Source organism: Suncus etruscus, chromosome 7, assembly GCF_024139225.1.
Source record: "Suncus etruscus isolate mSunEtr1 chromosome 7, mSunEtr1.pri.cur, whole genome shotgun sequence".
In the NCBI taxonomy this organism is placed as follows: Eukaryota; Metazoa; Chordata; class Mammalia; order Eulipotyphla; family Soricidae; genus Suncus; species Suncus etruscus.
Window position 1 is genome coordinate 99,044,718 of NC_064854.1, and position 136,686 is coordinate 99,181,403.

Consider the following 136,686-nt stretch of genomic DNA (forward strand, 5'->3'; position numbering starts at 1 on the left):
AAAAGTTTGCTGAAATATATAGAAACTGTTCAGATCTTAGACAACTGGGAATCTAAAGCTCAAATCTAAGGGGGGTGTTCTTTACATGACTGAAATCATACAACTACAATCATGTTTGTAATCACGGTGTTTAAATAAAGATGGAAAAAAAAGAGAGAATGTTTAGATCACCCTTGACCCCAGAGTTTAGGGAGGAGAAGTACAGAGAAGATAAGAAGTCAAGGCAGCTGGAAAGAAGATGAGAAATGGAAGTAAAGAGGGAATAGAGATAGGGGCTTCAGTTACACTGGTGATGTGGGAGAGGGGTGTAGCTATATATTCAAATCACAGACTCAACAAAACTAAAAACATGAGATCTAAGCTTCAACCACTGATCTTTGTAATGTACATGTCAAAGTGACAAGCAGATGATGAAGGTAGAAGAGGGTGAGGAAGGGTGAGAGAGTATGGAAGTATTGGTGATGGAAGTTGACACTGGTGGTGGGGTTGGTGCTAAAATATTATATACTTAAGACTCAACTATCAATAACTGTAAGTCATAGTTATTTAATTAAATAAAATATTGTTTTTATAGGTCTGGAGCTAAAGCACGGAGAGTAAGGCATTTGCTTTGCACATGGCCTACTTGGAATCAATCCTCGGCATCCCATATGGTCCCTGGAACACCACTAGGAGCGACCCCTGAGCACAGAGCCAGCAGTAACTTCTGTCCACCATTGGGTGTGGTCCAAAAACCAATATTTTTTAAATTTTATTATAAATAATAGATAATTATAAGAAAGTGGCAGTTACAAAAGCAATGCAAAAACCTCTGATGCATTCCTAGATACAATGAGCAAAAAGAAAAAACTCTGGTTTTTGAAATAGAACACAGAAATGTTAAGATTTATACAAAATGGCAAAACACCCCAATGAGTTAAAGCAATTGACAAAAAAAAAAAAAAAAAAAAGAAAAGAAAAGAAAAATGAAGTCATTGTGGTAAAAAACTTCAAACTATATCACCAAGAATAGTAATTAGGACTGTTCAGTATTGGGATAAAAATAGACATATGTATTGATGGAATAGAATTAAGAGCCCAAAATAAATCCACATATAAATTGACATTATCTTGACAAAGTAGCCTTGATCAATGAAGAAAGAAAAACTGCTTTAACAAATGGAAAATTGTTTTTCTCAATGATGCTGGGAAAAACTGAATTACTATATGTGAAGAATTAAACTGAATCATTCTCTAATATTATACAAAAATCCTAAGTGAATTTAAAACATACCTATAAATCTGAGAACTATACATCAAAAATAATGTAAACAAAACATTCTATTTTATTAACAGTAAGGGAAATAAAAGCAAAAATAAGTAATCAAATTATATTAAATTAAAAAATCTAACAAAAATTTTGAAGAATAAAATTAAATGGTCTACTGAATGGAAAGGTGTTCTTACATCATCATCTGATAGGTATATGTCCATAACTAGACATAATTTATTCAACTCAGCAACAGAAAAACAGTGCCAACGAAATAGCTTAATGGTTTGAGCACATGCTACGCAGGACATCTGGTTTCAATCAATCCTCAGTGCTACATGGTTCCCTGAGCATTGCTTCGAACAATCCAGGAGTAGCCCTTGAGCCAGAAGTAGCCCTTGAGGACCACCAAGTTTGGACCAAAAATAAAAAATCCAATTTAGAAAATGGGCAGAAACTCTGAATCAACATATTTCCAAAGAGGACATTTTGAATGGCTAGCAGACACATGAAAAGTGGGGAAATAAATTGTGGGGATATAAATTAGCAGGGATATAAATTGATGCACCCATTTTGGAAGCTGGTAGGGCTCTAAAAATAGAGACATATGATCCAGAAATATTACATCTCAGAATCCAAAGAGTACATTATTGTTTCTGGTGAAATGCACTGGGATAGTGAAAAGGGAGCCAAGAGAAGAAGGAGATGGACATTATACAAGTAAAGTTCTCTCAGTCCTGGTAGGGTCCTCACAATGTCATCAGTGTGGTACTTGAATGGGGAAGTCGGGACCTGTCATGTTTACACAGACCTGCCAGCCTCACTAAGGCAGCCACCAAGCTGCTCCTGAGCCCCTTTCAATCTGCACAGCCTAGGAGCTTGTCCCTTGTGACCCTCGGTGAGGGACCCCCGACCCGAGGGGGTGTGGGAATGAGGGTCGCTAGTAATTTGTGGGTTTACTCGAGCAGGTCCGATCTGTGAAGAAAACTTAAGAAGTTAGTAAAGAGGACCCTTAAGGCAACTCACGCTGTTCAAAAGGGATTTTATTCTCGGGGAGACCAGCTTTTAAAGGTAAAACACGTCATGGAGGGTGTTACAAGTTTACACCAATTACAATTGCAAGCACTCATTAGCATAAGCTGGGGGCAGGAAATAGGGAGGGGTAAAAAGGTAGACTTAAGCACATGTTTGTACTAAAAGCACGAGTTATGTAAAACGTTACCAAACAGGATCTTATAAATTTTACTCAGCAAGCATAAATAAAACATAAGCTGTAAACACATTAATCTTTTGCTAACACAAAGGCAAGTTGCACTATAAGGGTAACTTTCTTTCTGGTTAGGTGTATTGGGCTGCTTTGAATTTACTTTAGTTATCTATTTCCTTTGTCCTCAGGGCATGGGTGCCTCTGGTCACGTGGGTAACAAGGCCAGGGATTTCTGAGACACCCTTTTGTTCTAGGTTCCATCAGCTGGGCTCCCTACAGTCCCTCCCATGTGGACCTTTGGAAAGTCACAGCTCTCAGGCTGATACAAGATACGGTCTTCTCAGGAAAAAAAAAAGAGTTGTCCCTACCTCTACATGCTCAAGGTGCTTTGTCATCATGAATAAGATTTTTGAAGACGGTGAGACAGAAATTTTATTAATGAAGGATAATACATGTTTGGGGATAATATGAGATTCTCCAAAAGAGAAAAGGAAAACAAGATTGAAGGACTGGATAAATAGTATAGCAGGTAGAGCAATTGCCTTGCACAAGGCCAACATGGGTTCAATTCTGGACATCTCATATGGTCCCCCCAGCTCTTCAAGGAGCAATTCATGAGTGCAGAACCAGGAACAACCCCTGATCATTCCTGGGTGTGACTCCACCCAAAAAAAAGTGGGGGAGGAAAAGAAATAAATTGCACACTCAGAGTATGATTGCCAACAACAGTACCACAGATGGGTGTCCCAAGTTGTTCTTAGAAGTTGATTATACAGGACCTTATCTAAGTTGCATCCACTTGGGCTCTCTTTGCAGAAGAAAGATCTTACAAGGGCACTGTCAAAGAAAGAAAAAAAAAAAGAGGGCCAGAGAGATAGCATGGAGGTAAGGGCATTTGCCTTGCATGCAGAAGGATGGTGGTTCGAATCCCGGCATCCCATATGGTCCCATGAGCCTGCCAGGAGCAATTTCTGAGCTTAGAGTCAGGAGTAATCCCTGAGTGCTGCCAGGTGTGACCCCAAAACCAAAAACCAAAGAGAAAGAAAGAAAGAAAGAAAGAAAGAAAGAAAGAAAGAAAGAAAGAAAGAAAGAAAGAAAGAAAGAAAGAAAGAAAGAAAGAAAGAAAGAAAGAAAGAAAGAAAGAAAGAAAGAAAGAAAGAAAGAAAGAAAGAAAGAAAGAAAGAAAGAAAGAAAGAAAGAAAGAAAGAAAGAAAGAAAGAGAAAGAAAGAAAGAAAGAAAGAAAGAAAGAAAGAAAGAAAGAAAGAAAGAAAGAAAGAAAGAAAGAAAGAAAGAAAGAAAGAAAGAAAGAGAGAAAAGAAAGAGAGAGAGAAAGAAAGAGAGAGAGAAAGAAAGAGAGAAAGAAAGAGAGAGAGAAAGAAAGAAAGAGAGAAAGAAAGAAAGAGAGAGAGAAAGAAAGAGAGAGAAAGAAAGAGAGAGAGAAAGAAAGAAAGAGAAAGAAAGAAAGAAAGAGAGAGAGAGAAAGAAAGAAAGAGAGAGAGAAAGAAAGAAAGAAAGAGAAAAAGAAAGAAAGAGAGAAAGAAAGAAAGAAAGAAGAAAGAAAGAAAGAAAGAAAGAAAGAAAGAAAGAAAGAAGAAAGAAAGAAAGAAAAGAAAGAAAGAAAGAAGAAAGAAAGAAAGAAAGAAAGAAAGAAAGAAAGAAAGAAAGAAAGAAAGAAAGAAAGAAAGAAAGAAAGAAAGAAAGAAAGAAAGAAAGAAAGAAAGAAAAAGAAAAAAGATGCTCGGGTCAGAAAAAGCTTAAAGCGTTGGAGCATATGCTTTGCATAAAGGCACCCTAGTTTTGTTCCTAGCACCTCAATCCAACATCCAGAGCCTCTAAGCAAATGTCCAAAGATAGAATAAAGAGGGGGAACGACTTTGAACTCTGGTCATCTCTTCATTCTCTCAATCTTACCAGGGTATAGTTTCTGTCTATTAATAATATCTGGAGAGAGTTTGGCCTTGTTTTGAAGTTTCACTCCTTTTCAGATTATTTCTTATTTCTCAAACATTTCTTGGTTATGTGACTTCTTTTTTTTTTTTTTTTTTTTTTTTTTTTTGGTTTTTGGGCCACACCCTGTGACGCTCAGGGGTTACTCCTGGCTATGCGCTCAGAAGTTGCTCCTGGCTTCTTGGGGGACCATATGGGATGCCGGGGGATCGAACCGCGGTCCGTCCTAGGCTAGCGCAGGCAAGGCAGGCACCTTACCTCCAGCGCCACCGCCCGGCCCCATTTTTTTTTTTTTTTTTTTGGTATGTGACTTCTTGAACATTATGACCAAGGGACCCTACCTGACTCTCTACCTCTTCTTCATTAACCTGAAATGTTATATTCGCTCCCAATAATCTCTGTAGTGTTATTGACAATGTTAGGTATAGAAAGATTCTAAGAACCACTGGCAAGTGATTGGATGCAGAAGATGTGGTGAACAATGGAAAATACTCTGCTATCAAAAGATGAAAGGTTGCTACTTTCAGGTAAATGGAAAGAAATCAAGAAAATTAAGTGTCAAATAAGTCAGAAGAAGGAAGATGAAAATTAAATCATTTCACCCATGTATGTAATTGCCTGGTGACTTCAAAATGAAATCAAAATAACCTATTGAGGGGCCAGCGTGGTGGCGCTAGAGGTAAGGTGCTGCCTTGCCAGCGCTAGCCTAGGACGGACCGCGGTTCTATCCCCCGGCATCCCATATGGTCCCCCAAGCCAGGAGCGACTTCTGAGCGCATAGCCAGGAGTAACCCCTGAGCGTTACCGGGTGTGGCCCAAAAACCAAAATAATAATAATAATAATAATAATAATAATAATAATAACCTATCGAGGTTCCAGAGACATAGTACAGCATGCAGAGATATTGCCTTACAAGTGGCTGACCCAGATTCAATCCCTGGCACTATAGATGGTCCCCTAGCATCATCCAGAGTGATCCCAGAACAGAGAGTTATGAGTAAGTCCTAAGCACTGCCAAATGTGACCTAGAAACAAACAAACAAAAACATTGAACTGTCAGTAACATTTACATTACCAAAAAGGAAGAGGGTGGGGGGTGGTAGAAAGGCTGGAGGGGATTTAAATGACAGTGGCAGAAGGCAGAAAGATAGCATGATAGGGTGTTTGGCTTGCATGCAGTGAAGTTTGATTCTCGACATCCCATAGGGCCCCATGAGTCTGCCAGAAGTAACTGTCAGGAGCACTATCAGGTGTGTTCAAAAAAAAAAAAAAGTAAGTAAATAAAATAAATTTGGGGCAATATTACAGTAGTTAAGCCATTTTCCTTGCCTGAAGCCAACCTACGTGAGATCTCCAGAATCTCACATGGTCCCCTGAACACCAACAAGAATAATAACCTCAAGTACCGAAGGGTGTGACCCAAAACAAACAAACAAAAATAGCAGTGGGTATTCATTTGTGTGGTTGCCATTATTATTATTGTTTGGGCCACACATATTCAAAGCTTATTCCAGACTCTCTGCTCAGGGATCACTCCTGGAATACTTAGGAGGTCAAATAGGGTGTCAGGGATCAAACCTGGGTCAATCACATGTATGATTACCTTTTGTACTATTGCTCCAGCCCCTGTGGTTGTTTTTAAAGAACTGCGGTGTAAGAAAGCTCAGAAATGAAGGGAAATCATTTTCACTTACGAACAAATGAATGTCCTTGTGCCTGTACTTTAAAGTACAAATGCAGGCAGAATAGACTTGGCCACATCAGAGCTGGTCAGCTACGCGGTTTTTTAGATCCCTACACTAAACTTGGAGAAGCACAAATCAAGGACGTCTTCCTGCTTTGGAAGGCGGGTCTCTGACTCAAGTATTCATCTTTAAAGCAGTTATCACAATTCATACCCTTCCATGCCTCTGACTGCATCTGTGCCCAAGACTATGAACAGGATAGATAGTTCAAAGAAGGTGCCAATGTGCAGCACAGTTTAACAACAGACCATAAAGTCAAGACCTTCATGTGAAGTTGTTCTCATTTGAGGCCAAGGCAACTGCATTTCTGGCTGTATTCATACCTGCCATCCCCGTGGTCATTCCCGGGTGTTTTCTGTGGATAGCTGCAGCTATCACATGAAGACATGTGAAGTGTGTGCAGGACTCCAGATCAGGTCCCAGGGGTTGGGGGGTGGAGGACATGGGTTCTACCCTCTTTTTACTACTTGTGGATTAGCTAGTTCTTCTCAGGAGTCTCTGGATCCAGGAATCAGAAGCCAAAAGAGGTTCCAGCCTTGAAGGGGGAATGAAACATCTACAGGGAAAGCCACAGCTTGAGAAAAGTCTTATAAAACCTTATTTGCAAATGCAAGTGAGGTGCACTCCATTACATACCCAACTGAGGGTATGTAATTTCTTTTGGGAGAGTGAGTTTGTACCATACCTAGTGTCATTCATGGATCACTCCTGGTGATCATATGTGGTGCTGGGACCAAATGTAGGTTGGCCCTGTGCAGGACTAGCTATTCAACCCCTGCTCTATCACTCCTGCCTGAAGGATGTGTCATTTTTTTCCCTGTTCCACAGGGTCCTTTCTTTTATTTTTATTTTTTTTGGGGGGGGTCACATCCGGCAGTGCTCAGGGGTTACTCCTGGCTCTATGCTCAGAAATCGCTCCTGGCAGGCTCGGGGGACCATATGGGATGCCAGGATTCGAACCACCATCCTTCTGCATGCAAGGCAAACACGTTATCTCCATGCTATCTCTCCAACTCCAGGATCCTTTCTTTTTATTTTTTTTTTATTTTTTTTATTTTTTTTGGTTTTTGGGCCACACCTGTGATGCTCAAGGGTTACTTACTCCTGACTATGCGTTCAGAAGTAGCTCCTGGCTTGGGGGACCATATGGGACACCGGGGGATCGAACCTCGGTCCATCCAAGGCTAGCGCAGGCAAGGCAGGCACCTTACCTCTAGCACCACCGCCCGGCCCCCAGGATCCTTTCTTACTGATCTTTCTCCTGAAGAAATCTGCCATTGTCTCTTGTATATGTTTTCCTACTCTACTCTTGTCTCTATTTTTTTTTTTTGGCATTGGCAGGAATTGAACCCACACATGCCAGGCAAGTTTTCTACAGCTGAGCCCTCTTCAGGCTCTGTGCTCCTTTTTAATAAAATGTCTTTGCTTCATTACTTCTCTTCTTCCAAAATTTCTTTCTGTCAGAACAGATGTCACAGCTGGAGGAGCTGGCTGAGGTTAGGCCTGATTTTTCCCTCCCCTTCAAAGCTCGGAACCAGCTTGCAACCTGAGACCTATGTTCCCTCCAACACTGGAGTAGCAGGGCCCAGGCTTCTATGCCATGCAGATGAAATGACTACAGCCTGATAGTTGCCTGAGTGAAAATATCAGGGAGTCAGCACCATGCAGGAGCATGTGAAGATGTTTGTAATTCCTAATCTCCCAGCACCTCAGCAGAAGATCATCAAGGCTCTCTCTCCTGGTAAACTGTTTCTTTCTCTATTTCCTCACTCTCTGTTCTCCCCAATCATCCCAAAAGCAACACAACCAACCTAGCTTGTCCCCAGGGTTTGGGGGCTGGATACTCCACCTCAAAGCAGGAAGTTGCCGATCTGATCTTTGTATCTGCTCTTTCCAGAATAGCTCTCATCCTTCACTCTGAAAATAAAGCCTGTCTTCTTATAGCAAAGACCAGGCGTTTCACCTACAGGGTAGAGTTGTGAGAGGTGAGGACAGAAATAGCCGTCCCTGGAGGGCTATGGAGGAATCACAACCCTCTCAGTCCTGCATTCCTACACAGGCTAGGGACTTTCAGGGACCAGCCCCAATAAGCAGAGTCAAAGCAGAGCTGCTGCGGAAGATTAAGAAAACAGACAGAAATAGAGAAAAAAAAAATGTGATGTCAAGGTAAAAAAAAAAAAAATGGCTCTCTGTGTTTGGGTTCTAGAATTCAACTTACGCTCTGGGCAGCCTGAGCATTCCTTGATCTACAGGAGGGAATTGATCCCCCTGCCTACATTCCTGGAAAACCAGGATCTAAAGATAAAGCCAGGAATTGCTCCAACTAAGTCCCAGCTTCATCCTCTACCCTAGCATAAAAGAATTTTAGGAAGGAGATAAATATGAAGTAAAACATTTTTATTCTGGAAAGGGAAAGGATGAGAAAGGGAAGGAAGAAACACGTTCAAGGAAGAAGAAAGATGTACATATTAAGTTGAGAAGTAGAGGGCTGGAGAGATAGCATGGAAGTAAGGCGTTTGTCTTGCATGCAGAAGGTCAGTGGTTCGAATCTCGGCATCCCATATGGTCCCCCAAGTCTGCCAAGAGTGATTTCTGAGCGTAGAGCCAGGAGTAACCCCTGAGCGCTGCTGAGTGTGACCCAAAAAAACAAAACAAACTAAAAAAGTTGAGAAGTAGGAGTCAGGGACATAGTACATGGGGTAGAGCATTTGCCTTGTACACTACTAATCCCACTTTGATCCTCCACATCCTATATTGCTCCCTGAGCACCACCAAGGATCGCACCTAAGCACAAATAAAAAAAAAAAATTCTGGGAGCCGGAGAAATAGCATGGAGGTAGGGCATTTGCCTTGCATGCAGAAGGACAGTGGTTTCAATCCCAGCATCCCATATGGTCCCCTGAGCCTGCCAAGAGCAATTTCTGAGCATAGAGTAACACTTGTTTTTATTTTTGTTTTTTGTTTTGTTTTGTTTTGGTTTTGGTTTTTGGGCCACACCCAGCGGTGCTCAGGGTTACTCCTGGCTGTCTGCTCAGAAATAGCTCCTGGCAGGCACGGGGGACCATATGGGACACTGGGATTCGAACCAACCACCTTTGGCCCTGGATCAGCTGCTTGCAAGGCAAACACCACTGTGCTATCTCGCCGGGCCCAGAGTAACACTTGTTAAGTAAGCCTTGCATGCAGAAGGACAGTGGTTTGAATCCCAGCATCCCATAAGGTCCCCCGAGCCTGCCAGGAGCGATTTCTGAGCAGGAGTAACCCCTGAGCGCTTCCGGGTGCAACCCAAAAACCAAAAATAAAAATATATAAATAAATGATAAACAAAAAATTCCTGAGTGCAACTTAGTATGGCACTACCACCCCCCCCCCAAAAAAAGAGCCTTGTTGATCTCCAAGATGGGAGATGTAACTCCTCCAACCTCTGCAAACCCAGTTTTATAAGGTTTGCAAACTCCCTCATTTGTAGTTTTCTGGGTAGACAAAGTCTATTGCAAAGAACTGTAGATGCTTTTACTTTATATTCATTTTTTTCTTTTATTAGTGTTAGTGTTACAATCAGGGTTAGGGCTTGGGTTTAGGGTAGTTTTAGGGTTAGGGCTAGTGTTAGGGTTACAGTTATTTCTAGGGTTAAGGTTAGAAATATGAATTGGGTTAGGTTTAGTGTTAGAGTTAGGGTTAGGGGTTTTGTTTAGGGTTGAGATTAGGGTTAGATTTACTATTAGTATTATGTTAGGGTTATTTTTTTTTCATGCCCCCCCCCATTTTTTTTTTTTTTTTTGGTTTTGGGCCACACCTGGTGATGCTCAAGGGTTACTCCTGACTATCTGCTTAGAAATCACTACTGACTTGGGGGATCATATGGGGATCAAACCCAGGTCCATCCTGGTTTAGCTGCTTGCAAGGCAAATGACCAACCTCTGTGCTATTGCTCTGGCCCCTCATGCCATTTTTTATTTAATCGCCATGTTTACAAAAGTTTTCATACTGGGATTTCCATCATAGAATGTACACTAACCCTCCACCAGCACGATCTTCCCATCACCAATTAACCCCTTTTCCTTCCCCCACCCAAACCTCTGCCTATCTTATTATAACTTTTGTTCTTCAGGGGTGTCCCATCAGAGAATCCCATCCTTCTCCTTGCACTTGTGCTTCTCAATGGGTTTCTTCTTCCTCTGTGCCTTAATCTGGTTTGGTTTAAAGACATGCTTTTTTTTTTTTAGTCCATGTTGCCAAGGCCCTCCCTGTCTGCTGCCTGCAACACATCTTTGAGAAAAAATGATTTTCTGTTGACTCAACGAAGCTCCAGAAATGACAGTTTATGCAATTTCCAGAGGCTTTCTGTCTGCCAGCACAGCTGCAGAGTTCCTACATTGGTCTGCAAGTCTGAAGATCTGTTTTGCTTTGCTTTTGTGTAGGGATCAAGCCCAGGGCCTCACACATGCAAGGCAGATGTTGGGCCATTTGGTCACAGTCCAACCTGCAAGTTTTGAGCTTTTCTAGATCTGCTTTTTATTGTGTGGCTGCACATATGCGAACAAAACATCAGCATGGTCTCAATTCAAACTGTAGATCTTCCTAACGTTCTTATAAACAGGATAAAGAGAAGTGCACATGGTGCCAGCATCTCCCCTCTTGAGATCTGTACTTTCATACTTCGATGCTGGGATGTGTACACGGGCCAACTCTATGCATTTGAGAACCCCACATTTTCTCTTCAGCGCATTATTCTCTTTTTCTCCTCTTTTCCTCCCCTTCCCCAAACTTTCTGAATAAAACCTCATTTTACTTGGAGAAAAAAAAAGTAAAAAATGATAAGGTTGGGGCTGGAGCAGTGGTGCAAGCAGTAGGGCATTTGCCTTGCACGCTCTAACCTAGGATGGACCTCAGTTCGATCCCCCGGCATCCCATATGGTCCCCCAAGCCACGATTTCTGAGCACATAGCCAAAAGTAACCCTTGAGCATCACCGGGTGTGGCCCAAAAATTAAAAAAAAAAATGATAAAGTGTCCTCTGAAAAGTAACAGTCAATAAGAGAGTGTAAATGAAAAAAGTTTATTTATTCTTCAGGTTCAAGGATGAGAGCCTGAAGGTGAAAGCAAATGCAGACTTCAGATTCGACTCTACTGGGAGAGGTGCCTATTCTAACCGGGGGTGAGGGGGTCTGAAATGCATTAATGTCACAAACTATTTCTTTTTTATTTTTTTTTTTTGGTTTTTGGGCCACACCCAGTAACGCTCAGGGGTTACTCCTGGCTATGTGCTCAGAAGTTGCTCCTGGCTTGGGGGACCATATGGGACACCGGGGGATCGAACCGCGGTCCGTCCAAGGCTAGCGCAGGCAAGGCAGGCACCTTACCTTTAGCGCCACCGCCCCGCCCCACACAAACTATTTCTTTCAGAAACCACCATCTGGCAATCTTCAGGCATCTCTGGGTAAAGGGAAATATATTGTTCATGCTACAGGCACTTTTTTCCATTTGCCACTCATGTCTCCCCCTTCCCTTTATTAGTGACTGCTGTTATTGTTGTTGCAGTGCCCCGAGATGCAATGATACTGGTACATGTTCAGCTGTGCTGCTTAGTAGAGGTCTCTCATCTGGCTGTGGTGATACTCCCATATCCAGCCTTGTTGCTCCTGGCAGTTTCAGCCATGTCATGGTCATGCTATGCTGCCTAGGTGCTGGGTGCTTGCTCTCTTTCAGGATGTTCCCAAACCGAAGAGCCCTGCATCCCTCACACAGTCTCACCAGGGGTCACACTTCACTACACTCGATGCAGGCACATCCTGCCTGGATCCTCCCTAGGGTTTGGTACTTGCACTCACCTGGTTGTAGTGTGGCCAAGAACTGTAGCACTAGAGATCACAGACAGCAGCCAGGCTCAGTAGTAGTAGTTGCCCAGGGTCTTGCTCAGTGCATGTGACCTTATCAGGGTCCAAAGGCAGTGAGCTAGCTCTCCTGGACCCTACATTCAGTGGATGATATCTCTGTGCCATTGACAGGCAATAAAAATAAGGGCTAGGTGAGGGAGATTGTGTCAAAAAAGATGTCTATTTCACAGACCTAGAGATCCATTTTTTTCTGGTGGTGGCAGCAAGTACAGAAGGGGGTCTTAAAGTAATTGGGTAAAACAGCAGGGCTTTGTCCTAGTCTCCAGCTGCCTCGGCTTCACAGAGGCAGCACTGCTGCCTTCTTTCTAGCTCACTGGAGCCCCTGCAGGTTCACTCTCTCTGCTCAAAGCTATTTTCCTTTTACATAAGAAGCACATTGTCAAACGGAGACTCGAGTTTGTTGAGCTTGTTGGAACGAATAGTCCAAGACTAGAGAAATTTTTCCAAAAGGCCAAAGCAGCAGGATTTGCATGCAGGAAGGCTGGGTTCCATCTCCAGCACCACAGGGTCCCTTCAGCACCGCTGGGGGACTCTCAGCACCCCTGAGCACCAAGCTGGGAGTTGCTCCCAAATACCACCAAGTGTAATGCCAATACAAACAAAAAATTAATGAGCAGTCCAAGGCCCAAGGATGCCTCAGTGCATAAGGATATCTGCTTTGCAAGCATGAAGCCATGCATTTGACCCCTGCTGCTGCCCACATGTGCTGAGTGTATGTGGTCCCAGTAACTCTGCTACCTGGACCTCTGGTGCCACAGCAGAGGTTGTGATCCCAGCTGCCTGGTCAAGTTCTGTAGCCACTGCCATCTGAGAGCACTGGGGAAAGAATAAGACCCAAATGAGCACTGTGTGAGCCCATCCATAAGCCCCCTGCACTCTGCAGTCAGAATGTCACCTCTAATTAGATGCAAATCTGAGCCAGCACATATGCAAGTGGTGCAGCTAAAGTGCACACCCCAGGGACTGCCACCCCCATGACGAGAAGGGATGGGAAGAAGGGAAAATTATCACTAACTAAATATTAGCAGAAGAGTGGAGAGATAGTAGCGTGCATAAGGCATTTGTCTTGTGTGTAGTTGACCTGGGTTGGATCCCTGACATCATAAGGTCCTCTGAGCACTACCAGCAGTGACTCTTCAGAGCAGAGCCAAGAGTAAGCCCTAAGAATGGCTGTGACCATGCTGAGATCACACACCAGTGGGTGTGACCCTCCCCTTGAAAAGATTATTAATAGCACACACAGCCTGATGAGAGCACATATACATCTATCCACTTCCATCTCTGCACTGTGGCCCACAAGGTTCCCTGGGCCACAAATATTTCTCCCATTGCCCTTCCAATACTATTACCGTATTTTCCGGTGTATAAGATGACTTTGGAAACAAAAAAAAAAAAGTCAACCGAAAATCGGGGGTCGTCTTATACGCCGAGTATATCCCGAAAAATGTTTCAATATGCCGCTAAACGAAAATTGTCTGAATATTGCCACAAAACGAATTTTCCAACTCGATCCTGCACCAATCACTGCAAGGCTGCTCGGACCGCCTCTCTAGCTCAGCCAATCCAAGCAGGCTTTTGATGCATGCAAATCAGACAATGTTCTGGACCCGAATCTACACTGTCAAAAGCCTGCTCAGATTGGCCAGAGTCAGAGAGGAAGTCTATTACAGTATAACCTCTGAACCATTGCTTGTTGTGTTTGGCTCACTGTGGTACATACAATTGCAGCACAGGAACGTTCTGTCTGATACAGCGAATATAAGCCTAAACCTATGTTTTAACTGCAAAATTAGGGGGTTGTCTTATTCGCCCAGTCGTCTTATACGCCGAAAAATACGGTAAATATGATTCCTTCCTTGAAGTCTTCTTCAATTTTCCCACGTACTATTCTGCCTCCTGTTGTTATTCCATAGTCTCTCCCATCCATTCCCAGACTGCTCCTTCCCCCTTTTTCTGACATATGTCACTGTCCTGGGACTCTGCTGGACAGCAGACTGGGTTATATTATTTCTGCACCACCCACCTTTAAGGTGGAAAGTGAGAGTATTTATGTCTGAGGCACCTCCTGGCTGATCTTCCCAGGCCTCACACTCCCATGAGGTTACAGGAGGGTAAGTAAGTGCTCTTGTCCCAAAGCTTCTCCCAGTCATTAGGGAGAAAGTGACCTTGTCAATCCCGGGGTCATTTGTCTCATGCTCATTCCAGCCTGAGGTTGGATAGGGGACACAGCACATGTCTGCTCTTGCTTTAGAAAGCCCCCTTTCCTGTTAAGGGCCTGAAAGGGGCAGGCTCTCAGAAACAAGGTGACATGGCAAATAGTTCCTTTTCCAGCTGAAGTAGAAAGAGAGAGCTTTTTCCTGCAGGTGCTATCCCTCCTCCTCCTCTGTGGCCAGGTTAAAAGGTTTGACCTCAGCTCCATACGTTGCCTCGTTTAAATTCACACCAAGTGTGGTTTATGTTTCATACACAAATGTGATGCTATATCTGTCAGTCCCTGAAAGCTTGTACCTGAAACAAGGTTGCCCAGCTTTTCCTGGAGGTTGGTAGCTATGAACTGTCATGCCCTGCCCTGCCACTGCCTGGTTAGCAAGTCCTGTGTCCCATCAGGATCCTGAGCTCAGGCAGATACAGGGTTCCCAGGCTCTTCATTATTGTTTCCATATAGTCTCACTGCCCAGTGAGGAAAGGAAGGGGAGGCAGGGAGAGAGACCAAAGGGTGGAGAGCATACAACAAGCCTGGGGTCCTATCTGTAGCACCATATGTTCCCCTGAGCACTCCCTGGAGCAGCTTTCTGAACACAGAGATGGGAGTAGTCCTTGAATACCAGCAGGTGTGACTGGGGGAAAAAAAAGGCAGGAGAAGCTTCAATGAGAGGCCTATGACTACCAGTAAGCCACATCCTCAGCTGTATACCATTACTTTTTTTTTTTTCCTTTAATATTTTTTGGTGGGGGCTACACTGAGTGGTGCTCAGGAAGCTATTTCTGCCTCTGCACACAGGAATCACTCCTGGCAAGGCTTGGGGAACCAAATGGGGTGCCAGTATTGGCCATCTGCAAGAAAAGCTCCCTACCCACTCCACTCTACTACTGTACAACCCCAACACAGCTTAAAGGAGAGGGACGCCACTTTCTTTTCACAGGTAATTAAAAGAATTAGATAACCAGTCCATATCACAAGTAGACCAAAAAAACTCAGAGTCTCTCCTCCATTATCACTATCATTTCCTTAAAGATAGGAAATATTAATGTCTTAAAAGTAGAAACAATAGGGCCCGGAGAGATAGCACAGCGGCGTTTGCCTTGCAAGCAGCCGATCCAGGACCAAAGGTGGTTGGTTTGAATCCCGGCGTCCCATATGGTCCCCCGTGCCTGCCAGGAGCTATTTCTGAGCAGACAGCCAGGAGTCACCCCTGAGCAATGCCGGGTGTGGCCCCCCCCCAAAAAAAAAAGTAGAAATAATAACAAACTTGAAAGGTGACTCACAAAGCTGAGCACATATTTGCATGCAGGAGTCCTGGGTTTTATTCCCTACACCACATGGTACCCCTAAAAAAAAGCCAGGGATGGCCCCAAACAAAAACATGTCTTAATAAAATAGCAAACATTTTGATAGTGTGTCCTATAATGGCCTTCACATGTCAACTCCATTCATCCTCACAAGGCTTCAGGCACTGTTATCACAAGAGGGGTAAAGAGGGGTAAAGAAGTAAAGGTAGCTGAACTTGGGATGCATTCAGCAAGCTGCATAGTCCTTGCTCCTAATCCTGGAGGGTAGAAAGGACAATATTTCTCACTAAAGGCATGCATCTTTATGTAAGATGACACCAGCTATTAATCCCACACCAAGGCAATTAACCAAGGCAAATTAACCAATTTATTTGAAATGTATTTCAAATTGCATATATATCTACAGAAATGTTCTTGTGATTTTTTTAGGGAAGTTAATAAAAAGGGACTTATGTTCTAGATTTGTATTTACAGTGCTCAGTGTAGGAATGTTTTAAGAATTTTCAAATTAAGTGTACTTGCAGAGAGTCTAATGTTTATGTTAAGAGAAGTCTATGAAAAAATGTGATATATATGACAAAGAAAATCTGATTGCTTTGAGAATATGTATGCACAATCTGATCTTTGAAGTTTTTTGAGCCATTTTTTTTACTGTGCCTGTGTAAAATAACAACCACTTTTATAAGTTCTCATCTGGTGTTCCCGCCTCTGGCAGAAAGCAGAAGAGCAAAACTTTTCTCATTTTCTTGGACCACACTCGTTGACACTCAGGGGTTACTCCTGGCTATGTGTTCGGAAATCGCTCCTGGCTTGGGGGAACCATATGGGAAGCCAGGGGATCGAACCGTGGTCCGTCCTAGGCTAGCGCTTGCTAGCCTTGCAAGCACCTTACCTCTAGCGCCACTACTCCGGCCCCTTCATTCTCTTGTTTTCTTTTAAACCGAAAGGATGAAATTGTAAGATGACACCCAGCTATTAACCCAAAACAAAAGCATTACTCCCATTTTCCTCTTTCTATAAATCTCTCCTTTGATGTATAAAAGCCTATCCAGATTACTCGGCTTTCCCCCCTCCTGCTATGGGTATTGGTTTCATAAAGAAAGAGAAGATCTGGCTTTTGGCTCAGATGGAGAAACCACGAAAAGCAGACTGGCTTCATGGCTCTTTCCTGATTGGCTTTGTTTATTAATCTTTCACTGCTACTCTGCTTCTTCAGACCCATCTGCATGAGGTTTAGAAACACAATGTCTGGGGCCGGAGAGAGAGCATGGAGGTAATGCATTTGCCTTTCATGTAGAAGGTCATTGGTTTGAATCCCGGCATCCCATATGGTCCCCTGAGCCTGCCAGGAGAGATTTCTGAGCATAGAGCCAGGAGTAACCTCTGAGCACTCCTGGATGTGACCCAAAAACCAAAAAAAAAAAAAAAAAAAAAAAAAAGAAAGAAAGAAACAGAATGTCTGGGGTGGTCTCACAAACTGTGGGTTTTATTTTAAATATTTATATATTTATTTTTTATAATTAATTTGTTTATTTAAACACTATAGCACTCATTTTTCTGTTTTCTATAACTTCCCGTATTGTCTCCATGGATTGGCTCAGCTTAGTGGATCACCATTCTGGAATCAATTACTTAGATATTCCTCTTGTTTCCCTTCTGTTGAAAGACACCCCAAAACCCTTCTAGGAAGACACCCTATGGATCTGAATGTGATGCCAAGTGTGGCTCAGGTGGAAGTGACTACCCAGGATATGTCTCCTTTCATCACTGGGTGACATCTAGTCTTTCCCTAAATTTTATCGGTTAGGGCTCACTCAGCCCTCTTTGTTTAGATTTCCCTATGAAAAGGGATTTCCTTGATAGTTGGAACCCCGGAGGGATTCAGAACTATGTGAATCTTGTAGCTTCACTGCTGTGTAGCTTAATTGCATTTCTTTTTTTTTTTTTTTTTTTTTTTTTTTTTTGGTTTTTGGGCCACACCCGGTAACGCTCAGGGGTTACTCCTGGCTATGCGCTCAGAAGTTGCTCCTGGCTTGGGGGACCATATGGGACACCGGGGGATCGAACCGCAGTCTGTCCAAGGCTAGCGCAGGCAAGGCAGGCACCTTACCTTTAGCGCCACCGCCCGGCCCCTTAATTGCATTTCTTCTTCTTTTTTTTTTTTTTTTTTTTTTTTTTAACCAATTTATGGGCCACACCTAGTGGTCAGGGCTTACTCCTGGCTCTGTGCTCAGGGACCAATTCTTTTTTCTTTTTTTTTTTTCTTTTTTTTTGGTTTTTGGGTTTTTTTTTTTTGTTTGTTTTGTTTTTTGTGGTTTTTGGGTCACACCCGGCAGTGCTCAGGGGTCATTCCTGGCTCCATGCTCAGAAATTGCTCCTGGCAGGCATGGGGGACCATATGGGACGTCAGGATTCGAACTGATGACCTCCTGCATGAAAGGCAAACGCCTTACCTCCATGCTATCTCTCCGGCCCCGGTTTTTGGTTTTTGAGTCACACCCGGCGGTGCTCAGGGGTTACTCCTGGCTGTCTGCTCAGAAATAGCTTCTGGCAGGCACAGGGGACCATATGGGACACTGGGATTCGAACCAACCACCTTAGGTCCTGGATCGGCTGCTTGCAAGGCAAACACCGTTGTGCTATCTCTCCGGGCCCCAGGACCAATTCTTATGGTGCTCAGGGGACCAGAAGGTGTGCCAGAGATCGAGCCTAGATTGGCTGTATGCAAGGCAAGTGCCCTACCTGCTGTGCTGTCTCTCCATTTTTGCCACTTGAGTGTTTTAATAGGTAGGGTCATTGCATGCACTTTATAATCAATCACACAAAGTATTACATGTACGAGTATTATCAGACTTCTATTTGAGAATGGTCACTCCATTTTTATTTACATTTTGAGCAAAATGTCTGTCTGTTGTTCCAGGCTTTGATATCAATCATCATCCTTTTAGATTAGTTGTGTAACAGCAACTCTTTTGGGGCATCATATCAAGCAATGTTCAGGGATCACTCCTGTGATGGGAGGAGAGTTCAATGCTCAGATAACATGATATTATTTCAAAAATTCACCAGGCTCACACCCAGAGGTGCCGGGGAACCATGCAGCACCTAGGTTCAAATTCAAGCTCTCATGCATGTTCTGCGTGTGCTTCAGTCATTTCTTTTTTTGTTTTGTTTTGTTTTTGGGTCACACCCAGCAGCCCTCAGGGTCTACTCTTGGCTCTATGCTCAGAAATCACCCCCGGCAGGCTCAGGGGACCATATGAGATGCCGGGATTCGAATCATTGTCCTTGTGCATGCAAGGCAAACGCCTTACCGCTGTGCTATCTCTCCGGCCCCCTTCAGTCATTTCTTTACTAGCTTTTCAGCTACAAAAACACTGGAACCCAGTTATTTTCCAACCCTAAATTCCATTCAAATAAAACACTTATGTAAACCCTAACATGTTTCTTGGATCATACTCAACGATGCTCAGGACTTACTCCTACTCTGTGCTCAGTGATCACTCCTGACTGGACTCCAGGAACCATGAGTTGAACCCAGGGTCTGCCATGTGCAAGACAAGCACCCAACCCACCAACCTATCACTTGGGCCTTCATTATTCTTATGCTGCCTTTTCTTTCTTTTTTTGATTGTGTGTGTGTGTGTGTGTGTGTGTGTGTGTGTGTGTATGTGTGTTTGGCCACACACCATCAATGCTCAGGGGTTACTCAGGGCTCTGCACTCAGGAATTACTCCTGACAGTACTTAAGGGATCACATGGGATGCTTCGGATTGAACCTGTATGCAAAGCAAGCACTCTATCCGTTGAACTGTTTCTCTGGCCACTCTGCCATCCTTTTTTTTGGGAGGGGGGGTCACACCAGCGGCGCTCAGGGGTTACTCCTGACTCTGCATCAGAAATCTCTCCTGGCAGCTCTGAAGACCATATGGGATGACAGGATTCGAACCACCATCCGTCCTGAATCGGCTGCATGCAAGGCAAACACCCTACCGCTGTGCTATCCCTTCAACCATTTTTGTTAGACTATTAAGGCATATCCATCAACTTTGTATTAAAATACTTTTCCTAATAACTACTGTGACAATGATAGTGAGTGAAATAGAATGTCTGTCCCAAAGACAGGCAGGGGATAGGGGAAGAGGGAAATGGGGAACACTGGTGGCAGGGAAAGTAACACTGGTGAAGGGTGGTGTACATTCTATGACTGAACCCCAACTATAAATATATTTGTAACCACCGTGCTTAAATAAAGAAATTAAATGTTTTTGTGTGTGGTTTTTAGGTTACACCCGGCAGTGCTCAGGGGATAATCCTGGCTCCATGCTCAGAAATTGCTCCTGGCAGGCACAGGGGACCATATGGGAAGCCAGATTCAAACTGATGACCGTCTGCATGAAAGGCAAATGCCTTACCTCCATGCTATCTCTGGCCCCAAGAAATTAATTTTTAATAAAAAGAATTAAATTAATAAAATGCTTTTCTGTTCCCCAGTAGGTGGCGCTGTGGCTTTAGTTTTTGGTCTCAGCTTGCCCGTGAGTTGTGACTGCTAGGCCAACAACTGGAGTTAGTAGGTGGCTAGCAAGGACACTGGTTCTTTAAAGAGTGATGAGGGGATGCACTGCATGGAGCAGGAGTTGAGGATAAGAGCATCTAGTTGTTCCTTGGGAGTTCAAGAGGGTCCTGACTCCCTCTCTGCTGTGAAGCAGTGGGTGCAGAGAGAGGACACTGGACATTCCCTGTCACCTCCTGCTGAGCTCCCAGCTCCTGTGCTACTCTGCACACACACCAACCTCTCCCTCCAGTCCCTTGGGCCTGCTGTCCCCTCTAGCCCACTTCTCATCTTCAGACACACACGTGTGTGTCTTTCCGGCCTTTCCTCATCTTTATAATAAATTGATTGGCTAGATTTTTAACCATAAAAAACATGCCTTATGCTGTCACTTCAGGAACTTGAGGCATTCCCAGCTGTGCTCATGTCTACTGGCTCTATTCTCAGGAGGGTTTCAGGATCTATATGGGGTAGAGGGGTCCAAATCACATGCAAGTTGGGCCAGAGAGATAGCACAGAGGTAAGGCGTTTGCCTTGCATGCAGAAGGTCGGTGGTTTAAATCCCAGCATCTCATATGGCCCCCTGAGCCTGCCAGGAGCAATTTCTGAGCATGGAGCCAGGAGTAACCCCTAAGCACTGCTGTGTGTGACCCAAAAACCAAAAATAAAAATAAATTTAAAAATCACATGCAATAATATCCATCTTGTATTGTGACCTTGATACTCATGACATGAAGCTCACCACATAGAGTGATGAGTGCAGTTAGAGAAATAACTACACTGAAAACTAGCGTAACAATGTGAATGAATGAGGGAAATAGAAAACCTGTCTTTAGTACAGGTGTGGGTGGGGTGGGGAGGAGGGAGATCTGGGAAATTGATGGTGGGAATGTTGCACTGGTGAAGAAGGGTGTTCTTTACATGACTGTAATCATACAACTACAATCATATTTGTAATCACGGTGTTTAAATAAAGATAACTAAGAAAATAAAAAAATCACACGCAAGTATATTTTTTAGCACATACAAGGGCACTATATCTCTGTGTCCTGGAGGTTCTCAATAGTGTTCTGCACCATGTGATTTCAGCAAAAGGGATCTGAGTTGTTTCTCTGCATATGTTCTGAGTCTGATACTGTTTTCTGCAAAATGATGGCCATCATCTGGTCCCAAACTTTGGAGTGAGGATTACTCTCACACCCAGACTTTCATACTAGATAAGGCCTTGTGGGAGGGCCCAGGTCTCAACACAATCTTCTCCCCCAACCTAAAGAGGCAGGAAGACCTCCACACAGGGAGCCTCTCATCAACCTTCTTCGAAGTCAGGTGCCTCACCTTTCCCATGCTGAGATGCTGAAGAGATGGCAGAAGAGAGCCTAGATAGAGCCTGTACCCAGAGCTCTGGCTCGGGTGGGCATTGGAACGCACAAGGATCCTGATTTGATACTCAGATAGCCAGATCCTTACCAGTCTCAGAGTCTCAAGCTGACCATAAATGAGTATTTTCAAGTCCTCCAAGGAAATCTGATGCCCATTGCTCGCTCCTTCCTTCCTTCCTTCCTTCCTTCCTTCCTTCCTTCCTTCCTTCCTTCCTTCCTTCCTCCCTCCCTCCCTCCCTCTCTTCCTTCCCTCTTTCCTTCTTTCTCTTCCTTCTTTACTCCCTTCCTTCTTTCTCCCTCCCTTTCTTCCTTTTTTCTTCCTTCCTTCCATCCCTCTATCCATCATCCATTACCACTTAGTTGTAAACAGACAACATAAAGTAAATCATTTTGTGCAACAAAATGATGGGGTGGATCGGAAACTGGAAGAAATGTTTCAATGGTAGTGGGGTTGGTGCTGGAACACGGAATGACAGAAACAAATGTATTATAAGCAGCTATGTAAACAATGGTGTTTAAAAATGTAATTCAAGTAATTCAATGTAATTCAAGTGGAAAGGAAGGAAGGAAGGGAGGGAGGGAGGGACGGATGGACAGAGGGAGGGACATAGGGAGGGAGAGGGAGGAAGGGAACGAATCTCCAGCATATACTGCAAATAGAATCTCCAAGACCTAACTCCTCAGGATTTATCCTCTGGAGCTGCCTTACTCTCTACAAGGGAAGTACTGACATAAAAAATCTTGGTGCGGGGCCAAAGATAGCATGGAGGTAAGGTGTTCAACTTGCATGCAGAAGGTTGGTGGTTCGAATCCCGGCATCCCATATGGTCCCCGGAGCTTGCCAGTAGCGATTTCTGAGCAGCGAGCCAAGAGTAATCCCTGAGCACTGTCAGGTGTGACCCAAAAAAAAAAAAAATCTTGGTGGGGAACAAGGATATGACTCAGCAGTAGAGCAAATTTCCTGTTGTATGCATGGAGGCCTGGCAGGGTTCAATTCACACCTCGATTACAAAACAACAACAACAAACCAAATGAAAATTAAAAAAAATATATTGGTGTGAGAAGAAAATAATAGCTGCCAATACTTCCAGGTAATATGGTGCTGGCTGACTTCTTTGACCTCAGGAAAAGATGGGGGACAGATTTCCCTTTCTGCATGAACCATGCTGCAGCTCAATGACACCCCAACACACTCTAAAAGAAAGGACCCAGCTCTGCGACTTAACCTTATCAAACTTCCATGCTACCTAATTTGTTTTAGTTCTATAAATCCTGGGCTGTGCAGCTGCTTCAGTCAGTCCCATGTCTCATATGATGGTAAAGTTGCATAGTTATCTACCAACCTGAGTGAGCCTAACCAGTAACACAGAAGGCTCTGCTAGTATCAACCACAGCCCGTAAATTTTTAGACACTTAGACTTTAGTAATACCATGGAAAGATATAACAATCATTTCAAGTTGATCTGTGTTGATCTAGGATTTAATTATTCCTGTTGCCTTTGTGTTGTAACAAGCAATAAGAAGCATATTTGTTTGTGCCTGCTTGGAGGCAGGCTATAGTAGTGGGTGGATGAATAGGGATACTGATGAAAGGATGTTCATACTGAAGGTGGGATTGGTGTTTGCATATTTAATGCCTGAAATGACTATATGATGAACAACTTGGTAAGTCACGATGTTATAAAAATCAGACAAAAATTGGTATGACCTTGGTTTATTTTCCTCTCACATTATTCAATCTGCTAATAAATCAGACTTACCTTCAAAATGCTTCCAGAGGGACCAGAGAGATTGCCCAATGGGCTGAGCACATGCTTTGCATGCAGAAGGTCCTGGTTCGATCCCCAGTACCACATGGTCCCTGGATACTTCCAGGAGAGGCCTCCAAGCACAGGGCCAAGAGAGACACCTCCTAGCACTATTGGGTGTGCTGGATTTAGAGAGGCCAAGGAGAAGGCTCAGAGTGCTGTGTGCTGGCTCACTGTGGAGGCCCTTAGTCCCCACTACCACGTGGTTGTTCCCTGCATACTGGATTTGGCCCTGGTAAATCCCAGCACTGCAGCAGTGCATCATTGACCCACCACGCAAACAAACTAGACAAAATACAGCCATGAATAGCCCCAGGACCTCTGACCTGGCAAGGAGCAAGCCCAAATAAGCAAACCAAAAAATCGACAGAAAACGTACCCCGAATATCTCCACTTTCTTCGTGGAGACCTTCCCTTACATTCTCCCCTGCTCCTTCCTGCCTGCTCTTAGTGCCGCCCCACTGCTCATCAGTCATCTCTTTATAGGACTTAGTCACTAAAATGATCAAGTCTGCTTGCTTCCTGTGTCTTGATTTTATCCCTCCAGCCTCTCCAATGCCTGGATGATGGGAGGAAGGAAAGAACAGAGCTACCATCCATTCAACATGCTTCCTTGGAGGGGAATCAGCCAGACTCATTCGCCGAGACTGCCGGTCCTTGGGACCTGTTCTGCCATAGTTTTCTCATGCCCTTCTCGGGGTCTCTGAATTCTCACACATCTCACAGTGACAACCCCCTCCTCCCTGGAGTGGAGGAGCTGCATTCATCCTTCCAAATGTTGTAGGTACATTTCACTCACAAGGCTCTGTCGACAAGGCTCCAAAATGCATCCACATATTCTATGTTGCGTTACTCTGGAGTGTGTTGAATTGTTTTTATTTTGACAGGATTGTCACATCTCGAAACTCGTTGCTAACTAAAAACATGCAGGTTCCTTTTCTTTTTCTTCCCACGGCCATCTTGCAACTAAACTCATGGCCACACGAGGGCACCATAAGGCTGAGGTTCTGCTCCCAGTGCGGTGGCTGGGAAATTTGGTTGGCAAAGGGTAGCACATTGGGACTCTCATTTTCTTGTAGGGGTGACCAAGGAATACTCAGGGAGCCTAAGGGCATTCCTGGATATGTCCTACCTGGAAGTCCTCCATCTGGGTGGTGCTCTATGCTCTGGCTTGGGGTGCTTTGGGGGCCATAACGAAATGGTGCTAAGCAAAAGCCAAGGAGCAAACTCAGGATCTAGTTCACACACAGCATGCACTCACCACTGAGCTATCTCTCCAGCCCCAACTCTTGTTAATTGACTTTTGTCATTCTATGATCTACATCTCTTAATGTTAATATACTTTGGGCAGCAGGTTTAGAAAACAATACATATGGGCCCGGAGAGATAACACAGCGGTATTTGCCTTGAAAGCAGTCGATCCAGGACCTAAGGTGGTTGGTTCGAATCCTGGTGTCCCATATGGTCCCCCGTGCCTGCCAGGAGCTATTTCTGAGCAGACAGCCAGGAGTAACCCCTGAGCACCACCGGGTGTGCCCCCCCCCAAAAAAACAATACATATGTACATTCAAAATAATAATAGTAACAATATGTTCATTAGGGTCCAGAGAGATGGTTCAGAGAGTAAGGTGCTGGTGTTCTTGAGACATTCCAGTTCAAAGTACAGCACACATATTGACCCCTGAGCAGAGTCAGAAGTGAGCTCTGAGCACCAGTAATAATAACAAATTCAGCACATCTCAGTATCTGTACAAGTGGACCAGCTCTTGTCTGCAGCCATCCACCAAAGCCCAGCTCTGTGTGACCAGCAGTCACTGAATGTGTCATTAGCACAGGCCTGAGGGAATGATGGAGACTTAGTACTTCTAAACCAAATTTTCCCTCCTTTTAGCTCCCACTTTTCCACAGGAGTTTACATGCACTGGAATGTTGCTGCTTGTGGGTGACACACTTAAAGTTCTGCCGAGGCTTCAACTTATGGAACTTGGGCTCCTCTGGATCTGTGTGAGAAATCACTGGAGATGGAGGCTTTCTGAGAAGAATGAACTGTGCCTCCACCGTAGCCTCAGGTCTATCTCTTGAGACTGAGCAAGAAACTTTTACCAGTTCTTATTGGAGAAATTATGCATATCAATGCACCCTATTGGAAAGCCTAGAAAAAAACCATCTACCAATTGCTATTTAATTCATGACCAAGGACCTCTGTCCCACAATGTTGTCTGTCATATGCAAAAGAATAAAAATGAGGTTCTGGGCCCAGAGAGAGAGCACAGCGGCGTTTGCCTTGTAAGCAGCCGATCCAGGACCAAAGGTGGTTGGTTTGAATCCCGATGTCCCATATGGTCCCCCGTGCCTGCCAGGAGCTATTTCTGAGCAGACAGCCAGGAGTAACCCCTGAGCACCGCCGGGTGTGACCCAAAAACCAAAAAATAAAAATAAGGTTCTATCATCCCATATACAAAAAGAAATTCAAGCTTAATTCAAGACCTAGTTATAAGATCTGAAAGCATCAGAGCTGGAGTAGTGGCACAAGCAGTTGGGTATTTGCCTTGTACACACTAACTTAGGACAGACCGCAGTTCAATTCCCCCGAGTCCCATATGGTCCCCTAAGCCAGGAGCGATTTCTGAGCGCAGAGCCAGGGGTAACCCCTGAGTGTCACCGGATATAGCCCACAAACAAAAACAAACAAAAAAAAAAACAACAAAAAAAACCCCCACAAAGGTCTGAAAGCATAAACTGCAAAGAAGAAAAACCTAAAGGAAAATGTCCCACATTATTGTTAGCAATGTCTTTGAAGCCCCAAACCCAACAGTAAAAAAAAATGAAAATAAAGAAAAACTATTGGGACTTCATTCAATTGAAAAAGCTTCTGTTCAGGGGCCAAAGTGATAGCACAGCAGGTAGTATGCTTTCCAGTACACGCTGACCCGGGTTCAATCCCTGGCATCCCAAAAGGTCCCCGAGCCTTCCAGGAGTGATTTCTGAGCACTGAGTCAGAAGTAGTAGCCCCTGAGTAACAGTGGATGTGGCCTTCCCCCCAAATGAAAACTTTCTGTTCAGTAACATAAATATAAACCAAATGAAGTCACTTACAGAATGGGAGAATACATTTCTATAACATACATCCGATAAGGGGTTCATGTAAAAGGAGTTTTGTTGTTATTGCTGTTATTGTTGTTTTTGGGTCACATCCAGCAATGCTCAAGGGTTACTCCTGGCTCTGCATTAAAAATCACTCCTGGCAGGCTCAAGGAACCATATGGGATGCCAGGGTTTGAACCCGGGTCTGTCCCAGGTCATCTGTGTGCAAGGCAAACGTCCTACTGCTGTGCTATCACTCCAGCCCTCGAAGTCATGTAGCTTAACAACCAAAAACAAATCACAGATCAAAAGGGGGTGTTCTTTACATGACTGTAATCATACAACTATAATCATATTTGTAATCACGGTGTTTAAAGATAATTATAAAAAAAATAGCCAGAAGATTTGGACAGACACTTCTCTCAAGAAGACATACACCACCTTTTCTCTGCTGAGCCTGCCTACATCCAAGGACTATAACCTCTTCAGGACCCACACCCGGTAAGATGTCCCCACCCAACGCACGTGGGGCCAATTCCTGCCGTGATTGGGTACCCAGAGACTTATAAACCACAGTGGCCTTGCTCTCTACCTTTTCTCTGCTGAGCCTGCCTACATCCAAGGACTATATAACCTCTTCAGGACCCACACCCGAAACGCTTCACAGCCGCGCTTATCTTGTAACCCCTGAATTCCATTTCTGCACATTTTAAGAAACAATCTACAGCCTTGCCAATGGAGTAATTTTGCAGTACACCCCCATATTTACAGAAATCAAGATGGCTCCTCTAATAATCTAAAAAGTAGGAAACAAATAGGTATCCTCTCAAGAAGTTTAGAGCAGAATTATGGAAAATGTTCAGGGAGCTCAAAAAAAAAGCATCGATAAACTTGACTGAAGCAAAATTAAGCATCAAGAGGATTTGTCACATGAAATTAGAAATTTTCACACTGAACTAACAGATCAGAAAAACTGAGCTTACCGGGACACTTATTCCTAGCCTGAGGAGTGCTGGGAGGCTTGGCAGGCCCCCAGCCGTCCTTGTCTTTTTCCCCTGACTCCAGGCTGGAGACCAGCTCTTGCCAGGTATGGGGTTTGGGGAGGCCCCATACCAGAGCTTTTCTCCCTAGCCTGGGGAGTGCTGGGAGGCTTGGCAGGCCCCCAGCCGTCCTTGTCTTTTTCCCCTGACTCCAGGCCTTCCCTGGGTGCCAGCTTAGATGACCAGAAGTGGGTTCAGGTGGACTCTTAGTGGTACTCAGGTTCCCCCCTCCCTCCTACTCCAGGAGGGAGGTGCATGGGGAGGAGGGCAGGCAGACATCTGGCTTCCAGTTTCCTCTTTGATTCTGGAGACCAGCTCTTGCCAGGTATGGGGTTTGGGGAGGTCCCATACCAGAGCCTTTCTCCCTAGCCTGGGGAGTGCTGGGAGGCTTGGCAGGCCCCCAGCCATCCTTGTCTTTTTCCCCTGACTCCAGGCCTTCCCTGGGTGCCAGCTCAGATGGCCAGAAGTGGGTTCAGGTGGACTCTTAGTGGTCCTCAGGTTCCACCCTCCCTCCGTACTCCAGTGAAGAGGTGCATGGGGAGGAGGGTGGGTAGACATCTGGCTTCCTATTTCATCCTTGATTCTGGAGACCAGCTCTTGCCAGGTATAGGGTTTTTCTCCCCTGGACTTCAGTCTTTCCCTGGGCACCGGTCTAGGTGGACTCTATAGGGGTCAACAGGCTTTCCCCCTATCTCTCCCTACACTAATGGTAATGCGCTCTGGGAGGAGGGCAGGCTGTTCTAGCACTGGTTTATATTGGGATAGTCAGTGGAAATTTTTTCTCTTTGTTTTCATATTGATAGTACTGTGTGCATATATTCTATATATCCATAATATCCATCTTGTATTGGGACCTTGATACTGCCCTACAAAGCTCATTTCTAATATTTTACTGCCTCAGTCCCAACCCTTACTTCCCCCCATCCTCCCATGTAGGTGCAGCTAATGACATGAAGCTCACCATATAGAGTGATAAGTGCAGTTAGAGAAATAACTACACTGAAAACTATCATAACAATGTGAATGAATGAGGGAAAAAGAAAGCCTGTCTCGAGTACAGGTGTGGGTGGGGTGGGGAGTAGGTAGATCTGGGAAATTGGTGGTGGGAATCCTGCACTGGTGAAGGGGGGTGTTCTTTACATGACTGTAATCATACAACTACAATTATATTTGTAATCACGGTGTTTAAATAAAGATAATTAAAAAAAGAAGACCAATAGACCAATATGAAAAAATGTTTATCATCATTTATTATCAGGGAAATGAAAATTAAGATCACAATGAGCTACTATGTCAACCCTGTGATAGTAGCTTACCTCAAAAGCTGCAAGAAGGGGCCCGGAGAGATAGCACAGCGGCGTTTGCCTTGCAAGCAGCCGATCCAGGACCTAAGGTGGTTGGTTTGAATCCCGGTGTCCCATATGGTCTCCCGTACCTGCCAGGAGCTATTTCTGAGCAGACAGCCAGGAGTAACCCCTGAGCATCACCGGGTGTGGCCCAAAAACCAAAAAAAGAAAAAAAGAAAAAAAAAAGCTGCAAGAAAAGAGTTGGAGGAAGTGTGGGGGTGTTGAAGAAGGGGGAAGAAGTTTAATACGCTTGCTGGGAATGCAACCATTTTGGAAAATGTTATAACATTTCTAGAAGGAGTCATAGATAGCCATCATAACATCCATCAATAGCCACTTTTGGCTATCTATCAAAGTACTACAAAAACAGATGGAAAGTTACATTCACCCAAAATGTACTACAGTGATATCTGAAATAGCTAAAATAAGGAAGCAATTGAAGTGGACAATTGAGAGATGAGATAAAGTTGTAATTCACTTATACAGTGGAATAGTATTCAAATATTTTTAAAAAATTGAATTGGGGGGCCGGGCGGTGGCGCTAAAGGTAAGGTGCCTGCCTTACCTGCGCTAGCCTAGGACGGACCGAGGTTCGATCCCCCGGCGTCCCATATGGTCCCCCAAGCCAGGAGCGACTTCTGAGTGCATAGCCAGGAGTAACCCCTGAGCGTCACCGGGTGTGGCCCAAAAAACCAAAAAAAAAAAAAAAAAAAAAATTGAATTGGATCAGAGAGGTAAGGCACTCATCTTACACAGAGCAACCGGAGTTTGATTCCTGGCATGTAATATGGTTTCCAAGCCCCCTGTCAGGAGTGATCCCAAATAGAGCCAGGAGTAAACATAAGTATAACTAGATAGAGTCCATCCCGAAAAAAGTTTTCTTTTTTGGTTTTTGGGCCACACACGGTGATGCTCAGGGGTTACTCCTGGCTATGTGCTCAGAATTTGCTCCTGAATTGAGGGACCATATGGGACACTGGGGGATCGAACTGTAGTCCATCCTTAGGTCAGCTGCTTGCAAGGCAAATGCCCTACCACTGCACCACTGTTCCAGCCCCCTCCCCCAAAGTTTTTAAGATAAAAATTTTCCATTTGGGGGCCGGAGAGATAGCACAGCAGTGTTTGCCTTGCAAGCAGCCGATGCAGGACCTAAGGTGGTTGGTTCGAATCCCAGTGTCCCATATGGTCCCCCCTGCCTACCAGGAGCTATTTCTGAGCAGATAGCCAGGAGTAACCCCTGAGCACAGCCAGGTGTGACCCAAAAACCAAAATAAAATAAAATAAAATAAAATAAAAATTTTCCATTTTCAACAAAATAGAAGCTCAAGAGATTCCTACAAAGTAAAGAAGAAAAAAGGACAAGTAAGGATTGCATGATTCTATCTAAGAATAAAGGATTTAGGGGTGCAGTTCACCTGTCTTGTATGTGTGGAGGGCCTGGGTTCATTCTCTGGCACTGCAGAAAAAAGTGGTATCTGTATGTACAATACAAAGATATAAAACGTGTTCCAGATAGTATGGGCATGAAGACACTTGCCTTGCAAGTAGCTAATTCCTGTTTAACCCCTCGCAACACAAATAGAAGTTCCCCAAGCACTGCCAATAATGATCTCTGAGCAGAGCCAGGAGTAAACCCTGAGTACAGTCAGATATGACTGGAAAAAAAAATAGGGGTCAGAAAGATTGTCCAGTGGATATGGAGCTTGCCTTGTACATGAAGGAGGAGAAGGGAAATGAGGAAGAGAAGGGGAAGAAGGATAAGGGTAGAGGAGGAATCAGGAGAAAGAGGAAGAGGAGAACAGGATAAGAAAGAGTAAGAGAAGAAAGAGGAGGGGAGGAAGGAGGATCCTCTGGGCTTTTGCTCTAGTCTTGGGTGCTGCCATCTGGGTTTGGGTTTCCTCAGAAAATATTCTCATCATTTGTTCTAATTGTGTATACTTTTACTTTGGGGGGTTGGGAATGTTGGGCCATACCAAATAGTACTCTTGACTTTGTGCTCTAAGATCACTCCTAGCGGTACTTGAGGACCATACTTAGTGCCCGGGATTTATTATTGTTTTGTCTTGGGGACACATCTGGCAGTGCTCAGGGCTTACTCCTGGCAATGCTGAGGAACTATAAGGGGTGCAGAGGATCAAAACCAGCTCAGACATGTGCAAGACAAGATCTTTATGCACTGTGCTATGGATCTAGCCCAAGTTCCAGGGATTGAATCAGGCTTGACCACTTGCAAGGCAAACATCTTATTCACTATATTATCTTACCAGGTAATTATATAGCTTTATTATGGCCTTTTATCTGTGTCCTGGCAAAGACTAATAGTTACAGAACCAAAGGAGGAAAGACAACTGCATAGCAATGATCTGTTCTCATTCAGCCCCAAGTAATATTAAAGATTCACTATGTCAGGGCCGGAGCAGAGGTGCAGGCAGTAAGGCGTTTGCCTTGCATGCGCTAACCAAGGACGAACCACAGTTCGATCCCCTGGCATCCCATATGGTCCCCTAAGCCAGGGGCGATTTCTGAGCACATAGCCAGAAATAACCCCCAAGCATCACCAGGTGTGGCCCCCCAAAAAACAAAAACAACAAAGGATTCACCATGTTATCTCTCCTATCTTCATTTCTCCAAAATACAGCGAAAATTTCAACATCGGTTGGCACCAGTCCCGATACAACTGCACTATATATTTTCAGTGGGACATTTGAACCAAAACACTAGAGTTAATGGTCTTTGGAAACCCAGAACAACAATAACAACAACAAAACTTTTTCTGGATTGTTTATATACAGGACCACGGAGAATTATAGTTGAAATCAAGGCATATTCCCAATTTTATGAGCTACCATAAATGGAGATGTACATTATTAAACCAAACTGACCTACCTACATCTGTTCCTGTCACAGCTGAGATCAGATACATAAAGTCAATCTATTAGACTCTGTGGTCTTGACAACTAGTCTCAGATGCCCGTAGTGAGAAAGTGACAGGAGAGACAGTAAGCAGGAATGGACAAAACTGTGGTGTTATAAAACTATCGCGCACACCAGAAGTTGAATTTTCAATGATTTTTCATGTGTCACTTGATACTATTTTTCTTTCTTTTTTAATAATAATTTTTATTTTGACCAAAGTGGATTACAAATCTTTCACAGTAATATTTTAGGTACATAGTGACATTGAATCAAGGGTATTCCCTCCACCAATGTTGTCCTCCCTCCACCCCTGTTCCCAGCATGCATCCCATATCTCCCTCCTTTGCCCTCTGGGCTGCTAGTATAAGTGGTCCCCTCTGTGTCTAGCTTGTTGTAGATTAGGTATTGATTCTGTTGTCATTGGCTTTACTATTTTTCTTTTGACTTTTTTTAACTATTCAATTATTTAACCTCATGAACCATTCAAAAATAGACATCTTGGGGCCGGAGAGACAGCATGGAGGTAAGTAGTTTGTCTTGCATGCAGAAAGACGGTGGTTCGAATCCCCGCATCCCATATGGTCCTCCAAGTGTTCCAGTAGCGATATCTGAGCATAGAGCCAGGAGTAACCCCTGAGTGCTGCCCGGTATGACCCCAAAACCAAAAAAATAATAAAAAAAAAAGACATCTTATCCTCTCTGAGCTAGAAAACTAAACAATACACCAAGAAGCAGACATTACAAGAAATGTGCAAATTTTCATAAGGATATTTGCAGTTTTTTATCACAAAAGTGAATTTGAATAAATATACCATGTTTTTTGATTACAAAAAGTCACAAAAATGTCCGTTTTTTAATTTGTTGATTTAAATGTATATGATGAATCCAAAATTAAAATACCAACAGACCAAACTTTGGGATATCTAAAGTTTATGTGCTACAGCTGGTAATAATGTTTTAGATGTATGAAAGTTTCTGAGACTAGATCTTAAATGGTCTCACTACAAAGATGTGACTTTGCAATAGAGCAATTGCTTACAAGTGAGGATTCAATTCCTGGGGAAGTGAGTGGAGGGGGAGGGAGACAGAGACAGAGACATAATGAAGGGCTAGAAAGATAGTACAGTAGTTAAGGAGGGTCTTGCTTGACTGACCTACGTTCGACCCTCAATATATCCCTGAGCACAGGTACGAGGAAGCCCTAAATCCCACCAGGTGTGGCCCCAAACCTTCCCCTGATAAAAAGGACAGAAAAGATAATGAGTTGTGATGGAGTTGTTATCTAACAAACTGGTGATCATTTTGCGACATGCAACTGTAGCAAATCATCATAATACACACCTTATACAATTACACAATGGTAGATTTACACCAAAGGATAAATAAAACCTCACCAAAGCTAGAAAAGTTATTTTATATTATTTTATGGTTTTTTTTTCTTTTTTGCCACTCCTAATGGTGCTCAGGAATTACTTATGACTGCACTCCGGGATAATTCCTGGAGGATTTAGGGGACCATTTATGGTGCAATTGATTTTACCCAGAGATAAACACAAGGCAAGTGCCTCATACCTCTCTGGTCCTTAGAAAAAGGAGAGGGGCCAGAGAGATAGCATGGAGGTAAGGCATTTGCCTTTCATGCAGAAGGACGGTGGTTTGAATCCCAGCATCCCATAAGGTCCCCCGTGCCTGCCAGGGGCGATTTCTGAGCACAGAGCCAGGAGTAACCTCTGAGCACTGCCAGGTGTGACCCAAAACCCAAACACCCCCCCCAAAAAAAAAGAAAGAAAAAGGAGAGATAGCATGGAGGTAAAGCATTTGACTTGCATATAGAAGGTTGGTGGTTCAAATCCCAGCATCCCATATGGTCTCCTGAGCCTGCCAGGAGCGATTTCTGAGCAGAACCAGGAGTAAAGAACCAGGAGTAACCTCTGAGCACTGCCGGGTGTGACCCAAAAACCAAAATCAAAACAAAACAAAAGCTTGATCTAGTTATAAATTATAAGTGCATGAGTATAAGAAAGATCAAAGGATGAGACCACATTTCAGGTGTAAGGACTTTCTCACATACTCTGAAGAGAACAGAGTCCCCTGGGGACACACTTCCACATAGTACACAAATGTCATTTTAGGTGTCATTTTACCGGGTGTGGCACATGCCTTGGACGCAAGGCCCAACTTCCATCTCTGGGACCATATGGTGGCCTTGAGCACTACTGGGGATGGCCTTAGTAGCTACCTCTTTGGTAGTTTGGGTCTCCCAAACCCTTCTAGGGAGCTCCTGTGGAAAGCTCCCTGCCGCCAAGTAAAACTACTCTTCCCAACTAATCCTCTACCTGTTTTATTTAGGTCTACAGCACTTATTACCATCTTAGCCTATGCTTTACTCATCTGGTTTGTCCATGCGTAAGCTCAGGCTCCAGTATTCCTTGGAGAAATGTGTCGGCATGGACATATGAGCAGATAGCTGCTGCAGTGATTAATGGCTCTTTCTGAGATGTTTGATTTCATCAGGCTCATTCAGTCACCTCAGGGAAAAGCTTCTGTCTCTCCAGTCATCAGCCAGAGGTGTTGAGGCAATTAGACCATGAAAACACAGGCCATGTGGTCACTGTCCTTCAGACCATTGTCACTCTGTCCAGTGACATAACAGAAGTTGAAATCACTCATCCCGAAAAATATTTTGTGGGTGCCTGAGAGCAAACTCAGGTTTTTTATATATGTGAGGTGTTACACAGGTGCAAAAATTACTTTTAAAAGGCTTATATTGCAGAGGCTAGAGTGACAGGGCAGCTGGTAAGATGTTTGCCTTGTACATTGTTGACCTGGGTTCAATCTCCAGCATCCTATATGGTCACCCAAGCACCACCAGGAGTGATCCCTGAGTGCAGAATCAGAAATAACCCGAGTATTTCTGGCTGTGGCTTCCAAACAAACAAAAATAATATAAATAAAAGGATCTGGGGCCGGAGAGATAGCACAGCGGCGTTTGCCTTGCAAGCAGCCAACTCAGGACCTAAGGTGGTTGGTTCGAATCCCGGTGTCCTATATGGTCCCCCGTGCCTGCCAGGAGCTATTTCTGAGCGGATAGCCAGGAGTAACCCCTGAGCACCACCGGGTGTGGCCCCAAAAAACCAAAAACAAAAAAAAGGATCTAATGCAATTCCATGTTGTGTGAGAGGGAGGGAGGGAGGGAGGGAGGGAGGGAGGGAGGGAGGGAGGGAGGGAGGGAGGGAGGAAGGAAGGAAGGAAGGAAGGAAGGAAGGAAGGAAGGAAGGAAGGAAGGGAGGGAGGGAGGGAGGGAGGGAGGGAGGGAGGGAGGGAGGGAGGGAGGGAGGGAGGGAAGGGGAGGATTTACCTAGCCTGAGCATAACAGGAATAGAATAGCAAGAATAATCTGTGAAGATTGAGAATGAGAATGAGTGAAGAATGTGCTTGACCCAGCAGGAATGCCTGGAGTTGGAGTTCCCTATTTCTTTACCATGCCTAAGAAAGAACAAGAGTCACAGGGGTGAAGCTGTATTTTACTTCATGGCAGAATCACCTAGAGTCAAAATAGAGCAAACCACAAAGAAACTGCAGAACTCATCAGAAGAAACCGTCCAGACATAAGTCTATAGTGCATTGCACTGCACATGCGTACGTCTAAGTGTTCTATTTTGCAGGACGGTGCATTTTCACACTTCAAAGAACAAGTGGTTAGAAATACAGACCTAGTACAGACCGCAGCTCAATCCCCCAAGCCAGGTGCGATTTCTGAGCACAGAGCCAGGAGTAACCCTAGCGTCACCGGGTATAACCCCAAAACAAAAACAAATAAACAAAAAAAGAAATAACAGTGTGACTTACCTGACAGCTCCGTTTTCCCCTCCATCATCTCCCAAGGGGCAAAGACATCTCTTCCACATGTTCACTTCATAATTATCCGAAAAATAGTTTTGTCAGTATCTCAGAATAAAATTGCTTAAGATTAGCAATAGCTACCAAAAAAATAAAAATATAAAAATGACAAGGCCAGAGGACTAGAACACTAGGAAAACTGTTAAATGCCCAGGTGGTTTCCTAGGAGCTGAAGCACTGCTCCGCAGATACCCTCTCTCTCCCCTTCTGCCCCCAAACAAATAATACTGAGTTCAAAGCTTTTTTTTGGTTGTTATTTATTTTGGGACCACACCTACCAGTACTCAGGGATTACTCCTGTTTCAGGAATGTTCAAGAATCCTTCTTGCTGGGCTCAGGGGACCAAATGGGATGCTGGGAATCGAACCTTTGAGTTTCAAAGCTTTGAGTTCATGACGAAGCCCACTAACAAAATAGGAACAGAGATGAAGAGTGTGGGGTCTGTGCAAAAAGTATATAGAATGAAGTTATAGGTCTCCCAGAATCCAAACACCTCTGGAACAAGACAGCAGAGACAACAGAAAGCTACCAGAGGGAAAATGTTGCTCACATTCAAAGCCCCTGCTTTTACTGAGAGTACAATACCTTAATGCAGGTATTAAGACTGCTCAGTTAAAGGTATAAACAAACAGCCACTGTGAGAAATGGTGTGAAGCTGGATGGTTCATAGTACTAGAGATAAGACAGTTGCTTTTGCGTGTGAACTCCAGTTCAGTCCTAAGCACAGCATATGACCACCCCTGCTACCCCCAGCACATGGAGAGATCTATTAATAGTGGGGATGGAGAGATAGCATTGAGGCAGGGCGTTTGCCAGGTGTGGTCACACACACACACACACACACACACACACACACACACACACAACATGTGAAGCTGGAAAAGTCATTTCTCTTCAGGAAACGGTGGCCAAAAATGAGAAAAATAGATGTTCAATATTAGCTATTGATAGCTGAGAATGCAAGTCAAGAATGGATACTTGTAGAGATGTGTGGGGAAATGAATTCAAAGAAGCAGAATGTAAAACATGAACCTCTTCTGAAAAAAGTTACTTATTTGCAGAATCAGGTCAGGCAGCAATTGGAAAAGAAGCTGGAAATAGCAGAGGAAATTGAAAAAAAAAAGTCTTAGAATTTACTGAGGAAATATGTTAGTGCCATCTTTACCATGAAACAAAATCTTTCAGGAATTGTAAAAACTCCATGTTCAGCATGATTAAAATAACTGAAGATTTTGCTTTCAAATTTCATTAAAATGAATCTTTCCAGGCTGAAAAGAGCAGTAAAGGCACTTTCCTCATATACAATCAATGTCAATCCTGGCACTACCTGTGGTCCCCTGAGCATAGTTAGGAGTGATCCCTGGACACAACTTGGTGTGGTCCCCCCAAAGCCAAACAAAAACATCTAAAATGAGACAATACAGATTGCCCGAGTTAGTTCTCTCAGGATGGTGCAAATAAACATATGAGAACCTGTTTAAATTATTTCCCTCGGGTTTGTTTTTGAGCCACAGTAGGCGCCACTCGGGTTACTCCTGGCTCTACACTCAGAAGTTGCTCCTGGCAGGCTCGGGGGACCATATAAGATGCCAGGGATCGAATCTGGGTCCATCCCAGTGTGCAAGGCAAATGCCTTACCATTATGCTATTGCTCCGGCCTCCTCCATGTTCTTATTGCATTTAATATCATCAACATTTTTGTTTTTGAGTTGATGGTGCTGGCCAAGATCAAAAAGTCTGATATATATAGTATGACATTTAGCAAGGGTTAGATTATGAAAACCTGGTTATTCAGAAATATGCTAATTTGGTTTTCTGAGATTAGGGCACAGACTTAACCATTCTCAACTACACATAACCCAGAAGTGGCAACAGAGCCCACCCTCTCCTCTCCTTACCATGTGCTTGTCAGAAAGTGAGCAGTCTGTTAGCTCAATGGACTGAGTACATACTTGCATGTGGACAGCCTTGGCTTTATCCCTGGTACCACATGGTCCCCTGGCATAGAACCAGGAGCAGATAGGTCCTTAGTACCACCAGGTATAATTTGAATTACAAGTTAAAATAGGGGACGAACAGATAGCACAAAGCCGATGTAGGACGGATAGTGGTTTGAATCCCGCATCTCAAATGGTCTCCCACGCCTGCCAGGAGTGATTTCTGAGCACAGAGCCAGGAATAACCCAAGTGGCGCCGGGTATGACCCCAAAACAAAACAAACAGAAAAGGTTAAAATAATATGGGAACGGGCCCGGAGAGATAGCACAGCGGTGTTTGCCTTGCAAGCAGCCGATCTAGGACCAAAGGTGGTTGATTCGAACCCCAGTGTCCCATATGGTCCCCCCGTGCCTGCCAGGAGCTATTTCTGAGCAGACAGCCAGGAGTAACCCCTGAGCACCGCCGGGTGTGGCCCCCCCCCAAAAAAAATAATAATAATGATAATAATAATAATATGGGAAAAAATTGTTAACTATGCCAAGAAAATTTTACAATGTAAATCTGAAACTTGCCCCAAACCAGTAAAAGAACACTGCAGAAAAAAATGTGGTTTTGTTAGTCATGTAGCAAATCTTTCCTCCTCATGGAGAGAACATGTATGTAGACCCGAAATCATCTTAGATGAGGGTATAGCAAATAAAATGATTCCACACATAAAGGTATTCTAATTTGCATTTTATTGCATTATGAAAATACATTTGGCAAATAATCTAGGACCAAGTTGAAATAATATTCTGAAGTGTATGTACTGAGTATTTTTAAAATGTGAAATATTAGATGTATTCTAACCAGTAGTTTAGCAGTCTTAATAGGCCAAGAATACAAGTATACCTAATTGTAACTCCAAATTAAATTACAAAATGTTTTCGCATTTACTCACTTTATGACTTAGCATAAATGTCCAGAAAACTGAGCTTCCTTTAACTGAAACGAAAGTACCTTAAGAGACTCCTGTTAGGAAGACAATTTGAAACTAGCCAAAATTTTAATCACCTTTGGTTCTACAAGTTGCATTTTCATTCTTACAAGTTACATTCTCATGATCAAACATTGTAGCAGTTTAAATCCTGCCCAGTACCTTTATAAGTAAACTAGCATATGACATTTACATTATTTGAAAAATGGCAGATTTTACAAGTGCATTAAAAATGCATGCCTATCTACACCAGAAGTATGCATGTATGCATGTTTTAGAGACCATATCTAGAGACAAGTATGCATGTTTTACAGACCATATCTACTGCCCAGAAGGGTATCTGGCTGGGATGTCTTCCCAAACCACAGCGTGGGTTTTTATATTTCCAAAGCTTTTCATGACGGCACAATTCCACTATTCTGCTGGTTTTGTTTGTTTGTTTTGGTTTTTAAGTCACACCGGCAGCACTCAGGGGTTACTCCTGGCCCTGCACTCATAATTCACTCTTGGCAGGCTATGGGGACCATATGGGATGCCGGGATTCGAACCACCTTGTCCTGTGTTGGCCGCATGCAAGGCAAACACCTTACCACTGTGCTATCGCTCTAGCCCATATATATATATATATTTTGGTTTTTGGGCCACACCCGACGGTGCTCAGGGGTTACTCCTGGCTGTCTGCTCAGAAATAGCTCCTGACAGGCACAGGGGACCATATGGGACACCGGGATTCGAACCAACCACCTTTGGTCCTGGATCGGCTGCTTGCAAGGCAAACGCCGCTGTGCTATCTCACCGGACCCTCTAGCTCCTACTTTTTATAATTTATAATAAACTCTAAAATAATAAAATAATCAGCATCTAAAATGTGGCACTCCACTAATTGCCATTCCATCTTTTAAAAAAAATATGTAAAGTTCTTTTTTTCAACTGCACTAACCCTTTTTATTCCACCTTTTAAAGAGAAAGGGGCTAAAACATGCATTTTTTTAATTTCCTCAGGAGCATTTCATGTTTTTACATGTTGGGCTCAGAGTTTACAGTGTAATGTAAGAACAGAACCCCCCAAAAAAACCTCAACTAAATTATTGTTCAACTGAAATCTTGTTATCATTGAGCTCTAACATGATTTTGCTGATGTCAAGAAAATGCGCCTGGGGCCGGAGAGATAGCATGGAGGTAAGGCGTTTGCCTCTCATGCAGGAGGTCATCGGTTCGAATCCCGGCGTCCCATATATGGTCCTCCCGTGCCTGCCAGGAGCAATTTCTGAGCCTGGAGCCAGGAATAACCCCTGAGCACTGCCGGGTGTGACCCAAAAACCACAAAAAAAAAAAAAAAAAAAAAAAAGAAAATGCGCCTAAAGTCACTTAATTACTTTTTGAAAATTCACATCTCGGGGCTGGAGCGGTGGCATAAGAGGGGTAAGGCATCTGCCTTGGCCGTGTCAGCCTAGGAAGGGCAGAGGTTCGATCCCCCAGCGTCCCAAATGGTCCTTCAAGCCACGAGTGATTTCTGAGCGCATAACCAGGAGTAACGCCTGAGCGTCACTGGGTGTGGGCCCAAAAATCAAAAAAAAAAAAAAAAAAAAGAAAGAAAAAAGAAAAGAAATTGCACACCTCAATTGCTCCTATAACCGAAGTTTTTATTCTGTACTAATACTTGTCAAAACTTAGATCCAGTGGGTGTCATTATCTTAAACCAGCTGATGAAAGTTTCCCAATTTAAAGCATCCCATATATCTTAAATATTTCATGAACATTCTATAAAGTATCTAATAGCCAACAAGTCTGATCCATCACTAAAATGAATAGCTAATAAATATTAAAACTATCAAACTACAGATTAAAATATAAATTTCTCATAGAGTTAAGTGATGGCATTTGGTACAGTCACCATTATTATACTTTATTTAATAAAGAAATATATTTACCCTTGCAAAAATAGCAATTGCAAGTTTACAAATTAAACCACAGACCACACCAAATGATGCTAAATCTTCAACTCATAACCAACAAAGCTAAATCAATCATTAACAAATGGTCCATGGCACTATTAAAATAAAAATATCAAAAGGTCACAGGCTCTTAAAGAATAGGTTTATTGACAATAATTTCATAAATATTCTAAAGAAAATCTCAAAATTTCTGAACTTAAGTGTTTTAAAATCTGTTCATTGGCAAAATATCCCTCAACAAAAATAGGTCACTACAAATGTCACATTTAAAATTTGCTTCATTTTAACATTTTTGAAAAATGTTTTTAATTTACAATTTATTATTTCCCCCTCACATGGGTAAAATAAATCAATATTGAAACAATAGACATAGCATAAATATATCCTCTGGATGTTGTGAACCTGATAGGCAAGTCAGTCAGTAGTATAATATCCTATGAAACATAAATGGAGCCAAATCATTTTGGTTAATTTTAGTCAGCAAGTTAAGTAGTCAAAATGCAAAGCTTGGGCCGGGCGGTGGCGCTGGAGGTAAGGTGCCTGCCTTACCTGCGCTAGCCTAGGAGACGGACCGCGGTTCGATCCCCCGGCTTCCCATATGGTCCCCCAAGCCAGGAGCGACTTCTGAGCGCATAGCCAGGAGTAACCCCTGAGCGTCACCGGGTGTGGCCCAAAAAAACCAAAAAAAAAAAAAAAAAAAAAAGCAAAGCTTGTGGTTGCCGCCCAAGTCACCCCCAAAGCGTAAGATACAGTGTCAGAAATTGTTTGCAGTGTAAGTTCATTTGTGTACTTCAGATATCTGAAACTAAAAAAGGGATTCTTTAATATGTTGATAAAAATGTACTCGAATATTTCATAACATTAATATTTATTGCTTTATATGAATACTGTATTGAAAGCCCAAGCATTCGGTTTACACACAGAAATTATACAATTATATACCGCTTCACAAAGGCAGTGAACACATTACATTCTACAAAATCTACAGAAATTTAAAAATTCTAAATATCAAAAGGTACAGCTGAAGAAACAGGTATAAATTTGGCAGCCAGTAATTTTGACAGGGAAGTTGCAGCTTGTATGACTTTAAATATGTGAATTTTAAAATATTGAGTTTAGAGTAATCATTGTGCTTTGTGTTGATCTGAAAAATATAACACTGGCTGTCAAAGAAGCATGTTCAAAAATATTTAATTCACTTCAAAATGTCATACAAATTATGGTGGTTTTTATGCACCCCTAAAGCTTTAGTCATTTAGCTCTGGTACACATTACTAAGTAATATATTAATTCTTCCAGTACAGTGGTGTTTCATACCATTGACATCTGTATACTCTAGAATAATTTAGGAAGAAATGTGTAATATTCACAATGTTCAGAAAAGCAAGCAAAAGGTCTAAGGAACCTCCCCGGTTCTTCTGAGATGGACTCCTATCAGCTTTACAAGCATTCATTCTACAAAAGAGTAAGCTAAAGTTTGAACACAATTTCCAAGATAAAGCACATTTTCTCATAAATAATGAAATCTATTTCTCAGGCACCTCAGAAGTATACAAAAAAATTTTAGTTTGAACAGATCACTTGGAATGTGTTTAACCTGGTGTTCCAACAGACTTAACATTTCCAGGGTTTCACAAGGGCCAGATTTTATTTGAATTCTCAGAAGAGAAAGAAACTATCTTCTGAAAGAGGTGAACTCAATCATTACCAATAGAAAAAGTATCCACTGTATTCATCTCTTATAGAAACAGAAAAATATAACATTTCCCCCCTTAGAATATATATATATATATATACACACACATATATATGTATATATGACTTAACGTTCCATTGTACATAGCCAAACAAAATCTGGAAACCAGCATGAAACCCTATTATTCACGTTAAAATGTTGAAAGTATGACCAAAATACAAAAACTACTAGAGCTGTCCCAAAGAGAAGACAAAAAGCTTTCTTGCATATGTAGTAAACTAAATGTGATAATCTCCAAAAGGTTTTCAAAATTATAATTATTACCTTCCAGTTTAAAACCTTTAATTCTAAAATTAAAAAAAAAAAATCTATACACGAACCACTGATTTGACCAGACACCAAAATAGTCAGCGGTAAGCAGGACCCAGAAGAGCTGATATTCACAGTTCTTGCATACAACTCGCAGGATTTATCCCATAAAGTACTTTATTTTACAACCTGCTTTTCTAGTAAAACTAAGGTCCACTTTATTACATAAAGGTTTTATACAGTGTAAAACCAGAACTGTATGTAAAATACTGCATCTACATGTTTCTAATTAGTCTTGTTCCATTGGTTCATCTGTGGCTTCTGTGACGTCATCATCATTTTCCATGGATGACTCTGAGAGAATCTTTCCAGTTTTAGAGGCATTGGATCCTAACTCTTCGGATTCACGGCGATCCGAACCACTACTTACAGGGCCTGTGTTTTCACTACCTTCAGAATGTAAATCTTTCTCAGGTTGAGTCAGGTCAGATTCCTCCATTTGGTTAGTTTCCTCAGAAGTCTCTTCATTCACAGTTAAGGCATCATCAGATTCTTTTTCTTGATTTTTTCTTTCTGGCATCATTTCTCTTGATGTCATAAAAGATTCTAAAAATAAGCAAATGTTGGTGTAGTTAAATTTTATTTTCAAAATACCTCCAGTTACGTTCATGAATTGATATTCTACAGTTAAAATCATAGCCCCTGAAACTCAGCAGCAACTATATATAGATATGAGAAAAACCAACATCAGCAATTATAAGGAGTTCCAATGTTACATTCTTTCACGCAAAAATGAAGCACAAGAATTTGAGAATCTCTTTACTCCACCCTTTTACATATGTTCTCTAAATACCTTCTTCGTCCTCTTCATCCTCTTCGTCATCCTCGTCTGTACAATGCTGCCTGGTACAACTACTTTCTTTGTGTTTATCCTGAGATGAAGATGTGGTTTCTGTTTCTTCTACCATGACTGAAGATATTTCACTGGAAGATGTTTGACTGCCTGTCTCTCGGACTTCGCTTTCTTTGTCAAACCTGAGTCTTTTTACCTCATGCCCCTCGGTTTCCACAGCATCTTCATCTGGATGTTTATTTTTTATAGGGCTCACTGAGGAACTTTCTGAGTCAGATGTTGGAGAGTCACTGTAAATATTTTTTAAAGTGTTATTAATAAGAATTTGCCTTCATTACCTACATTCTCATTTTTTTTTTTTTTTGGTTTTTGGGTCACACCTGGCAGTGCTCAGGGGTTATTCCTGGCTCCAGGCTCAGAAATTGCTCCTGGCAGGCACAGGGGACCATATGGGGCGCCGGGATTCGAACCGATGACCTCCTGCATGAAAGGCAAACGCCTTACCTCCATGCTATCTCTCCGGCCCCAACATTCTCATTTTTAAGATGCTATAATTTTAACAGTTATATTTCAGTGTAAAAGTTCAATTACAATGTCTGGGCAAGCGATAAAACAAGAAAATAAATAATATCAAGGGAACCCAAATGGTTTCACAAGTCTCTCTAAAGAACAAGTCAGTAAGTTTTATGACCAGTTACATAATATAACACCATGTGTTTTTCCTTTATTAATTTACTGTAATAGATCATTCACATAATGCTCCTATCCACAAAAATCTCAAGTCTCTTACAAAGTGTTTGTTCAATTACCTTTCAAGACTAAGAAAATACAAGACCACTTTCTAAATGCTACTTCTCCAAATTAGTGCTTCCAGGCCTTTTCTACACTTATTTATTTATTTATTTATTTTGGTTTTTGGGCCACACCCGGTGATGTTCAGGGGTTACTCCTAGCTATGCGCTCAGAAGTCGCCCCTGCGCTCCTGGCTTGGGGGACCATATGGGACGCTTGGGATCGAACCTCGGTCCGTCCAAGACTAACGCAGGAAAGGCAGGCACCTTACCTCTAGCGCCACCGCCCGACCCCTCTACACTTATTTTTAGTGTACATTAAATCCTTATTCTATCCCTTAATAATCAAAATTGAAATAATTTTAATTAAAAAATGTCAGCCTATTGGGACTGGAGAGATAGCATGGAGGAAAAGCGTTTGCCTTTCATGAAGAAGGACGGTGATTCTAATCCCAGCATCCCATATGGTCCCCTGTGCCTGCCAGGGGCGACTTCTGAGCATAGAGCCAAGAGTAACCCCTGAGCACTGCCGGGTGTGACCCAAAAACCAAAAACCAAAAAAAAAAGTCAGCCTATAAGGTAAATCACATACAAACCTGCGAGTTTTGTCCTCATTTTGCTGTAAATTTGACTCTTTGCTGTCTGTACTCTCAGGCAAGCCATTTGTAGTCATAGGAACTGACAAAGAAACTTTTGGTCGATTAAGTGGTCTGGGTGTTCCAGGACCATTTATATTAGACCTATATAAGACAAATAAAGTTTTTACATTTTTGTATAACATCATCCATTTTTTGAGCCAGAGCAATAATACACTAGGTAGGGTGATTGCCGTGCATGCACATGCAGTCAATCCAGGTTTTTTTTTTAAACTTTATTACATACATGATTGTGTTTGGGTTTCAGTCATGTAAAGAATACCACCCATCACCAGTGTCCCAAATCTCCCTCCTCCCCACCCATCCCCGCCTGTACTCTAGACCGGCTTTCTACTTCCCTCGTACATTCTCATTATTAGGATAGTTCAAAACGTAGTTATTTCTCTAACTAAACTCATCCCTGTTTGTGGTGACCTTCATGAGGTGAGTTGTAACTTCCAGCTCTTTTCTCTTTTGTGTCTGAAAGTTATTATTGCAAGAATGTCTTTCATTTTCCTTAAAATCCATAGATGAGTGAGACCATTCTGTGTCTTTATCTCTCTCTCTCTCTCGCTCTCTCTCTCTCTCTCTCTCTCTCTGACTTAATTTTTTTTTTTTTTTTTTTTTTTTTGGTTTTTGGGCCACACCCTGTGATGCTCAGGGGTTACTCCTGGCTATGCGCTCAGAAGTTGCTCCTGGCTTCTTGGGGGACCATATGGGACGCCGGGGGATCGAACCGCGGTCCGTCCAAGGCTAGCGCAGGCAAGGCAGGCACCTTACCTTTAGCGCCACCGCCCGGGCCCTCTCTGACTTAATTTTACTCAGCATAATAGATTCCATGTATAGGAAAATTTCATGACTTCATCTCTCCTGACAGCTGCATAATATTCCATTGTGTACATGTACCACAGTTCCTTTAGCCATTCATCTGTTGAAGGGTATCCTCGGCACCAAATATGTTTCCCCCAGCTCACCAATAGTGATTCTGAACACAATCAGGAATGATCCCTGAGCACTGCTGGTTGGGGCCCCAAAGCAAAAACAGAATCAGAACAATTAGACATCCAAGGTTTCTTTATATGATCAATAGATTACTGGCCCAAGTAATAGTCCCAGGGGTAAAGGGGGCAAGTATGCCCTGCACATGGCCAACCTGTGTTCAATTAATTCCTGGCACTCAATTTGGTTTGCCAAGAGTAATTCCTGAGTGCAGACCCAGGAATAAACCACAGAAACTTCCAGGTGTGACTCCAAATCCCACTCACATGCAAAAGTAGGGTCAGCAGATAGCTCCAATGCTGGAGGACATATCTGGCACGTGCCAAATTTTAATTCCTGGCACTGTATAGTTCCTTAAGCACCCGTGGATGGTCCTGAGCCCATAACACTGTTGGGCCCAACTAGCATTGGGGTATAAATATAGCAAGTATTTTAACAGAAGTTAGTATAGAAAGCTGGGGATATGCACTTTTCAGGGTCACTTCCTCACAATAAATCTCACCTGTCAGTGTAATTCGGAGAACTTCCAGGAAACATAACACCATTCATTCGATTTAAACTACTGGAATTGTTTTTCCTATTAGGAATAAAAAAAAAAATGGTTAGTGAGGGTTCGGGGTAGGGGAGGCTGAAGTGGTGGTGCAAGCCTTTAACTCCCTAGCCTAGGATGGACTGCGGCTCAATCCCCCCAGTGCCCTATATGGTCCCCCAAGCATTTCTGAGAGCATAGCCAGGAGTAACCCCTAAGCATTAATGGGTGTGGTCCCAAAACAAAGAGAGGGTTCAGTTATTTTTGATAAGTATCGTAAGGTCTTAGATCACTGGGATGTATACACAGTAGCAGAGCACCTGCCTTACAGGCAGTTGGGCATGAGCTTAACCTTTGGCACTGTCATTTTCATCTTCAGCACCATAATCAAGTGCACTCACTGATATAACAAGTATGAGTAACCATCAGAAACAATGTTCAACCTCCAACCCTAGAGAGCACAAATAAAAGGAGGAGACATAAATTACAGGGTCAGGAGGTGGTACGAAGTGATTGCCCTCATGTGGGGGGCTCAGATCATCAATCCCCGACATGGTGCGGTGCTAAGAACCAGGAGCCACTCTCTAAACAAGTGGTCCCAAGTGAAATAAAACAGAAAATTACAATTCAGCGGTATGTGTTAATGTAATATAACTCAGTTATACATGGATGGATCTGGAGTATCATGTTAAGTAAAGCTAGTCTGAAAGAGAAATACAGATACAAAAGATCTTATGTCTTGAAAGATTGTACTTCTATCTTATTAACATGGTGTGTTCTTGAAAATTTTCAAGACAAATTGATTACAATCAAACACATTTTAATCTTTTTTGGGGGGGGCACACCCTGTGACTCTCAGGGGCCACTCCTGGCTATGCATTCAGAAATCGCTCCTGGCATGGAGGACCATATGGGATGGCGGGGGATTCAACCCAGGTCAATCCCGGGCCAGCCGCATGCAAGGCAGAGAAGCCCTACTGCTGCACTATTGCTCTGGCCCCTCAAATATTTTAATCTTAAACATTAATACGACCCCCCCCCCATTAGCTCACAGCAGACAGCAAACCCACATTCTCCAGAATTTGTAACATCGAGGAACAATTTGGGGAGAGAAACATCTGTATTTAATGTTTAGAAGCCAGGAATACTAATAAACCTCCTGTATTTCCTGGTATATCCACTCATAGGAAATGTAGATAGTACCAAAATCAGTGCTTTAAACCGGCATCTTACTTGTGATATAAATCTTATCAATTGATTATCCTTCCAATCACAAAGAGGGGAATTTCAATCCTAGATGGGCTAATAGTTTATTTTTTGGTTTGTTTTTGGGTGACACCTGGCACCATTCAGGGGCCACTCCTGGCTTGCTTTGGAGACTCTATGAGATGTTGGGGATCCAATTCCGGTCAGGTCCATGCAAAGCAACACTCCACCCACTGCACTATCATTCTGGCCCAAGAGGTCTAATACTGTAATGATATACCAGAAAGTTATCTAGGTATAGGATCCCAGGACCAAAAATCCTTAATAGTATATACATTTAAAACTTTTCAGGTTACTGGGGCCAGAGCGGTGGCGCAGTGGTAGCGCATTTGCCTTGCACACAGCTGACCTAGGATGGACCCGAGTTCGATCCCCTGGTGTCTCATATGGTCCTCCAAGCCAAGAGAAATTTCTGAGCATATAGCTAGGAGTAATCCCGGAGCGTCATGGGTGTGATGTGACCAAAACAAAACAAAAAAAAACTTTTCGGGTTAGTCATTTAATCTTACATAAATCCCTTTACTAGCAAAAACAAAAACAGGACCCAGAGAGATAGCACAGCAGCGTTTGCCTTGCAAGCAGCCGATCCAGGACCAAAGGTGGTTGGTTCGAATCCCGGTGTCCCATATGGTCCCCCGTGCCTGCCAGGAGCTATTTCTGAGCAGACAGCCAGGAGTCCACCGCCGGGTGTGGCCCAAAAACCAAAAATAAAATAAAAAAATAATACATAATATTATTGGCATTATTTTAAGGACAGGATGGGGAGGAGGCTCACAAGTACTTACATAGAAAATAAATACAACCTACTTTAATTAAAATATTAGAAGCACAAAAATCTCTACTTACTCTGAAGAAGGATAAACACAGCTAACAACCATCACATTCTGCAATAACAAAAGTTAATGACTTAATATGGAAAAATATACTACAATGTTAAGTTTGTTTTTAAAATGTATCAAAATCACTGTTGCAGATTGGGTAAAACAAAAACTATGGCAAAAAAATCGAATAGCCTAAACAGTTGAATTATTTTTGCCAGTCTGGTTTCTAACTCTATGTAGGCACTCTCACATTATACATTAGAATATCAGCAAAAAAGTATTTAGATTAACACATTTAAGTCTACTATAATGAATTTCCTTCTAAAAATGAGTTCCCAAAACTTGATGTGCAAATATATCTTACGTTCCAAAGAAAGAGACTCAAATTTTTGCTTAATTTTGCTTAATAAAATCTCAGACCACAAATTTAACTCCTATGCCTTGCGTATATGAGGCCCTGGATATATCACTGTCCTCCCCCCAAGAAAGCCCAAAAACCTATCCCAAAAGTCCTTAGATCTATTGATACTCAATACTCACTAAAAACTTAGGGAAATTTGGTATTTAATGTTTAGTCTTTGTTGATAAAATTGGTATTTAATATTTAGTCTTCCTACACACAGGAAACAAAGAAAAACATGTAACTTGGTTCAGGTCACAGAATCATGAAACTAAGTTCTGTTAACAGCAGTCAACACTGATTATTACTTACTATGGTTCAACGTTTTCAAATTAATCCATCACAAAACTTATTAAGTCCCAGGGTTGAAAAGAATCACCCTTAAATCAACATTAAGCATGTTTAATGTCCTTCAAAATGTCAAATTGAAGGTATGGAGCTATAAAGATAGTTCAACAGATTAAGCACATGCTTTGCAATGAGAATGTTTTGGCTTTGATTCCTGAGCCCAATGACGTCCAAGAATTTATGACTGAACCAGTCCCGTACTATGCAGACCAAGTGAACGTCAGGTGCAGCTAAACGACTGCCTTATGGGGCTGGTTGAGACACTAACATCCATGCAGCATCTTTTTTTTTCCTTTCTTTCTTTCTTTCTTCTTTTTTTTTTTTTTTTGGTTTTTGGTTTTTGGGTCACACCCAGCGGCATCAGGAAGGGACCATATGAGATGCCTGGAATCTAACCACCCACTGTCTGTCCTGGGTTGGCCCTGTGCAAGGCAAAGCTTTACCTGCTATGCTATCACTCCAGTCCCCAACATATTTGTTTTAGAACTTGGGGGACAAGAGGGGGAGGGGGGAAAGGGTCACACCTGTAAGTATTCAGAGGCTATTCCTGGCTATTCTCAGGGGCCACTGCTCACAGTGCTTAGGAAACAATGTGTAATGCTGCAATCAAACTGAGGTCTGTAGCATACAAAGCAAGATATACCTTACATCTTATATTATTTCTCTGTTTTATAACTTAAAAAAAAAAAAGGACCGTGTTTTAGGACCAATTACCAATGTCTAAGAAAAACTTCAGGTAGATAGGATAAGAAACAGTTCAAAGAACCCACAACAAATCAATGATCTTTGTCACTGTTAAGTTCATTTTCAATAACATTATAGATACCTTTTCTACTCCTCTGAGAAATTTGTCTGTTCCTGTATAGTTTCTCCTTGGATCTGTTAGCAATTCACAAAGTCGCTGAATAGTGAAAGGAATACTGAAAAAAGAATATAATTGAGGTCATTCATTATCAAGATAATTTAAAACATCATTTCTATTTTTAAAAAAACATTATCTAAAAAAAGAGCCTGGAGGGATAGTATGGGGGTAGGGCATTTGCCTTGCATGCAGAAGGATGGTGGTTCAAATCCCGGCATCCCATATTGTCCCAAGCTTGGCAGGAGTTATTTCTGAGCATAAAGCCAGGAATACCCAACAACAAACAAACAAGTCTAAAACTGAACATGCAGAGATCTGAAGAATAAACTATCTTCCAGAGAAACATGAACTTGAGGTAGGTCTTTAATAAGAGTAAGCCAGACACAAGTCCACAAGATGAATGTTCATGAGGCTAGAGATAGTTTTGGTAGGTAAGTTTTGGTGCTTGCCTTGCCCACAGCCAAAACGCTTCCATCACCCAACATTGCCAAGATCCCAGATCAGAGCCAGGAGTAAATATAAATAAAGCATGGTCAATCTGTTTGCAACATAACCCTATTTACTCATTTGCTGATGAAAAAAATATTCTGTAAACTCTTTTTAAGGTTATGGAAATTCAATACCCAAAAAAAGAGCACAGCTCAGACAAAGACATATACACACCAAACATCAACTTGATTACATTTTTTACTTGGTTATTTAAAAAAAAATTTACCTAGGCACCATAATCCATAATACTTTTAATAATAAAGTTTCAGACATATAATAGTCTAACATATCTACCAACAGTGTCAACATCTATAGTCTAATTAAATGATGGGGGTCACAATGACCAGAACACTAGCAAAGAGTATGTGGCTAATAAACTTACAGAGGAAGTTCTGTGAATAAACAATAAAATCTTTTTTTTAAGGGTCAGAAAGGGGCCAGAGAAATAGCACAAAGAGTAGAGCATTTGCCATGCACTTGGCCAATCTGGGTTCGATCCCTGGCATTCCATATGGCCCCCGAGTCTGCCAAGTGTGATTTCTGAGGGCAGAGCCAGGAGTACCCCCTGAACAGTGATGGTTGTGGTCCAAAATACAAACAAATAAAAAAGGTCAGAGAGAGTAAGAGTTAATTAAGGTCCTGATCTGATGCTTAAGCATAAATCCAAGAATAAGCTCTGACCACTTCCAGGTGTGGTCCCAAAGGTAAGGCATCTGCCTTGCAAGCGCTAGCCAAGGAAGGATCTCGGTTCGATCCCCGGCCCACGTGGTCCCCCCAAGCCAGGGGCAATTTCTGAGTGCTTAGCCAGGAGTAACCCCTGAGCATCAAATGGGTGTGGCCCGAAAAAACAAAAAAAAAAAAGTTTTAAAATGAATTCCCTATGTTACAAATCTAAAGATTACAGTGCAACTGAAATTAAGCTCATTATAGATGAAGTAACCATTACAATACAAAATATTATACACAGTAAGGATTCTTTTGGTACAAATGAAATGCAGATCAGAGAATAAGATTTGAAGTGACACCATATTCCCCCAAATGTTTAAGAACTCAGACCTGGATCCCCAATATGTCATAAAAAGAACAATCCCAAAGTATACTTCGAACCAAAAACATGAATTATCTCTACACTAAATTATTTTCCTTATAAAGAAAAACAAGTTAACACAAAACTTAAGTAAAGCTACATAACCATGAAATCAGATCCCTTCTCTAGTTTTATGCATAAATATATATTTTGTCTTTACTTTCTCATTGATATGTTAGCCTTATATTCAGTCTAATCTATACTACTTATACTTAGCTGGAAGTTATGAATATTCTCTGGTTATGAGGCTGGAGATAAAGTATATACAGTGGGTAAGGCACACAAGCCTTGCGTGGAGGCAACCCAGATTTTTTTTTTTGGTTTTTTTTTGGGTCACACCCGACTATGCTCAGGGGTTACTCCTGGCTGTCTGCTCAGAAACAGCTCCTGGCAGGCACGGAGGACCATATGGGACACCGGGATTTGAACCAACCACCTTTGGTCCTGGATCGGCTGCTTGCAAGGCAAATGCCGCTGTGCTATCTCTCCGGGCCCACAACCCAGATTTCTGAGCAACCATATGGTAGTACCAGGGATGACCCACCATCCCTGAGCAACACCAGTATGGTCCAAAATAAAAACTTTCAAGTTACCATAGTCTGCCTTTTTTTTTTTTTTTTTTGGTCACACTTGGCAGCACTCAGGAGTTACTCCTGGCAGGCTCAGGGGACCATATGGGATGCTGAGCAGGGCTGTCGTGTATTGGCCACATGCAAGACAAATGCTTTACAGCTGTGCTATCGCCCCAAGGTCTGCTTTCTATCAAGTTTGCTTAAGCACTGTTAGTATGTCTTTATGCAGTCAGACTGTAATGTATATGTACATATTAATAAGAGTTTGGGTATACATTGAATACCTCAAATGACAATTGAGATTTATTAATAATTTAACTGTAAAACAAGGTATAACAATATAGGGACTGGAACTGAGAATAGCTCACTGGGTTGTACCACATTATTTCATATAGGAGATTTGAATTCAGTTCCAGCACCATAGGTATTCCCCAGCACCTCCAAGAGCAATCTAATCCAAGCCAGGACGGCTCAATACTCCGTACTGCTGAGTTTGCCCCCCCAAATCAAATTTTAAAATATTAATCTAGCAAACAAGGGACTGGAGCACATTCTTTGTATGTAGAAGCTCCAGGTTCCATGTCCTATCAGTGTTCCTGAGCCAGGAAAAACTCTTCTTGTCATCACCAATATACAGAAACATCAGATAGCTAAATCCTTTCCATTTTAAATATCGAATCATATTACCATAAGACAATGAAAGGTAGAAAGTAGAGAAGTCTAAAAGGCTACTAAATGCTTTTTCCTATTTAGTCAACTGTGCTGAAAGAAAGTGAAAAGGGAAAATAAAAACACTTTTTTCAACAGATTCAATATGCCCAGTGAATAAACACAAATAATTAAGCAACAATACAAAATTTCTATTTTCCAAACCAAGGAGCAGAAAATTCACCAAATTAATGTCAAGGGAATAAGTGAACGAAGTAACAGACGCTAGAATTTACCCATCTCTAAAAATTCAAGTGTAAAACAATTAGAAAGGAATAGATTTTCCATCTATAACTCAGATTAGGAGTTTAAATTCTTTTGGGGTGCTAAACAACATTCAACTGAGTTTACATGGAAAAGAATCTGGTTGAACATCTTCACTAACAATTTAGAAAAAAAATCACCAGAAAACTATCATGCCAAAAGTAATTGTTCCATAGCTTTGTATATCTCTGAGACGTAACATGACAGATTTTTCAGTGCCTACTGATGGTGTACTTTTCCCTAATCCTCTCATAAACACAGTCATGCTATTTTAGCCAACTATGACACTGTTAATGAAATTAGCTGCAAATTACCAAAGAAATGAGAGGACCTCAGTGACTGCAACAGCATTCATCATTCTTACATTCTCAGTAAGGGACAAAACAGATTTCAAAAAACTACTTGGGGGCCAGAGAGATGGCACAGCAATAAAGCATTGCCTTGCATATGGCTGACCCGGGATAAACCCGGTTCGATTCCCAGCATCCCATATGGTCCCCGGAGCTTGACAGGAGCGATTTCTGAGCACAGAGGCAGGAGTAACAACCCCTGAGCATTGCGGGGTGTGGACCAAAGACCAGTCAATTAATAAATAAACTGCTTAAAAATAAAATAAAAACACTATTTGGATGCAAGCTACATTCTCTTAAAACTGTCAAACTCCCAGAACCAGAGAGATAGTAATGAGTTCAACCCCTCGTAACCAACCCATATGGCAAAAGTAATTCCTAAGTGCAGAGCCAGGAATAATACCTGAGCACAACTGAGTGTGGCCAAAACAAAAAACATCCTTCAAACTTCCTCTTTTTATATCACTATAGAATTTAACTAATAGGGGCTGGAGAGATAGCATGGAGGTAAGGCGTTTGCCTTTCATGCAGGAGGTCGTGGTTCGAATCCCGGCGTTCCATATGGTCCCCCGTGCCTGCCAGAAGCATTTTCTGAGCCTGGAGCCAGGAATAACCCCTGAGCACTGCCGAGTGTGACACACACACACACACACACACACACACACACACACACACACACACACACAAACTAATAGTTCTTAAATTGTATTCATGGAGCCAGGAATAACCCCTGAGCACTGCCGGGTGTGACCCAAAAACAAACAAACAAACAAACACACACACACACACACACACACACAATTAACTAATAGTTCTTAAATTGTATTCATGGTAACCATGAAAGGAAGATATTTTTAAAGCTGACCCCAGTTTGAGTAAGCCTTTATACTCTTGTTCACTATAATTCCTTACAAAGGAGATAAGTGGCAACAATTATCAATTTAATTGACCATTTCATTAAAGCTTCTACTTTTGTTAATTTTAATTTTCAGTGTTTCTCCCCTCAGAAACTAACTTCAATTCTGGAGAGTAGCTTTAATCCTATAAAATATTAAAGCTCTAAAGTAATTTTAAAAGGACAATAGGGGCCAGAGCAGTGGCGCATAAATTTTGGCTAAGTTTTAAAAAAAGAATTTAATGGGGTTGGAGTAATAGCACAGTGGGAGGGCATTTGCCTTACACGCAGCCAATCCATGATGGGCCCGGGTTCGATTCCCAGTATCCCTTATGGTTCCCCAAGCCTTCCAGGAGCAATTTCTGAGGGCAGAGCCAGGAATAACACCACTGAGGGTTGCCGGGTGTGGCCCAAGAAACCAAAACAACAAACAAACAAACAAACACACAAAAAGAATGTAAGCATTCAGCTTAATGTAATTCTACCATCTCCATTAAATAAAACACAGATATAGAACCATACTTTTATTCCTCTCATTCATTCATTTAATAAATTTGGTCTACAGATTCCTGACAGGAGTGATCTAAGCAGAGCCAGGAGTAAGCCCTGAACACAGTTGGTTATAGCACCAAAATAAAATCCAAAGAATAAATCTGAAAACCTATTAGTTCAGGTATTCACTGTTTCAGACTATTTGTTTTCTATTCTGCTTTGGAGCCACATCCAGCAGTGCTCCAGCGTTACTCCTGACTCTGCGTTCAAGAATTATTTCTGATAGGCTCAGAGGACCATATGGAATGCTGGGTATCCATGGCTGGACATGTTCAAGGTAAGCACCCTACCCACTGTACTCTGGCCCCTGATGTTCCAGTCAATTTGAAGAAGGAAATTACCTCTGCTCTCTGATAATATTTTTGCTTTGTTTTGTTTTTGCCTTACTGCTTGGCCCCACCATACCGGCCCTCTCTGATATAATATTACCACTAAAAATTATTCAAGTAAAAGATCACCTCACAATGTATTTTTTTTTTGCACCATGAAAACATATCAGATACCCACCATCAATGCAAGTAGGGCAAATATTACCTATTTATGAAATAGAAAATAATGCAGCTATTTCAATTAAACAAGTAAACAATCGGCACAGCTTTGATGTTTCTTAATGTTTTAAAAACTTCAATGTTCTGAAAGAAAAATACAATGGTTCTCTTATGTATTACTATGACCTGAAGATCTTTCTAAATTTAAAAATGTCATACTTTTGGGGACCAGAGTGATAAGAGTACAGTGGGTAGGAAGCTTGCCTGGGTGCTCTCTCTAATATTCTATAACTTTTGTTTATATATATTATAGGTTATTGATCCGAAGAGAGATGAATATGAGTACACAATGTGCATGCTTTGCATTTGTAGGCCCAGGTTTAATCCTATGCAACCACATGGTCCATGCCCCCCCCCCACTCTTCCCTACTAAAGTAGAGTAAGGTATGATCCAAAAAAGGAAAAAAGAAGGAAATTACAAATACTTGTGTTTATTTATTAACCCCTCTATATCCAGTACAATTTAACTTGGAACCATCAAAACTGGTATTTCAGATTCATTAGTAAATTAGCTTATCACAATATAGTAATACAATCTGACCTAGTTCTTCTTATACTTGTTTTCAAATAATAAGTCACTGCTAACTGAAAAAGGTTACTGCCATGTCTAATAATTACAAAACTATAACATTCTAAAATGTATCCAAGATGTATTTTTCTTCCTTGAACTCAATAGCAAATAATACACAAACACTCCTAATACACATAGTAGATATACCTAATACAGATTCTTCTAGATGTGTGCTTTTAAAATTAAAGTACTGACATAAAACGTGTATGTTCAAAAATAATTTCCAACAGCATAGCATAGTACAAAGTTAATATGCCTTTTTTCCTATCCCAAGCTCTTGGAGAACTAACTGGTAAGTATAAAACATGGTCAAATATTATCCTTAATATTTTGGAGACCAAATCATTAGCACAGCCGTAATGTGTTTGCCTTGCACCATGACCAACACAGGATGAACACAGGATGGACCGTGGTTCGAATGCCGGCATCCCATATTGTCCCCTGTGCCTGCCAGGGGCAATGATTTCTGAGCAAAACAAACAAACAAAAAAATATCCAGAGTATTTTGGTAACAGATCTAAAATATAAGCATAGGAGGATTTAACATGTTAAGCAATTTTCAAACAGCAACAAAGTAACCATGAGATATAACAGGCAATTTAAAGTCACATTATATCTTACTGCAAATCCCATGTGATTAAATATATGTAAAGAATGAGATCCTTTATGATATAAAAATACCCACAACCGAAACCCCTTCAGATAAAATCTACGACTAAATATGAACTCTTTTAAGTACTTCAAATGAAACAGACACAGTAACATTTTTTCAAGATCAGCTTTATTTTAGTGCAGAGTATCTTTCCAGTGCAATGTTTTTACAAACTACTGAAAATGGTTATTAGTTACTAAGGGTAGGGGGAAAGAGACTTAAAATTTGTAATAGAAGTCACCGAGTAGAATACTTTCATAAATATAAATTTTTCATTTTAAATGAAATGTTACTTCTTTCAGTGAAATACAGATTCTGTACAAGTATGAAGATTAATAAAACTAAATACAAAAAAGGAAAGAAAAAATTGAAAACATATCACTGCCATACCTATTTTAAAGATCAAATGTCACCTAAACCTCAAAAAATGTATTTTTTTAAAAAATATTTTAAGTACTTGTAAATACATAACACTTATTCTAATGGAGAAACAACGATCAAACAACCAGATACATCAACACTTAAAGAATTAAGTGCATACCCATTAAATCCAGTGACAATTTTCAGTATTCTTTCCTTCATTTCATCAAAAGGAATATATTCAACATTAGGGTTGGGAGGACCTCTTGGTTCAGGAGCTGAAGTTCTGAAATCATCCATCACTTTCTCCAGTTTGAAAATAAAATAGCCTTTAAATTGGGACCACTGAATCCTACAATAAAACAACAAATGATTAGAACACAAGATAGGTGTTGTAATATATTTACTTTTTTAAACAAAAAACACATCTTTGTTAGCAATGTACCAAAAACGACCGATTTTAAGAACCCCAATTCTAACTTTCTTAATTTTTGTTTTGTTGGGCCACACTCGGTGATGGTGATGCTCAGCAGTTCCTCCTGGCTACGCACTCAGAAATCGCTCCTGGCTTGAGGGACCATATGGGAAACCGTGGTCCGTCCTAGGTTAGTGCATGCAAGGTTTGTGCCACCGCTCCGACCCCTCTCCTAATTCTTGATTCAAACACAGTAATGTTTATTATTATAATGCTTATCTAAGATAATTTCCCATGGCTGGAGAGATAGTATAGTGGTAGGCCATTTGCCTTGCACAAGGCTGACCCAGGATGGACCCAGGTTCAAATCCCAGCATCCCATATGGTCCCAGAGCTACTAGGAGTGATCTGAGCAGAGCCTGGAGTAACCCCAGAGCACCGCCAGATGTGCCCCCCCCCAAAAACAAAACAAAACAAAAAAAAAAAAAACAAAGAAAAAGATTTCTCATCCAGAAAATAGATATGGTTTCTCCTTTTGCTGTCAGCTGTCATTTTTTAAAATATTTTGTCCTTTACTTATTGATGGGGATTGGAGGATTGAAGATACACCCAGTAGAGCTCAGGGGGACCACAGGAGATGCCAAAGATTGGTTCAGGGTCTAACTGTGTTCAAAGCAAAAGCCCTACCCACTATACTACCATACTGACTGAGTGACAAACAGCAGGTACAGTATGGCTTGCATGCAGATGACCTTGTATGCACCACATATGGTTGACCGAGCACACAAAAAATGATCCCTAAGCACTGAGCCAGGAGATCCCTGAGCACCGCTGGGTGTGGATCAAAACCAAAGAACAATATAAGTATGTGTCAAACCAAGAAAAAAAAAAAATCAAGTCAAAAGGTTGGGACTAGAGCAAAAACACGGCTTGTAGGTCAATTGCCTTGCACAGGGCTAGTCAACCCATTCAATCCCTGGCACCTCATGTGATTCCCCCAAGTTCCACCAGGAGTGATCTTGAGCATAGACTCAGGAATAAGTCCCGAGCAGCACTGTGAGTGACTCAAAACAAAACAAGTTAGGGCCAGATCCATAGCATGCCCCACAACATGACAAAAAATGTGGAATACACACACACACACACACACACACACACACACACACACACACACTCACTGTGACAAACTGAAGTAACTAAAATTAAAGGTGTTTCAGTTCTTTTTCTAACAAGTGGCCATAAAGTTAAGAAAAAAATTTCCTCATGTACTTATCCCCATCAATTTATTACGTCAATTTTAACGTAATTTACTGTGCTTCCATATTTTTGTTTTTGTTTTGTTTTGTTTTTGTTTTGGGGCCACACCCGGCAGTGCTCAGGGGTTACTCCTGGCTGTCTGCTCAGAAATAGCTCCTGGCAGGCACGGGGGACCATATGGGACACCGGGATTCGAACCAACCACCTTAGGTCCTGGATTGGCTGCTTGCAAGGCAAACACCGCTGTGCTATCTCTCCAGGCCCGTGCTTCCATATTTTACCATTCATATTACATGCCTTAATAGCCCAATTCCTTGAGTCAGAAATGCCAACCATCTTCCCGAGGAGTAGTAATTACAGCTATTGTTGGCAGTAGACATTTGGCTTATATAAACTCATATTTTTAAAACCATGACACCAGTACCTTCCAATGCTCAAACTTGAGGCCGAGATAGATAGCATGGAGGTATGATATTTGCCTTTCATGCAGAAGGTCAGTGGTTTGAATCCTGTCATCCCATATGGTCCCCAGAGCCTACCAGGAGCAATTTCTGAGCATGGAGCCAGGAGTGACCCCTGAGCGCTGCCGGGTGTGACCCAAAAACCAAAACAAACAAACAAACAAAAACCAGTGCTCAAACTTGAATGTACTTAATTAGCACAAACTACAGCATTAATGTCAGTGTGTTAAAATAAGGGAACTGTTTTCTGCATTCACTCTTCCATCCCAGCCAGCAATCCTACTCACGATCCTATAAACCCTATATGCCCTCAAAGTATAGCCCAAGAAGTCCAAGCTATTACAACTCTTTCATGTGTTAACATATGCACTGATCATGCAAAAGTATAAATGGGTAAAAATTATGGTAGTTTAGAATGAATCAAGACAATAACTGTAGGGGCCGGAGAGATATAGCTCAGTGGTGGATGTTGGCCTGGTCTTTGGCCAACCCAGCATGGAGACAGTTCAATTTCTAGCATCCCATTCGGTCCCCCAGTCTTCAAGGAGAGCCAGGAGTCACCACTGAACACTGCTGGGTGTGGCCCAACAGCCAATCAATCAATAATTAAAGTTTAAAAAAAAGACAGTAACTGTAGTGGTTGGAGTGATAGCACAGCAGTAAGGCCAACATAGAAAGAACCTGGGTTAGAATCCCGGCATCCCAAATGGTCCCCCAAACCTGCCAGGAGCAACTTCTGAGCTCAGAGCCAGGAGTGACCCAAGCGCTGCCAGATGTGGACCCCCCCCCCAAAAAAAAGACAATAACTGTAGAAGAAATCACCTTCTCCAAAATCCCAGATTGTAGTATAACTAAATACATGAATACAGATCTTTTTTACAACTAACAATTAAGTATGAAAGACTTCTGCTTAACAAAATGAAATAGGATGAATGTCTCAAAAAAGGTAAACTCAGTACTGGAGATTGAACTAATTATTTTTCATGAGTCTTTTTACTTCTAATGACCTTTAAGCAAGTAATGCTTATTTATGTCTGAAGAATTTGTTAAGACATTTTCTCGGGGCCGGAGAGATAGCACAGCAGCAAGGCATTCGCCTTAGATGCAGAAGGGCGGTGGTTCAAATCCCGGCATCCCATATGGTCCCCCGAGCATGCCAGGAGCGATTTCTCAGCATACAGCCAGGAGTGACCCCTGAGCACTGCCGGGTGTGACCCAAAACAAAACAAAAACAAAACAAAACAAAAAAAGACATTTTCTCAAAAACAAAGGAGAAAAAATTATGTCAAAACAAAATATTTGGCTGCAATGATAAAGTTTGAAATAAAAGAAAGCACCAAAAGCCTTGAAGAAATTCTTCACTGTGATCCTAAAAGGTTCTTTATGTATTATCAAGATATAGCATTTCAAATCATCCCAGTTTCATGAAGTAAGCTGTATGTCCTGAAAAATTGAAGGGAGTTGAGTTTTAATCCACAGTGCTGCCACACATGCTGAAAACATCCTGGGTAGTTATGTCGCCTGAGACTTCTCACTCTACAAGATTTCCTGACATACCACAGCTAGAAAGTGTGGTTCTGCTTGTCATGATCATTTGTGTGAGCACCACTAGAGTGTGATTCTCACTGTAAGCATATGTGCAAGCACAGTGATTCAAGTATTACGTTCAAATACATTCAACTGTGTGAACAATTGTTTAGGGATCTTTGCTACTCAGACACTACAAGAGCAGCCAAAGAAAAGAGTATAAAAGACACTTATCCTGTTTGACTATTTGGTTAAAGGTTCTTTTAAAAAATAGCATTCTGGAAAGACAGTGGAGTGCTTACTTTGCATGTGACTGACTCAGATTCAATCCCCAGCACCGAGTATGTTCCCCTAAGCCCCACAAAGAGTAATCCCAAAGAATAAAGCCAGAAATAAAATAATGTGTGGTCCCAAAACAGAAAAATCAATGTTTATGTATTATATGTTGTGTGACACCAAAAGCACAGAACTACCCTAAAATTGTAAGTTGTTTTTTTTTGTGTGTGTGGTGCTAGGCACACCTCACACAAAACAAGCAAATGCTTTTCTGCTGAGCTGCATCTCAAACTCCCATTCCCTTAAGTTAACTAACTACAAGAATGAAAAGGGGGGTGGGGGGGACAGGGGTGGTGGATGAAAAGGCAGCAGAGAGACAGAATGGGAGAAAACATCTTCAAAGCACACAGATCTAAGAATGTCTACTTAAGGAATTATGGGCAAAATATTTGAATACGGGGCCGGGCGGTGGCGCTGGAGGTAAGGTGCCTGCCTTGTCTGCGCTAGCCTAGGACGGACCGCGGTTCGATCCCCCGGCGTCCCATATGGTCCCCCAAGAAGCCAGGAGCAACTTCTGAGCGCATAGCCAGGAGTAACCCCTGAGCGTCACAGGGTGTGGCCCAAAAACCAAAAAAAAAAAAAAAAAAAAAAAATAGCATTCTGGAAAGACAGTGGAGTGCTTACTTTGCATGTGACTGACTCAGATTCAATCCCCAGCACCGAGTATGTTCCCCTAAGCCCCACAAAGAGTAATCCCAAAGAATAAAGCCAGAAATAAAATAATGTGTGGTCCCAAAACAGAAAAATCAATGTTTATGTATTATATGTTGTGTGACACCAAAAGCACAGAACTACCCTAAAATTGTAAGTTGTTTTTTTTTGTGTGTGTGGTGCTAGGCACACCTCACACAAAACAAGCAAATGCTTTTCTGCTGAGCTGCATCTCAAACTCCCATTCCCTTAAGTTAACTAACTACAAGAATGAAAAGGGGGGTGGGGGGGGACAGGGGTGGTGGATGAAAAGGCAGCAGAGAGACAGAATGGGAGAAAACATCTTCAAAGCACACAGATCTAAGAATGTCTACTTAAGGAATTATGGGCAAAATATTTGAATACGGGGCCGGGCGGTGGCGCTAAAGGTAAGGTGGCTGCCTTGCCTGCACTAGCCTTGGACGGACCGCGGTTCGATCCCCCGGTGTCCCATATGGTCCCCCAAGCCAGGAGCAACTTCTGAGCGCATAGCCAGGAGTAACTCCTGAGCGTTACTGGGTGCGGCCCAAAAAAAAAAATATTTGAATACATTACCTCAAAGCTATATAAATGGCTAATAAGCAAATGGAAAACTCAGTGCCACTAACCATTAGAGAAATGTAGTCAAAGCCAGAAATGAACTCCACATACTTGAGACTAATATACATTTTAATAATCAGAGAGCTTTCTTGAGCTTACTTCAAGATATATTCCCTCTACGTAAGTGTTTAGGGGCTACAGCTGCTCAGAAACTATTCCTGCCAGCGCTGTACTCAGGGGTTGCTCATGGGAGTTCTAGGGAGACCACATAGTACTGAGATCAAACTCAAGTCTCCCACATGCAAAGCTTGTGCTTAGTCCACTGACCTCTCTCAAATTGGTAAAAAAAAAAAAAAAAATAAAGTAGATTTTCAATAAATTTATAATGACCTAACTTACAAAGTTTTATTTCAATAAAAGTAATTCTTTCTAGTTTTGCTACTTATTACTAAAGGTCATAACCTGTTTTTTTTTTAACCACTATTACCATATACACCAAATATTCCAATTTTCCATTAACTATTTGCCAATCTGTAAAGAAAAAAATAACCATAAATTACAGACATGAGAACAAGAGATAATACATAGTGGTAGGGTGCTTAACTTGCATGCAGCTGGCCCAGGTTCAATCCCAAGCACCCAATATGGTCCCTGAGCCCACCAGGAGTGATTCCTCTTGAGCAGCCCGGAGTACACCCAGAGCACTGCGTGGTTTGCCCTCAAAGCCAAAGAAAAGATACAGACACTAATAGGAATAGACTGAGTAAAAAGTAATGGAGAAGTCCAAGTAAGCAACCACAGGGAGTTTAAAGACAACTAAAACTTACCTGACAATAATTAAATTCTAGGAGCCAAATGACAGCAGAGCAGATAGGGCATTTGCCTTTCAACTGACTGACAGAACTCAGGTTCAATCCCTGGTATCCCATAGGGTCCTCCGAGCAGTGTTAAGGAGTAATCCCTAGCTGAGAACAGCCAGTATAGTCCCTTCTCCCCCACAAAATAAAATAAAATAAAATAAAATTCTATAAACAACTGAAATCAATTGTGAAGATACTCCTCTTTTTTGGTTTGTTTTTGCTTTTTAGGCTACACTCAGCAATTGTTAGGGTAACTCTTGGTTCTGCACTCAGAAAATCACTTGAGGAATTACTGTACAAGGGACCATACAAAATGCCAGGGATCACACCTAGGTAAGCACATACAAGTCAAATGACCTATCGTTCCAGTCCCAAATACTTTTTTTGCTGTTTCTGATGTTGAGCCACAACTGACAGTACACAGACAGGCATTACTCCTGGCAAACTCTGGGGATGTCAGGGATCATACCTGGGTCAGCTGTGTGCAAGGTAAATGCACTAACCACTGTGCATTGCAATAGCCCTAGATACTTCATTTTTAAGTCTTCAAATATACCAGGTATTCTAAATTAAATTCATGAGATAAAATTCAACAGACACTGCCATTTATACAAAATGTGAAAGTTTTTGGAACAAAGACATGGAAAATGTTCTTCTGACTATCAATCTAATCTGGGCACAAAAACAAACCATGAACAATTAAAAATCTGGCAACAAAAAAATCTGGCAACAAATATTTTTTCTTAGAAACAGTATCACAGCAGAAACTAGAAAGGAGAACATTCCTATTTCTCAACATGAAATTCTAAACAGATGCTCATAAAACAAATATTTTCAAATTGTAGAACCATTTCCTCCACTTAAAAACTCTCAATAAAATCAACACTCAGGCCAGAGAGATAGTACACAGCAGATTAGGTACTTGCCTTGAATGAGGCTGACCTGACCTGGGCTGAATCCCTAGTTTAGGGTTCCCAGAGCACCCAGAAGTGATTTCTTTTTTTTAAACTTTATTGATTGATTAATTGATTAGTTGCTGGGCCACTCGGATCACTCCTGGCTCTACACTCAAATATCGCATCTGGCAGGCTGGGGGACCATGTGGGTGCCCGGAGTCAAACAGGTCCCTCATGGGTCAGCCATATGCAATGCAAATGCATTGAGAGATAACTGCTGTGTTATCTCTCCAGTCCTAAAGAAGTGATTTCTGAAGTGCGTAGCTCCCAAACAAAACAAATCTCCAAACCTGTACTGAAATTACCCATTAATGTAAATAGCCTTGTCTCCCTGTACTTTCTTTATTAACCCTTCCGTTTTTCCATTTATGCATCTCCAGAAAGGCAGAACACATCAGTAAAAAATACATCTTGGGCCCGGAGAGATAGCACAGTGGCGTTTGCCTTGCAAGCAGCCGATCCAGGACCAAAGGTGGTTGGTTCGAATCCCGGTGTCCCATATGGTCCCCCGTGCCTGCCAGGAGCTATTTCTGAGCAGACAGCCAGGAGTAACTCCTGAGCACCGCGGGTGTGGCCCAAAAACCAAAAAAAAAAAAAAAAAAACAACATCTTATCGAACACCACACTGACCCATTCCTCTGTAGGAAGTCAGAATTTTATATTAAAATCAACACACATTCCTTTTCATTTCTCATTTAAAGTATTTTCGAGGGGGGCCGGCGAGGTGGCGCTAGAGGTAAGGTGTCTGCCTTACAAGCGCTAGCCAAAGAAAGGACCACGGTTCGATCCCCCGGTGTCCCATATGGTCCCCCCAAGCCAGGGGCAATTTCTGAGCGCGTAGCCAGGAGTAACCCCTGAGCATCTAACGGGTGTGGCCCGAAAAAACCAAAAAAAAAAAAAAAAAAAAAAAAAAAAAAAAAAAAAAAAAAGTATTTTCGAGGGATTGGAGTGATAACATAGCAGTAAGGCGTTTGCCTTGCACTCAACAGATCTGGGACGAGCCCAGGTTCAATCCCTGGCACCCCATTTGGTCCCCCAAGCCTGTCAGGAGTGCAGAGCCACCAGGTATAAGCCCAAAACATAGAAGTATTTTCCAGAAGCTTGGAAGCAGAAATTCACTTTTCATTTTCCCAACTGGCTCTACATTTCTTTTGCCAGTGGCCACCATCTTAACTTGCTTCCTCTCACTGTTCCAAAAAAATACCAAATAATACTGATTACAGGGGTGAGGGGTGGGGCTACTCAAAGAAACTAGAGCACTTTTTTTTTTTTTTTTTTGGTTTTTGTTTTTTGGGTCACACCCGGCAGTGCTCAAGGGTTATTCCTGGCTCCAGGCTCAGAAATTGGTCCTGGCAGGCACGGGGGACTATATGGGGCGCAGGGATTTGAACCGATGACCTCCTGCATGAAAGACAAATGCCTTACCTCCATGCTATCTCTCCAGCCCCACTAGAGCAGATTTTTATTGGTAGGTTATTATGGCCCCAAGAATGCCACAAGTGACAGGGCCGAGAGGATTCCTAAAGAAATTACTGTCAGGGGCCAGAGAGATAGCATGAAGGTAGGGTGTTTGCCTTACCTCCAGAAGGATGGTGGTTCGAATCCCGACATCCCATATGGTCCCCCGTGCCTGCCAGGGGTGATTTCTGAGCACAGAGCTAGGAGTCACCCCTGAGCACTGCCAGGTGTGACCCAAAAACCAAAAAGAAAAAGAAATTACTGTCAGATATGGCCCTACAACAGTTTTAAACTTTGGGGGTGGGGGACTGGAGGCATGTGCACATTCCAGGTACTACTCAGAGAACTGTTAGTACTAGGGATGGGAACTTGAGTCACTTCAATGCCAGTCACATGTCCCACACTGAGACCCCGGGCAGAAAAAAAAAAAAAAAAAACAAGTGCTTTAAGTCTTTTGTTAAATAAACCCATGAACTGGTCCTGGTTGAGAATATCATTCACAATTCTTTTGCTGAGAATTACAGTGGCTTTTGCTGAGAATTACAGTGGCTTTTGAAAAATAAGGTTGGAACAATCAGTGGCAACATCAAGTGTCACAAAGCTTGAATAAAATAATACACATATTTGGGGAGAGGGTGTTTGCTGTCACACAACTTTGGGTCAATCTTGTGCAAAAGCTACTGTACTCTGGACCCTTCACATAATTATTTTAAATGAGATCCTAAAATTCAGACGACTAATTTAAAAAATACAATTGAAGGACAAGAGAAGAGTACAGTGGGCTAGGCACTTTGCTTTATACTCAGCCTGAGTTTGATATAGTCTCCCAAACGTGCCAGGAGTGATCCCTAAGTACGTAGCCAAGAGTAACCAAACTACTGCAAAGTTGTGGCCAAAAATCAAAACAAAACAAAAATCTCTATCCTAAATTTGTGTGGAACTACAAGATGCCAAATAACCAAAGCAATTTGAAGAAGCAAAACAAAGCCCAGGGTCTCTTTTTTCTGACTGCAAACTATATATATATATAATAAAGCCACAAGACTGAGTGCAGGAAGGCACTAGCATAAAAAAAAGATGTGGCTCAAATGGTAAAAAAAAAAAAAAAAAAAAAAAAAAGCATATGCTTTACTGTTTAAAGCAGTTTGATACCCGAGACCTCATGGGGAAAAAATTACAAAACAATGGAACCTTAGAAATAAAACATGCCATACACATATAATGAATTCATTATTTTTTCCCACAAAAATACAAAGCCTATTTAAACTGACCCTCAATAAGTAGGGTCAGGAAACAATACCCACATGCACAAGAATAAAAAGAATATACAGGGGCCAGAAAGATAGCATGGAGGTAAAGCATTTGTCTTTCATGCAGAAGGTCACCGGTTGGATTCCCGGCGTCCCATATGGTCCCCGTGTCTACCAGGAGCAATTTCTGAGCATAGAGCCAGGAGTAACCCCTGAGCACTGCTGGGTGTGACCCAAAAACCACCCCCCCCAAAGGAAAGAAGGGAGGGAGGGAAGAAGGGAGGGAAGAAGGGAGGGAGGGAGGGAGGGAGGGAGGGAGGGATGGAGAGAGAGAGAGAGAGAGAAAGAAAGAAAGAAAGAAAGAGGGAGGGAGGGAGGGAGGGAGGGAGGGAGGGAGGGAGGAAGGAAAGGAAGGAAGGAAGGAAGGAAGGAAGGAAGGAAGGAAGGAAGGAAGGAAGGAAGGAAGGAAGGAAGGAAGGAAGGAAGGAAGGAAGGAAGAAAGGAAGAAAGAAAGAAAGAAAGAAAGAAAGAAAGAAAGAAAGAAAGAAAGAAAGAAAGAAAGAAAGAAAGAAAGAAAGAAAGAAAGAAAGAAAGAAAGAAAGAAAGAAAGAAAGAAAGAAAGAAAGAAAGAAAGAAAGAAAGAAAGAAAGAAAGAAAGAAAGAAAGAAAGAAAGAAAGAAAGAAAGAAAGAAAGAAAGAAAGAAAGAAAGAAAGAAAGAAAAGGATATACAGCTCAGCAGTACAACACTCGTATTCCAAGTATGAGGTCCTAGACTCAATCCATGATTGGAGTGAAGGGGGGAGGGGGTAATTCTCCCACCACACACAAAACAGCTAAAAATGGTTCGAAATCAAACATCTTACTAAAACACTTCGAGAATAAAACTTATTTTTTTAAACCTTACTCAGTGCTTACGCGATCTAATTTGCATCATGGGAGAAGTTAACAATGAAGAATAAACAAAAGACACTGCATCAAACTAAGACTGCATAGATTTAGTTTGGATTGAGAATGTGCCTCAGAGGGAGAGGGAGAAAACAAGTCTTACATGTGTGAGGGCCTTGTACCATACATCTTCCTGTTAAGGGGGAGGGGTGGCAAAAAGAAACCTAAGCAACTGCATAGCAAACAATCAACAAAATGTAATGACAAACCTATTGAATGGGAGAAAAGATTTACAAATTCAATAAAGGCTAGTACCCAAATTACACAATAGGTCATAAAGCTCAAAAGCCAATAAATAGCAAAAGAATATAATGGCCAGCCATACTTTCCTGGTAACCTAATCCGGACTAATATCTCTGTGGCATTCTCACAAAGGGGGGCCCCCACACAGGCACTACAACAGCCCAATGCCACACCCTACACACTTCAACAGATAATGTTCCAGAGCTCCACACCTGAAAGTAAATAATACGAACAGCTAAATTCTCTCAGGTGAGAATGAACTACTTTCCAGAAGTAAATAGAGCCAACTCCCTATCCCTACCCACCCCCCAAAAAAAAAACCCAGCAGCCCCAGCCCCATAGAGCATCTTCCCTGCAGAAAGCTCCAAAACAAAATAATGACTGCTGCTATATCCCAGGTAGCCAGGTCCTGACTAAAACTTCTGTGGAAACTCAGAAAGGGGCTTGGGGAAGGAGGCGTGGAAGAGCCCCGTCTGCACAAATTACAACTGGGGGCCAGTTCACAGTCCCTCAGACCATTTGAGGGCAGGACTTCAGTAAAAACAAAAACTATGAACAAATTCCTATGCACACTGCAGAGTATCTTATTTTGAAGTGAAGAAACAAAACGGGAACAAATACAGTATGTGGCCAGCGGGCCATTGTTTGAGGACTACTGCACCCTTAGTCAGAAACAGCTGGACCCAGCAACTTAACCTTTTTAAATTGCCGAGCCACCAAATTTGCTTTTAATCTATAGGTTCATGGATCTTGAAGCTAAGCAGCACCTCAATATTTTATAGTAGTGTCATTCCAGCAGTATCAGAGAAAATCTGATGGGAAGGTTACCTGGTAACCAACCAACCTCAGTGATCCTGAATAGTAACATAGAAGGCTTAACTAGCAACAACCACAGCCCAGTAAATCCATACACTGACTTTAGAAACACCATGGGGGGTCAACATGGCAGCCGAGGCAGATGGGTCCTTCAGGCAGTGGCTGGTGCCAATTCTTTTGCCTGAGACATGCTACGACCAGATTTTTGTCCAGTGGAACTTGTTCCATGTTCCCTGCCTCAAGATTTTCCTCAGCAAAGGCATTGGGCTTGGCATTGTGGCAGGGTCACTAATGGTAAAACTCCCTCAGGTATTTAAAATGCTAGGTGCCAAGAGTGCTGAAGGACTAAGGCTTCAATCTGTAATACTGGAATTAGTAGCACTGACTGGGACAATGGCCTACAATGTCACTAACAGCTTCCCCTTCAGCTCTTGGGGCGAAGCCTTGTTCCTGATGCTCCAGTCACCATCTGCTTCCCGGTCCTGCACTACAAAGGACAGACTATGAAAGGTGCTGCTTTCATAGGCTGTTATGCGCTGGTCCTGCTTTCATCACTGACACCCCTGGCTATAGTCACCCTGCTCCAGGCATTCACCAACTACCACAATGGACACACAGGCCAGCTCTCAGCTCTCACTGTATTTCTGCTCTTTGAAGGCTCCCTGGCCCAAATCTTTACCTCTATTTAGGAAACTGGAGACCCCCTTCTGGCTGGAACTTTTGTGATCTCTTCCCTTTGCAACGGTCTCATTGCTGCTCAGCTTCTTTTCTACTGGAATGTGAAGGTTCCCCAGAAGAAAAAGCAGCAGTGGAATTGAGCAGCAGCATAGGCTGTCAGAATCATTCTCATCTATATTCAAACCAATGAAAATATTGTTGGTGGTCCCTAAATCTTAAAAAAAGGTGGGGGTAAAGACATAAGCTGGAAAAAAAAAAAAAGAAACACCATGGAGGGGAGGGCAGAGATAGCACAGCGGTAGGGCATTTGCCTTGCAAGCAGCAGATCCAGGATAGATGATGGCATCCCAAATGATCTACAAATGATCTACAGTGCCTGCCAAGAGGGATCTCTAAGAGTAAAACCAGGAGTAACCCGAGTGCAGCTGGGAGTGACCCAAAAAGCCAAAAAAAAAAAAAAAAAAAAAAAAACCACATCATGGGGAGATATTAGATATTAGTCATTCAAATTGACCTTTGTTGATCTAACCTTTGATACGTCCATATACCTTTGTGTTGCAATAAATAATATGAAGTAAACTTTGTGCCTGCATCATGGTGGTGGGTAGTAATTTGGGGACATGTATGAAGGGACACTGGTGGTGGGATTAGTTTGAATATTTAATGCCTGAAATGACTGTATTATGAACAACTTGGTAAAAAACGGTGTGATAATAAAAATTAGAAGGAAAAACACATGGGCCCGGAGAGATAGCACATCGGCGTTTGCCTTGCAAGCAGCTGATCCAGGACCAAAGGTGGTTGGTTCAAATCCCGGTGTCCCATATGGTCCCCCGTGCCTGCCAGGAGCTATTTCTGAGCAGAGAGCCAGGAGTAACCCCTGAGCACTGCCGGGTGTGACCCAAAAACTAAAAAAAAAAAAAAAAAAGGAAAAACATCTAATAAAATGGAAGAATCTCTCTGAATGAGAGTGCAGTTAGAGTAGACAAGGGATCACTAAGACAATGATAGTTGAAAAAGATCATTGGACAAGAAATGGGTGCTGAAAAGAGGTAAAGTGATATATAAGATACCCCAAAGCGGGGCAGGTGAGATAGCATGGAGGTAGGGCATTTGCCTTTCGTGCAGAAGGACGGTGATTCGAATCCCAGCATCCTATAAGGTCCCCTGTGCCTGCCAGGGGCGATTTCTGAGCATAGAGCCAAGAGTAACCCTGAGCGCTGCCGGGTGTGACCCAAAAAAAAAAAAAAAAAAAAAAAAAAAGATACCCAAAGCATACATTTTCAAAAGAAAAGACACTTCCAGACATTTTTTTCCCAAAAGCTACCAAAGCCACCATAACCAAAAACTTACTTGTGGGGCTTGGGGAAAAAAAAAAAAACTTACTTGCAGGGAAATGCAAATCATAACTACAAAAAGTTATCACCTCACACCTGTTAAAATAATTACCAATATGACAAGAGATTAGCACAGGCAAGGAAGGGGAAGACATGATTAGCGCTGGCAAGGAAGGGAAAGGGAGCACAGGCATATGCAAATTGTGCAACCACAATGAAAAAACTGCAAAACAGTTTTTCAAAACACTTCCACAACCACCAAAAAAAAAAAAAAAAAAACACCTCAATTTCCGGGTATGAATTCAAAGGAATAAACCTAACTTCAAGAGACAGCAGTATACCCATATTTACTGCATTATTACAATAGCCTACTAATAAATGAATCAAGAAAATAGGGTCTATATATATTTGTATATTACAAATATAATATTATAAATATAATTAATACAATTATAATTATAGATCCGAGGGCTGGAGCGATAGCACAGAGGTAATCCAGGATGGAGGGGTGGGTCAAATCTTAGCATCCCATATGGTCCCCCAAGGCCTGCCGGGAGTGATTTTTGAGAACAGAGCTAGGAGTAACCCCTGAGCGCAACCGAGTGTGACCCAAAAACCAAAAATGATATAGATATAGATAGATAGATAGATAGATAGATAGATAGATAGATAGATAGATAGATAGATAGATAGATAGATAGATAGATAGACAGACAGACAGACAGACAGACAGACAGACAGATTGACTGACTGACAGATAGATTCGTACAATATTATAGGAGGTGGGGCATTTTCTTATATGCGGCAGATCCAGGTTCAATCCCCAGCATTTCATATGGTCCCTCAAGCCAGCCAGAAGTGACCCCCTGAGCAGAGAGCCAGAAGACCTGAACAGAACTGGGTGTGGCCCCAAAATAAGAAACAAAAACAAAAAAGGGGAAATTACATCGTAATAACACAAAACTGGAAGTCATTAAGGTATAAGCCTGACAGAGATAATGCATGTGCTAAAGCTCTTGAAAGAGTAACTGCTGACCTTAAATGGCTGTGGTCCTCATGGCAGAGCCACCAGATCAATGACAAATGCTACAGGTTAACTTTGAGACCTTTGGCGAATGAATACTCGAGTCAAGACGGTATAGAAAACCCATTATAAGAACATGTAGAATTTCCATGAAATGCTATCAGTCATCCTGATTACTTTGGCAAGGTGGGTATGAAGCATTATCACTTAAAAAGAAATCAAAACTTCTGCCCAACTTGATAATCTGGACAAACTGTGGAACTTAGTAAACAGACCTGAGTTAATGCTGCCAAAAACAAGGCTGGAGCAGCTGCTATCATTAATGTGGTAAGATGGGACTACTACAAAGTCCTAGGGGAAAGGAAAGTTCCCAATGTAACCTCTCACTGTGAAAGCCACATTTTTTTTTCAGCAGAATAGCTCTAAAGAGTAGAGTGAGGGAGTGGGTAGGGTCTGTGTACTGGTAGCTTGAAGCCACCTAAAAGGAAAGTTTTTTAAATACTACAACTGCTTTTCCCAACCCTACTCCTCAAGAAGATAATACTGTATGATCTTCAAGGATGAAAACACCACTGACCAAGCAAGTAGAAATAAAGATAAACAAATGTAAGTACATTAAAATAAGAAGCTTCTGAACCTCAAAGGGAAAGGTGACAGGACATAGCCAACCCATCTGATGGAAGAAATGACTCACCCAATAACCAATAATGTCTACAATATACAAGACACTGAGAGATTAACAAGAAAAAAATTTAACCCACCAAAAAAATGTGAAGAAATGAATAGAAAGTACCTCTAAGAAGAAATACAGATGGCGGGGCCGGAGAGATAGCATGGAGGTAAGGTGTTTGCCTCTCATGCAGGAGGTCATCAGTTCGAATCCCGGCGTCCCGTATGGTCCTCCCGTGCCTGCCAGGAGCAATTTTCTGAGCCTGGAGCCAGGAATAACCCCTGAGCACTGCCGGGTGTGACCCAAAAACCACAAAAAAAAAAAAAAAGAAAGAAATACAGATGGCCAAAAAGCACACGAAAATGATGCTCCATGTGGGTCAGAGAAACGCAACGATAGCTCAGTGGTAGAATGTTTGCCTTGCACGTGGCTGACCAGGACGGACCTCAGTTCGATCCCCAGTGTCCTACATGGTCCCCCCCAGCCAGGAGCGATTTCTGAGCACATAGCCAGAAGTAATCCCTTGAGCATCACTGGGTGTGGCCCAAACCACTCCCCAAAACAGGTAAATCTCACACCAGAGACTGGCACACATCAAAAAGAATAACCTTCCATGGAGGTAAGGCGTTTGCCTTTCATGCCAAAGGACAGTGGTTCAAATCCCGGCATCCCATTTGGTCCCCTGAGCCTGCCAGGAGCGATTTCTGAACATAGAGCCAGGAGTAACCCCTGAGCACTGCTGGGTGTGACCCAAAAACCAAAAAAAAAAAAAAAAAAAGAATAACCTTCAGTGCTTGTGTAGATATGGGAAGGGACTCTCATTCATTCATTTCTGGTGGGAATATCAACTGATCCAACCATTTTGGAAAATAATATGGACATTCCTCCAATAACTAGAAATTGAACTTTCATATGACCCAGCAATACCACTCCTGGGAATATGCCCTAAGGACCCCAAACTCACAACATAAAAAAAGGAATCTGCACTCCTACGTTCATTGCAACACTATTCATAATGGCCAGAATCTAGAAACAACCCCAAATGCCTGAGAACTGGTGAGTTTAGGATAAAGAAACTGTGGTACATCTACACAATGAAATGTGTAGGAAAAAAAAAAAATGAAGTCCTGAAATCTCCATATCCATACATGGATGGATATGGAGAGTATTACGCTAAGCAAAATAAGTCAGAGGGAGAGGGACAAAGAATAATCACACCCATTTGTGGGATATGAAAATAAAAAAAGAGTATGGTAATACTACCCAAAAACAACAGAAATAAGTGCCAGGAGGACTGATCCATGGTAGATGCCTGCAACAAATAGCAGGGGAGTGCAGTTAGGGAAGAATGGACCACTATGACATTGGTAGTTAAAAATGATCACTATGGACAAGAATTGGATGTTGAAAGGAGATAAAGTGATATGCATGATACCCCTTAAGTAACAATACTGCAAAGCAGTGTCTAAAAGGAAAAAAGGAAGGATAGGAGAGGGAGAGAGGAAGCGAGAGAGAAAACATGAAAGCCCAAGTGAGAGAAGTAGAGGAAGTGTCATAGAGGCAGGCAGGGGGAGGGAAAAAACCAAGGACATCGGGGGAGGGAAATATGAACTGGTGGAAGGTTGGGTATTGGACACTGTATGACTGAAACTCAATCATGAATAATTCTGTATGTGTATCACATGGTGATTCAATTAAAAAATTATTTTATAGGGGCCAGGAAGGTGACGCTAGAGGTAAGGTGTCTGCCTTGCAAGTGCTAGTGTGGGACGGACCACAGTTTGATCCCCCTTTGATCCCCCGGTGTCCCATATGGTTCCCCCCAAGCCAGGGGCGATTTCTGAGCGCATAGCCAGGAGTAACCCCTGAGTATCAAATGGGTGTGGCCCGAAAAAACAAAAAATATTATTTTATAAAGGATAAGTCTACATAGGATTCTTTTTATGTGGAATCTTTTCTTTTTCTTAAAGTTTCATAAAGTAGGGCCCAGAGAGATAGCACAGCGGCGTTTGCCTTGCAAGCAGCCGATCCAGGACCAAAAGGTGGTTGGTTCGAAACCCGGTGTCCCATATGGTCCTCCGTGCCTGCCAGGAGCTATTTCTGAGCAGACAGCCAGGAGTAACCCGAGCGCTGCCAGGTGTGGCCCAAAAACAAAAACAAAACAAACAAACAGGGCCGGAGAGATAGCATGGAGGTAAGGCGTTTGCCTTTCATGCAGGAGGTCATCGGTTCGAATCCCGGCGCCCCATATGGTCCCCTGTGCCTGCCAGGAGCAATTTCTGAGCCTGGAGCCAGGAATAACCCCTGAGCACTGCCAGGTGTGACCCAAAAACCAAAAAAAAAAAAAAAAAAAACAAACAAAAATAATAATAATAATAATAATAATGAAGTTTCATAAAGTAGGGCCCGGAGAGATAGCACAGAAGCAGCCGATCCAGGACCAAAAGGTGGTTGGTTTGAAACCTGGTGTCCCATATGGTTCCTGTGCCTGCCAGGAGCTATTTCTGAGCAGACAGCCAGGAGTAATCCCTGAGCAACACCGGATGTGGCCCCCCCCAAAAAAAAAGTTTCAGAAAGTAGTTGGTATACTATCTCCATCGAAGACTATCGAAGGATCTATGGGGCCGGAGAGATAGTAGAGAGGTAAGGCTTTTGCCTTGCACATAGCAGATCTAGGACAGATGGTGGTTTAATACCCGGCATCCCACATAGTCCCCAGAACCTGCTAGGAGTAAACCCCTGAGCGCCACTGGGTGTGACTCCAAAAAAAAAAAAAAAAAGTACCAAACAAAAATGAATGTCTGAGGATCTAATGTATGTATAAAATAGTGAGTCCATCTGCTAACACTATTATATAACTAATTTGCTAAAAGCAGCTTAAATGTTTCTACACATATACTCTATATAATTTTGAATGTGTTAACTAGAAGAGGAAAGGGAGAAAACCTTGCACAATGTAGAGGTATATCAAATCACCATAAGGTACACTAACTTTAAATCTTTAACACTACATATATTCATGAAGCTATGGTTGTAGGTTTGTTTGGTTTCCCTCCCACACTCACTCTTTCTTTTCCTTCCTTCCTTCCTTCCTTCCTCCCTCCCTCCCTCCCTCCCTCCCTCCCTCTCTCTCTCTCTCTCTCTCTTTCTTTCTTTCTTTTTGCCATACCCAGCAAGACTCAAAGGTTATTCCTGGCTCTGCACTCAGGAATTACTCCTGGCGGTGCTCATGGGACCGACCATATGGGGTGCCTGGAATCAAACCCAGTTTGGCCACGTGAAGGAAAATATCCTAAATTAACCTTAAATTGTAAATTGCTCCGGTCCAGAGATAGAATAAAAAACAAACAAACAAACAAACAAAACTGGAGTAACCCTGAGTGTGGCCAGGTGTGAACCAAAAACCAAAAAAAAAAAAAAGACCACTGGAAAAAAAACAGACTTCATATCCTGATTAATGAATTTTCCCAGTATTTGAATAATTTGCATATATACACACAAAACTGAATAAAAGTTAGAGCTATTTATTTAACCCCTTTGGAGGGGAGCACTTCCAGCAGTGTCTGGGGGAAACTTACGTGATGCTAGGATCACACCAGTCCTCCCACATGTTTTGTTTGAGCTACGTCTCTAGTGCTTAATATTCTCTTAAAAAGAAACTCTGGGGGCCGGGCGGTGGCGCTGAAGGTAAGGTGCCTGCCTTGCCTGCGCTAGCCTTGGACGGACCGCGGTTCGATCCCCCGGTGTCCCATATGGTCCCCCAAGCCAGGAGCAATTTCTGAGCACATAGCTAGGAGTAACCCCTGAGCGTTACCGGGTGTGGCCCAAAAACCCAAAAAAAAAAAAAAAAAAAAAGAAACTCTGTTTATGAACAAGGAACACAATAAAAAATTAAATTAGAGTGGCACCAGAGGTCCAAGTTTAAATGGCTAAAGTTCAAAGACAACCGAAACTTTACAAATAAAAGTATTTATTAAAAAAGTTCCCAAAGAGAAAATAAGCACTGGAAAGGATGTGGGGACTATGGAGCCCTGTGCAATGCTAATAATTAATTCAAAATGCTACTGTCACTGCAGAAATCGGTTCTTCAACAAGTTAAATAAAGAATTACCACAGGAGGCCGGAGAGATAGCATGGAGGTAAAGCATTTGCCTTGCATGCAAAAGGTCAGTGGTTCGAATCACGGCATCCCATATGGTCCCCCGAGCCTGCCGGAGCAACTTCTGAGCATAGCACTGCGGGTGTGACCACCCCCCCAAAAAGGGGGATTAAAAAAATTACCACAGGGTAATTCTACATTTTAACCTGTATACGTCCCAGCAATACTCATATATATAAATACATACATGTTCCAGGTATATGACATGTGAAAATACTACATGTTCCAGCAATTCCACTTCAGCAATCCCCCATTTATAATTAAAAGAACTAAAAAAAAAAATTCATAAACCTGAACACCAATGCTCATGGTAGCATTGTCCACAAAAATCAAAATAACCCAAATCTCTATTTAGAGGCATAAACAAATTCTGTTTATTTACCTAGAGTAATTATTTTACTTAAAAATGAAGAAAATTCTGACCAAACCACACAATGAATTTATGCTAAGTGAAATGAATCAGATGAAGAAACAGAAAGCAGAATGTTGGTGTGCAGAGGCTAGTGAAAGGAGGCACTGTTACTTAATAGGTACAGAATTTGAAATTATGAAAATCGTCTGAACATAGTGGTGATGGCCACACAGTTACCTAACTGCCTCAATTGTCTTCTATAAAGCTGGGGAAAATAGTTTAAATGGTAAATGTTTTAGCACAATAAGAAAATTAATACCCAGAATTAAAAACATTAGTTTTCAAATTGAAAGATTACAAGGCTTCTTGAAGTTTGGAGTGATAGTACAGATATGAGTCTAGTCTTGTACCTGGCTCACCCAGTTTGATCCCTGTTACTCCATATAGATTCCATACCAAGCCCAACCAGGAGTGATCCCTGAGCAAAGCCAGGAGTAAATGAAAGTCATGAATAGCAGAGCCAAACGGGTGTGGCCCAAAAACCAAAAACCAAAAAAAAAAAAAAAAAAAATCCATCATTTTTGGGGGGTTCACATCTGGTGGCACTCAAGAGTTACCCGTAGCTCTGTGCTCAGAAGAGCTCCTGGAGGCTCGGGGGACCATATGGGATGCGGGATTCAAACCAGGGTCCGTCCTGTGTTGGCCACATGCAAGGCAAACACCTTACCACTCTGCTATCACTCCAGGCCCCAAATAATCCATATCTTGACCAGAGAGTCTAAAAAGGAAGGCACTTGTCTTGCATGTAGTCAACTTAAGTTTGAACCCCAAGTAGTCAGGAGTAAGCCTGAGCATAGCTGGGTATGAATCCAACATAGCCCCCCCCCCATTCCAATAAACAGCACAAGTCTATTGGAAAATATTAGATTATGTTCTCTCCGAATTCAACATTAAACCCAAAACCCAGAAAGGACACTTCGAGATAATAGGAACAGATTAGTAATGAGGGTAGGTCACTTAAGACAGAATTGGTGTCCTTAATAAAAATATTCAGAGATCAGGCTTTACTCCTTTTTGCCCTTCACCACACTATCTTTTGCCCCTCTAGGCCATGTAATGATAGAGCAAGATGGTAAACATATCTGCATTCCATTTTAGGAAGAGAACCTCCACACACCCAACCATGCTGGCACTCTCATCTCTACAATTAGCCTCACTACTCTGATAAGTTTGTTAAAACTGACCAACCAATATTCTCTTAGAATAGTCCAGGCTACGGGCCAGAGAGATAGCATGGAAGTAAGTTTGCCTTGCATGCAGAAGTCAGTGGTTTGAATCTCGGCATCCCATATGGTCCCCTGAGCATAGAGCCTGAAGTAGCCCCTGAGCGCTGCCGGGTGGGACCCAAATATCAAAAAAAAAAAAAAAAAAAAAATTGAGCTCCCATAGGATCTAACAACACCATTCCTAGCAATATTCCGTAGGAACACTTAAAAAACACTCACTCACACACACACACACACACACACACACACACACACACACACACACGCCCTCTGCACTCCTACGTTCACTGTAGCACTATTTACAATAGCCAGAATCTGAAAAAAAAAAATCCTGTTGTTTAAATAAAAAGGAAAACGATGGGAAAATGTGTTCATCATTAGCAGGGAAATGCAACTCAAAACAATAAAATATTTCACACAGATGAATGGCGACTATCAAAAGACTGGATAACAGCCAGTGTTAGAGATGTGGACAAAAAGGAACTTTAATTCACTGTTGGTCGGAATGTCTGATTCAGACTCTATGCCTCAAAAGAGAAGAGTAGCTACAGGACTCAGTGATTCCACTCCTTTGCATCTATGCCCAAGACAAACAGACAGAACACACACACACACACACACACACACACACACACACAACACCCTGTTTGTTCGTTCACACACACACACACACACAAAACACCCTGTTTGTTGCAGCACTTAGCACAACTAATTACTATGTAGCTGTAAGAAATTATTGAATCCGGGGCCGGGTAGGTGGCGCTGGAGGTAAGGTGTCTGCCTTGCAAGCGCTAGCCGAGGAAGGACCGCGGTTCGATCCCCCGGCGTCCCATATGGTTCCCCCAAGCCAGGGGCGATTTCTGAGCACATAGCCAGGAGTAACCCTTGAGCGTCAAACGGGTGTGGCCCAAAAAAAAAAAAAAAAAAAAAAAAAAAAAAAAAAAGAAATTATTGAATCCTACAGTTCACTGCAACATGAATTGAACTGGAGGTATTATGTTAAGTAGAATGACACAGAAGGAGGACAAACACCAGATGATCCCACTCACCTGCAATAGAGATAAAATAAGGGAGTAGACCATCTCAAACAATGAAAAACTCTTTGCCTAGGAGCCAGGTCAATAGTACTTGACCTGTGCATTCATTTGGTCTCTACAGTAAGTCAGAAGTGATCCTGAGCGCAGCAGTTGAGCTTGAACACCACCAGGTGTACTCGGACAAAAACATTCTAACAAAAAAAAAATCTTTCTGTGTTGTCCTTGTATTACAAAACAAGATTATCAAATTGGGGGGAGGGGAGTGGAAGAGTACTTAAGATTCTGTAAGAGGTTTCACAGCGCTAATGGTGGAGAGCTGAGGCATAATTTTATATATAAATAACAATTTCCAAAGTGTATTTATATATGTGCCCTTGTACTGAACCACTGACCCAGTTGGCTGAGAAACCACCACCCACCCCACAAATTTCCTTGGAAATACCCTCCAAAAATTCAGTCATTAAAATTAAATACATTTCCCATATTTTGTATTTAAAAATCTCTCACTAGGGCCAGAGAGATAGAGTAAGCTGTAGGACGTTTGCCTTGCACGCAGTCAACCCAGGACATAAGGTGGCTGAATTCAGGTTTCCCTTAGAGTCCCTTAGCATGCCAGGAGCGCATGCTCCTAAACGCAGAAACAGGAGTAACCCCTGAGTGCCACCAAGTGTGACCCCAAAAAATAAAAATAAGGGCCGGAGCGGTGGTGCAAGCTATAGGGCATTTGCATTGCACGCGCTAACCTAGGACAGGTGGTGGTTTCATTCCCTGGCATCCCATATGGTCCCCCAAACCAGGAGCAATTTCTGAGCGCAAAGCCAGGATTAACCCCTGAGTATCACCGGTTGTGGCCCAAAACAAAATAAATAAAAAAAAAAAAAAAAAAAAAATCTCTCACTAGTAAATGTCACTATTTGTCTTTGGAATGTAATTGGAGATAAATGACAGGAAAAAACTCAATAAAACAATTAACGAAAAGCAATTTATTGTAACTACCCTTTTTAAATATTGTGGTTTAAGACTCAAATTATTGGGGGGGGAGACTCAAATTATCGCTTACACATATTCCTAATGTAATAAAATACATTTCATCTGGCTACTATTTTTATCAATAAAAATCTAGCAATTACTGAAGGGGGGACAGCTCAATGGGCATGCATGCAGGAATCCTGAGATTCTATTTCCAGAACTGCATAGTTCCCCCCAAGCACTGCTGAAGTAGCTGAAATACAACTTAAAAAAAAAAAAAAAAACTGCGGGGCTGGAGAGATAGCATGGAGGTAAAGCATTTGCCTTTCATGCAAGAGGTCATCGGTTCGAATCCCAGCGTCCCATATGGTCCCCTGTGCCTGCCAGGAGCAATTTCTGAGCATGGAGCCAGGAGTAACCCCTGAGCACTGCCGGGTGTGACCCAAAAACCACAAAAAAAAAAAAACTGCATAAACTTAATAGATTATTAAATGAACACAAAATATTACAAATGACAATAAACTAATGCAAAGAAACTAACACGAAAATAGTGAGGGCTGTAGAGAGACTTCAAAGGGCAGGCGGTCTTCACATGCAGGAGGCAGAGTCTGATCTCTGGCACCACATATTTTCTCTAAGCACATTGAATGACACCTGAGAACCAAGCCAGAAATAGTCCGAGTGCTGTTGGCTGTAGCCCAAAAAAGCAAAAACACAAATACCATTTCTACCTACCAGCTTTTCAGATTTAAGTCTAATAATGCTCAGTACTAGAAAGGTAACTGTATAAATGCTTTATATGCTTTTAGAATATAACTTTATATGCTGTTAGTACAAGGGTTGGAGTAAAATGTTTACAAGGCCATTTTACTTGCCAATAATGTTTACATACAATAATGTTTACATGGCAATAATTTGTCATCGTAACAATTCACATAAATTTAAATCTAGAGATTTCATCCTATATCTGTGTCAATGTGAATATGCAAGAGTAATTGAACTGTTAATAACTAACTGTAAATTACCTAAAGCACCAAAGATGACAAATTAAATAACATACCACTTGAGACCAGAGAGACAGTACAGTGGGTAGGGTAACTTGCCTTCCACACATGGAACTGAGCCAGATTCAATTCCTGGCATCCCATATGAACATTCATACTTTCAACATTGCCAGTAGTGATTCCTAAGATCAGAGCCAGTAATAAACCCAAAGAAGCACCAGGTGTCCAAAACCAAATAAATGTATAATATTTATATATACATCACATCCAACTATAAATAATTCTATATAGTTCATAAAAACAAAACTGAAGCTGGAAAAATAGTGGTATAGCAAGTGAGGCATTTGCTTTGCACACAGCCAACCTGATTTCAATCCCTGAATCCCAATTGGCTAAGCACTCCAAAAAAGTGATCCCTGAATAGTCAGGAGTAAGCTCAAACCACCAAGAAGTAGAGCCCAATCTCCCCAAAAGTAAAAAAAAAAAATTGTTTTGATAGTATTCAAATACAGCCACTAACACAAAAGCAAACTTAAGTTTGATGATGGTATGTTTTTTCAAAAATAACATATGCACATACATGCAGAAAAAAACTTTATTCATATACAATTGTCAACAGAGACAGAATGTAGCTCAATGGTAGAAGAAAGGGAGGGAAGATTCAGGAGAGTTGGGTACCACAGTACCACTATGTGGCTCACAAAAATTAACAGGCTATATTTTTCACTGTGAATGTTTTTATGATTAAAAAAAAACACAAGCTTATCAACGCAGTGTTAATTTTCATAAATAATGGAAAAATTTTACAAGATTTTTTTTACAGTCTAAGAATATATGTAATTTATGTGATTCATCTAACTTTTTAACCAAAATGAAGACAAATCTAATAAGGCTGCATATAATAGTTTCCATAGTTAAGATCCTCAAAAATAAGATTTTAACCTCTGGTTAAAAATTTACAACTTTGAGCTGGAGAGATAGCATGGAGGTAAGACATTTGCCTGGCATGCAGAAGGATGGTGGTTTGAAGGATGGGGGGGAGGGAGAGAGGGAAAGAGGGAGAGAGAGGGAGAGAGGAGAGAGGGAGAGAGAGACAGAGGGACAGAGGGAGGGAGGGAGGGAGAGAGAGGAAGAGAGAGAGGAGGGAGGGAGAGAGAGGAAGAGAGAGAGGAGGGAGGGAAAGAGTGAGGTAGAGAGAGGAGGGAGGGAGAGAGAGAGGGAGAGAGAAGGAGAGAAGAAGAAAGAGAGAGGGAGAGAGGAAGGGAGGGAGAGGGAGGGAGAGAGGGGGAGAGAGAGAGAAATGCCAAAATAAATACATGGTAACAGAGTTTTATCATCCCAACTACCATCTAATATAAATTAGGACACTAGATAGACATTGGTATGATCAGATATGTGCAAAAGTAAGTCGCACTTTACCACATTCAACATACTTACAGAAATAGTTCCTCTACAAAGGCAATAGAATAGATGGCCCAGTTAAAGAACCAAGATTTTAGGGAAAAGAACATTTGAGACAAAATAGCCACTCAATGCAAAGGATCAATGTAACCCGATCAGAAATTAAAGGGGGGACATCACAACAGACACCACCACAGAAATTAAAAGTCATCAGAGATTACTGTGAGACACTTTATGCCACAAAATAAGATAATCCAGAAGAAATGGATAAATTCTACTCCTATAACCACCTCTTAAAACCGAATCAAGATTATTTACCCAAGATGATTTGTCATACCTAAATAGAAGTATCACTATTAAAAAATTGAAATGATAATCGAAAGTCCTTCCAAAAACAGAAGTCAAGACCCAGAGGGATTCACTAATGAATTCTTTCAAACAATCCTATATAGAGGATCGATCTGTGCTTGCTTCGGCAGCACACATACTAAAATTGGAATGATACAAAGAAGATTAGCATGGCCCCCGCGCAAAAATGACACGCAAATTCGCGAAGCGTTCCATATTTTAAAAAAATTATAGAGGATCGATCTACTGTCAATCCTTTCCAGGCTCTTCCAACAAAATGAAGAAACACTCTCAAATGCAATTTCTATAAAACTAACATCACCCTCATACCAAAGGCAGACAAAAAAAAAATTACAGGCTGCTGATTAACATGGATACAAAGATCTTTAACAAAAATACTAGCAAATAGAATCCAACAATGCATTAAAAAAGATTATATACCATGGCCAAATAGGATTCATCCTTGGGATGCAAGGATAGTCTAATATATAACTAGTCAACATAATATACTTTATCAAAATAAGAAAAAATAAAATTCATATGATCATATCAAAAGATGAAAAAAAGCATTCAACAAGATTCAGCATCTATTCATAATAAAAAAAATTTTCAACATAAAGATCCCTCAAGATCAGGCACAAGACAGGGTTGTAGACTCTCCCCCACTTCTCGTTAATATGGAAGTACTTGCCATACCAATTAGGCAAGAAAAAGATATCCAGGGCACCCAGATAGGAAAGGAAGAAGTCAAGCTCTCACTGTTTGTGAATGATATGGTATTATATCTGATTTACCAAGAAGCTTCTAAAATATTACTTTTACAGTATTTACTTTTACAGTAAAGTGGCAGGTTAAAAAATTAACACAAAAAAGTCTATGCCCTTCCTATATACAAATAATGAAAGAGAAATTGAAAAAGCAATCCCATTCACAGAAAATCAAGTGCCTCAGAATCAACTTAACTAAAGAACTGAAAGGCCCATACAAAGAAAACTACAAAACACTACTTCAAGAAATAAGAGGACAGGACAAAATGGAAACACATCCCTGCTCATGGATGAAAGGATTAACATAATTAAAATGACAATACTCCCCTCAAAGCTTTGTACTGATTCAATGCAGTTCCAACAGGATACCCATGATGTTCTTCAAAGAGATAAATTGAACACTTCAGAATATGGAACAATAAACCTCCATCATAACTCCACAAATAAATAGCTAAAGCAATCTTTGGGGATAAAGATGAGAGGGAAGTACCCTCAACATCAAACTCCAACACGGTAGTAATTAAAATAGCATAGCACTGGAATAAAGAGATCCTCAGATCAATGGAACAAAATTGAATACTCTGAAACAAATCCCCAGTTATAAATTACTTTCAATAAAGGAGCGAGAAATTTAAGTGGTGCAATGAAAGCCACTTCAACAAGTGGTGCTGGGAAAACTGGTCAGCTACGTACAAGATAAAGAACTCAGACCTCTTTCTAACTATACACAAAAGTCAAATCAAAGTGGATAAATATCTTTCTTTATATTAAGGCCTGAAACCATAAGGTACAGAGAGGAAAACATATGAAGAATGCTTCATGACATTGAAGCTAAAGGCATCGTCAAGGACGAATCAACTAGCAAGTAGAAGCAACGATAAAGAAGACATGGGGGCCAGAGCAATAGCACAGCAGTAAGGCACTTTTGCCTTGCAGGCGGCCAACACAGGACAGACCCGGGTTCGAATCCTGCAGACTCCAGAGCCTGCTAGGAGCGACTTCTGTGCACAAAGCCAGGAGTAACTCCTGAGCTCCACCTAGTGTGATCCAAAAACAAACAAACAAAAAGAAAAACAAAGGGACATTAAATTAACAAGTTTTTGCACCCCATAAGAAACGTGACAGGACACAAAGACAGCCCATAAGGTGGGAGAAATTACTTATAAGGAGTTAAAAGCTAAGAAATAAAGGCATTGAGAGCTTAACAAGAAAAAAATATCTAACTTCGTCAAAAATGGGGAAAAGAGATATAAAACATTTCCTCAATGAAGAAATTCAGATTGGGGGGGGGGGGGAGCTGGAGCAATAGCACAGCAGGTAGGGCGTTTGGTTGCCTTGTATGCAGCCATCCTAGGTTCCATCCCCAGCATACCAATTGCTCCTGAGACTGCCAGGAGAAATTTCTGAACACGGATCCAGGAGTAACCCCTGAGCACCTCCAGGTATGGCCCAAAACCAAAACAAAGCAAACAACAACAATAACAACAAAAAGTCAGTGCTAGTGAGGATGTGGGGTGTAGGAAAACAATATGGACATTACTCAAAAAACTAGAAATTGAAACCAGCAATATCACTTTTGGGAATATGCACTAGGGCCCCAAATACACAACTTAGAAAAGGGATCTGCACTCCTACATTCCTTGCAGCACTATTCACAAGAGCCAGAATCTGGAAACAACCCAAGTACCTGAAAACAAATGGATGACTCAATCAAGACGCTATGGTACTTGTACACAAAATACTATGCAGCTGTTAGGAAAAATGAAGTAATGAAATTAACCAAGATATGAGTAACATGCCTAGAGAAATGAGACAGAAAGAGAGGGACAGATACAGAATGATCAAACCCATCTGTGTGATATTAAAATAAAGTATGAGAATACCCAAATACAATAGAAATGATTGTGGGAGGAGTGCAGTTAGGACACAGAAGGGCCCACTACGACAATCATAGTATATCCCATAGGGTCCCCGAGCCTCCCAGGAGCGATTTCTGGGCACAAAGCCAAGAGTAAGGGCTGAGTAACGCAGAGTGTGACACACACACACACACACACACACACACACACACACACACAATTGTAATGAAGGTCTGGGGAAAAGATCTATGTGTTAGTACAATATTATTAAGAATATAAGAGGGGGACCGGGAAGGTGGCACTAGAGATAAGGTGTCTGCCTTGTAAGCGCTACCAAGGAACGGTTCGATCCCCCGGTGTCCCATATGGTCCCCCCAAGCCAGGGGCGATTTCTGAGCACATAGCCAGGAGTAACCCCTGAGCGTCAAACGGGTGTGGCCCAAAAACCAAAAAAAAAAAAAAAAAAGAATATAAGAGGTCGGGGGCTGGAGAGAGAGATAACATGGAGGTAAGGCATTTGCCTTTCATGCAGGTCATTGGTTCAAATCCCGGCATCCCATAAGGCCCCCAAGCCTGCCAGGAGCGATTTCTGAGCCTCGAGCCAGGAGTAACCCCTGAGCACTGCCGGGTGTAACCCAAAATCAAAAAAAAATATATGTAAGAGGTCAATAGTAGCCCAAACTAGTTTCTAATATTATGTTAAAATTTAAAAATAGCCATTTTAATATTATAAACAATATTTCCAAAATAAATTATTAAAATGATTAAAAATTATTTTCCCAGGACCATCACAGTAAAATATCTCTGAAAGTCTATGAAATCCATGATGCGACCAACTTTTTTTTTTTTTTTTTTTGGTTATTGGGTCACACCAGACAGCGCTCAGGAGTTACTCCTGTGCTCAGAAATCGCTCCTGGCAGGCACGGGGAACCATATAGGCTGCCGGGATTCGAACCACCATTGGTCCTGGGTCCACAGCTTGCAAGGCAAACGCCCTACAGCTGCGCTATCTGGACCAACTTGCTTGTCTTAAAATTACTTGGCGGGGGGTGTCTGTGGGGGGGGGGGTGTGCAAGGATGTGAAGAGATTTTACATTGTGGGTAGATTTTGCCTTGCATACAGTCTACCAGAGATAATTCCTGCCCAAGTATTGCCAAGAATGATCCCTGAACACAAAATCAGGATTAAACCCTGAGCATTAAAAAGTGACTTAAATAGGGGCCAGAGATAGCACAGCAGTGTTTGCCTTGCAAGCAGCCGATCCAGGACTTAAGGTGGTTGGTTTGAATCCCAGTGTCCTATATGGTCCCCGTACCTGCCAGGATCTATATCTTTTTTCTTTTCTTTTCTTTTCTTTTTTTTTTTTTTTTTTTTTTGGTGGTTTTTGGGTCACACCCGGCAGTGTTCAGGAGTTATTCCTGGCTCCAGACTCAGAAATTGCTCCTGGCAGGCACGGGGGACCATATAGGATGCAGGGATTCGAACCGATGACCTCCTGCATGAAAGGCAAAGGCCTTACCTCCATGCTATCTCTCCGGCCCCAGGACCTATTTCTGAACAGATAGCCAAGAGTAATCCCTGAGCACCACTGGGTGTGGCCCAAAAACCAAAAAAAAAAGTGACTTAAAAAATACTAAGGAGAGAAAAAAAAGAAAAGAAAAAAGAAAAAAATGCTCTAGGAGCCGGAGCAGTGTAGGGTATTTGCCTTGCACGTGCTAACCTAGGACGGATGGAGGTTCAATCCCCTGGCATCCCAGATGGTCCCCCAAACCAGGAGCGATTTCTGAGTGCATAGCCAAGAGTAACCCCTGAGCATCACTGGGTGTGGCCCCAAAAAAGTACTTTGGGGGGCCGGAATGTTAATATAATGCTTGCCTTACACACCTCAACTAATCCAGGTTCAATTCCCAGAACTCTATAAGGTCCCCTGCGAGCAGCCAGAGTAGCCTCTCCCTGAGCATAGATAGGAATAACCCAAAAGTTTAAAAAGCGAAACCAAAAACCTCAGATCTGGGGCCGAACAGATAGCATGAAAGTAGTGAGTTTGCCTTGCATGCAGAAGGGCAGCAGTTCAAATCCCGGCATCCCATATGGTCCCGAGCATGCCAGGTGCAATTTCTGAGCATAGAGCCAGGAGTAACCTGAGTGCTGCCGGGTGTGACCCTCCCCCCCCCCAAAAAAAAAACACCCTCAGGTCTGAGAATTCAAAAGGCCAAGTTAGCTCATGGTTTCCATATGGAAAATCTGGGTTCAGATCCTGGATGCCACCTGATACTGCCCCCCAAAAATAAAAAATGTCAATTTAAAAAAATCAAAAAAATTGGGGCCGGAGAGATAGCATGGAGGTACGGCGTTTGCCTTTCATGCAGAAGGATGAGGTTCAAATCCTAGCATCCCACATGGTCCCCCATACCTTCCAGAGGCGATTTTCTGAGCATGGAGCCAGGAGTAACCCCTGAGCACTGGCGGGTGTGACCCAAAATCAAACAAACAAACAAAAAAAAATCAAAAAAATCCAGTAACGAACTAGCTTGTAAATAGCAGTTTGGTTGCATGTCTATCAAGTACCTAATCCAGGTTCAAGTTCCAGCACCACATGGTCGCCAAGATTGTACAGGTATGGCCCTGGAAAACAACAGCATGACCAAGTAGTCCAGGTATATCTCAAACTACAGGCTTATCCATCTGGTCTTATTGGCTGAGAATCACCACAGGCACCTGGAGTCCTTTGGGAGTCACCCCAAAATATGAAAAACCCCAGAAGTTGGAAAAACAAATAAAGGGAGACTATGATAAATTGATATCTAGTGGCTGGGGTATGGGGCACCACTCATCACATGCTGTTAAACAGCTAACTGAATCCTTACAATATCCTTTGAGATAGATTTACTAAATTACCCATACTGTTGTGGGGAGCCTAGCTGATAAAACCTAGAACATAAGACACCTCAGTAATTCCTAATCTGGTCACCCACGTGACCAAAGGCACCCATGCGACCAAAGGCACCCATGCCTTGAGAACAAAGAAAATAGACGAATACTAAAATAATTCAAAGCAGCCCAATACATCCAGCCAGAAAGAAAAATATAGAGCAACTTGCCTTTGTGTTAGCAAAAAGTTATTAAGATTATAGCTGATTTTCTATTTATGCTTGTTGAGTAAAATTTATAGAACTCTGTTTGAATCTTATGCTTTCAGGTAAAAACCTGCTCTCTACTTCTTTGCCCCTCCCTATTACCTGCCCCAGCTTATGCTAATGAATACTTGTAACTGATTGGTGGAAAACTTGTAACACCTTCTGCCGTATTTCAGCCCTTAAAAGCTGATCCCCCAACAATAAACTTCCCTTTTGAACAGCATGCGTTGTCTTGAGGGCTTCTCTTACTAACTTTTCTAGTTCTTCTTTACAGGTCGGTTCTGCTCGGGTGAACCCACTAATAACTAGCAACCTTCATTTCCACACCCCCGAGGGTCGGGGGCCTCCCACGGGAGGTTGCATACTGTTATTGAAAAAAAAAAAAAGTTAAGGCACAAAAAGGTCAGCCTCCACCACATTTTAAGTGTAAAGGGAGCCCAGGTGAGACAGAACAGAGATAAGGCATTTGGGGCCGGAGAGATAGCATGGAGGTAAGGCGTTTGCCTTTCATGCAGGAGGTCATCTGTTCGAATCCCGGTGTCCCATATGCTCCCCCGTGCCTGCCAGGAGCAATTTCTGAGCCTGGAGCCAGGAATAACCCCTGAGCACTGCCAGGTGTGACCCAAAAAAAAAAAGAGAGAGAGAGAGAGATAAGGCATTTGGTTTGCACATCCCATATGATCTCTAACAGCAAATACTGTTCCCCTTGCGCTGTCAAGGATGACCCCTGAGCAACACTGGATATGGCCAAAACCCTAACAAAGCGCTAGTTGAATCCAGATTTAGGTCTTGTGCACTCATGACTCCTACTAAACCAGATACTCAGGGTTTTTTTTTTGTTTTGGAGCCAATTTATTTTATATGTGTAAAATTTCCTTTTTGGGACCAGAGAGATAGTAGAACAGAAGGGCATTTGCCTTGCACGCAGCTGATCCAGGATGGATGGTGGTTCAAATCCTGGCATCCCATATGGTCCCCCGAGTCTGTCAGGAGCGATTTCTGAGCACAGAGCCAGGAGTAACCCAAGCGCTGCCGGGTGTGACCCAAAAACAAACAAAAAAATTTTTCCCTCTTTATCTTTTCACAGCATTCCCCCCCCCCCCCCCCGTTTTTTGGTTTTTGGGCCACATCCGGTGAAGCTCAGAAGTTACTCCTGGCTGTGTGCTCAGAAACTGCTCCTGGCCTGGGGGACTATATGGGATGCCCATGACTGAATCGAGATCCATCGTGGGTCAGCCACCTACAAGGCAAACGATCTACCACTGTGCTATCACTCTGGCCCATCCATCCCTCTCTTGTTTTGGGGCCACAACTGATGGTGTTTAGCCACACCTTATTTTAGTACGCCTTTTACCCAAGGCTTTTTACAAGTAATATAAAAACCCACCTAGACTATATATAGTTCCATACAGGAACTTGGTTTGTTACTAGACCCTACTCTGGTGGGGGGTGGATTGAATGTAATAAAAGTTGTTGGCTTGTTGGGCTCTGCACCACCAGGTTAGAAGCCTTCTGATCCTATGTTTTTCACCCGTGTGCCTGGCTTAGATTATTAATTCTTCGTGGCTATCCTACTCCAACATACAGCGTGTGCTGGGGATTAAACCCATATGTAAGGCAAGTGCCCTACCTACTATAGTATCTCTCCAGCACTCCATCCTTCTTTAATTATCCTTAATTATACTTTATTTGTTAAATCTTCACAATAGCTGTGGAAATTACATAAAATAAATACAATTTTTCAAGTAACAAGCATGCAAATACATTGCTCAAACTCATACAGAAGTTGATAAACTAAATCCAGAACTCAAGAATACAATAAGAAAAAAGCTTGCCTTGCACACAATCTGATCCAGATTCAATCTTTGACATCACAAATGGCACTGAGAACTCTAAGTGAGCCCAGAGCATAGGTGGGTGTAGTCTCAAAAACAATTGTGTGGGTAAGGCATCTGCCTTTGCAAGCACTAGCCTAGGACAGACCGAGGTTCGATTCCCTGGCGTCCCATTTGGTCCCAAGCCAGGAGTGATTTCTGAGAGCATAGCCAGGAGTAACCCCTGAGCGTCAATAGGTGTGGCCCAAAAACAAATGAACAAACAAAAAACCACAATTGTGTGTGGACAAAATGACAATCTTATAATGACAGTACTTCATTACTAGATGCTATCTTAAAAAAAAAAAAAAAAGGAAATTGAGACCAGAGAGATAGCATGGAGGTAAGGCGTTTGCCTTGCATGAAGGATGGTGGTTCGAATCCCAGCATCCCATATGGTCCCTCCCCCCAGCCTGCCAGGAGTAACCCGAGGGCTGCTGGGTGGGATCCAAAACCAAAACCAAAAAAAAAAAAAAAAAAACAGATTAAAATGAAGGTTTAACCTTCATAAGTCATTCTTTTGTTTTGGTTTGGTTTGGGGTCACACCAGGCAGTGCTCAGGGGTTACTTCTGGCTCTACGCTCAGAAATAGCCCCTGGCAGGCACAGGGGACCATATGGGATGCCGGGATTTGATTTGTTTTGTTTTTTGTTTTTTTGGGCCACACCTGTTTGATGCTCGGGGGTTACTCCTGGCTAAGTGCTCAGAAATAGCCCCTGGCTTGGGGGGACCATATGAGATGCCAGCGGATCAAACCCCGGTCGTTCCTTGGCTAGCGCTTGCAAGGCAGACACCTTACTTCTAGCACCATATCCCGGGTCCTGGAATGCAGGAATTTGAAACACCGTCCTTCTACATGAAAGGCAAACGCCTTACCTCCATGCTATCTCTCCAGTCCCTCATAAATCATTCTTAGTAATAATGAATAAGGAGGGCCCGGTGTTTGCCTTGCAAGCAGCCAATCCAGGACCAAAGGTGGTTGGTTTGAGTCCCGGTGTCCCATATGGTCCCCCGTGCCTGCCAGGAGCTATTTCTGAGCAACGCCGGGTAATAATGAATAAGGAGCAGGGGAGGGCTCAGAAGTAAAAGCACTTTCTCTGCCAAGTCTTTTTTTTTTTGGGGGGGGGGTTGGTTTTTGGGCCAAACCTAGTCAGGCTCACTCAGAAATCGCTCCTGGCCTGGGGGACCATATGGGACACAGGGGATCAAACCCCAATCCGTCCTAGGTTAGCACATGCAAGGCAAAATTTCTTTGCCAAGTTTAAGGATGTATATTTGATCTCCAGAGCAGCACATGTGCGTGGAGCATTCATTTTTGATTGTTTCTCTGCTATTATCCATCCCCAGAGTTGCAAGCAATTTCCAACCATACAACAGTAAGGTATATATGAGCACCTGAGCTACAGTATGTAATAACCCCAGTGAACAACACAACTAAAAGGATGAGAGCACTAGTGCCAGAAGTCCTGACTGACCAGTCCTTCCCCCTCTCCCTGACCAGGTGATCCTTAACAAGCACAACAGCCATGCTGCCACATCAACAGAGAGAAGGGGAGGAATATTAAAAATATGTAACTAGGGGCCGGGCGGTGGCGCTGGAGGTAAGGTGCCTGCCTTACCTGCGCTAGCCTAGGAGACGGACCGCGGTTCGATCCCCCGGCGTCCCATATGGTCCCCCAAGCCAGGAGCGACTTCTGAGCGCATAGCCAGGAGTAACCCCTGAGCGTTACCGGGTGTGGCCCAAAAACCAAAAAAAAAAATTATGTAACTTGGGGCCGGAGAGATAGCATGGAGGTAAAGCGTTTGCGTTATATGTAGAAAGTCAGTGGTTCGAATCCCGGCATCCCATATGGTCCCCCGAGCTTGCCAGGAGCAATTTCTGAGCGTAGAGCCAGGAGTAACCGCTGAGTACTGCCAGTGTGACCCAAAAACCAGATTAAAAAAAAATGTCACTTTTAGGGACTGGAGAGCTAGGGCAGTGGGTAGGGTAATTGCCTGGCAGAGCTGAAAAATGCTCGCCACCTGTTCTTGTCAACATATATGGTCCCAGATATGCTCAGATGTGATTCCTGGAAGCCAAGCAATGATTCCTGGGGCCGGAGCAATAGTGCAGCAGTAGGGTGTTTGCCTTGCATGTGGCTGACCTAGAATGGACCTCGGTTCAATCTTGGTGTCCCATATGGTCCCCCAAGCCACAGAGATTTGAGGCATAGCCAGGAGGAACCCCTGAGCGTCACCAGGTATGACCCAAAAAAAAAAGGTGTCTGCCTTGCAAGCGCTAGCCAAGGATCAGGACCTTGGTTCGATCCCCCAGTGTCCCATATGGTTCCCCCAAGCCAGGGGCAATTTTTGAGCACTTAGCCAGGAGTAACCCCTGAGCATCAAACGGGTGTGGCCCGTAAAACCAAAAAAAAAACAAAAAAAAGTGATTCCTAAGAACAGATCCAAGTAAACCCTAAACACAAAAACGAAGGAAGAAAAATTGCATTCAGAAGAAAGACTATGTTACCAACACTCTTAAATTTCTCTAGATCACATTCTCATACTGTGAAAGTACTACTAGTATTTCTCAGTAAGTTCTGGGAAAAAAAAGTTTACACATACAAGTAAACAGTGAAAAAAATCACTTGTAATTCACATACACGTACAGTGAATCACATACTGACCATTTCCCCACACACACCCCCACACTGCCAGAAATGATCCCTGAGCATGGAACCAGGAGTCCTGAGCACTACCAGATGTGGCAAAAAGTAGAAAAATAAAAGTCACACATAATAAAAGTATTTATAGATCATGGGGCCGGAGTGGTGGCACAAGCGGTAGGTGTTTGCCTTGCATGCGCTGACCTAGGACGGACCACGGTTAGATCCCATAGTGTCCCATATGCTCCTCAAAGCCAGGAGCGATTTCTGAGCGCATAGACAGGAGTAACCCCTGGGCGTCACCGGGTGTGGCCCCCCAAAAACAAAACAAAACAAAACAAAAAAGTATTTGTAGATCAAGTCAAATACAAAATTGTATCCAGACCTGGAGAGATAGTACAGTGGGTAAAGGACATTGAAATAAGTGTTTGATTCCTGGTACTACATAAAACCTCTGAGTAACCATTTATCTCTTAGCTCAAAGCCAGGAGTAACCCCTCAGAACAGCTAGGTGAGGCTCAAACACACACCAAATAATAATTATTACCATTATCATTATAGGCCAGAAAGGATAACACAACAAGTGCGACATTCGCCTTACATGTGGCAGACCCAGGTTGGACCCCTGGTATCCCATACAGTCCCCCAAGCCTGGTAGAGTAATTTCTGAGCACAGAGCCAGGAATAACCTGAGTATTGCTGGATGTGGCACCAAAACAAATAAACTCTCAAAAAACCAAAGAAGAATGTTATCTATAATATAAAAAAAAAATCCTGCTGGGGCAGGAGAGATAAGAGATAGCACAGCGTAAGCCTTAGATGCAGAGGATGGTGGTTTGAATCCCCGCATCCCATATGGCCCCCTCCAAGCCTTGGGGGGGGGGCACGATTTCTGAGAGTAGAGCCAGAAGTAACTCCTAAGCGCTGCTGGGTGTGACCCAAAAACCAAAAACCAAAAACCAAAAAAAAAAAGAACTCTAAAAACTCAGTTTAAAAAAATCACCCAGGGCCAGAAAGATAGCAAGGAGGTAGGGTATTTGCCTTACATGCAGAAGGATGGTGCTTCGAATCCTGGCCTCCCATATGGTCCCCCGAGCCTGCCAGGAGCAATTTCTAAGCGTAGAGCCAGGAGTAACCCCTGAGAGCTGCTGGATGTGACCAAAAAAAAAAAAAAACCCAAAAAATAAATAAATCGCCCAGCCTTTTATTGGACAAAGATTAGAATAACTGACTTACCAAAGAGAAATTGCAAAAGCACATTAAAAGACTCAATATCATTAGTCATTAGGGAAATGCAAATTAAAACCACTATGAAAGGACCAAGCCAGGAGCAATTTTTGAGTGCTTAGCCAGGAGTAACCCCTGAGCGTCAAACAGGTGTGGCCTGGAAAAAACCAAAAAAAAAAAAGAAAGAAAGAAAGAAAGAAAGAAATATGCACCTATTAGAACAATTAAAGCAAAAACTATTGGCCATATTCAATGTTGGAAAGAATGTGAAAAAAAATGATAGAAAGGCAAACTGGTATTCACTCTGGAAAAGTTTGGTACCGTAGTTTCTTTCAAAGTTTAACAGTGGTTAGTTAAGACACTTGTATGCAATCTACCCGTTTGATTCTGGCACCAGATAGGGTCCTCAAAGCACTTTCAGGAATCACCCCTAAGCACTGCTGAATGTGGCTTTTACCATCTCCCACAATACCTCATTAAATCAAAGTTCATACGTGTCAGAGTAATCAATAGTATAAGCAGGTAGGGTGCTTGCCCCACAAGCCAGATTTGATCCCAGAAATCCCTTATGTCCCCCAAGCACATGAGTGATTCTGGAGCACAGAGCCAGGAGCTAGCCCTGTTGCCCACTAGATGTGGCACAACATAGGTAGGGTTTTAAAAAAAAGTTCTAGAGCCAGAGACACAGCATAGCGGGTAGGGCATTTGCCTTGCACACGTCCGACCCAGGTTCGATCTCCAGCATCCCTTATGGTGGTACCCCAACCTGGCAGGAGTGATTTCTGACCATGAATCAGGAGGAACCCATAAGCAATACCAGATGTGCCCCCCCCCATAAAAACAAATACATATTTACAAATCCAGTCACTCCCTCTGACTTTTAACCAAAATTGTCTCTCTCCAGAACCAGAGATATAGGAGTCAAGGTGCTTGCCAACCCTGGTTAAATCTCAGCACCATGTAGTGTCCACTCCCCCAACCTAAGTTAGAAAAAAGACGAAGATAAATAAAAAAGAAAAAAAGACAAACATTATTTCATGCACGTAAATATAATTAAAGCCAAAGTAACATACAGAACCAAAACAAAGCCCATAGATTCTTCTTTTTCCCCTTGGGTCACACCCAGCGGTGCTCAGGGGTTGCTCCTGGCAGACTCAGGGGACCATATGGGATGCAGGGAATCGAATCAGAGTCTGTCCAGTATTGTCTGTCCAGCCATATGCAAGACAAACGCCCTACTGCTTTGCTATAGCTCCAGCCCAAGCCCATAGATTCTTTTTTTTTTTTTTTTTTTTTTTTTGGTTTTTGGGTCACACCCGGCGGTGCTCAGGGGTTACTCCTGGCTGTCTGCTCAGAAATAGCTCCTGGCAGGCACGGGGGACCATATGGGACACCATATGGGATTCGAACCAACCACCTTTGGTCCTGGATCGGCTGCTTGCAAGGCAAATGCTGCTGTGCTATCTCTCCGGGCCCAAGCCCATAGATTCTAACTGTAAAATTTTTCTTATGCGGTTATGAGAGAAAAGTGGGAGCAAAAGGTAAAGGGGAACCAATAAACTACAATGGCAACATACTGACATTTTTTGAGGTAAGAACAGTGTGATGACATACATTTAAAAAAGAATGAACCTGTGGGCTGGAGCAATAGCACAGCAGTAGGGCATTTGCCTTGCACATGGCCAACATGGGACAGATCAGATTCAATCCCTGGCATCCCATAAGGTCCCCTGAGCCTGCCAGAAGCAATTTCTGAGCACAGAGCCAGGAGTAACCCAAGCACCACCAGGTGTGGCTGAGAAAGAAAAACAAAAACAAAATAAATATCTCTAACATTCAGATTGTAGTTTTAAATAGCATTTCCCACTAATATAAAGAAATTTTAGACAAATAGCTGATTCCTACTCTGGAGCATGAAATGAGCTTGAAATCTATTCTTACACATACTAGAGCAGGGGTCTTCAAACTATGGCCCGCGGGCCACATATTGTATTTATTCCCATTTTGTTTCTTCACTTCTAAATAAGATATATGCAGTGTGCATAGAAATTTGTTCATAATTTTTGTTTTTACTGTAATCTGGCCCTCCAACAGTCTGAAGGACAGTGAACTGGCCCCCTGTTTAAAAAGTTTGAGGACCCCTGTACTAGAGAGTAAGGAAATTATCAAAAGATTCGAGGATCAGGTCAAGAGGGCTCTGGAGGGGCAGGTGAGGTGGCGCTAGAGGTAAGGTGTCTGCCTTGCAAGTGCTAGCCAAGGAAGGGCCATGGTTCAATCCCCCAGCGTCCCATATGGTCCCCCCAAGCCAGGGGAAATTTATGAGCACTTAGCCAGGAGTAACCCCTGAGCATCAACAGGTGTGGCCTGAAAAAATAAAAGAGGGCTCTGGAGGGGATTGAGGGTGTAGCTCAGCAGTATATTTGCTTCAAAAAAGCCAGCCCTGGGTTCAATAAGGCACCAAAATATATAAAGGATTCTGTAATTAACTGAAATGCATTCCTACTAAAGATCAGACAATTTGACAAAGCAAAAGAACAATTTCAGGATCTAGAGGTAAAGTGTAGAGGCTCAGGAAGCCTTCCTTGCAAGCATATTGTCACTAATTTAATCCCCAGTACCACACATGCACCAAGCATTATCTGGAAGCCTGCGATCCTCATCGCAAGTGGCTTACTGCCACACTACAACCCAGTGTATGTGCCACAAAGGGGCAACGCCACAAGAGTAACTAAAAGATGTGAGCACCACTGACAGGAAGCTTGAGCCCTGGAGAGTACTACATCCACAACATGTGTCTCATCAAAAGAATATTGACTACTATGTTACTAGTATGTGTGCAATCATTGCAAGAAATACACACGTCAGTGAGTACCATGGCAGTATGTGAGCAGTACAAGTTAATATGAAACCAATCCACTAACAAGCACCACAGGAATTCCTGGCCATTGCTATTTCAAAAATAAGTAATGGGGCAGATTGTGGGGCTAGTGAGAGCACAGTGGTAGGGTGGTTGCCTTGCATGTGCCCAACTCAGGACTGACCTGGATTCAATCCCCGGCATCCTATATGGTCCCCCAATCCTGCCAGGAGTAACCCGAGTACCACCAGGTGTGGACCAAAAATCAAAACAAAAAAAAACGGGGTGTGTGTGTGTGTGTGTGTGTGTGTGTGTGTGTGTGTGTGTGTGTGTGTACTGCAGTGACGTACACACGGTAGGACTCTTGCCTTGCACAAGGGAAATGTGACTTCAACCCGGTCATCATATATGGTCCCCAGAGCAATCCAAGAATGATCCAAGCAGAGCCAGGAGTATACCGTAAATACCACATAAGTGCCACTCTACCCCCAAAAAAGTAAATGAACAAGGAAAAATGAATTTATTTTGGAGGGGTCCACACCCAGCAGCGCTCAAGGTTACTCCTGGCTATTCGCTCAAACATCGCTCCTGGCATGCTAGATGGAATATATGAAATGCCGGGATTCGAACCACAGTCCTTCTGCATGCAAGGCAAATGTCCTACCTCCATGCTATCTCTCCGGCCCCAAGGACAATTGAATTTTTAAAAACAGTTGCAATTGATAGAGCTAGAAAGATATAGTAAACAGGGCCGGGCGGTGGCGCTGGAGGTAAGGTGCCTGCCTTACCTGCGCTAGCCTAGGACGGACCGCGGTTCGATCCCCCGGCGTCCCATATGGTCCCCCAAGCCAGGAGCGACTTCTGAGCGCATAGCCAGGAGTAACCCCTGGGCGTTACCGGGTGTGGCCCAAAAACCAAAAACAAAAAAAAAAAAAAAAAAGATATAGTAAACAGATAAGGAGATAGATCACCTTCCACATGGTCAATCAGGTTTGATTCCCCAGCATCCTATCCCAAGCATTATTTACACCAGGAATAATTCCTGAAAGCAGAGCCAGGAATAACTGTTCAACATAGCTGGGTATGATCCAAAAATAAGTTTCAACTGAAACTCATCAAGCATGTTTAGGTCTTTTGAAGAGCAGCTTACCAGCTGTGCTCAGGGCCACCACCAGAGGGCTACACCCAGTAGGTACTGCTACAGGGGAGGTTGGAGGTTGGGAAAGGGGTCAAACACAAGATCTTAAATAAATAGTCTTTACCATTTGAGACCAGTCCATCATCAAATGTTTAAATCCACGAGTGATGGGTGTTTTAATTTTCTGGTTGAAACCTGTCACAGACATATTCAAAATGGGCACCTGGGGCCACAGGAACACAGTGGGTATAGTGCTTGCCTTGCACAAGGCCGACTGAAGTTCAGTCCCTGGCACTCTATATGATCCCTTAAACCCACTAGAAGTGATTCCTGACACAACGAAAATTTTGAAAAGAAATTTTTCAAAAAAAGAAAATTTTGAAAGAAAAGGGGGCCGGAGAGATAGCATGGAGGTAAGGCATTTGCCTTGCAATCAGAAGGTCGGTGGTTCGAATCCCGGCATCCCATATGGTCCCCTGAGCCTGCCAGGAGCGATTTCTGAGCATAGAGCCAGGAGTAACCCCTGAGTGCTACTGGGTGTGGACCCCCCCCCAAAAAAAAAAAACTAAGAAAAAATGTTTAAGGAACAACCACAACTATTTACAAACTCAGAAATTAGACAAAGCTCAAATCAAATATAAATGGATGAGACATCAAAGTTCAGTATCAAAAGGCCAGAGATAGCATGAACAAAGTTGGGCATTTGCCTCGCATGCAGAAGGATGGTGGTTCGAATCCCGGCATTCCATATGGTCCCCCGAGCCTGCTGGGGTGATTTCTGAGCCTAGAGCAGGAGTAACCCCTGAGCTTTCAGTGTCGAGGCTATATAATCAGGGGCTAGAAAGAGCTCAACAACCTAGTCTATGAGAACCTCTAGGAATGAGCATAGAACCAGTCGTACTTACTGCCCACACATACACAGCTATGCATTGCTCAAACACAGAACTTTTAGTTTTAAAAAAAAATCAAAGGCTAAATGAAATTAAAATGTATAAACACCAGCTGCCTGAACAACAAATCCAAAGTATTCTTTTTTTAATCTTTTTGTTCGCTTTTGTTTGGGGCTACACCTGGTGAGGCTTACTCCTGGCTTAGGGAATCAATATGGGATGCCTCGAATCAAACCCAGGCCAGAAGTATACAAGGCAAACACCCAACAGGCTGAATTTTTTCTTTCTGGCCCCTTACGGGTTTTTTTGGTCTGTTTGGGTGTTTTTTTTTGTTTGTTTGTTTTTTTTGTTTTTTTTTAAAAATATGGAACGCTTCACGAATTTGCGTGTCATCCTTGTGCAGGGGCCATGCTAATCTTCTCTGTATCATTCCAATTTTAGTATATGTGCTGCCGAAGCGAGCACTGTTTGGGTGTTTTTTATTTGTTTGTTTTGGAGTCATGCCTGGCAGCGCTCAAGGGTTAGTTCTGGCCCTAAACTCAGAAATCACTCCAGAGCCGGAGAGAGAGCACAGCGGTAAGATGTTTGCCTTAGATGCAGATGGACAGTGGTTCGAATCCCAACATCCCAATGGTCCCCCGTGCCTGCCAGGGGCAATTTCTGAGCATAGAGCCAGGAGTAACCCCTGAGCACTGCTGAGTGTGACCCAAAAAAAAAAAAAAAAAAGAGAAATCACTCCTGGCAGGCTTGAGACCATATGGGATGCCAGAGATGGAACCTGGGCTGACAGTAAGCAAGGCAAACACCCTACCAGTTGTGCTATTGCTCCGGCTCCCTAAGTATTTTTCTTTTTTGTTTTGTTTTGTTTTTGTTTTTGGGCCACACCCGTTTGACGCTCAGGGGTTACTCCTGGCTATGCGCTCAGAAATCTCCCCTGGCTTGGGGAGACCATATGGGACACCGGGGGGATCGAACCGCGGTCCGTCCTAGGCTGTTTGTCAGAGACATCCCTACCACCACCCACCCTCCCCACCCCCCACAAAAAAAAAAAAACAGAAAAAAATGTTTTTTTTGTCAGAGACAGTCCAGAAGGTGCTGGAGTGATATAGCACATCATACAGTCAGCTTTGCATTCAGCAGACCCAGGTTCAATTCATGGCATCCCATTTGGTCCCCAAGTCCATCACCAGTAGGATTATTCAGTATAGAGCCAAGAATAAGCCCTGAGCACTGTTAGGTGTCCCCACAATTTTTCTTGCATCTTGATGATCCAGAGAGCCTATTGAAACACTCTTAGAAATGGTCTATAAATATAAAAAAAGGGGGGGCTGGAGAGGTAGCATGGAGGTAAGATGTTTGCCTTGCATGCAGAAGGACGGTGGTTTGAATCCCGGCATCTCATATGGTCCCCCAAGCCTTCCAGAAGAGATTTCTGAGTGTAGAGCCAGGTGTGGCCCCTGAGCACTGCCGGGTGTGACCCAAAAACCAAAAACCAAAAAAAAAAATGTCTACCTATTCATGGTAGAAGTATCCTATCAAGGGCCCGGAGAGATAGCACAGTGGTGTTTGCCTTGCAAGCAGCCCATCCAGGACCAAAGGTGGTTGGTTCGAATCCCAGGACCAAAGGTGGTTGGTTCGAATCCCGGTGTCCCATATGGTCCCCCATGTCTGCCAGGAGCTATTTCTGAGCAGACAGCCAGGAGTAACCCGAGCACCGCTGGGTGTGACCCAAAAACAAAAACAAAAAAAAAAAAAAAAGAAGTATCCTATCAAAAAGGGAAAACAATTTTCACCTTCCTGATTAGCTGAATAAAAGCTTTTAAGTATTTTTCTAATAACTTGATATCTTTATCAAAATTCTAAATAGTGAGGCTGGAGATAGTACCGCAAATAGGGTATTTACTTGCCTTGCACATGGCCAACCTAGGTTTGAGTCCCAATAAAAATATGGTAACCCGGGGCTGGTGAGGTGGCGCTAGAGGTAAGGTGTCTGCCTTGCAAGCGCTAGCCAAGGAAGTACCTCGGTTCGATCTCCCAGCATCCCATATGGTCCCCCTAAGCCAGGGGCAATTTATGAGTGCTCAGCCAGGAGTTACCCCTGGGCATCAAACGGGTGTGGCCCAAAAAAAACAAACAAAAAAATATGGTAACCCCATCCTATCAGGAATAATACCTGAGCACAGCTGAGTGTGTCCTGTCCCCTAAAATTGGGAGGGAGGGTGGGGGACGGGAGAAGATAGCACAGCAGTAGGGCATTTGCCTTGCATGCTGCCGAAGCTACCCTAAGTTTGAGTCCCAATAAAAATATGGTAACCCCATCCTATCAGGAATAATACCTGAACACAGCTGAGTATGTCCTGTCCTCTAAAATTGGGAGGGGAAGTGGGGGACTAGAGAAGATAGCACAGCAATAGGGCATTTGCCTTGCATGCTGCCAACCTGGGCAGGACCCAGTTAGATTCCTGGCATCCCACATGGTCCCCCAGCTTGCCAGGGGCAATTTCTGAGTGCAGAACCAAGAGTAACCCCTGAATGCCACTGACTGTGGCCCAAAAACCAATTAATCAATAATCAAATAAAGTTAAAAAAATAAAAATTAAAAATAAATAAAAGGGGCCGGAGAGATAGCATGGAGGTAAGGCATTTGCCTTTCATGCAGAAGGACAGTGGTTCGAATCCCGGCATCCCATATGGTCCCCTGTGCCTGCCAGAGGCGATTTCTGAGCATAGAGCCAGGAGTGACCCCTGAGCGCTGCCAGCTGTGACCCAAAAACCAAAAATAAATAAATAAATAAATAAATAAATAAATAAATAAAATAAAAATAAGTGGGGAGGGACTTCTGAGGAAAACTTTTTCCCTTCTAAAATAAATAGGTCAAGAAACAATTAGTGGGACCGGCGAGGTGGCGCTAGAGGTAAGGTGTCTGCCTTGCAAGCGTTAGCTAAGGAAGGACCTAGGTTCGATCCCCCGGCGTCCCATATGGTTCCCCCAAGCCAGGGGCAATTTCTGAACGCTTAGCCAGGAGTAACCCCTGAGCATCAAACGAGTTTGGCCCGAAAAATAAAAAAATAAAAAGAAACAATTAGTAAATAGAAAGTGTTAATCTCAGTATTTATGACCTAAAGATTTTAGAAAGTCAGAATCTAGTTATTTTATTTATTTATTTATTTTTTTGGTTTTTGGGCCACACCCGGCAGCGCTCAGGGGTCACTCCTGGCAGGCACGGGGGACCACATGGGACACCGGGATCCGAACCAACCACCTTAGGTCCTGGATCGGCTGCTTGCAAGGCAAACACCGCTGTGCTATCTCTCTGGGCCCAGAATCTAGTTATTTTAAATTTATCTATATAAATGAGTTATTTGCATCACTGTTTTAATCAAGATGTTCTAATCAACTCAGGAACATGTATTCTTTTACAAAGGTATTTCATTTTTTTAAACCTAGAACTGAAAGACTGAACACATCACACATTCTTAAACTGACTTCTAATTTTAGCAAAGCACTCAAAGGTACAGCTTGTCTACATGACCATTAAATCAGAGTATTTTTTCCTTTCTAAAGTTAGGGAAGGTGTTAGGCTACACTACAACCATAACAAATCTTATGGGAAATCAACATATGCTGAAAACAAGCAAAAATAGGATGCATCACTCACTGAAAGCCTACACTCAACTCATTAGGACTCAAGAATATTGAACTAGACAAGTAGTAGAACCAAAAATACTTGATAACCACTGCACTTTATTTTTCAATTTTTGCTTTTGTTTTCTTTTGGGGGGGGGGAGGTCACACCCGGAAGCATTGGGGGGTGGGAATTACTCCTGGCTCTACACTCAGAAATCACTCCTAGCAGGCTCGGGGGACCTCTGGGACACCGGGAGATTTGAACCACTGTCCTGCACGCAAGGCAAACACCCTGCCTCCATGCTATCTCTCTGGCCCCTATTTTTTAATTTTTGGCCACACCCAGCGGTGCTCAGGGACCATTCCTGGCAGAGTCAGAGTGGGGGACTGGGGAGAGAGAATCATAAGATGCCAGGGATTGAAACTGGTTCCACGAGATGCAAGGCAAATTTCCACCTATACTTATCACTCCAGCCCCAGCACTGCATTCTTTAAAAAAAAAGATTTCTGGGGCAGGAGCGCTGGCATAGCAGTAGGGCGTTTGCATTGCACGCAGCTGATTTGAACAGAGGGTGGTTCAAATCCCAGCATCTCATATGGTTCCTCCAGGAGTAACCCGAGCACTGCCGGGTGTGACCCAAAAACAAGAAAAGAAAAAATGAAAATGACCCACAAACGATACACAAACACACAAAATATGTTCCTCTTAAAAATATTCCTAATTCATCGTGTAAATTTCAGATTGACAATTATTTGGAAATAAATACAACCTTGAGCATATATGTAAGAAGTTTGTTATTCCAGAAAGTTTACAGGACAGCAAAAAAGGTAGCATCTGTAGTTTCTCAGATAAACGCCGTCAGCCCTCAAAAGAATAGAAGTGGGACTCCAAACACCCACATATAGGATAAAAGAGTGGATATAGGAGAGTATGAGAAAATACTAGCAACAAAAGAATCTGAAACAGAATCGAAGTCAAAAAAAAAACTCTGGGAATAAGCCTATTGTTGCCACTAAGGGGCAATGAAAAAAAGGCTTTCTTTCAAACTAAAGGCAAGCTTTCAGGCTAAAAAAAAAAAAAAAATCTAAGTACTTTTAACTAAAGACTTAAACTTCTGAAACACAGAGCAAGCAGTCACTCAAGTAGATGCACTTGGAAAACGTCTTCACTAACTGTTGCCTGTATGGTTTTAATTCAGACTGAAATGCACTTTATTCCTCCCTCATTCCTAAGCAATCTTCAATGATGCATACATAGGTCTATATAATATAAGAAAGTATGTTTTAACTCACATTGTTTCTCCAGTCTTGGCTACATGACAAAGAAACTGATCCAGGACCGGACAAACTTCCTTTTTCCCCCTTTTCTCAAAATCTGCAACAAAGAAAGAAAAAAGTTAACAGTATTTCTCAAAACTTGCCATCCAACTCATTTTTTTCCATCCATCCATCCATACTCCCCTTACACCCCAAAGCACACCTTTCCTCTTAATTCTTCCTATCGAAAAGAAAAAAAAAACAAAAGTAAAAACAAAAGTAAAAACACTTTTTGGGGGCCTTTTCCAAGCAATCCTGCCTGCCTCTCTGATCTGTTTGCTCATCATCTTCTACTCCCAGGTACAGAAAAGCAACTCTCCTGGAAAGCAAACCTCACAGCAGCAGCTGAGTTTCTCTAAACAGTGCTCCCTGGGAACACCCCCCAGGGGGTGTGAGATTTAGGGGGGGGGGGTCGCGGGAGGAAGTCCTCTGGGAATTTGGATCCAAATCTCAACCCGGGGCGGCCCGGCCCCCTTTACAAAGTCTGTTTTACCAAGCTTAATTTTTGGGTAGCGAGAGATCACCACGGTGACAGAGAACGCACTTCAGTTTACCAAGCACTGAGGCGGCCCGGGGTCCGAGCCCAACCCAAAACACCCTCGTGGGAGCCCCTCAACCCCCCCCCTCAAAAAAAAGAAGACTAAAAGAGGGAGCTGCTGATGAAAGGTTGTCAAAGCAGGGATCGACCCAAAGCCAAGCAAGGCCCGACTTCGGGAGCACAAGCTCCAATCCAAGTTGGCCAAAAGCCTCCCTTCTCCTCCCCTTCCTACCCCAGCCTGTTGCTCCGATCCGAAAGGCCCAGAAGAGGGAGGGAGGGGTGTGAGGGTTGGGACGGTGCAGCACCCAGGGAAGAAAAAAGGACCCCCTTAAGGCGTTGGGGGGGGGGCAGGCAAGGACTTGGGAGAGCCCCCCCCGAAAAAAAAAAAAGCAGCCTGGGCGGCCATTCTCAAGTGTCGGGGTGCGTCTCCAGCTCGGGGTTCCACATCCACATCCACATCCACACCCCTGCGACTGGCCCCGCTGCTGGGGGTGGGACCGGGTCTGGGGTGGGGGGGGCCACGGCTTGGGGGGGGGGGTCCGAGGAGCTTGGGCCCGACTCCCCCCGACTCCTTCGCACTCCCCTCCCCCGCCAGCGCGGCCCACACAAAGCCCAAGCTCGATCAAGCCCCGGGCCGGGCGGGCGGGAGGAGTGAGCGGCGCTAACCACTGGGCTCCCCAGTCTCGGCAGGAGGCCTGCTGGGAAGGGCTGCGGGGGCGCCCGGGGGAGCGCGGGGCCGCCCCCCCACGCACCTTTCAGCGCCTCCAGCAGCCTCTCGACGTCCATGGCTCCGCGCGCAGCTCTCCTGGCCCTCGCCTCCGCGCGTCCCTGCGTCCGTGCGTCCGTCCGTCCGTCCGCGGGCGCTCTCCCTCCCCCGGGCGGGAACCCGAGCGCCGCGCCGCCTTCCCCCCACCCCCCCGGCGCCCTCCCACACACTCCCGCACGTAGGCGACGGGGGAGGGGGCCGCGAAGGGAACCCCCCCCGGAGAAAGCGAGCGAGCGAGCGAGAGAGCGAGCGGGCAGAGCGAGACGGACGGAGCGAGCACCACCTCCGCCTCCTCCCGAGCCACTCGCTACCACCAGCCCTCCAACATGGCGCCCGGCACGTCGTCACCACCGCGCACGCGCACGTTCGTCGCCTCCGCCGCCGTCGCCGTCCCCGCGCCCGCCCCCCCTCAGCGAGCCGCAGCGCGCGTGCGCGTAGAGGCGGGGCGCGGAATGAGGGAGGCAGAGGCGGGACCGGGCTCCCGCTGGAGTTTTGGCCAGGCCCTCCTCTCGCTTGTAGGGGCGGGGCTCGTGCGCAGCCGCCGTCGTCCTCGCACCCGGCCACCCCCCTCCCGCCTATCAGGAAGCCCCCAGCGCGCGTGCGCGGGGAGGCGGAGCGCGGAGGGGGAGGCAGAGAAGGGCCCGGAGCGTCGGCCACGCCCTCCTCTCGCGTGCGGGGGGCGGGGCCAATGCGCCGCCGGTTTCCTCGCGCCTGCACAACTCCCCCTCATAAGCCCCAAGTGCGCGTGCGCGGGGTTGGGAGGGAAGAGGTGGGCCCGAGCGCTTACTTGAGCCTCAGCCACGCCCCCTCTCGCGTGCAGGGGGCGGGGCCCGTTCGCCGCCGCGGTCCTCACGGTTCTCAGCGCGCGTGCGCGGGAAAGCAGAGACCGGGAGGGGGCAGGGAAGAGGTGGGTCCGGACTCCGACTGGAGCGTCGGCCACGCCCTCCTCGCGCATGTAGGGGGCGGGGTCCGATCGCCGCCGCCGTCCTCATGGCCCCCAGCGCGCGTGCGCCGGAAAGCAGAGCGCGGGAGGGGGGAGGGAAAAGGCAGGCCCTGGCTCTGACTGGAGCGTCGGCCACGCCCCTCGCGCGTGCAATGGGCGGGGCCAAGCATGCGTCTTAGAAAGGAGCGCGCCTCAGAAGCGAGCGTGTGTCTATCTGTGTGAGACTGGAGGACTGACTCCCTCTGGCTTTTAGGCCCTGTCTGGCAGCGATTGCCTCAGCTTCCTTGTCCCCACCTAGAGATGAAGGGCATTAGTGCCAATCAGCCTAAAAATTTAATTGAGATAGATAAAAAAGAGACAATTTGGGGCCCGGAGAGATAGCATAGCGGCGTTTGCCTTGCAAGCAGCCGATCCAGGACCAAAGGTGGTTGGTTCGAATCCCGGTGTCTCATATGGTCCCCCGTGCCTGCCAGGAGCTATTTCTGAACAGACAGCCAGGAGTAACCCCTGAGCACTGCCGGGTGTGGCCCAAAAACCAAAAAAAAAAAAAAAAAAGAGACAATTTTCCTGTGAGGCCAGAGAGATAGCATGGAGGTAGAGCATTTGTCTTGCATGCAGAAGGTCGGTGGTTCGAATCCCGGCATCCCATATGGTCCCCCGTACCTGCCAGGAGCGATTTCTGAGCATAGAAGAGTCACACACCTGAACACTGCCGGGTGTGACCCCCCAAAAAAAAATAAAACAAAAAAAAATTTTTCCCTGAGAATGAAGTGGCCGTGTGGACACATAGTGGTTGGTCTCAAGTACACCTCAAAAAAAAAAAAAAAAAAAACACTGAGGTGATGGAAGAAGAGTAGGAAAGCCTCGGGTCGGAGGGTCTGTTGTTCCTCACGTCAGAGACCCTGGTTCAGTTTCTGATCCTGCACGATTTCGAAGAAGCGAACCCCAACATCGCCACGTGTGATTGCTAACTGTCCCATCAAGAGGCCTCCGGGCCCGAATTCCTTCACCATTCTTCACCAGTCCACCCATGAATATAAGGAGTGAGACTGGCCAAAAAGGGTGTTGGCATCCGCCGGATTCAAAATGGAACTCAGGGGAGACTTGAGTAGCTGAGGCTGCGTCCAAGATGGCAAGCAAGAATTTCCAAGTCTGTGACTGTGACTGGATTGGCCCTGACAAAAAATGTGGAGACGTAAACTTTGCCAGAAGAACCAACTGTAATAAATGTGGGGTGGGGGGGTAACTGAGGCTAAGATGATGAAAGCTAGGGGCCGGGCGGTGGCGCTGGAGGTAAGGTGCCTGCCTTATCTGCGCTAGCCTAGGAGACGGACCGCGGTTCGATCCCCCGGCGTCCCATATGGTCCCCCAAGCCAGGAGCGACTTCTGAGCGCATAGCCAGGAGTAACCCCTGAGCGTTACCGGGTGTGGCCCAAAAACCAAAAAAAAAAAAAAAAAAAAAAAAAAAAGATGATGAAAGCTGGGTGCATCGAAATGTGAAAGACACTTGCAGAGAAAAGCTGAGGCCTGCTGAGTGCTGATGACTGGCACTGAAAAACTTGCAGTAATGGAGACGAAGTAATGGCGCAGTAGTAGGGAGTCTGCCTTGCACATGTCTGACCCAGGACAGACAGAGGTTCCATCCCCCGGTGTCCCATATGGTCCCCCATCCCAGGAGCGATTCCTGAGCACAAAACCAGGAGTGTACCGGTGTAGCCCCAAAAATAAAAAAGCCTTGTAATAAAGTCAATTGGGCCAGAAGATCAGAGTGTGTATGTAAATACTCCAAAGTACTCAATTTAGGGCCGGAGAGATAGCATGGAAGTAGGGCGTTTGCCTTGCATGCAGAACGATGGTGGTTCTAATCCCAGCATCTCATATGTTCCCCCGAGCCTGCCAGGAGCAACCCCTGAGCACTGCCAGGTGTGACCAAAACAAAAAACAAAGTGCTCAAAAAAAAGAACAGATTATGGTGATGGTGTTTTGTGCTTTTTGTTTTGTTGTTTTGTTTTGTTTTGATTTGGGGGCCACACTCAGCAAGGGTCAGGGGTTACTCCTGGCTCTCTGTTCAGAAATCACTCCTGGCAGGCAGGAGGGACCTTATATGGGGTGCCAGGATTCGAACCACCGACCTTCTGTATGCAAGGCAAATGCACTACCTCCATGCTATCTCTCCGGCCCCAATATGGTGATGGCTTTAATGAAAGAGAAAACGTTGGGGCCGGGTGGTGGCGCTAAAGGTAAGGTGCCTGCCTTGCCTGCGCTAGCCTTGGACGGACCGCGGTTCGATCCCCCGGTATCCCATATGGTCCCCCAAGCCAGGAGCAACTTCTGAGCACATAGCCAGGAGTAACCCCTGAGCATTACCGGGTGTGGCCCAAAAAACCAAAAAAAAAAAAAAAAAAAGAAAGAGAAAACGTTGAATATATATATATATATATATATATATATATAGAAAGAGAAGAATACGATGAGTTTGGAGGGAAGAAGAAAATATACAAATGGAAGGCAGTTGCCCTGCATCTATTATAAAGGAAGTTAAAGATAATCTGAGGGAGAAGAAGATGAAGATCTTTCCAAATATAAATTAGATGAGGATGAGAATGAAGAAGATGCTGATCTCTCCAAATATAATCTTGATGCCAGTGAAGAAGATAGTAATTAGGGGCCGGAGAGATAGCACAGTGGTAGGGTGTTTGCCTTGCACGCGGCTGGCCCAGGACGGACCTGGGTTCGATTCCCGGCATCCCATATGGCCTCCTGAGACTGCCAGGAGTGATTTCTGAGCGCAGAGCCAGGAGTAACACCTGAGCATTGCCAGGTGTGGCCCAAGCCCTAATAAATAAATAAATAATAAATAAATAAATAACAAAAATAAAATAAATAAAAAAGAAGTCTAATAGACAAAGCCACTCAAAGTCTTGATCTTCTCATTACGATCTTCATCAGGCTGATCAACCCTCTCAAGTTTGAGGTCTAGGTGTAGGTCCTCTTCAAGGAGTTCTGCCAGTTCTCAGTCAAGATCTCGTTCCAGGCCGGGAGAGATAGCGCAGCGGCGTTTGCCTTGCAAGCAGCCAATCCAGGACCAAAGGTGGTTGATTCGAATCCTGGTGTCCCATATGGTCCCCCATGTCTCCCAGGAGCTATTTTTGAGCAGACAGCCAGGAGTGACCCCTGAGCACTGCCGGGTGTGTGTCCCCCCCCCCCCAAAAAAAAAAAAAAAGAATCTCGTTCCAATTCCAGAGAATGTTCAAAATTTCATGGGTCGGAATAAAAATCCAGCTTCAGGCCCCACTTCAGGCCTCTTATTCCCCATGAAAAATATCTTATTCAAGTTCATCATCATCTCCTGAGAGAAACAGAAATAGAGGTTGTTCTAGATCTTCTTCATCTGGTGATCGCAAAAAATAAAGACAAAGGAAAGATCACAGCCACCCGAAAGCCAGATGATTGGTGAAAATGCTCAGAACACCACTGCTTTACCCAGGGACAATAGGTCATCTTCTGGATCATCCCATTCAAGTTTGGTTCGAGTTTGGAAGGAAGAATAAAATATACAAATGGAAGGCAGTTGGCTCCCGTTCAAGTTTGAAAAAGAAATAATGTATTAAAATTTTCATCTTAAAAAACAACCATACCGGAACCAGAGCGGTGGTGCAAATGGTAGAGCATTTGCCTTGCAAGTGCTAACCTAGGAAGGACCTCGGTATGATCCCCCAAGCCAGGAGCAGTTTCTGAGTGCATAGCCAGGAGTAACCCTTGAGTGTCATCAGATGTGGCCCCAAAACCAAAAAACAATATTTATTTAATATTAATAAAATATTAATATTTTATTCCACTCAAATAAGCAAATTTTATGACTTCATTTTTCCTAACAGCTGCATAGTATTCCATTATGTATACATACCACAATTTCTCTATCAACTAACCTGTTCTTGGGCACTTTTTTTTCCCCCCAGATTCTGGGCTATTGTGAATAGTGTTGCAATGAACATAGGTATGCAAGTTTTTTTTTTCCTGCATTGTGTTTGGGTCCCTAGGGTATATTCTATAAATGGGGCTGCTAGCTCATATGAGATATCAATTTCTAGTTTTCTGATGAATATTCATATTGTTTTCCAAAAAGGTTAAAGCAGTTGACCTTCCCATCAGCAGTGATTGAGAGTGTTCTTTTCTCCCTGCATCCAGATCAGCACTGGTTGTTCTTGTTGTTTTTGATGTATGTCAGTCTCTGTGGTGTGAGATGATATATAGTTGTTGTTTTGATTTGCATCTTTCTGAGTGGGCAAATGTAAGACAAGTGCTTTTCTGGGTTTACTACCTAGGCCCAGAATTTTTTTTTTTTTTGGGTTGGGTTGGTATTACATTTGGTGATATTCAGTGTTTACTCCTGACTTTTCACTCAGTGAAAAGTACCCTGGCAATGCTCAAGGTATCATATGTGATACCAGAGTTTGGATCCAAGTTAGCTACTAGCAAGGCAAGCCACCTTACCCTCAGTACTACCTTTCCAGCCCAGAATTCATAATTTGAGTCTGATTCTAAAGCTTAGAAGAATCAAAGGTATATTATTATAGTTAAAAGACCAATGGGGGGAGTCAGGCAGGAGGAGGTTTGGCAGGCCCACGCCATGCCGGAGGCCTGCTTGGCCAGGCCTAGGGGGGGGTGCGGGATGTGGGTAACCCCAGCACCCCTCTGCCGCCTTGCTCCAGATCTCCAGGGCTTCCCCGGGCCACACCCCTGGGCAAGCCGGTGAGTTGGGTCCCTTGGTGGAGCTTGAAGGACCCTAGGCCTTCCCCCACTATCCATGCGGCTCCTTAGGGAGGGTCTGGGTGGGGCTCTGAACTTCTGTTCTCCCAGCTTCTTGAAGGATCTCTCCTTCCTGGGAGCCGGGAGTCAGGCAGGAGGAGGTTTGGCAGGCCCACGCCATGCCGGAGGCCTGCTTTGGCCAGGCCTAGGGGGGGTGCGGGGATTTGGGTAACCCCAGCACCCCTCTGCCGCCTTGCTCCAGATCTCCAGGGCTTCCCCGGGCCACACCCCTGGGCAAGCCGGTGAGTTGGGTCCCTTGGTGGAGTTTGAAGGACCCTAGGCCTTCCCCCACTATCCATGCGGCTCCTTAGGGAGGGTCTGGGTGGGGCTCTGAACTTCTGTTCTCCCAGCTTCTTGAAGGATCTCTCCTTCCTGGGAGCCGGGAGTCAGGCAGGAGGAGGTTTGGCAGGCCCACGCCATGCCGGAGGCCTGCTTGGCCAGGCCTAGGGGGGGTGCGGGATTTGGGTAACCCCAGCACCCCTCTGCCGCCTTGCTCCAGATCTCCAGGGCTTCCCCGGGCCACACCCCTGGGCAAGCCGGTGAGTTGGGTCCCTTGGTGGAGCTTGAAGGACCCTAGGCCTTCCCCCACTATCCATGCGGCTCCTTAGGGAGGGTCTGGGTGGGGCTCTGAACTTCTGTTCTCCCAGCTTCTTGAAGGATCTCTCCTTCCTGGGAGCCGGGAGTCAGGCAGGAGGAGGTTTGGCAGGCCCACGCCATGCCGGAGGCCTGCTTGGCCAGGCCTAGGGGGGGTGCGGGATTTGGGTAACCCCAGCACCCCTCTGCCGCCTTGCTCCAGATCTCCAGGGCTTCCCCGGGCCACACCCCTGGGCAAGCCGGTGAGTTGGGTCCCTTGGTGGAGCTTGAAGGACCCTAGGCCTTCCCCCACTATCCATGCGGCTCCTTAGGGAGGGTCTGGGTGGGGCTCTGAACTTCTGTTCTCCCAGCTTCTTGAAGGATCTCTCCTTCCTGGGAGCCGGGAGTCAGGCAGGAGGAGGTTTGGCAGGCCCACGCCATGCCGGTGGCCTGCTTGGCCAGGCCTAGGGGGGGTGCGGGATTTGGGTAACCCCAGCACCCCTCTGCCGCCTTGCTCCAGATCTCCAGGGCTTCCCCGGGCCACACCCCTGGGCAAGCCGGTGAGTTGGGTCCCTTGGTGGAGCTTGAAGGACCCTAGGCCTTCCCCCACTATCCATGCGGCTCCTTAGGGAGGGGCTGGGGGGGGGCTCTGAACTTCTGTTCTCCCAGCTTCTTGAAGGATCTCTCCTTCCTGGGAGCCGGGAGTCAGGCAGGAGGAGGTTTGGCAGGCCCACGCCATGCCGGTGGCCTGCTTGGCCAGGCCTAGGGGGGGGTGCGGGATTTGGGTAACCCCAGCACCCCTCTGCCGCCTTGCTCCAGATCTCCAGGGCTTCCCCGGGCCACACCCCTGGGCAAGCCGGTGAGTTGGGTCCCTTGGTGGAGCTTGAAGTCCCTAGGCCTTCCCCCCACTATCCATGCGGCTCCTTAGGGAGGGTCTGGGTGGGGCTCTGAACTTCTGTTCTCCCAGCTTCTTGAAGGATCTCTCCTTCCTGGGAGCCGTGAGTCAGGCAGGAGGAGGTTTGGGCAGGCCCACGCCATGCCGGAGGCCTGCTTGGCCAGGCCTAGGGGGGGTGCGGGATTTGGGTAACCCCAGCACCCCTCTGCCGCCTTGCTCCAGATCTCCAGGGCTTCCCCGGGCCACACCCCTGGGCAAGCCGGTGAGTTGGGGTCCCTTGGTGGAGCTTGAAGGACCCTAGGCCTTCCCCCACTATCCATGCGGCTCCTTAGGGAGGGTCTGGGTGGGGCTCTGAACTTCTGTTCTCCCAGCTTCTTGAAGGATCTCTCCTTCCTGGGAGCCGGGAGTCAGGCAGGAGGAGGTTTGGCAGGCCCACGCCATGCCGGAGGCCTGCTTGGCCAGGCCTAGGGGGGGTGCGGGATTTGGGTAACCCCAGCACCCCTCTGCCGCCTTGCTCCAGATCTCCAGGGCTTCCCCGGGCCACACCCCTGGGCAAGCCGGTGAGTTGGGTCCCTTGGTGGAGCTTGAAGGACCCTAGGCCTTCCCCCACTATCCATGCGGCTCCTTAGGGAGGGTCTGGGTGGGGCTCTGAACTTCTGTTCTCCCAGCTTCTTGAAGGATCTCTCCTTCCTGGGAGCCGGGAGTCAGGCAGGAGGAGGTTTGGCAGGCCCACGCCATGCCGGAGGCCTGCTTGGCCAGGCCTAGGGGGGGTGCGGGATGTGGGTAACCCCAGCACCCCTCTGCCGCCTTGCTCCAGATCTCCAGGGCTTCCCCGGGCCACACCCCTGGGCAAGCCGGTGAGTTGGGTCCCTTGGTGGAGCTTGAAGGACCCTAGGCCTTCCCCCACTATCCATGCGGCTCCTTAGGGAGGGTCTGGGTGGGGCTCTGAACTTCTGTTCTCCCAGCTTCTTGAAGGATCTCTCCTTCCTGGGAGCCGGGAGTCAGGCAGGAGGAGGTTTGGCAGGCCCACGCCATGCCGGAGGCCTGCTTGGCCAGGCCTAGGGGGGGGTGCGGGGATTTGGGTAACCCCAGCACCCCTCTGCCGCCTTGCTCCAGATCTCCAGGGCTTCCCCGGGCCACACCCCTGGGCAAGCCGGTGAGTTGGGTCCCTTGGTGGAGCTTGAAGGACCCTAGGCCTTCCCCCACTATCCATGCGGCTCCTTAGGGAGGGTCTGGGTGGGGGCTCTGAACTTCTGTTCTCCCAGCTTCTTGAAGGATCTCTCCTTCCTGGGAGCCGGGAGTCAGGCAGGAGGAGGTTTGGCTGGCACTGGTAATCTCTGTCCAGTCTACATTTTCAAAATCGCGTGGGGGCTATTGCCCCCGCGCGCACAAGAAACATTAATAGTACTCTCACAAGAAACATTACTAGTACTCACTATCATTGAATTATGTTTTTATGTATGCAGAATGTCCATTTTGTACTCTGCCCTTTTGCATACCCCTTCATAAGTTCATATTTCTCTTTAACTTCTTTAACTCCTATCATCATTACTCCTTTTTTACCCTTTCTAACTTAAGTACTCTTGAGTCCTAATTCACAGACCAAAGTGGTGCCCTAGAGTTAACACCCACACAACTATTTTAAAAGGCATAAAAAGGACACATATCTTTTCAACATTTTATGCGTGTTTTCTTTGACGGCTATAACTTTTGCTAAATACTTTCTTATACAGTGATGATCCCCCCCCATTTTTTTTTATCTTCTCTTTGTGAACTACTCAATATGGAATTTGGTGTGAAAGAATCCCTCAGTTTAATACTTATGTTTGAACCAAGTCATGGGTCTTGTTGGAAATGTTCTTATGCCCCCATATATCTGATAGCACCACGTGGCTTTATATCTTGTTTGCGTAGGCACACTGACATGGGAAAATACTATACATACCAATAAGTTCTTATCTAATAGAAAGGGGAACACACAAATCTTGTAGTACAATGAGACCTTACACCCTGAACATTGACATAAAGACCTGGCACAGGCCTCAGAAGAATGGACATTCTCCATTTACCCCTTGATCTACAGAAGACATTTACAAAACATCCAAGGTTGTATATAACATCACCCGGAGGCATTCCTGTACCAGGGACGACCCTACAGCTGCTCTGACATCGATCTACTCAAAAGAGACATCCCTTAGCACTGAGAAGACAACAAGAACAATGACCTGTTTACTGGACAGGGCTTGCTGTATTGCCCATTTATGGTGAGGTTTGTCTATAACATCACCTGGAAGCAATCCTCTACCACGGAAGACCCTACCACTGCTCAGACATCGTCCTGCTCAAAAGAGACTTCCTTTAACACTGAGAAGACTTAACAACAACAACAACCTGCTTATAGGACAGGGCTTCCTGCATTCCCCTTTCATGGTGAAGTGAAACGAGAAGGCACTCCTCATCATGACTTCAATGTAGGACATGCAGATTCCAGAATCTTTAATACAGAAACATGAGACCAACAACAGAGACTCTGTGATAAGTGTGTTGGCGCTACGGACAATGTCTTGGAGCGAACGATAACTTTCCTGAGGCCTAGAGCTGGTCTTATGCCAGGAAACTTCAGGGGTAGGATCTCTTTGTATTTAGGCCAAGGCTATTCCTTTCCATGCCTCTCATATTTTGGTGGGCCTATGCAAACAACAATTGCCACTCTAACACCGTTTTTACTGTGCTCCTTTGACTCTAATCCTTAAAACACACCCACTTAAAATTTGAGGTTAACTTAAGCTAATATGCATGTACATGGAAATGTAAAAAACACTATGCCTCTAATGTTTAAGGAGTTACGTAAGCTTGATGGCTTTAGATTGCCTTGTGTGCTGTTAAGAAATATTATAATGTGCTACAATCTGGGGACTTGAGGGAAAAAAGTAATTGCACATGGATTCTGTTTTATTTATCTTAACTTTTTTTGGTGAAAATTCAAAGTTAAGATATCAGCAAGGGGACTTCTTCTGATAATTATGTTATGGGTGATTGTCCTTCCACTGTAACTTTACCTTATCCTCTTTCTTTGCATCTTTTGTTCTCATAATTCATAATAAAAAATTATAAAAAAAAAAAAAAAAAAAAAAAAAAATAAAAGACCAATGGATGGGGCCAGAGAGATAGCTTGGAGGTAAGGCGTTTGCCTTTCATGCAGAAGGTCATTGGTTCGAATCCTGGCATCCCATATGGTACCCTGAGCCTGTCAGGAGCGATTTCTGAGCAAGTAGCCAGGAGTAACCCCTGAGTGCTGCCGGGTGTGACCCGCCCTCCCCCCAAAAAAGGACCAGTAGATGAGCCGGAGAGAAAGCATGGAGGTAAGGCGTTTGCCTTGCATGCAGAAGGATGGTGGTTCAAATCCCAGCATCCCATATGGTCCCTGAGCCTGCTAGGAGTGATTTCTGAGTGTAGAGCCAGGAGTAACCCCTGAGTGCTGCTGGGTGTGACCTAAAAAAAGAAAAAAAAAAGACCAATAGACTTGAGACCCAGACAAATCAATGTTTCAAAAGACAATTAAAAAAAAAAAAAAAAAAAGAGGGGGCCAGGAAGGTGGCGCTAGAGGTAAGGTGTCTGCCTTGCAAGCGCTACCGTAGGACGGACCACGGTTCGATCCCCCGGCGTCCCATATTGTCCCCCCAAGCCAGGGGCGATTTCTGAGCGCTTAGCCAGGAGTAACCCCTGAGTGCCAAACGGGTGTGGCCCAAAAACCAATAAAAAAAAAAAAAAAAAAAAGAGAGATACTGGCGCCAGAGCAGTGGCACAAGCAGTGGGTGTTTGCCTTGCACACGCTAACCAGAATGACCCTGAAGTCCTATATGGTCCCTATTCTGAGTGCATAGCCATAAGTAACTCAAGTGTCACCGGGTATAGCCCAAAAACCAAAAAAAAAAAAAAAAAAAAAGAGGTACTGAGGAAAAAAAAAATAATGGCTGCCAATACTTCCCAGGTATTCAGGTACCCCAGTCTGGGCTAATTCCTCTGTGTCATTCTCATAAAAAGGAGGTACATAGACTATGAAGTCCAACTCCACATCCTGCACACTCTGACAGTAATGACCAGCTCCACAACTGAAATCAAATAATGTAAGCATCTAAATCCTTTTAGGTGAAACTAAATTACAGGACTGAAACTCTGAGACTTTTTTTTCTGAAATCTGATTGGATCAAACCCACCCCACCCCACCCTACCCCACCACTGGAAAATCCAGCTGTCTCCTGCCTACCATCACCATCTTCCTGGCAGAAAAATAGCCTTGCCTCTCCACCAAACTCCAAAAGAAAATAATGATCACCCATACTTTCCAGGTAGTCCAATCAGGGCGAATATCTCTCTGGCATTCTTAGAAAGGAGGGGCAGATTTCCCTTTCTGAATGAACCACAACACCCAACAAAAATAGTCCAGTTCCACAATCTACCCTTATCCAGCTGCCAAGCCACCAAATTTGTTACAAATTTATAAATCCTGGACCACATAGCTTCACCGCACCTTAATATTTTACAGTAGTGCCAGCCCAGTACTATCATTGGAAACCTGATGGAAAAATTACATAGGAATCTACCAAGCTCTGTGACTCTTAAACAGTAACACAGAAAATTCAAATAATGCCAACCATAGGCCGTGAATCTTCAGACACTGATTTTAGTAATGCCATGGAGATATAGAAAAATAATTTCAAATTGACCTGTGTTGACCTAAGTTTTGACCATTTCATTTTGTGTTGTAAAACAATATGAAGTAAATCTGGGCCTACCTGGAAGCAGGCCAGGATGGGTGGACACTTGTAAACAGATGACATTGGTGGTGGGAATAGAGTTTAAATATGCAATGTCTGAAATAAATATATTATGAACAATTTGGTAAATCACGATGTTATGATAAAAATTAGATTTTAAGTTTTTTTAATTATATATATTTTTTAATGTTTAAGAAAGTGGGACTAGAGGACCAGAAAGATAGCATAGCGTTAGGGCATTTGCCTTGCATACAGCCGATTCAGGACTGAAAGTGGTTCGAATCCTGGAGTCCCATATGGTCCCCCGAGCCTGCATGGAGAATTTCTGAGCACAGAGCCAGGAGTAACGTAACCCCCAAGTGCCACCGTGTGTAGCCCACCCCCACCCCACCCCACCCCCCCCCCCCCGCAAAAAAAAAGTGGGACTGGAGAAATAGATAGCACAGCAGGGAGGGCACTTCCTTTGCACATATCCAATCTGGCTTCCATCAATGGCACTCAAACAGATCTGCACTTAATTACTGGTTTATTACTTCTTTGTCACAAACACTCAGTTTAAAAAAAAAAAAAAAAAAAAAAAAAACTTTGGAGGCCAAAGTGATAGCACAGCGGCATAGTGTTTGCCTTTCAGGCAGCCAACTCAAGACAGAACCAGGATCAGTTCCCGTCATCTCATATGGTTCCCTGAGGCTACTGGGTGTGGCCCAAAAACAAACAAACAAATAAACAAAAGGAGCTGAAGTGATAGTTCAAATACTTGCTTTGCAGTTATTAACCTGGGTTCCTTTCCCCACATCCTATCTATTCCCCTGAGCAGGAGTAAGCACTGATCTTCTCTGGGTGTGGCCAAAAAACAAAAACTATTTAAAAATTTGTATTTTGTTTCTTTTTTTCTGTTGAAATAATGTCACATGCACAAAAAGTTGCAAAAATAGTATAAAATATAACATTGTTGTTTTTTTCTTAACCAATTGAGAGTAAATTGTCCAAAAGTTACCTCTGAGCCCCTAAAATGTTTGTATATAATTCCTACAGGGACATTCGGCTACATAACCAAGATACTAACAGGATTGCTATTGGAATAGGTCTATTATTTCCTTTGGTCACAGATCTCAATTTAAATGATACCAATTTACTCAACAATGTGCTCTATAGAAGAATTCAGTCCAGAATCACATGTTGCTTTCAGCTATATCTTAAGTTTCCATCAGGTGAAAAAGTTCTACAGTATTTTCTTAACTTCTAGTACCCTGATTCTGTTGAAGGATACAACTATCAACACTTCATTTGGAGTTGTATGGCATTTTATTAGAATCAGGTGATATATCTCTAGCAGAAATATCACTAAAGGGAAGCTAAGCTTTTCTGAAGGGTGGTATGGGAAGGGGAATACATTCAGAAGTGCTCAGGGTCTACTCCTGCCTGGGTTCTCAGAGGCTGCTGCCAGCAGTACTCAGGGGACCATGTGGTACTGGAGATGGAATTTAGGCCTCCAGCATGCAAAGCATGCTAGATTTTTAACTCTCTAGAGATCAATCTCTAGCGATAGATCTCCAGCTCTGTTTTTGTTGGACAGAGGCTGTATTTTTATTCCATCCTATGAGGGAGTTCACAATTTCAATTTGTCCCATTACTGATCATGGTCATGTTGATTATGATTTCTTTGAGATTGTTCACTTCTCCATTGTAATTTTATTAGCTTCCTGTGGTTACTATAACAAGTTAGACAAGTTGCCAGAGAGATGGCATGGAGGTAGAGTGTTTGCCTTGCATGCAGAAGGACAGTGGTTCGAATCCCAGCACCCCGAGCCTGCCAGGAGCGATTTCTGAGCGTAGAGCCTCAGTAACCCCTGAGCGCTCGCTGCCAGGTGTGACCCAATAACCTAAAAAAAAAAGAAAAGAAAAGAAAAGAAAAAGCTTTTTTGGGGCCGGGCGGTGGTGCTAAAGGTAAGGTGCCTGCCTTGCCTGCGCTAGCCTTGGACGGACCGCGGTTCGATCCCCCGGTGTCCCATATGGTCCCCCAAGCCAGGAGCAACTTCTGAGCACATAGCCAGGAGTAACCCCTGAGCGTTACCGGGTGTGGCCCAAAAACAAAACAAAACAAAACAAAACAAAACAAAACAAAACAAAAAAAAACAAGTTAGACAAGCTAGGTGATTTTTTAAAAAATTTTTTATTTTATTTTTTAAGGCCAATGACATTTTTATTTTGGATTTAGAATAATACTAGGTTTTTTTTGTTTTGTTTTGTTTTTTGTTTTGTTTGGTTTGGTTTGGTTTTTGGGCCACACCCGGCTGCGCTCAGGGGTTACTCCTGGCTGTCTGCTCAGAAATAGCTCCTGGCAGGCACGGGGGACCATATGGGACACCGGGATTTGAACCAACCACCTTTGGTCCTGGATCGGCTGCTTGCAAGGCAAATGCCGCTGTGCTATCTCTCCGGGCCCTAGAATAATACTAGGAATTTACATTTTGTAAGACATTCATTTTCCCAAACATTGATATTTCACATTCTCATTCTGTTTTAATTTGATTTTCTTTGAATCTTACTGATATTTTTTTGTTCTTATTAATTTTTTATTTTTAATTATGAGAGCAAAGATGCAAAGAAAGAGGACAAGGTAAAGTTACAGTGGAAGGACAATCACCCATAAACAGAATTCTCAGTAGTCCTATTGCTGGATTTTGGGGGGGGGGGGGTCCACACCCGGCAGCGCTCAGAGGATACTCCTGGCTCTATGCTCAGAAATCGCCCCTGGCAGGCTCAGGGACCATATGGGATGCCAGGAATCGAACCACCATCCTTCTGCATGAAAGGCAAAAACCTTACCTCCATGCTATCTCTCTGGCCCCAAGCTAGGTGATTTTTGAGTTCAGGAGACCAGAGATCAAGGCGAACACACGCTCTTGGAGACTTAGCACCTAATAGATGCAATATCAATCAATATTTGTCGAATGGCCAAATGACTATATTTGTCTTTGATTGTCTTTACCTAACATCGATCCAGAGACAGGAAAAGAGTTCAAGGGGCTAGTGAGCATGGTTTACAGGTGGAAGCCCTGGGTTTGATTGATCCCTGGCACTGAATTATCAATCTAGGCATTTCAGGAAGTGGCCCCAAGTACTGCCAAATGTGACGGCGCTCCCCCCCCCCCAGATATTCCCCAAGACCCTTAAAAATCATTATTGATCGAAAGATTAATATTTAAACACAAGGAGCCGGAGAGATAGCATGGAGGTAAGGCGTTTGCCTTTCATGCAGAAGGTCATCGGTTTGAATCCCGGCATCCCATATGGTTCCCTGAGCCTGCCAGGAGCGATTTCTGAGCATAGAGCCAGGAGTAACCTCTGAGCGATGCCGGGTGTGACCCAAAAACAAAAACAAAAAAAATAATAAATAAATATGTAAACACAAATCAGTTAAATGAAATGTTGAATAAACTGGATACCCTTAAGTAAATCATGCATGTCAACCCTAATACCTTATCTAATATAAAAATGAACTCACCCTGGAGATAGATTGCACAGGGGGTTAAGGCCTGTGCTGGCCTCATCATATAGTCCTCTGAGCACCATCAGGTCTGACCCCAAGCACAGAACCAAGATAGACCCAAGCACAACCTGGTGTGGTCTAAATCACCACATACCATCACTAAATTAACTTTTAAAATTAAAATTTTCACATTGCTGAAAGATAAATCAAATCAAATGCCTCTTCTTTCTTTCTTTCTTTCTTTCTTTCTTTCTTTCTTTCTTTCTTTCTTTCTTTCTTTCTTTCTTTCTTTCTTTCTTTCTTTCTTTCTTTCTTTCTTCTTCCTTCCTTCATCCTTCCTTCTTCTTTCTTTCTCTTTTCTTTCTTTCTTTCTTTCTTTCTTTCTTTCTTTCTTTCTTTCTTTCTTTCTTTCTTTCTTTCTTTCTTTCTTTCTTTCTTTCTTTCTTTCTTTCTTTCTTTCTTTCTTTCTTTCTTTCTTTCTTTCTTTCTTTCTTTCTCTCTCTTTCTTTCTTTCTTTCTTTCTTTCTCTCTTTCTTTTTTTTAATTGTTTTTTGGCACTCAAAGTTTACTGCTGGCTCTGTGCTCGGAAATCATTCCTGGCACGTTCCAGGGACCACATGGAATGCCAGGGATCGAACCTGGATCAGCTGTGTGCAAAGCAAACACCCTACCTGCTGTGTTATAGCTACAGCCTCATTCCTCTTCTATTTCTTATAAAGTAGTAATCCATTCTTACAGTCTAATAACTTTCCTTAGATCCCACGTATGTGCCATGACATTGGGGCATGGGGAGTTAGGATTTTAACATATAAGCATTTAGGGGAACAAACTTCCAGTCTATTAGAGTATAAAGCTTAAAAATTTCAAAGTATCTGAAAAAAGATATGGGAAAAATAGTTTTAACCTAGGGGAGGCAATTTTTTTATTAAAACAAAGCATAATACAGCAAAACTTGGTAAGTTGGACTTTATATACATAAAAATTTTACTCTGGAGCCAGAGCGGTGATGCAAGCCATAAGGGCATTTGCCTTGACCACGCTAACAAACTGCAGTTCGATCTCTGGCATTCCATATGGTCCCCCAAGCCAGAAGCAATGTCTGAGCACATAGCTAGGAGTATTCCCTGAGTGTCACTGGGTGTGGCCTCCCCAAATTTTACTCTTAAACACAATTAAGAAAATTAAAAGTAAGGGCTGAAGAGATAGCATGAAGATAAGGCATTTGCCTTTCATGCAGAAGGGCGGTGGTTCTAATCCCGGCATTCGATATGGTCCCCGGTGCCTGCCAGGGGCGATTTCTGAGCATAGAGCCAGGAGTAAACCCTGAGCACTGCCAGGTGTGACCCAAAAACCAAAAAAAGAAAAGAAAAGAAAAGTAGAAGTATTTAAACTAAAAGAAAAATGAAATAACTGAAGAGAGCCAGACACAGTACAGCAAGTAAAGCACTTGATTTGCAAGTTTAGATTCCCTGAAGACAAAGCTAGGAGTAAACTAAATGTGCCTCTCTTCCAGCAAAATAAAAGGTGTGGGGGAGGGAGGCCCTAGTTCCTAGCACCACAAATCCTCACCCCCAGCACTGCTGGGCAGTCCCTGTAAGTTCCAAAGCACCACTGAGAGTGACACAGGTAGAGTGATCCATGCAGCACCACACATAAGACCCTAACCTGGTTGTTCTTACAGTCACTGGAAGTGGGCCCTGTTCTTTCTTAATATCCCACAAACTGAAAGTGATAAAAGCAAGCTATAGGCTAAGAAGAAATACTTGCAACACATATATTAAAGAACCTGCACCCAGAATATGCACCAAAAAAAAAAAAATAAATAAAAACCTTCCAGAATTCCATAAAAAAAGTCAAATAACTCAGCTTTCTTTTTTAATTGGAAAGGGGTTGAGCAATAATACAGTTTGTAGTGTTTGTCTTCCACACAGCTGAACCAGATTCAATCCCCAGCATTCCTTATGGCCCTCCAAGCTTACCATGAGTAATCCTGGCAAAAGAAAAAGTGTGTGTGTATGAATTTAAACAGATGTTTTTGTCAGTCAAAACATGGACGACAAACACATAAGCAAATATTCAGCATCACTAGTTATTAGTAAAAATAACAACTTAAAATCATGGGGCTGGAGAGATAGCATCGAGGAAGTGTGTTTGCCTTGCATACAGAAGGTCAGTGGTTTGAATCCCAGCATCCCATATGGTCTCCAGAGCCTCCCAGGAGCGATTTCTGAGCATAGAGCCAAGAGTAACCCCTGAGCATTGCTGGGTGTGACCCAAAACCCAAATATAAATAAATAAAAATAAAATCATAATAAAGTGCTACTACATATGACTAGATTAACTAGAATAAAAGACTAAATGGGGGCTAGGATATAGCTCAAAGAACTAAAGCACATGTGTCACAAGCAGGAGGATCAGCTCAATTCTTGAGAACCTTCAGATGTAACCCAAAAACCAAAATTAAAACAATATAAAAATTAATTAAAATAGGTGCTGAATGGGGCCGGAGATTTAGCACAGCGGTGTTTGCCTTGCAAGCAGCCGATCCAGGACCTAAGGTGGTTGGTTCGAATCTCGGCGTCCCATATGTCCCCCGTGCCTGCCAGGAGCTATTTCTGAGCAGACAGCCAGGAGTAACCCCTGAGCACTGCCGTGTGTGGCCCAAACACCAAAAAAAAAAAAAAAAGGTGCTGAAGCTATAGTATCATGGGTACCATGAACCTTGCATGTGACAGATTCGGTTCAGTCCCCAGCACCCTATATGGTTTCTCGAACCCACCGAAGTGATCCCTGAGAGCCAGAAGTAATTCCTGAGTATTGCTAGATATAGACCCAAACAAGCAAAACTATTGATTAAAATATTATCTGCCTGGCCTTGGCAAGAAAATAGAGCAATTCTAACTGCTGGTAGTAATATAAATAACATAAACAACTTGGAAAATAAGCTAGCAGCTTCTTGAAAAACATATGTAATATGCTTATATCATACTCCTCACTTATGCCACTCCTAAGCTTATTAACCCATAACAAATGGAACCATGAATGCTGACAAAGACTCAGTCATGAAAGTACAAAAGTTTCATTTGTAATAAACAAAAATTAAAAAGAAGCAAATTTATTACTAGAATGGATAAGCAAAATACGATGAATCCATAGAAAGAATACTGTTCCTTAATTAAAAGGAATAAGCTATTGTTATATGACCTATGGATGAATCACAATTTTGCTGGGCAAAAGAAGACAAGCAAGGGGTCAGAGTGGTAATTAACAGCAGGTAAAGTGCTTGCTTTGCATGTTACCTAACTGGGTTCAATCGCCAGCACAACATTTGGTCCCCTGAGCACTGCCAGGAGTGATCTCTGAATGCAGATTCAGGAGGAAGTCCTAAGTACATCCAAGTGTGGCCCAAAAAAGTCAAACAAATACACACAAAAAGAATTCAGCAAAAAAAGTACACACTGGATGATCCATATGTATGAAATATTAGAACACACAATTCACTTATAATATTTTCACTTATTAAATAAATCATAAGTTTAAAAAATTATAAGGGGCCGGGCGGTGGCGCTAAAGGTAAGGTGCGCCTGCCTTGCCTGAGGTAGCCTAGGACGGACCGCGGTTCGATCCCCCGGTGTCCCATATGGTCCCCCAAGCCAGGAGCAACTTCTGAGCGCATAGCCAGGAGTAACCCCTGAGCGTTACCGGGTGTGGCCCAAAAACCAAAAAAAAAAAAAAAAAAAATTATAAAATAATTTGTTTTGGTTTTTGGGTCACACCCGGTGGTGCTCCGGGGTTGCTCCTGGCTCTGCACTTAGAAGTCACTCATGGAAGGCTCGGGGGACCACATGGAATGCTGAAATTCGAACCAGGGTCTGTCTTGTGTTGACCATGTGCAAGGCAAATGCCTTACTGCTGTGCTATTGCTCAGGCCCCTTTATAAATAAAATATTTAAAAACATAAATACTGCTTCACACTTGAAGTACATGTAATACTTTTATGTTATTGTAAATAATATGTTTATTATATAAATAATAATAAAGGCTTGCTGGGGATGGGAAGGGAAGAATGGAAAAGTGTATGAAATAGGTGCTAGAGTGATAATGCAGTGGGCAGGGCACTGCCTTGCCTGCAGATGACCTAGGTCCAATCCCCTTCACTCTATATGGTCTTCCAAGCCCACCATTAGTGATCCCTGAGTCCCTGAGTTCAGAGTCAAGAGTAATCCGTGAGCACCGGTGGGCATGGCCCCCTAAAAACAAACAAGCAAACAAAAAACCAAATGAAGAAAGGGTATGAAGGAAACATTAAGAGTGATGGAAATTTTTCTTGATGGTGGGAGATGGTTTGAACAGAGTTGACATACTATAACCAAATTGCATCTCTAAATTTGTAATCCCATCTGGGTCAGTCAACAAAGATTTACTTACTCCACCAGGAAGACAGGTGGTGGTGTCATTACCTGTTAGTTTCTTTCCTTATCTAGCCTATCTATCTGTCAGTGGTTGAGAGTGACTTCAACTTGTGCTGATTTTCCAATACTTCCATCCTGTCCGTGGGAAAGCAGAACAGACTGCAGTGTGAAAAGAGAGGCTTTAGCAGAGTCACTAGGGTGAGAGAAAAATGTGTGTGAAGGGATAATGCAGAACAAGTAAGCTGTGCTGGTCATTTTTTGCCTGTTGCTTAATTTTTTGAAGGAGGGCAACTTGGGCCAATTCTGGCAGTGCTCAAGGGTAACTATTTTTGTTTGCTTGTTTGTTTGTTTGTTTGTTTTTTGTCCTTGGATCACACCCAGTAGTACTCTGGGGTTACTCTTGTCTCTATGCTCAGAAATTGCTCCTGGCACACTCAGGGGACCATATGGGATGCTGGGATTTGAACCACCATCCTTCTGCATGCAAGGCAAATGCCTGTCTCCAAGCTAACTCTCTGGCCCCAAGGCTAACTCTTTTTTTTTTAAATTTTTTTACTTTGAATTATAGAACAAAAGATGCAAAGAAAGAGGACAAGGTAAAGTTACAGTGGAAGGACAATCAGCCATAACATAATTCTCAGAAGAAGTCCCCTTGCTGATATCTTAACTTTGAACTTTCTTTTTTTTTTTTTTTTTTTGTTTTTTTGGGCCACACCCGGTAATGCTCAGGGGTTACTCCTGGCTATGTGCTCAGAAGTCGCTCCTGGCTTGGGGGACCATATGGGACGCCGGGGGATCGAACCGCGGTCCGTCCTAGGCTAGCGCAGGCAAGGCAGGCACCTTACCTTTAGCGCCACCGCCCGGCCCCAACTTTGAACTTTCAAAGGCTAACTCTTGACTATTCTCAGGAATCACTCCTGAAAGTGCACAGAAAACCATATGTGGTTCCAGGGATTGAACCCAGGTGGGCTGAGTGCAAGGTAAGTGCCCTACCCATTGACCTATCACTCCAGCCCCTGTGTCATCTAACATATGACATTAAACTGAAATTCTGACATGCAATACAACTTTTCTTCCTGAAATTTCATCTTTACTTTTTTTTTTTTTTTTTTACCTTTTCCTTTCGGGTCTCACCATCCGTACTCAAAGGCCACCAGGGTCACACTGCAGGGCTTGGGGTTCAGGGTTACCATGGGTTGACTCTGGGGCTCCCACAGGCAAGTCCTTTGAGTTATCTCCAATGCCCTTAAGTAGTTTTTAACCTTATTTACATTTCCTCTAATTTGAACACATCTTAATTTCATGTAAATTTTTTACACCTCTATGCACAAGTAAACAATACAGAAATAGTATAAACAATAGATATATCAAAACTAGTATCAGTTGTATAGTTGTATCTCTTCTCTTCCTCCACCCCTTTTTCCACTGTTGTGACTTACTGACTGGGACTTATACACACTTGGTTGATGAACTCACACACATCTTACTAGGTACTGTACTTTGAATTGTGGTGTTTCAGAACATTTGTATGGGCTTGTTCTTCTAAGGTTGTCAGAATATGCTGCACACACTTAGTTGTGAGGTGTCAGAAATTGTCCACTTTTTGTGTGGCAACAGTGATCTTAAGCAGCAGATCTGTTGGCATTATATTTAGGATATGAAGAGATTCGAGGCATTAGGGGCCTCATGCATACAAGGCAGGCACTCTACCAGAAAGCTATCCCAGAAAGCTATCCCTGTTCTCTGTTCCAATATAAATGACATATAGGCCACTTTGTCACTAGACTCAAAGTAACGATTCTAAAACATGAGTGCTATTAGTTAAATAAAACATAAATGCTTTGTAATGAGACAAATAAAAACATTCTGCAGTTTCTCTCTCTCTCTCTCTCTCTCTCTCTCTCTCTCTCTCTCTCTCTCTCTCTCTCTCTCTCCCTCCCTCCCTCCCTCCCTCCCTCCCTCCCTCTGTTTCTCTCCTCTTTCTGGCTTTTGAGCTACACTTGGCTGTGCTCAGGGCTCTGAGATCACTCCTGGCAGGTTCAGGAGACTGTGGTGTACTGGGGATTGAATTTAGGTAAGTTGTATGTAAAGCAAACACCTTACCTGCATACTGCTGCTTTGGTTCCATGCAGTCTTTATAGTCACAGCTTTGTCATGGTTTTTCACTCGCACTAGGTGTTTATGAAGACTGGAGTTGATGAATGACAGTGAAACATTTCTGTTCAATGCATCAAGTTTATGAGAATGAACTGTTCCCTCATTGCCAAGCCATTTATTCATTTAGCCTGTTAAATCAGTTCTGGAATGAGGGTTTATTTAGATAATAGTAGTTCTCAATGGTAGTGGGGGGAATCCATGGGGAGACACTTCAGTGGTTTTAAAACATATACCAAGAGAACCATTTTCTTGATGTTTGATCCAGATAGGCAATATATTTTTCAACTGGGCACAGAGACAATGTATTTTTTTCAGAGATGGAATGATTCTATTAAAGAGACATGAAAATTTTATGGTTGAAATCCTAGAAGGATGTGTGGTTTTCAATGAAATATTAATGAAAAAAAGCATTGTTAAAATGATACATTTCCCTTGGCATTGTTTGAGCCTTTGAGTCTAGAGCTATTTCTGGACTTTCCATTACAGGAGTCAAGTATGTTCTTTTTTTTTTTTTATACTAGTTTGTATTGTGATTTATGTCACTTGCAATTTAAAGAGTTTTAACTAATAAAAAAATGAGTACCAGAGTGGGATGGTTTCCAGGCAGCCTAAATCTTACAATATCCACAACAGAGCCATAGAGACTAGATTATGAAGACACAGAATATTCAAGTAGAAAGGAATTTGAATTTTATCTGACCTAAGCATGTCATTTTATGAATAATAAATTAATTTCTGGATGGAGTGATAATATAGTAGGGCAGACTCTTGCCTTGCACACAGTTGACTCAGGTTTGATCCTTAGCATCCCATATGGTTAGCCAAGCTTGCCAGGAGTGACCACTTCTCTGTCATCAATGGGTGTGACCATGATCATGGCCCACTCCCCCAAATAAAAAGAAAAAAATAATTTCCAAGAAACTAAATGAATTAACATACATTCAATAAAAGAAACTTCTTAGGGGGCCGGAGTGGTGGCGCAAGAGGTGTCTGCCTTGCCCGAGCTATCCTAGGATGGACCGCGGTTTGATCCCCCGGCATCTCATATGGTACCCCAAGGCAGGAGGAATTTCTGAGCGCATAGCCAGGAGTAACCCCTGAGCGTCACCGGGTGTGGCCCAAAAACCAAAAAAAAAAAGAAAACTTTTTAGGACAGGTTATTATAATAGAACACTAGCATAGAAAAATAATTTTGGGTTATGGGGCCAAAGCGATAGTGCAGGAATAGGGCATTTGCTTTGCACACTGCCGATCTGGGATAGACCCAGGTTCGATTCCTGGCATCCCAAATGTTTCCCCGAACCTGTCAGAAGCGATTTCTGAGTGCAGAGCCAAGAGTAATTCCTGAGCGCTGAGTGCCATCTGGTGTGGCCCCCAACAAAAATGAAAAAAGGGGATGGAACTGTGGTTCAAGCAGTAGGGCATTTGCCTTGCACTCGAAAACCTAGGACAGAACATGGTTCGATCCCCTTGATCCCCCATGCCAGGAGCAATTTCTGAGCACATAGCCAAAAGTAACCACTGAGCGTTACCAGGTGTGGTCCAAAAAGCAAAAATACATACATACATACATGCCAAGATTCGAACCACTGTCCTTCTGCATGCAAGGCAAACACCCTACCTCCATGCTATCTCTCCGGCCCCACTTATGTTTAATTATATATATAGATATATTTATATATATACTTGAAACCATTACAATGTATTATAACGTTCTGTTGTTAGGAATTGGTTTTCAGTTAAGGTGCTGTAGATGGGGCCAGAGAGATAGCACAGTGGTAGGATGTTTGTCTTGTGCGTAGCCTACCAGGGATAGATGAGGGTTTGACTCCTGGCATTTCATATGGTTCCTGGAGCCTGCCAGGAGCAATTTCTGAGCAAAGAGCCAGGAGTAACCCCTGGAGTAACCCCAGGAGTAGCGCTGCTTGATATGATAAAAAAAATATGCTGTAGAGTAACTTTATTTATTTATCTTTTTTGGGGGGAGGGTCTGTACCATATTCAACAGTATTCAGAGATGACTCCTGGCCTTGACTCAGCGATCACTCTTATCGATGCTTGGTGGCCATATGTGGTGCTGGGGATCAAATCTGGGTCAACTACTAGCAAGACAAGTTCCTTACCACTATACTATATCTCTGGCCCATATTTATTATTTTTGTATTGTGCCAGGAATCAAATACAGGAACTAGTGTCATGCATATGCTCTAAGCAACATTCCAAGTCCCCACTTACACTTATTTTTATTTTATTTTATTATTTTTTGGGGGGGTCACACCCGACAGCACTCAGGGGTTACTCCTGGCTCTATGCTCAGAAATCATTCCTGGCAGGCTTGAGGGACCATATGGGATGATGGGATTGAACCACTGTCGTTCTGCATGCAAGGCAAATGCCCTACTTTCATGCTATCTCTCCAAACCCACTTATTTTTATTTTATTTTATTTTATTTTATTTTTTGGTTTTGGGGTCACACCCAACAGCGCTCAGGGGTTATTCTTGGCTTTCTGCTTAGAAATCGCTCCTGGTAAACACGGGGGACCATATAGGATGCCGAGATTCGAACCACTGTCCTTCTGCATGCAAGGCAAATGCCCTACCTCTATGCTATCTCTCTGGCCCCACTTATTTTTAATTTTAATTTAATAATTTTGTGTTTGAAACCACACCCAGTGGTACCCAGGGCTTACTCCTATCTGGCAATACATGGCAATAAAACCAACTGGATTTGTATCTTTAACCAACAGGGTCAGTCACAACTAATGATGAATTTTGTGACTTGTTCAGGTTGCAAGTTAGGTTCAACAGCCCAAAACAAGGGCATAGAATGGCTACCTATTTATTACAATTTCTGCTCACCCTCTGCTTCTCTAATTCCAGACACATGAACCATTGTTTATATTAGCAGGTACTTTAAGGACAGTGAACAGGTACATAAAAGAGTTAACAAGTATATCAAGAATTGACAGGTAGGGGGCTGGAGAGATAGCATGGAGGTAATGTGTTTGTTTGCCTTGCATGCAGGACGGTGGTTTGAATCCCAGCATCCCATATGGTCCCCTGAGCCTGCCAGGAGCGATTTCTGAGCATAGAGCCAGGAGTAACTCCTGAGCGCTGCCGGGTGTGACCCTCCCCCTCCAAAAAAAAGAATTGACAGGTAGAGGCCAGGTGATAATACAGCAGTTAAGGCACTTGCCTTGCATGTGGCTGACCCAGATTCGATCCCCAGCATCCCATATGGTCCTCCAAGCCCGCCAGGAGAGATTCCTGCCTACTTCAAGCCCACCAGGAGAGATTCCTGCCTACTTCTATGACAGACATTTTTCCTCTCTCTCTATGTCTGTTTCTCTCCATCTGACTCATTTTGCTCAGCATAATATCTTCATATCATCCATGTATGAATATGGAGATTTCATGACTTCATTTTTCTAACAACTGCATGGTATTCCATCTTGTAGATGTACCATAGTTTCTTTATCCTACAGTCACCTGTTCCAGATTCTGATAATTGTGAATAGTGTTCAATGAACATAGGAATGCAGATGAGTTTTCTGCATTGTGTTTTTGGGACCCTAGGGTATATTCCCTGGAGTGGTATTTCTGGATCATATTGCTAGTTTTATTGAGGAATATCCATGTTATTTTTTTAAAAAGGCTATACCAAATGCAATCCTCTACCAGGGAAGATCCTACCACTGCTCTGGATTAGACCTATTCAACAGAGACTTCCCTTTAACACCCAGAGAACTTTACAACAATAACAACCTGCTTTAAAGACTGAGATATCTGTATCACCCTCTAATTGTGAGTGAAGCTAAAGGGTGCTCCGCATCATCCTGACTCTTGTATAGGATATGGACATATTCCGAGATCCTTGGCTACAGAAACCTGACACCAACAACAGTGACTGTGTGAAAAATGAAAGTGTATTGGCATACAGACAATGACTTGGGTTGGATAACCTACCGTATTTTCCGGCGTGTAAGACAACTTTTGAAACAAAAAAAAAAGTCAACCAAAAATCGGGGTCATCTTATACTCCGAGTATATCCCGAAAAATGTTTCAATCAATATGCCGCTAAACGAAAATTGTCTGAATATTGCCACAAAACGGATTTTCCAATTCGATCCTCCACCAATCACTGCAAGGCTGCTCGGACCGCCTCTCTAACTCAGCCAATCCAAGCAGGCTTTTGATGCATGCAAATTAGACAATGTTCTGGACCCGAATCTACACTGTCAAAAGCCTGCTCAGATTGGCCAGAGTCAGAGAGGAAGTCTATTACAGTATAACCTTTGAACCTTTGCTTGTTGTGATTGGCTCACTGTGGTACATGAGCACAGGAACACATGCAGCAGTTGCAGCACAGGAACGTTCTGTCTGATACAGCGAATATAGGCCTAAACCTATGTTTTGTTTTTTTTTTTTTAAACCTATGTTTTAACTGCGAAATTAGGAGGTCGTTTTATACGCCCATTCGTCTTTTTTTTTTTTTTTTTTTTTGGTTTTTGGGCCACACCGTTTGACGCTCAGGGGTTACTCCTGGCTATGCGCTCAGAAATTGCCCCTGGCTTGGGGGGACCATATGGGACACCGGGGGATCGAACCACGGTCCTTCCTTGGCTAGCGCTTGCAAGGCAGACACCTTACCTCTAGCGCCACCTTCCCAGCCCCGCCCATTCGTCTTATATGCAGGCAAATAAGATAATATGCCTGAAGCCTAGAGTTGGTCTTATGCCAGAAAACTTCAGGGGTAAGGTCTTCTTGTATTTAGGCCAAGGCTTTTTCTTTCCACGTCCTCTATATTTTGCTGTGCCTATGCAAACAATTTCCACACTACACACTATAACATGGTTTAAAACATTTAAAATTCTTTTTTTTTTTTTTTTTTTTGGTTTTTGGGTCACACCCGGCGGTGCTCAGGGGTTACTCCTGGCTGTCTGCTCAGAAATATCACCTGGCAGGCACGGGGGACCATATGGGACACCGGAATTCGAACCAACCACCTTTGGTCCTGTATCGGCTGCTTGCAAGGCAAACACTGCTGTGCTATCTCTCCGGGCCCACATTAAACAAATTTTAAAAGCTATGCTTTATATGTATTTCATGTTAAAATTCCTATATTATTATTATTAAAATGCCTCTAACTCAGGAATTAGCCAATGTTTTGTGCAAAAGAATTTTAAATGTTTTAAACCATGTTATAGTGTTCATATGTTGTTGGGTAAAAATAAAATAATAATAAGGTATTATAAACATCTAAAAATATATATAAAGGTTTTAAAAGAAAATAATCAAGAATTTAAAATATTGAGGTTCAGTTTAAAGGTGTTTAAAAAAATATAGTGATTGTTAATTGTAAAATTTTTTAAAAGTCTAAAGCCTGCCAAAAAATTTTGTAAAATATAAATTGCTGGTATCTAATGTTTTCTTCTTTAAACTGGGTCCAGAAGAATAAGCAAACTTCTACTCTCTGTATGTAAAATTATTTGTTGCCAAGAATATTACTACGTGTAATCGTTTAGTTGCTTTCATTCAAGAACAAGTGGAAGCAGTAAAATTAATAATTATTAGGCAGCAATATGAGGCACTTAATCAAATAGCCCAAGATCTCTAGGATTAGAGATCAAACAAAAGAAAAGGGTGGGGGGATGTAAAGGAAAAATTTCCCCTGAGTTCCCTGACTGCCCTGATCACCTACCCCCCTTCACAATTGTGGGAACTTGTAGACCCAGTTACAGTTCAACTTTCTTTCTGTTCTGACATGGTTCTAACCTGGTCATGTTAACCCTGTAAGCTTGCACCTGCACCTTGCAAAAATGTGATTGAGCAAATGCCAGATGTCTTGTACTTCCTGAAGCAAATCAATCTACTGTACCTTTCTATTGTTTGAAATACTATATACAGCTAGTAAGCTCATGGCTCGGGGCTGGCAGTTTCTGGCTTATGCTGGATTCTAGCATAGCCCCTGCATATGCTTGTAAGAAAATAAACACCCTGCTTTTGCATGAGACTGTGGTCGTGGTGTCTTTGAACGGCACATCATTCTCCTGAACTTAACACTTTGACTCATTCATAATGAATTATTGTATTATGATCAATTGTGTCAACAATACTACAGCTTTTTTAATGTTAAGGGAGTTGCATACATTTTTTGGTTTTGGGTTGCTTTGTGTAAGAAACATTATAATGTACTACAATCTGGGGGCTCGAGGGACAAAGTAAATGTACATGTTTTTTAAAAAAAAAATAAAAGGCGGTCCCTCGAGCCTGCCAGGTGGGATTTCTGAGCGTGGAGCTAGGAGTAACCCCTGAGCGCTGCTGGGTGTGACCCAAAACCAAAAAACCAAAAAAAAAAAAAAAAAAAAAAAAAAAGGCTATACCAGTGACCTAGCATGGAGGTAAGGTGTTTGCCTTGCATGCAGAAGGACAATGGTTCAAATCCCAGCATCCCATCTGGTCCCCCGAGCCTGCCAGGAGCAATTTCTGAGCATAGAGCCAGGAGTGACCTCTGAGCGCTGCTGGGTGTGACCCAAAAACCAAAAAAAAAAAAAAAAAAAAAAAGGCTATACCAGTCTATATTCCCAACAGCAGTGAATAAGAATCCCTTCAATTTCTCTTTCTTTGCATCTTTGTTCTCATAATTAAAAATAAAAAATAAAAATAATGAGTCCCTTCATTGGGGGTTATTTTTTGTTTGTTTGTTTGTTTGTTTTGGATCACACACGGTGGCGGTACTCAGGACTCTGTGTGACCCAAAAACAACAACAAAAAATCACTCCTGGCAAGCTCAGTGGACTATATGGGATGCCGAGATTCGAACCAGTCTGTCCTGGATCAGCTGCTTGCCAGGCAAACCGCCCTACCACTGTGCTATCTCTCTGGTCCCTGGGGTTATTATTATTTTTTTTTTCTTCTGGTTCTTGGGTCACACTCAGCAATGCTCGAGGATTACTTCTCACTCTGTGTTCAGAAATTACTCCTGGCAGGGGCCGAAGCGGTGGCACAGGCCATAAGGTGTGTATGTCTTGCGTGCACTAGCCTAGGACGAACAGCTGTTCAATTCCCCCCACCCCCCCCGCGTCCCATATGGTCCCCCAAGCCAGGAGCAATTTCTTTTTTGTTGTTTTTTTTTGGGGGGGGTCACACCCGGAAGCATTCAGGGTTTACTCCTGGCTCTATGCTCCTGGCTCGGGGAACCATATGGGATACCGGGTTTCGAACCATCGTCCTTCTGCATGCAAGGCAAAGTCTATCTCTCCAGCTCCCTCAGGAGCTATTTCTGAGCACATAGCTAGGAATAACCCTGAGCGGCACTGGGTGTGGCCCAAAAACCAAAAACCAAACCAAAACCAAAACAAACAACCCCCCCAAAAAACAAAATTATTTTTGACCTCTGGAAATTGGCAAATTGTATCTTATAAGTAGAATGAAAACATTTGCTTTTCTCCTTGATACTTTATGGTTTATTAAAATATTTTATGGCAACATGTTTGCATAAATCCAACAAAACGTCTTTTCCTCTGAAATAGATAATTTAGAAACTAGTTGTGCCTAAACTCTATCCTGGAGGTAAGAAATAATGCTACTGCAAGACCTAGGAGATAGCTCAAAGCGTGCTTTGCATATGGAATGCCTGAGTTTGATCCTAGCACTGCCTGGTCTCCAGAGCAGCAACTAAGAGTTTTGAGCTCTGTCAGATGTGATCCCATAACAAAGCAATCAAACAAAAATATTAATCTCCAGAAGGAGAGAGTTAAATGTCTTGGGGTCCAGAGAGATAGCATAGCAGTAGGGTTTTTGTCTTGCATGCCAACGAAGCAGGACGGAACCTGGGTTTGATTCCCTGCATCCCAATCATTGATGTTCTGTAGATTATAGTGTATAGGTTAATGCATGTTAATGACTCTAGGCTGCTGGCTAGTTAGCACTTACCAGTGGAGACTGAACAGGCCTCAGAGCTTTCAACATAGACTAGTCAACCTGGTCTGGGAAAAACTTCCTTTTTTGGTGAGGAGCAACACACCCAGGGCGTGCTCTGGCACACCCATGCTGTGGGAGCTCAAGGAACTACTTGCAGTGCTAAGGATTGCAGGTGGGTTGACAGCATGCAAGGAAAGTGCCTTACTACTTGTACTATCTCTGCCCCTAGATACAAGTTTTTGTTTTTGTTTCGTTCTGGGCCACATCTAGCAGTGTTCAGGGGTTACTCCTAGCTTTGTGTTTAGAAATTACTCCTGGCAGGCTCAAGGAGTCATACAAAAATGCCAGTGATGGAACCTGGGTTGGCCACATGCAAGGCAAATGCCCTACCCACTGTACTCTGGCCCCAGGGGAAAAATATTTTTTAACTTGAGGGAATCCTTCTTTAAAAAATCCCTCCCGGGGGCCGGAGAGATAGCATGGAGGTAAGGCTTTTGCCTCTCATGCAGAAGGTCATCGGTGCGAATCCCGGCGTCCCATATGGTCCCCCGTGCTTGCCAGGAGCGACTTCTGAGCGTGGAGCCAGGAGTAACCCCTGAGCACTGCCGGGTGAGACCCAAAAACCAAAAAAAAAAAAAAAAGAAAGAAATCCCTCGGGCCCGGAGAGATAGCACAGCGGCGTTTGCCTTGTAAGCAGCCGATCCAAGACCAAAGGTGGTTGGTTCGAATCCCGGTGTCCCATATGGTCCCCGGTGCCTGCCAGGAGCTATTTCTGAGCAGACAGCCAGGAGTAACCCCTGAGCAACGCCGAATGTGGCCCCAAAAAAACTAAAAAAAAAAAAAAAAAAAAAAAGAAATCCCTCCCACAACCTGGGAGCTTGCCTGCATTCTTTCCCTTTCCTATCCCTTCATTTTTTTGGAGGTGGAGGGGCCCATACCTGGCATTACTCAGGGATTATTCCTGGCTCTGCACTCAGGAATCACTCCTGGCAGTGCTTAGGGAGAGCGTAAGGGATACAGGGGGCCAAA

General features: G+C 43.3%; 1 protein-coding gene, 2 non-coding genes and 1 pseudogene across 3 annotated transcripts; 2 read left to right on the forward strand and 2 right to left on the reverse strand.

Moving 5' to 3' along the window:
• Positions 1 to 41,301: 41,301 nt before the first annotated feature.
• PPP4R2 (protein phosphatase 4 regulatory subunit 2) lies at positions 41,302 to 105,744 on the reverse strand. The gene is made up of 9 exons (XM_049776910.1): positions 105,659 to 105,744; positions 104,345 to 104,426; positions 57,189 to 57,359; positions 49,924 to 50,017; positions 48,375 to 48,412; positions 46,236 to 46,310; positions 44,696 to 44,839; positions 43,309 to 43,598; positions 41,302 to 43,061 (listed from the first exon to the last, which is right to left on the reverse strand). Exons 1-9 carry the CDS (start codon positions 105,690 to 105,692, stop codon positions 42,745 to 42,747), a joined length of 1,245 nt encoding a protein of 414 aa, XP_049632867.1. The 5' UTR covers positions 105,693 to 105,744; the 3' UTR covers positions 41,302 to 42,744.
• LOC126013614 (mannose-P-dolichol utilization defect 1 protein-like) lies at positions 68,889 to 69,580 on the forward strand (annotated as a pseudogene).
• LOC126015249 (U6 spliceosomal RNA) lies at positions 83,143 to 83,249 on the forward strand. The gene has a single exon (XR_007498135.1). It is a non-coding gene; the product is annotated as a U6 spliceosomal RNA (small nuclear RNA).
• Positions 99,782 to 99,888, reverse strand: LOC126014994 (U6 spliceosomal RNA). The gene has a single exon (XR_007497906.1). It is a non-coding gene; the product is annotated as a U6 spliceosomal RNA (small nuclear RNA).
• Positions 105,745 to 136,686: the final 30,942 nt, after the last annotated feature.

Bases quoted from the DNA above. Each gene is read 5' to 3' on its own strand.
- PPP4R2 (XM_049776910.1), bottom strand. From the start codon at position 105,692: ATGGACGTCGAGAGGCTGCTGGAGGCGCTGAAAG. The intron at 57,360-104,344 runs GTGAGTTAAAAC...GTTTTATTGTAG, and splicing joins GCCAAGACTGGAGAAACAAT to GATTCAGTGGTCCCAATTTA. The intron at 48,413-49,923 runs GTATCTATAATG...TTGTTATTGCAG, and splicing joins TTCTCAGAGGAGTAGAAAAG to AATGTGATGGTTGTTAGCTG.